Here is a 144,179-nt window from a genome sequence, read left to right on the forward strand (position 1 = left end):
AATTAATGTGGTGTTTGCAAGGACAGCAATATATATATGTGTGTGTGTGTGTGTGTGTGTGTGTGTGTGTGTTACTGTAAGTGTGAGTGTTATATGAGATGTGTACGAGCAGTTAAAGTGATAGTTCACCCAAAAAAGAAAATTCACATGATTTACTCACACTCATGCAATCCCTGATGTGTATGACTTTCTTCTGCAGAACACAAATTAAGATATTTATAAAAATATTTCTAGTCCTCACAATGCAAGTGAATGGGTGCCAAAATGTTGAAGAATGTGAATCCAAAATGCACTTATAGGGAGCATAAAAGTAATCAATATTACTCCAGTGGTTCAGACACAAATCCATGTGTTCAGACACAGTGTGATAGGTTTGGGTGAGAAACAGGCCAATATTAATGCCCAGTAGGGGGCGCTGTGCATGAAGAATGTGAATCACCAAAAACAGCAGAAGAAGAACAGAAATGTGAAACTGAAGTGGAGATTGACTCACAGGGCACAGAATTTATAGTAAACAAATTAACTTAATTATTGATCTGTTTCTCACCCACACCAATCATATCATATCAGAAGACAGATTTAAACAACTGAACCTTCGGGAGAACTTTTATGCTGACTAATGTGGATTTTGGAACGTCAACATTTTGGCACCCATTCACTTGCATTGTATGGACGTAGAGAGCTGAGAAATTCTCCCAAAAATATTTGTGTTCAGCAGATGAAAGAAAGTCATACAAGTCAAGTGGTTACACATCTTGAATTGCATGAGGAGATAATGTTAATTTTTGGGTGAACTAAAACTTTAATCTGAATATACAGTCATTATTAAAGTTTGACTTATTAAATTAAGACTTGTACATGGGCAGGATGTTTTTGCTAATTGTAGAGCTTAGAATCTCACAGAGCTATTCCCATGAGTGAGTGAACAGTATGAACTAAATGTTTGGCCTTGTTTTTCATATGTACAGCCAGTGGAATTTGAGCAATTGTAATGTTGATCAGTTGATCTATTTCAGTCAAACTAGTGACACAAGCTGTCTTTGAAAATATAGACTTAAGAGCATTTAGCCATAAATCTTAAAATTAATAATGTGTGAAATGCCACAGAGGTTTAACCACATTAATCAAATGTATAGAGGTCTTCAGAAGGATTCAGGTGAAAACGGGGAGTAACAAAATTGTGTTATTTTGGTCTGTTTTTGTTGTGGCATTCATGCTGTGTGGGTGAGCACTTTGTAGCTTGTCAACATCGCCCTGGGCAACAACACGTTCACGTGGACAAGTGTGATGGCATAATAATTCACACCTGCTGGCAATGAAGGCTCGTAAAAGGAAAGAATAAAAGGAATATTGGTGACCAAATAAGTGTAATGTACGTAGCTTAACAATTTTCACAATCTTGGATGGCTTGTCCTAACATTTGTCTACCATTGAATGAAAAAGTTACATTTTGAAGGTTCATTATGCCAACATAATACCAACATCTGTATAACTAATGTCTCTGTAATTTACCATTTCATACATATGAATGAACAACAATGGTTGAGTCAACATTCTCTGCAACTGATATTTTCTCCAGTACTTCTTGGGCTAGTCAATTTGTCTACAGAATCAGTCACTTTGTTTAGTGACAAATATTCTAGATCTCCCACCTCTTGTCTCTTCCCCAGCACTGTTTTTTTTTTTTTCATGTTGTGGTCTGGTCAAGGTGTCCAGATCTTACTTGGGAAAACCTCTCATTATTTTGACATGCCGTTCTCCAGAAAAGAGCTACTGGTCTGGTTATATGTGGCCCAATTATTGCTTGATTGGTTTTTCTATCTGTCTTACGCAGTGGTTTGTTACCCTCGGTGTGGACCTCAGTGCTTTAAGTTCCCAACCAGGACACTGCACACAACCTAAAGCTTTTACTGAACACCATATACTTACTGTAGCTTTGTGTAATTACCTTTATTTACTGTAGATTAGTATGAGATAACAGTTAGACCTAGACTAAGTTAGATCTCACGAATTATGTCAAGAAACTCTCCTAGTCATATTTAACCCCAAATAAATCTAAATGAATAACAACTTTTGCATGAAATGTTTTTACTATGTGACATTATTTTCAGGACACTTAAGTGCATTTTACCACCAATATATTTGCCACTTATTATGGAAATGCAATTAAACTTCTAACTCTTCTCATTCAATGATGATTCTTATTACAGAACATCAGTCATTTTACATTTTACATCATTTACTCTATTACAGCAAAAAAATATGCTATTGTACAAGGATTTTTTTATTAGTAATAAAGGCAGAACCAGTAGAGTACTGCTATGATGTATAAATACTTTACAGTTTAAATTATATACAGTACTGTGAAAGAGTTTTAGGCAAATGTGAAAAAGTTGCATAGTGAGGATATCTTCATGATAATGCCAGAAATAGTTGTCATTTATCAATTAACGTCATACAATGTCCAGTAAACATAAATAAAGGTAAATCAATATTTGGTGTGGCCACCTTTGCCTTCAAAACAGCACCTATTCTCCTAGGTACATCTGGACACAGTTTTTCTTGGTTGTTGGCAGAGAGGATGTCCCAAGCTTCTTGGAGCATTCATCACAGTTCTTCTATTTAGGCTGTCTCAATTACTTCTGTCTATTTATGTAATCTCAGACAGACACGATGTTCAGTGGGGGGCTTTATGAGGGCCATGACCATCTGTTGCAGGGCTCCCTGTTCTTCTATTCTAATATTTTCTATTTGCAAAATTAATGTTTGGAGTCTAAAATGTATTTTTTCCCTTTTGACACACTAAACCCGAATATATAAATAACCATCTTAAGACAAACGTATTGGTAAAACATCTTAAGTGCCTACATCATTTGCACAGTGCTGTATATCATTTTCTTTTTCTGTTTGTGGTAATGAGAAAATCATAAAGAATTGTTTCCCGCTTAATGGTAATAAGGTAATAAGGGGGTAAAATTGTGCGTAACTACCATGAAAACAATGTCACCTAAAAACAGATTTAATTTTCTATTTGTAAAATATATATTTTTGTTTGTTTCTTCTGATTTTTTTGGAGCAAATATGACCAGGGCATTTTTCTTGACAGGTTTTGTGAGAAACGCTTCTAATGATCAGTAGTAGGCTAAATTGCCTACTGCAATAAACAAATGAATAGCCTAGCTGATACAGAAATATTTCATTTAATAATTTTACAGCCACTGTGTTGTTATCTTTCCTAGTCTAAATCTATGCAATGATTGACCCTTTAGGCTACCTCCCAATCTACAATTGAGAGACATACTATTTAAATATGTACCACGCCTCCCACTGTAACACTAGCAACAAGGGTGATTGAAATATAAGCTCCTCCAAGAAAATATCCATGAATACAAATGTGCGCTCATTGTGAATTCATTCCCCTCTCACAAGCAGTGGTTCAGTCCACCTATTTCAAACCCCTCAACCAAACCATTTACTAAGACTTCGCAGTTACACAGTAGAAACATCTGAAGACGTTTCCTGTTAGCGAAGACGGAGGATTCAACACAAGCCACCAACATCGTTGAGCAGTCGAAGTCCACGGATGACCATGGACGGATTGAGCAACAGCAAGAGCATGTCATACAGCCGATGGAGTTATGACAGGTAAGTAGATCTATAAACAGTCTTGATGTATGTGTTTTAATCAATTATGTGATCACAGTAAATGAAAACGCTCGCGAAGTCAAGGAAAGGGATGACGCTGATTTTAACGACTGAAGTTGAGCACAAAGTGAAGTTCGTGAGAACAACAAACGCGGTCTTTGGGTTCCTGGTTGCTAAAATGTATGGCATTTTGAAAAGCTTCTGACGCTATCTTTCTCTTCTTTTGATGAAAAACATTACGACCAAAGACAATTCTTTGACAGCTGAGAGAAGGACTGAAAACAGGTCTTCAGTGAAACAGCTCACTGGCGGTAAAAAAAATAAAGGTTATTTCTTAATGGAATAATCATCGATGCTTAACGAGATTCAAACGTATCGTTCTATATCAACACGTTCATCTCTCGTGTATTTATTAGCATGGCTTCAGCTTCCTCTTATCTCCACTATCAGCATCCCTACTCTCTACAGGCATCATCATATCTGCCTCAGTGCCTCATGAACCAGTGGATGATGCTGGAGTCCATCGGGTCTGGAGTAGGTGACACATTTGATGATTCAGTCAAAATCCAGAATGTGTTTGATTGGTATTCTAAAACTGTGCTCTCATTGCTCCCAGAGGGACAAAAGAAAGATTCTGTAGTCTACCGCCGCACAGTATTTCTTCATGGGCCATGCTATAGAGGAACAAGCATAGCATCCCTCGTTCTATCATTCGGTGCCTCTCTTCTCCGAGACCCTTGGCTTTTTGCTAGTCAGTGTTGCCAACTATTTTCAATGGAAAGTAGCTAAAGCCTGCTCGAAAAGTAGCTAAATGTCGCCAGATGACGTCATGCGTCATTAGCATATTAATGACGTCATCGCGTCGTATTTGCATTCTGCCTAATTTGTCGGTACTGTAGCCTACTTCAGTTTATAATAACGGTTATCTCCCCTAAACCGTGCTCATACTGTTTTTATACAAGTATATAGCCGAGTGTCCAGTAAAACGGTTCTCAATTACATATTTTCTGTTAGACAACGGAACGGAACTTAGCTAACGTTACATGTTTATGAGTTTGAAGAAGGTTTATTTTTGTGTTTGGATAAGTAAAATGTAAATATACGATCTGAAGTTGGAGAGTTCAGAAACCGAACCGGAATGAACTAAAACTCTGATTAGTAGTGAATATAAGCGCATTCCAAGAAAAAACGGTCAAATTAAATGTTTTGAATTAAAACAAAGGAGAAGGCAGCTGCTATGTGATCACTGATTGGTTCCTGCTAACACAGCGTGCACATGCGCAGCTCATTCATGTCTATGTCCGCTGGCGTGCAGTCAACGGAATGTGCTGCTCCTCTCAGCCGCTCACTGAACAGAGCAGACGCAGCGGGGAAGTAAGACCTCACGCTTGCAGTACTGGCGATATCTGGAATTTGGAAAGTTGCTAAGGTTTGTCCAAAAAGTCGCTAGATTTGTCGCTAGTCGCTTTTTTGAAAAAATTTCGCTAAAGGGGTCTGAGAAGTCGCTAAAAATAGCGACAAAGTCGCTAAGTTGGCAACAATGTTGCTAGTTCAGTGTTGGCGGATGTATGTGGGTGAGATAGGGCATGAAGGCAAATGGAGAAAGTCTTCATATGGCAAAAGGTAGTGCTTCAGAGAACAGCTGGTGCCTTCTCCCAACAAAGGGAATACTATCCATCGCTGAGCACTGTCCCTGATGAATGGATAAAAGAGACACTACCAAAAGCACTGACAGCACATCAGCCTGGAGTACATCCCAGATCACAGATTTATCAGTACGAAACCGAGAGTGCCGTGATAGAGACAAAGCCACAGAGTGTTTCATTTCAACTGATTCTAATCGCTTTAAACTAGCACTGCAGGAAGAGAAGAGATTTTGTGTTCTCTGCTCACAACATGTTCAATGCCAATTTAGTTCGCCCTCTACCAGTAGTTAGATCTGCTCCAGACTAATGCATTGAGATGGTTTTGAATTTTACAGATTTTATATGCGCACAGCTCAAGTAGGTATTACAATTGACAGCTGTACTCATCAGGACTGATGCTGCTCTCAGACGGTCTAATCAACAATCCTGTGTACCCAACGCTAAAATATCCAGATCAGGAACTAAGGTGTTTGCCACAGATAGTTTACAGCATGGGCACACTTGAATTGTCATAGATAAACATTGTCATATTTCTGTCAAAGAGGAGGGAGTCCACTCCAGTTACCCAAAGGAATGTCAAGTGATCTTATAAGAGACTGTAAAGGTACCTTACAATGTCAAAAAGGCAGCAGCTTTACAACAGAGTAGCGTCATATTTAATTGTTGAGAGGTAGTTGGGGTAGAAGTACAGTCTCTTTAATGAGTTGTACAGTTGTTTAAATTGGTTCTGCTGACAAAAAATTTTAATATAATCTTTCCAGAATTTTTATATTACAATTTTTTACAATAATGAACAGTTGTCCATTTTAATTAAAATAATGTCCAGATGCTAAAAAATATTAACCCTCAGTATTTATGGTGAAAAACTTTTTGGTAGGGATGGAGGATACCACTTATTTTCTTTTTGATCCGATAGCAATAATTTCAAGTCCAATATAGTTGATAACGATACTTCTATTTTTTTATTTTTTGCCATTTCTTGGGTTAAAATGTATTTCAAATATAATTTGTGATCCTAAACAGAAAATTATTTGACTTTGTTTTGTCTACCCTTACAAAAATGAACCATGCTTTCACTACAGTAACTATAGTTAAAACATAGTTACCATATAATTGTTACGATGCAGAAGGAGGCAGACAAGGAGTTGGATCCAAATGCAGTGACTTTATTTAACAACGGTGAAAACTAACGGACAAAACACAAAGGAAATACCCGCGATGGGGAAACAAAACACAAACACGGAAAACATGAAAGGCAGGATGAACACGAGGATGAACACGAGGATGAACACGAGGATGAACACGAGGATGAACACGAGGATGAACACGAGGATGAACACGAGGATGAACACGAGGATGAACACGAGGATGAACACGAGGATGAACACGAGGATGAACACGAGGATGAACACGAAGACAGGCATCCACAAACATCAACAATAGACAAGGGAATGGAGAACAATCAGAGTATATATACACTGGATACAAGATGATGACAAACTACAATCAGGTGAGCACAATGACACACGGCTGGCAGTGATGAGTGCTGGGGATCATGGGAAATGTAGTTTTAACACGAAGACAGTGAAACACGGGGCGGACAAGGAAAACGTGACATGGAATGTGAACAGAGACGGGAGAAACAGAAAACACGGGACAGACAACAACGGATCGTAACAATAATTCACCATGGTTACTACTACAATCTTACTGTTGTAAAACCATGATTTAATTTTAGCGCAAATTTATTCCAGAAGCTGTTTCTCTGATTTTTTTATCATTACCTATATAAGGCATTGATTCCTCTTGTTTGAACGAGCCTTGTGATGGCGCAAGCACTTGTCTTTCAGCATTTATGCATGTTAAGATGAGTGGAAGAAGAAATTGTTCCCATAATGCACTAGTATTTGCTAATATAGCCTAATCTTTTCTATTTCATTTGGAAGCTTATGAGTATTGTTCATGTTCATGGTAACCAAATAATAATATCCCTATTGTAATGTTTTTTTTTTTGAAATGTTAGAATCAATATTTTTGTGTGAGGGTTGATATTTTTGATACAACATCAGTATCGGAAGTATCGATACTTTAAGATCGATCCACCCATCCCTGATTTTTGTGACTGACCCACCAGCACATGGAGTCACATGTCAACAGTAGTCTGTTATGTTCATGATAAAAGTGGATACAGCTTTAAGCCTCAGTCACACCAAACTTTGCCCTCCATTCATACACATCTGAACACAGGAGACCACAAATGCAAGTTCATGCAAACAAAAATTGCATTCCACACCTGCGTGCGAAAGTCCAAGTATGGTACATGGATGTGGCCAGAAGGGAGGCATGGGGTGACTGCTGCCACCCTAAAAATGAGCTTTGCCACCCCAACTTGGACCCAGCTCGCATAGTGGAGACGGTGTGCAATCGCTTAACCAGTCCGTGTCAAGCACGTTCTGCACGTTTACAACATTCCACCTCATTGCCCACCACCATCCCTCTTGGGCTCTATACAAGGAATACATATTTCAAAGATGTGTGATATTATTGTTTCAGGAAAATGAGGATATGTAATAATTGTTGTAATTCTTTTATCCCCTTTTCTCCCCAGTTTGGAATGCCCAATTCCCACTACTTAGTAGGTCATTGTGGTGGTTACTCACCTCAATCCATGTGGCGGAGGACAAGTCTCAGTTGCCTCCACTTCTGAGACAGACAATCTGCACATCTTATCACATGGCGTGCTGTGTGTGACACCTCGGAGACTCCGCATGTGGAGGCTCATGCTACTCTCCGTGATCCACTCACAACCTACCACACGCTCCATTGAGAGTGAGAACAACTAATTGTGACCACGAGGAGGTTACCCCATGTGACTCTACCCTCCCTAGCAAGGGGCCAAGTTTGCTAAGGAGACCTGGCTGGAGTCACTCAGCACTCCCTGGATTCAAACTCGTGACTCCAGGAGTCGTAGTCAGTGTCAATACTTGCTGAGCTACCAGGCCCCCAGATATAGAATATTTTAATATTTTAATCTAATATTATAAGTTATTTGTAATTTATGATTTATTTAAACCAGTAGCCCTCGAGAGTGGCATCATATCCTAGCTGTTGAGGTGTCCAAATCTTTTTTTTTTGGTTAAGGTCTAGTGTGACTGAGGAATTACAAAATTCATGCCTTTGGAGAGATTGTAAGTCTATCCTTCACAACCTTGTTTTCATTTGTGTTCAAAATATAATATGGCGCTACACTGAATAAGGTCTATACAAAACGGTGCGAACAATCAAGGCAAGAATTATACCTACTAGAGTGAAAACCTATGAAATAAACTTTCAAACCCTGTATACTGTAGGTACCTTCTACGTTTAAACTTATTTTAGGATAATGGAAAATGTGAGGACTGAGATGCTATGCTGGTGCAAAATCAGTGGTAGGAAAACGCTTTGCAGATCATGGACTGAATTCCAATAGATGTCGAATAGCTCTGTGAATTACACAGACCATCTACTGTGTTCTTCTGACAGATACAGGAAGTGGAACCATTGTACGGCTTTTACATAGCACCCCATAATCTCATAGGAAAATGCTTGATTTGTGGGATTAATTCTGTATTTCTGCTCTGAGAGATGCAGCTGGTATCATTGTTGAGATTGTTTGGAGGGTGGGGGGGGTCTCTATTATATGATATCTACATTTTCTCACCAAATTAACAGTAATAATTGTGGAGCCATTCCCTTTTAGAATAGACCCACTTAATCATCAGAAGGGTTCTACTGCATTGCAGTTGTATTGATACTGATTTCTTATTGGTACCTACTGAGGTAATCATAACAATCAAATAAATTATAAATTTGTGACTGACATGCATCTACCAACTGACATGCATCTACCAACAACATGACTGAAAATGGTGAAAGCTCTGGATTACATTATAATACTGCATTATAAAAGTGCTGTAAGTGATATATTTTTTATGACATGAAGAAAACTGCTCTATTACCTGTCAGATATCACTGAAATAGGTGCCATGAAATGTAGCACCTGTCTCTGTAACAGCCCAAGGCTCGGTAAACAGCAGGGAGAAAAGATGTCAGAAGACTTTCAGAAGACTTTCTGCATGTCAAATTGTGCACATTCACAGGACAGCCCATATATGCTCGCAAACGTGGCGGTACGGTGTCCTGTGCCTGCAAAATGCAATGTGTTGGATTGCAAAATGCTTAAGGGGATACTCCCCCCTCCATCTGCTCCAACACAATGATATGTTTGTGGGTGTCTTTGGAGTGCTGTATTTTGGAAAGATGGGCCGTGGCTTATTCAACTGCTGGTCCGGTGGAAGTCTGACAACATCCATAATCACTTACAGCACTTTCAAATCAAGTTTTGGATTTTCAGAATATAGCCTCTCTTTAAAAATCTAATCTTTTGATTATTAGATTAATTTTAGGATGTCCATGTTCGTCAGCAGAGGGCTGACACAACTGGGCAATTTACTGTATGTAAGCCTAAGTAAATACAAGAGTCTGCCCCTTATCAAACTCTTGGAAATTAGAGACCATAGTCTGGTGCAAGGGAGCAGATTAATAAGGCTTTTGTTGATTCTGCTCACAATGCACCACTGATCTACTGCAAGAACAGCACATGAATTTATGTGGGTGTAGATCCCAACTCTCACTGCAGTCATGTCTCTCAGGTGTGGCCCTTGGAGCTGTGACCCCCGACATACTGCAGACTCACCCAATCTGAATCATTTGGCACCCATTTCTGTGGTAACCATAAACTAGTGGCTGGATCTATGTAAACCTCTCATTTAATGGGAAGATGTGAAGGGGAATATACATCTTAAAGAGGCATGTTCTAGCCCAATTTCTTATGGAGCCGGCATATGCCTTGGCCAAGGGCCTTGATGATGATTCAAGGTTAGATAGTGACCAAAGCTCAAGATTCTGCTGTTGCTTCTAATGTAAAACAAGTTTGGTGCTGATCTAATAGGTTTATATATAAACATTATATAATTTAATGATATATATGGTAGTGAACAGTAAAATACAGTACAAACAGCAATAGTCAGGGCTAAATAACGTGTACACGCAGTGATGGAACAGGCTTATTCCTTGCAACAAATAAGGCAATATTTTATCGGAACAGTGAATTGTCATTTAAAGCCAGTACAGGCTGAAAACAGTGGTGTACTGTATGTGCTGAGGGGCTCTAAGACCCTGGTGTCCTGTTTCTTTGGCAGTCTCTGGCTGTGTGGCCTGAGGCTTTGCGGGTCCATGCTTGTCCGAGGCCCCAGGACACTGGCCCCAGTGGCCCAGTCCTTACTCCAGTCCTGAATTTCCACCAAGATCAAAGACCTTTCACTGAAGAACATATCTTTTACAGTATATCCATGCTTGTTTGGACTGATATGTAACATTGGAGGCTATAATATTAAACCATTACTCAACATTAAGACATGAAGAATATTGAAACACTTTTATTAATACTATTGTTTAGTATCATCTAATTTTCTCACAGTAAGGTGAGCATAAGCCTTTCTCCCAAAAGGACAGATGAGGGGCACTGAACAGAGACTGCACTGCTCTAATTACTGTCTCTTGAGATGTGGAGTTCACCCTGGGAAATGCAATGGAATAGGTTAAAACCAAGTATGTTAATAGCTGCAAAGAGTGTTTTTCTCCAGTGTCTCTGATACGTAAAATTTGAGGCGTTCTGAATGCTTCTGAAATGCCACTTGACTCTAAATCCTGTGGTGTTAATTATTTTTGATTCTCATCCACACATTACCTCCAAGACAAAGAAAATAGTGTTTATTGTTCATTTATTTATTTATTCACCTTTCTAGTAATGAAATCTGAATGCCCTGATTAATATTCATTGATGTTAGGAAGTCAGTTGTGAGGGAGTTAAGGATTTAGCAGGAAGAGAGCTGCTTTGGAAAATTATCAAGGTTGAAACTAATAATTTAAGCTTAAGAAATTGTATTAGCTTTTCATTCTTCATTTTTATATTCTTTCAGTTTGAGGTATTTAACATTATAAGACTTACACTTAATGTCTCCTGTTCAATTAAATTTGTACAGTATGGGCTATATAATGTCAATCCAATGTTAGTATAGTTCATTTGTTTTTGATTATTCTGATTGGATCAGCTAGGTTAGATGATGTAGTTAAATAAACAATATAAGCACTCAAGTGACTTTATGTTAGTTAAATTGTATTGACCGATTTCATGTGACATCACTGTATGACCGCACCACCATAATTGTGACCAAAATTCCATGAACCCTCAGTGTGGATTCATGGGATGCAAAAAAAAGAAAGAAAATAAGCCAGCAAAAATTTGTTTCTATTTATAAATCTTGAAAATGTGATACTGATGTTTACTTTCTTCATGTATTTACTTACCAGAGAGGGCATAAGTATACAGTGGGTACGGAAAGTATTCAGACCCCCTTAAATTTTTCACTTTTAGCAGCCATTTGCTAAAATCATTTAAGTTCATTTTTTTTCCTCATTATTGTACACACAGCACCCCATATTGACAGAAAAACACAGAATTGTTGACATTTTTGCACATTTATTAAAAAAAGAAAAACTGAAATATCACATGGTCCTAAGTATTGTGCATGCATGAACTCTTAAAAAGGAGATTTACTGGCTGGGGATAAGTGTGCTTTTGCCCAGTTGACCTTAGACCAGATTTTCCATATGGCAAAGCAGCAAGTCTCTGTGCTCGCTCAGTAGTGCCTCTGATTGTCTAGTAATAACCAATCGCTAAGGTAATTCAAAACACGCACACTGTTAATTTTTAGTGGGGCAAGCGCCTCATTGATACATTTCGTGAACGTGAGGGGAGTCAGAGACAGACTGAAATGAAGGACTTTAAATCGATACGCAGTTCCCTCTAACGTGAATCTAAAAAGCCACCTGTAACGCGGTGCAATTGGTGCATGAAGTACATGTCCTTCAGATCTATTGATGCAAATCAGACCTGAGGATGGATGCACGATAAGAACTGTTTCTGAGTTAACGTTTTGAATGGGCATTTAGTGAGCACACGATTCAAGCGTCTCATAACTAGAATGGGCCGAAGCCTGCCATCCTTCTCCAGAATGAGGATATAACATCTGTAAATCACACTGTGTGTGTCGCAGCCTGTGGTTTTCACAGATTGTGCTTGATCGTTGTAAACACCAGCTCTGACACACCCATGAGGACTTGACACACATTTGCGCAACGGGACAGCAGGCTTATTAATTCATATGAAACAACCTCTATTGTGTTCTTTGTGAGAAGATTGTGTATTTTGGCTCGTAACACTGGCGCGTCTTCGGACGGAACCATGGAAGACAGACCACCGTTGAAATGGGGCAAATTGGATCGTATAACCCTGTTCGATAATTTTTAGCACCCAATCGGTATGCCAGAAATAGCTCGCCACGTGTCTGTGTAACCGGACAGAGGGCAATTTGGTGTGATATAATGTGAAATTCACCATTAGGAAGTGGTTGTGCGAAATGTGTGGGCTTTGAAGTAGGAAAGCCCTTCATTGAAAAATTGTGTCTCGTGCGAGCGCTGTACTCTTTTTGCAATCTCTGTATGTTCATACATGATATAATGCACCGCTCGCCATTGGGAAGCAGTTGTGCATAATGTGCAAAATTTATGTGATTCTGTGAGACACAGAAAACAACATTTTGAACAACAATATTCCTTTCTCGACAAACAGCAGTGGGGAAGAGGGGAACAGTATTGTGTCAGAAGTGCTATTGCTGCTATTGCCGTTGGCGCGGGGCTTGCGCCGAGCCAACTGCCTTCATTTGGGCCATGGTTTGTGTGGCTTTACCAGCGGCTCGGTAGCGACATTTGGCTGTGCTGAGGCAGCTGGTGTGGGGTTTTTAGCCAGGCGCTGGCATGAGACAAAGCAGGAGCGAGCCAGTTGTGATGAAGTACTGCTCCGTTTTGGCATAAATTGTCTCCTAGCCATGTGAGTGTTGCTGAGTCGTGATCTAGTGCTCTGCAAATCTATCCACAGAGCCTCTGAAAAGGTCGGCTGGAGACATCAGAATTGCATCAAATTGAGTGGCTTTTCCCACGTCACGCATTTCTGTGAGGGTCAGCAAGATGTGACGATCCAAAAACACCAGATTGCTCATTGACTTCCCAATGGCCTGTGCAGTGACATTCGTCCGTACTGGTGTGGAGTTCTTTAAACGTCTCTGGATCATAGAGGATCTGGATCACTAGTCCATTTGTTTGAGGAGCTTAGCTTAGCACCGTCATCATGTGGAGTGCTGAACCAGTTTGGCCCAACGCTGAGTATGCTTTTCCAGCCAGTGCGGACATTAGTCGACATGGTTTAGAAAGATGAATGGGGGGTTCCACAACCTACTATTCTCCGTGCAGAGATGTGCAGCCAACACCACTTCTGGTCTTTTGACTTCCCCATGGTGCACTTTATTGAGAGGACTGGAATCGCTGTGCAAGTGAGCTGAATAGAGCCCGTGCCAGGATTTTGTCAGTTCATTATTAACTTCCAGGAAGAAGTTTCCATGGTGTTGCCGGAGTCATCGAGTCATACTGCTACTGTGATAACACACTCTCTCACACTTAAACAAACACACATTTAAACTGCAACTCAATAAAAATGTTATCTGAGTAGTAGTGTTGTCATGGTACCAAAATCTGAGTAGTTACCAGTAGTGGTAACTACAGACTGGGTAGTTACTCATTACCGGTACCAGTAAAATTTCACAAATCTCAATAACAATTTTGATACCACAGAAAAAATAGGTATATGCTATTCAACACTTTCAAGCCTATTAAAATTTGTAATTCCGATGTAAATAATAAATTAAAACAATGGCATATTTTTTTATGAACATGTTTCTCAATTAATCAATGCTTCAAATTTTTAAGTAGGACCCTATGAATTCAGTTTTAATTTGGTTCTCAAATGAAAATTACTTTTCAGCAAAAAAAATATATATATTTTTTGCTTTTGTAAAGGCCCATACATCCATCTGTCTTCTATAATGGCTTGTCCTATGCAGGGTCACTGGTAGTGCTGGAGCCTATCCAAGTTGTGTTGGGCCGAAGGCAGGGAAACAACCTGGACAGGTGGCCAGTCCATCACAGGGCTTAGTATAGGTCCTCCCAAATAATCTACATCATCGGTCTTATTTTTGTCAAATAAAGTGTTGCACAACAGAGCGTCACATTGTAAATCTAAAAGAACTATTCAGTTCAACAGCTCTTCTTGTGAGATATAATAATGTCACAGTTCTGGATGAGACATTGGTTATATGACCCAGTGTGAGTATTGAAGCACGAAATGCTGCAAATTCTTCACCGTCATAAATTAAATGGCCCAGGCATCAACATTGCTCAGAAAAGCCCCTCAGCAAGAACTTCTGAACTTCCACACAGAGTTAAAGCAGACTTCTCTTTGAAAGGTTTCCAAAAGACCATGAGATTTGATCGAACTCGAATACTAACACATTTCATCTTAATCCAGGAACGTTCTACACAAAGTCACAGTACTTTACCGATTGAACCTTCTAAAATGTTCAGAATGCATTTAAATCCACGATTTATACAATACCTAGGCTTGCTATGTAATTCTGACAGTTGCTTTGAACTGTGGTAACTTGTATAACTGACAAATTAATGATTATAGCCTGATGTACCTCTTTAAAATGTGTGCAATATTTTATCCATGTTGTATAACCAAGGAATTAACCAGTATGATTTTAACCAGGGATTTTCATGTTTTGTTACCTACACTTATAATATTATTGAAAGAATGTCATGTTTAGTATGTAAACGCTCGCTTGGTTACATGGAGGAAGCTGATGACAACAAATATCATGTATCTTGTACCATTCTCAAGATATAAAGTTAATGATTAAATATGCACAATTTTGATCAGGAATTTTGTAAAATAATCTGAAACAAAGACCCTAAATGCCCTTACATATAATTGTGTGAGAATGAGGGCACGTTAACGGTTCCCTTCTAAATGTAGCATACCAAATATCCTACATTAGATCATCTCTGTACCAAATGATGAAGGGTTTTGTTGGCAATTAATTGCTAGTCGATGTATTCCATTTCAAGAGTGTAGTCCATCATTAGACTGAGGTGATGTAGGCAGAGATTAGTGAGGTACATCGCAGTTCAATCTTGACAGTAATTTCGGTGAGGTCTATCCTAAATCCAAGGTTCAGACAATGGGATATGAAGTATCCCATGTCTTATGGTTGGAGTTGGCATCAGTTCATACTCTGAAGTCCATCGTAATAGACTGAAGTGATTTTTGTCTGGCACTGACAATATAGTTTTTGCTTTGACATCCATTAGAACTAGGCGGTGCTTGGAGTCAGAGAATTACAGTATTGGTTAGGGTCATCAAAATATGCGCGTCGATTCGTCAGACCCAAAACAAAGATGGCGGCGCCGGCGAGTAGTAGCAACACGAGTGGCTCCTCAGACTATCAGAAGTGCAAGGCGGCATGCACTCGTTCCTCTAAAGTATGGGAATTCTTTAATTTAAAAGGAAACAATTCCGTGATATGTCGTCTTTGCAAAATGGAGATGGCCTTCCATTCTAGCACCACGGCAATGCACCAGCATCTGAAGAGGCGCCACCCGGGAGCAGCTGCAGATGACAGAGCACCGTAAGTTTTTTTTCAACTCACCACTTTGCACTCGATGTTGGAGTAGGCTATAATACATTGTCGACACCTAAAGTTTTCGCTCATAGCTATTAATAATGCGCTTATAGCTATTAATAATGCGCTTATAGCTATTAATGTCGTGAAAAATACATAGAGGACACTGACAACGCGCTGACAGACAGGAAAGATGTCAGTACAGTAGCCTATCGTTAGATTAATCGATGCATCGAAAAAAATAAATCGCTAGATTAATCGTTTAAAAAATAATCGTTTATCCCAGCCCTAGAATTGGTGAATTGCATTGTCATGTTTTGGAGCTTTGGCTGTTTAGTCTTATTTTTTAATTCAAAGCTGCATGCCATTTCTTTTAGAAAAAATCGGCACATTCTGTTTCCTCTCGATGATGCATCACCCCTTCTAAACTGAAGGGTCATTAGTGGTGGACATGTAATCCATAGCAACATTTATTTTATTGTTGTGGTTTCAAGTCATCTTCAGTGATTGATGCTCTCCTACACTCTATCCTCAGCATATTGGTTGTGACATCAATCACTAGACATCAATATATTGATAAGATGTTATAAATCACATACAGAAGAGGTGATGAAAGATTTAAACACTTCAATCTAATGTCCTCAGCTGTACTCCAACATCACACTTGTTAGTCTAATGAACTTTTTGGTCCATGCAGAAGATGTAAAAATGCATTCTTTTTTCAGAACTTCAGTCTTCAGTCAGTTGAGGGGGTAAATAATGAAAACACCTCATACAATAAGAGTTTAACACTGAAGCAGCTGTAAATGGAAGCGCAGCGTAGTTCTAGCGGGAAGACTAGTAGCTGTACATCATCGCATGTAAGCCATTGCTTTATAAGTCTGCTCACAATCTATCACATTGCTGTTTCAGTGTGCTAACACGGCAACCTCCACTACTCCACCACCACCAGTTGAGCCCTGTCCCGCACGGGGGTAGGCTCCTCGCCCCTGCCTCCTATCTCCGGCAGGACATGACGGTTCCGGGTACAACTCCCTCAGACCGCCGGACAGGGCCTACGCCAAAGAGAGAGACATTACTTTCTGTTTTACATTTATCAAATAACTGGCATATTAAACTTCACTCGAGCCTATGTGTCTTCCCGATAGAACTGAAATTACAAGATCAATTAAGTGGAAATCAGATCAGGATGATTCAGAATTAGCAGCATGTTTCACCTTTAAAAAAAGATAATTAGCACTAAATGTGAGTTTTCAAACATCAGCCCAAAATAGCACTAATATAGTGGTGGCTGAAATTAGGGTGCCTAGTTACAATAACAACAAAATTATGCATTGTGTCACCCTTAGGAATTACTGTAAGTAGAGCAAGCATAAACAAACTAGATTGATAATGAAGAACAATGGTCATAAAGTCAAAACTTGAAACCACAGGCCCTGTTTACATTTGGAATTAATTATTTGAAGTGTTCACTAAAACAGTTGCAAACCAGGTCCAAAACATTTTGTGATCTGATCACTCAAACCACATTGGGAGGCAGTCTGAAAAGCATGTGACCACATCACATTTGTAGTGTAACCACTAATCTGTCCTGATGCATACCATATAGCATTGAAGCACCGCCCCTCACCTGCAATCAACCACTTAAAAGAAGGGTTATACATTTTCCCTGTTACGTGCAGCTTTAACATAAAAAAAAACAGAAAAACAAAATACACAAAAATATAAAAAAAAACCTTTACAAAACTTTTGCAGTATTCCTGATATGAACATGCAGTGGCACATATTACGTAAACCACATCTGAAATTCTGTTAATACAGGTATTGCAAGAACATTTGTAAGAAATCTGCTTGAAGTATCATGTTTGTGCTTTTTTTCACAGACTGTGATGTCATATTTAGCAACGGAAATCTAGAAAACATTTTTTATTCATTAGGTAGTGATGGTAAATTTGTCATTTTTCTTCTCACTGTTGTAATCCATCTCACTCAATTTTTTAAGAAAAAAAATGTATTCGTTTTTTAACTGTTGGAGCAAATGGGAATTGAAAAAAAAAAAAGTATATACAGCTTAATTCAGAAGTTTGCATACACCTTAGCCAAATACATTTAAACTTTGTTTTTCACAATTCCTGACATTTAATTGTAGAACAATGTCCCTGTCTTATGTCAGTTAGGATCACTACATTATTTTAAGAATGTGAAATGTTAGAATAATAGTACAGAGAATTATTTATTTCAGCTTTTATTTCTTTCATCACTTTCCCAGAGGGTCAGAATTAACATACAATTTGTTAGTATTTGGTAGCATTGCCTTTATATTGTTTATCTTGGGTCAAACTTTTTAACAGCCACAACTTTGGAGGTCTGCTTGGGGTCATTGTCCATTTGGAAGACCCAATTGCGACCAAGTTTTAACTTTCTGGCTGATGGTTTGATGTTGCTTCAATATATCCACAATATTTTCCTACCTCATGATGCCATCTATTTTGTGAATTGCGCCAGTCCCTCCTGCAGCAAAGCACCCACTCAACATGATGCTGTCACCCCCATGCTTCATGGTTAGGATGGTGTTCTTCGGCTTGCAAGCCTCACCCTTTTTCCTCCAAATGTAACGATGGTAGTTAGTGGACATTTCTCCAAAAAGTAAGATCTTTTCAAAAAGTCCCCATGTGCACTTGCAATCTGTAGTCTGGCTTTTTTATGGTGGTTTTGGAGCAGTGGCTTCCTTCTTATGTCGATATAGGACTCATTTTACTGTGGATATAGATATTTGTCGACCTGTTTCCTTCAGTATCTTCACAAGGTCCTTTGCTGTTGTTCTGGGATTGAGTTGCAAATTTTTCGCCAAACAACGTTAATCTCTACGAGACAGAATGTGTCTCCTTCCTGAGCGGTGTGATGGCTGCGTGGTCCCATGGTGTTTATACTTGCGTGTTATTGTTGGTATAGATGAATTTGGAAATTGCTCCCAAGAATGAACCAGACTTGTGGAGGTCCACAAATTTTTTCTGAGGTCTTAACTGATTTTGTTTCATTTAGATTTTCCCACGATGTCAAGTAAAGAGGCACTGAGTTTGAAGGTAGGCCTTAAAATACATCCATAGATACTGTTTATACTATTTATGAACTATTGAACTATTTAGTTCTTTATAATCAAACGATAAGATATAACCAGCTTAAACAGCAATGTTTCTGATCTGACCACTTGTGATCAGATAAACAAGAACTAAATGACACAAAGTATTGCTTCAAAAATAACCTCAGGATCAATACAACTATTCTCAATATAAACTATACATTGTAAGTGTCACAAAGCTAGAATTTATGGGATGGCTATTATTCAGAAGCTGCTTAGATCCAATGCCAGGACTAATAGATACTGTGCATAACCTAATGTGAGGAGCTTAAACCCTTGGACCCCTGGGCAATGGAAAAAACTAATATAGTATGATGAGTCATATCTCACCCTTCATTTCCTACATCCAGACAGGTTTATGTTAGGAAAACATAAGGGATGCCATCAACCAACAATGTCAGCAGCTGTTGTACATGTTGATGGACTGGCAGCCATCTCATAGTAATTACTTTTGATTAAGGCTGTGCAAAGTTGTCTAACATCCAAGTACATTATTGTCTCTAAAATGAACGGAGGTAGCTGCAGACTGGATGTTCTACCTACCCATCTTTTTAAAGATGTTTTTCCTACTGTGAGTTCTAGCCTAACAGCTATAATTAACAGTTCTCTAATGAACGGAGTGGTACCTAATAGTTTTAAACATGCAATTCTTCATCCCTTGTTAAAAAAACCTAACTTGGATCATACAGTATAGCACAATTATAGGCCAATTTCTAAATTGTCTTTTATTTCGAAAATTTTAGAGAAAGTGGTCTATTCACAGTTATATTCATATCTGAATACTTATAATATTTTAGATATATTCCAGTCAGGCTTTAGGACCTGTCATAGTACAGAATCGGCACTGCTCAAGGTCACTAATGATGTATTATTATCGTTGGATTCTGGATCACATGTTGTTCTGGTTTTATTGGATCTGAGCGCTGCCTTCGATACAATAGATCATGAAATTCTTCTCAGTCATCTGGAGTGTTGGGTTGGTGTGCAGGGTATAGCTCTTCAGTGGTTTGCTTCATATTTAAAAGGCAGGACAGTTGCTGTGAATCTGGGAGACTTCTCTTCCACATTGGCCCCTTTAGTTTGTGGTGTCCCTCAGGGGTCGATTTTGGGACCGTTACTGTTTTCGCTCTACATGCTTCCTTTAAGCAGTGTTTTTCGAAAGTATAGCATTTCATATCATTGCTATGCAGACGATCTCCAATTTTATTTTCCTGTGAGGCTAGATAACACCTGTTCGTTGGACAAAGTACAGGAATGTTACAGTGACATTAAACTCTGGCTATCCAGCAGCTTTCTCCAATTGAATGAGAGCAAAACTGAGGTTTTGATTGTAGGCTCTCCCGTCTTATCTTGCTTTCCTGATCATTTGGGATCTTTATCCCTAAAGACTGAGAATCATGTAAAGAGTTTAGGGGTAATCATGGACTCATCACTTAACTTTAAGAAACAGATTGGTGCTGTTGTCAAAGGAAGCTTTTTTAACCTGAGATCAATTGCTAAAGTAAAGCATTTTTTATCTAGTGAGGATTTAGAAATTGTAGTTCATTCTTTTATTACATCTAAGCTTGACTACTGCAATTCTTTATATAAATATTACAGAAACAATACAGAGTCTCCCCCAGACTCTGCTTGTCCGCCTACAGGCAAGGCTTTTAACGGGGGTGCGAAAGAGAGAACATATTACTCCGGTACTGCAATCCCTACATTGGCTTCCGGTCAAATTGAGGATTGATTTTAAAATTCTCTTGTTTGTTTACAAGGCATTGTCAGGCCTTGCCCCGCAGTACATCAGAGATCTTATAGTTCCTTACTCTCCTTTTAGAGTTCTCAGGTCCTCCGATCAACGACTTTTAAAGGTACCTCGTTGTAATTTAAAATCAAAAGGAGATCGTGCTTTTTCCGTGGTAGGTCCCAAACTTTGGAATAGTCTCCCATTCCATGTGAGATCAGCTCCATCGATTACAACTTTTAAGTCTTATTTAAAAACTTATTTATTTTCTTTAGCTTCTGAATAATGTATGTCTGTTTTTTGTTGTATGACTTTCATGTTATTATTCTGTAAAGCACTTTGGGGCAACGTCTGTTGTTTAAAAATGTGCTATATAAATAAAGTTGCTTGCTTGCTTGCTTGCTTTAAGGACATTTTACTGGACCAAATGAACCCTATGATGTAAACACTCCTATGATATTTCTATATTATAGTATGATAATGCCCCAAAGAGAGTGGTTTCATGAACACCAGGATAAACTTCAGTGGTTTCCAACAAATAAAAACGACTATGTTTGAAATAAAAATACGAAAAGTGCTAAAGTTTATCGTCAGCCGAATGCCCCTTGCCTGTGAAGACATGGAAAACACCCTTCAGAAATGGATTTATATAAACCAGAAATGAACATAAACAAGGACAGGCGACAGCACTATAACAGTTCATCCCGCTCTTTTCTGCTATTGTTAAGAACATAAATTAGAAATGGTATTTGACCATTGTGGTGCAGAATGACTAATGCTGTGTTAAATATCAACTCTTGCGTCTCAGGCATTTCAAAAATAGCAAGAAAGAAACATGCATGTTTTAGTTAATACATAGTGGGATTACAATGTCTTTACCGAAATAATCCAATCTAAAAATTAAGGCCTAACCAGATTATGAAACTTAATCAGAAAATGTTGTTCATGTAAACGTTCCTGAGAAACCCAATCTGACTTGCAATAGGAAACAGGAATTAGTCACATTTTCCCCTTTTTGCCAATAGAATTTATTTATTTTTTAAATAATATATTTAAACAAGAAACAAAATCTCACACACTGCTTCTGCTTTTGAATAAACAACTGAATTAATACAATGTTACATGCGACCTTCGTCATGTATTTGGGAACAATGCAACCTCAAATACATGATGAAAGTTGCATAACCGGAATATTTGATTAATTAAATTGTTTATTCGCAAGCAGGAGCAGTGTGCTGGATTTTGTTTCTTGTTTATTTATTTTGTTTGTTTTTTGTTTTGTAATCCTACACACCTGCTGATAATTTATTAGGCATGCAATGTTTTTTTCTTATTTTTTGTAAATTATTTTGTGGCAGGGCGGAGGGCGGGGCCGGGTCGTGATCCTACACACCCGGTCCTGTATTAGGCTAATCAAGCCTCCGAGAGGAATAAAGGTTGACTGCAGAGGATCGTGCGGGAGAGAGAGATAGTTTACGGACATGTCCGTCATGTGTGTGTTTGTCTTCTGTTTTAGTTTATTATTAAACTATTATTTATGTTGAGAAGGTTCTCGCCTCCTCCTTTCCATTGATCTCTTTACATTGGTGCCGAAATCCAGGAAGGAGGAGGGATACGCCGTAGTAGAGTTCTCGCCACTACCGTCCACCGCAATGGAGCAGCCGCGGCCATCTGCCTGGAAGAGGACGACGGCCGCCAACCGCGAGGGGAGAAGGGGCTCCTAACCGACCGCCTGGAGCGGTCCAGGCCGCTGCCAGGGGCGCAGGAGTCACCAACCAACCGCTGAAACGGGGCGGGGTCTGAAACCGCCAACCGCGAGTGAGGAGGGGCTCGCTGCCGACCACCTGGAGTGGGAGAACTGCTGCCAGGGGCGGGGGAGACCCCTTCTGTTCCCCGAGAACGGCGTTCCATCTGCCAAGGGCTGGAGGTCTGCCTCTGATCCGCCCGGAGAGGTGTGGCTGTCGTCCGGTAGAGGGTGGAGGAGTGGCCGAGGAACAAGCTGCGGCGTATCGGAGAACTGGCGAGTAAGAGTTTTTTTTTTTCATCTCTCTCTCCTCTCTCTCTCACTGCCACTCTGCGTTGGCCTTTTCCCTCTCTTTTAAATTTTTACAGTGTTTTTTGGGGGGGTACTACACTGTTACAGGAAGTACCCCCCAGTTTAATTATTTCTGTTTCCCTCACCTTGTCCCCTCCCTCGTCCAGGTAGATGGGGATGACCTGCCGGCAGACGGGGCTTAGGGCCCTCCCCCAGGGAAGGGGGGGGGGGGTGTACGTCATGCTGGGGGCTCGTCAGCCTGAGAGAACGAGGGAGGAATGTGGCAGGGCGGAGGGCGGGGCCGGGTCGTGATCCTACACACCGGTCCCGTATTAGGCTAATCAAGCCTCCGAGAGGGATAAAGGTCGACTTCAGAGAATCGTGGGGGAGAGAGAGATCGTTTACGGACATGTGCGTCATATGTGTGTGTTTGTCTTTTGTTTAAGTTCGCCTCCTCCTTTACATTGATCCCTTTACATATTTATTTTAAATATGCAAGCATTATTTAAAATTCATGCATTCAAATACTGTATGTAGGAATAATATAGTTTATTTTATTAATTAATATTCTCTCTGGACTTGTATGACTGTATTTCAAGACAGATGCATGAGCCATATGTTGTTTTTGAAGAGGCACAGAGTATAGTTATACAGTATTTGTTTCTGGACCATATGTACACTTTCAAGAACATACCACAGATGGACCAATTAGGAGTTTTAGATCTACATGAAATCTTGGTTGACGTAGTTTGATTAGAATGACATTGTTTGATCAGGGCTGATGAGTTACCAATATAAAGAGGTATAACACAGGTTTTATGTTTTCTCTCTCTGTTTTTTCCATCGGTTATAAGCAATATTTTGGAATACCACACATGAAATGTCCACTAAGGTCTGTCTGTTTTTAGACTGCAAGCGTGAGCAGCATGTAAGCAGCACATAGAACCCCAATTACGAAAAAGTTGGAACAGAATGGAAAATGCGAATAAAAACAAATATTCAATTCAATTCAGAGTGTGCTATATTGAAAACACTACTAATAATTACTGATAATTGTTTTTTTGAGAATATACACACTAATTTCAAATCAGATGATTACCAGTGCGTAACATCACCCTTTCTTCTAATAACACTTCTGAAAACAGAAGTTTAAGTTTAGCCAGCATCATTTTCCTCTTTTATCCATCATGCAAGCCTTCAGCTGAACAATTGAATGGGGCCTTAATTCCCCAATTGTACGCTACATAATGTGCCACACTTTCTCAATTGGAGACAGGTCTGGACTGCAGGAAGGCCAATAGAGTTGATTCAGTTCACCAAAAAGATGAATTGAGATTTGTTAATTGATTTGTCTATTGAACATTTCTTTAAAAGAAAAGTTCACCCAAAAATTATTATTCTCCAACCTGGTCTCATGAAATTTATTTGAACATGACAAAACTTTTACAATTCAAAATTGATGTGCTGTATATCAAGTTTGGCTGCAGGTTTTCAGTGAAATGTCCAGCTGGGGGCGCCAAAAGCGAGTAAAATGGTGTTGTATTCAAATGCGGTTTTAAAGTGTTTTATATATAATATTTTTTTTTAACCTAACGAATATTGTTTTAAAATACAAAAGATATGTTTAAATAAGATATTCTTACCAAATTAATGACTACCGTAATTTCCGGACTATAAGCCGCAACTTTTTTCCCACGCTTTGAACCTCGCGGCTTAAACAACGATGCGGCTAATATATGGATTTTTCCCGCTTTCAAATTTTATTTAAAAAAAAAAAAAACATTCTGTGACGTGCTCAGTTTTTTGGCGGCATGAAGCTTTCATTAGACCATTAGACCGGTACATTGAACAAATGAACTTTACACAGGCTTTAACGAAACACGGCTTGTAACAAAAATAAATAAGCTTTAACGAAACACGGTGTGGCAGCGGGGGCGTGGTCAAGCGCCCGTCCGGGAGAGAAAAGCGGTAAGGGCGCTTACACCTGAGCTAATGTCTAACACCTGTGTCTAATTTCAGTAAGCGTGGGGAGAGTGGCATAAAAAGGCAGCAGAGACCGAATGAGTGAGAGAGAGAGAGAGAGAGAAAGAGTGAGTGAGTGACAGACAGACAGACAGACAGACACACGGCAGTCTAGTGTTGGCGCATAGAAGACCAAGAATTGAGAAACTTTATAAAATTGATTGTAAACATTGCTGTGGCCATTAAAAGCCTTACCTGGAACGTCAAGTGCCCTGTTTCACGTGTCGTTCTTGGGAAAACTGTCACACTGGCACCAGTGTGACAGTTTTCAGCACTTGATGTAAGCGCCCTTACCGCTTTTCTCTCCCGGACGGGCGCTTGACCACGCCCCCGCTGCAACACCATGTTTCGTTAAAGACTATTTATTTTTGTTACAAGCCGTGTTTCGTTAAAGCCTGTGTAAAGTTCATTTGTTTCAATGTACCGGTAGGCACCTGCGGCTTATAGACAGGTGCGGCTTATTTATGTTCAAAATAATAATTTTTTTTAAATTCAGTGGGTGCGGCTTATATTCAGGTGCGCTCAATAGTCCGGAAATTACGGTAATTTTAACCATTAGTGTTTTAAAATATATATGAGAAGTTAAAAAGATATCCTTAACAATGCTTAAATCTAAACATTAGTGTTTTAAAATGCTACACATGTTAACCTGCAAATGTATCTTTACTCATACCATAGGAACTGGGTATGCTGATGATATCGCTCTGTCTCGACCTGTGAGAGTCTCTGAGATATGAGTAGAAACAGAATGCAAATGGAAGTACAAGCTTTGCAGAAATGGGCTACTGAAAATAACATGATCCTTAATGGGAAGTAGTCAGTAGAACTTTGCATTTGCTACTTCAAAAACTCTCCCTCACTGTCTCCCCTAACTTTAGGAGGACAGACTATTCCTATGTTTTGACATGCCTTGACATTTGTGCTATTTTCAGTTGCTTAAAAACAAATTAATGGCTAAAGTCTGATAACACTGTATTCAGCACAAACTGGGCTACATTAATATGTGAGCAACATGTGTGTACATGCTTGTATTTTTGAGAAAATAACATTCATGCATGGTTTTTGAAAAATCAAAAATTTCAGTCATTCAAATAAGGTCATATAACACATACTAAACATTTGTCCACAAGACTTTTGAGAACTGGATCTTGTAGCCTAGAGATTTTGCTACAAAATTATGTGAAAACCATCCTGATCACTTATTCATACAAAACAATATAGTACTTAAACTTTTGTAAGACACTTTTAGTGTTTTGTTTTGAGAATTGTCATATGCGAGGAGGCGTGAATGATCATGAATATTGATGTGATTCAGACCTGAGGAGACAAAAGACCCCTCCCCTGGGCCTATCAATGAGGAATGTGACAGAAAGAGAATGGATGTGAGGAGACTTAATGAACAAAATCAAGTTTTAAGTTAAAAGAAGTAATCTGACTATATATTTACTTTACATAAAGACTTTTAAAAGTTTACAACCATTTAAAAGAAGTCTCTTCTGCTCACCAAGACTGCATTTATTTGATCCAAAATACAGTTAAAACAGAGATATTGTGAAATATTTTTACAATTTAAAAGAACAGTTTTCTATATGAATATATTGTAAAATACAATTTGTGATCAAAGCTGAATTTTCAGCATCATTACTGCAGTCTTCAGTGTCTCATGATCCTTCAGAAATCATTATAAGATGCTGATTTTCTAATATGGGCAAATTTAAAGTGATTTTACTCATTTAACCTGGACACATATTTGCAAGCACAAGCTTTGTTGATGATAATGAGGCAGCATAAACACTAGATCAAATATATTCTAAACATTCATATTATTTTTATATCATATTACATATCATATTTATATCATACAGCATACAATTTAAATACCTACTTTAGCCAAAACAGCATTTAAATGTAACTAAAACTTGCTTATTAGGACATATTTCAAATGTCAGTACTCTGAATCCTGGCTGGCAAGTCTGGAAACAGTCCCCCTAGAAAAATATGTACGTTAATATAAAATAGCATGTCAACTAATGAAAACGAATTGACTTACTCGTCCGAAATTGTATCCTCGGCTGGATCAAGTCTCTCTTCAAAATACTAACTTACATCGGAGTCCCGCTCTTCTTCTGAGGAAAATGTTAACTCTTCCAAACTATCCAGGAGTTTCCTCGCCTGTGTATCGTTACAAACGAGCAGTAAAGTGAATTAATTGTTTACATCAAACCTCACTGTTGGGGGCGTTTACCATTTCCCTTGATCGTCTCAGCATATTAGCATATGAATAGCGCGCTCTGCTGGTGGGTGGGATCACATTATCTATAATTAGATGAACCGGTAAAAACTGTACATTGCTTTGTTTCATACAGATTGCATTGCAGGACAATATTTGTTTACATTGCAGGAGAATATTTTAATTGTTTTATTTAAAAGTAGAAATCTTAAGCTTTCTTTAAAAGTGTTTCATGTTTGTATGATAAGTATTTGTGTAGTTTCAGGTCATTTTTATGACGTGTTTCAGAAATATGCTCGTGAACACAGATACTGCTGAAAGCTCACCAGTTTCTGTTTTCTTTATTTTACAAAAGCACAAGATTGTGTTGTTATTGTAAGTGTACACAAATAAAAGTAGACCCTTTATAGTCTCTAATGATGTCTTACACTTATCTTTATACCCAAAAATGACTGAGTATTTTAAGTTGTTTCAGCTGTAATGACGAAAATATCCAGCAGGACGCGCCGGCATGTCAGTCAACCCCAGAGGGTTAACTATGGTGTTACTACATTAATATGGTGTAGTAGCCATGTTAAATTAATACAAAATACTATAGGGATGCAATGGTTACTGTAGTAAAACCATGTTTAATTTTTGTAATGGAAGGTTAGGGTTAGGTTTAGGGGTTGGTGTAGGGTGTCTGTGGGACTCTTAATAAACACAATAATCAAGCTGCAGTGAAGCCTCTATACTGTATGTTAGTATTGAAACAGGGTCTGACACTATTTTGCACTAAGTATAAGATAAGATTTAAAACTATTCTTATTGCCAATAAAGCAGATTGAATGAAGTAATTCTAAGAAGGGAATTGATAAATGCTGTAAGATTTCATATCGCATCAAGGATTGATTGGACTCATGATACTATTACAGCAAGTTATTTATTTTTTTTGTTCTTTCTAGAAAAGTGCTTCCTGTGATATTATGCAAAATTACATAGTGTCCTTTTGACAGACATGCAGAGTGAATCTTAATAGTAGAGGATAGTTATTTGCCAGATCTTCATAAAAAAGTGAGCTTCTCATTCTATGTCTCTTATTGGCGATCATGAACTTGTTTTCAAGTCAGAAACTTTTTCAAACTTTTTGACAGATGCTGGAATAATTTTTCATTCTTTCTCAAGAGTGAATCTGAATAAATCCTGCCTATGAATTCTAAAGCAGGCAAAGGAGGCAAAAACCCATAAGTCTAGCCTCAGAAGCAATTTGCATTACAAATTTTACAAATTACAAATAATTTCACCAAGCATTTTTACTTTCCTTTGTCCTGAAATGATATGTTGCTTGACAAATCAATTGTGTTCACTCATATTTGAAAAAAGGTTGATTTCAGCTTTCAGTGAGGTGCCAGCTGGCAGTCAGGAGCAACTGACCATCAGAAGTCTCAAGAGTGTTTGGGGGACTGAACAAATGGAAGCCTATGACTTCATTTTACAACTCACTGCTGGCTTCCATTCACTCTCCCTCTCCCTCTCCCTCTCTTGGCCTTTTTTTAGGCAACTTAGTGTTATTTATTTATTGTCTATTCAATCACATCACCCCATTCTCTGTTTCGAGCAAATGCATGTAAGTAAAATGTGATTTATTTGTCATGTATTTTTTATATATTCTATTGTTTGTTTTCTATATTCTGCTTTATTTTTTTTATACATTTTTAACCTAAAATACCACAAAAAAAATCTGCCTTCATATTAGTTATTTAAGATTTCTTAAGGCAAGTTCAAAACTGAAATCCGGGTGCACACTGTATGATTTGTACGGTCCTTTCAATTGTTGCTTGTCAGACTGTACAAAATGATCCCTGTGAGATCTTGAGTAAAAGGCATGGCACATTGTGCTACATTATGTCAGACTGTACGATGCATATCGTGGTCAAGACTTTGGTCCCAGTCATCCCAACTGACACCATTGTCTGGGTGTTGGATCTCATCTGGTCGTCGTAGGAGCAGTTACACAGCATGTCAAATTTTGGACACTGCCAGAACGGTGGCTGTGAGAGATTAATCGCAAAGACAATTAATCGACCCTATGTGAACATGCCATACTAGGTGAATAAAGTCTGCAGATTTTGCCCTATATGGCAAGATAAATCTTTGACAAATCCTTTTATTTTATTTGTTTCAGATGGCAAAATAAAGGCCAAAATCATGGCTTAAATCAGTTAAGTTGTTTGTGCTGGTATAAAGGCCAAGAGCAAATAGTCATCTTATTAAACTGAACGTCGAATGATTCTGCTTAATCATGTACTTCAACCCCAGCAGCAGCAGTCAGTGAAAGGCAGGTGGTGAGCCTGCTGTTACAGTGTTAATTATCTTTCTCTCTGATGTGTAAATGATGGAGCCTGGAAAACTGGAAAGAGACTTTTGGTTATTCTTGAGAAAGATATTGTTCAGGAATCTGTACATTCCTGATTAACATCAAGAAATAGTGTGGTATATTAAATATATATATATATATATATATATATATATATATATATATATATATATATTATTTATTTATTTATTTTTTGCTGGAATTGTAGCAATGTCCACTTCTGCATATCGCGGCCCCGTTTTGTGGTTGACCCACTGAGAAAAGTCCCGGTTCTCCCAATGGCCAAGGCAAGTCTGAATTAAACTTTCACCAAACGTTACGTCTCCAGAGATTGCTCCATTGGGTGATTTTTATGAAGCATCCTTTCAAGGTAGCCTATAATAACTAGGGATGCACAGATCTGTTACATGGATCAGTATCGGCTCCGATACTGAGGCTTTTAGTTGTATCTGGTATCGGTCTGATGAGCTTGATCCAAATGTGTGTGTTAGTCATGGGGGTTACTTTCTAGCCAAAAAAATGACATAAAAGAACCATAAAAGCACCAGTTAAGTAGACCAAATGACTCGTATGATTCTATTTCAGTGAGAAATAAGCATTGTTGTCATTAAATATTTACTTAGTTATTTATAAGGTAATGTCCATTTGTCCACACCGACTGACTGGACAGTGAGGTAGCTTGATTTCTGTATCCAACAATCCTATAAGTAACAGATTAATATGTGATTAAACATTACATGCTCATCATTAACATTACATTACTCATAAACAGTACTTTTTCAAGACGTCTTTTCCTAATTTCATATAGACATTAATCTGTTTCTACTCATGCACCATAGGCAGCTTCAGTTCATTTCGTAAGACGTGACAAGCTCTTTGAAGTGAGCTGTTGCTTAAAGTGCTCTCAGTCACCAATAATCTCCAATGGAGCCATTCATGTTCTGTGTCATCTGGCATTCACCACCACTATAGGTCTGACTTTTGGGATTCTAGCGAGCATGCAGCACCAGCATGTTGTTTTGACAGTTCATGATGGTTTGATCTAATTAATCGCCCAAGCTCTTGTTTCAAAGGTTAATTTTCCAGGCCCATATGTCTCCTTGGGCACTGATTACACAGCTTTTGTCTGCAAAATCTCCACATTAACACCCCCTTTAGTGGACAGCGTGCTTTCCATTTCTTGCCAGGCACCCTGAAATTAGCAGTGTGGGTGGCGATGCCATTTCATTACTCTGCTCTGATGATGAATCAAAGAGATCTGAGAAGTGGTTGCTAATCGTAATGATTAAAAAGAGATCTGCGTTCTTAGGTCTCACTAGCCCTGGCACATGTGAGGAACCCATGTGGCTTGTTGCTATGGTGAACAATCATGGTGGAGATAGGAGTTGACAGGAGGATACATGGCTGTGGGCAATAATGCTTCCTTCAATTGCACCATTCGTTACAACGAAATGTCACTCATTCAAGTGGTAAACAAAATTCGTAAGAAGCCAAACTTAATCCATTACGAAATGAACGACAGCAAAAGCAATTTATTCTTCTGTACTAGTGAATAAACCTGCACCACTTATAAAACGCATATATTATTTATTAATTTATGGTATCTAACATATTATTAATTAATTTGCTTAAAGCGTGAAGGGAGTCATTAGTTGGCTGTCATATAAAACATAGTAATATTATTGAAATAAATTGCAGATGTTAAAATGATTTTGCAAAATCATTACTACTATCATCTTTAATGTTGACACACCCCTTCCAATGTCTCAACACGGAAACTCGTGTATCATCTAGAATTCTGAGTTTCCCACTCATTCATTTGAATTTGCAGGGTCATTCGTGAGCTCGGAACTTGTAATTATGATATTTCCGACTCCACTTGTAGGGCACATAATGCCTCCGTAATTACTAGAATCCACCTTCTCAGCAGTGAAGTGTATAGAACAATGGATTGTGACGGCTTTATGATTGAGTTTGAAAACGCAATACTGTGTTGATAATTAATTTATTGATTGGCTGCTGTATGCATGCTTATTTAAATATGGAAACAGATATTGTCAAGAAAACTTGAAAAAGTCATGAAAATGTTATATTCAAAAGGCATTCACTGATATAAAGAGCAAATAATGTTAGAAGTCTTCATAACTGAATTTAGGTTATTTGGTTCTAACAAATGACTAAGGAATGAAACCCTGAGTGGCGCAGGCTGATTCTGTAAACATGTTATCTGTTAGCTAATCAGCTTACTTACATGTGATATATCAAGCCAATCGGCTCACATGGTGTAAGCTGCCAGGACTTTGAGGTGTAATCAGGAAGCTGATCAAATTACATATTCTATCTTTTTCTAACTTTTAAATTGCTCAGTTTGCAAGGAAGTTTTCCTCCTCCTCCCCAGCTCCACTTGTCTAAATGTGCTACATGGAGATTGCATTTAAGTCTTATTGTGCAGCAGTATGTCATACTTGCTTGATGCTGCATGTCTCATGTTAATCTAATTATGCAGCAGCAGCATATCAAAATGCTTAACTCAGCATGTCTGTGTAGTCTGTATTTTTAGCAGTAGCAAGTATCCGTACTTGCTCTTTAGCAGTAGCTGCAGCAGCGTGGCAGATCGTGTCCACCAAGACCAATATCCTAAAAATATGCCATAACCACATTAGCAAGTTACGGTAAATATTTCAGAGAGTTGTCATGTCTGAAATAAGTTTGCCTTCGAGGAAAAAGATCTGATTTAGGTCTGGCAATCTATTACCCTGCAAAAAAACTGCATAGCCAACATAGACTCATGACTACTGGTAATAAATCATATATATATAAAGATATTGAACTACTCGGCTTGTACGGAAAGGTACGACTTATTTTCCCAAACACACCAACCAATCTACAAACCGATTTCCAAATCTCATATTTTTCTAAATTCTAACTTTTTCACAAGTTTTCTAAATTAAAGCAAGGGCATGGAAAGAAAATGCAACAAAATGGAAAACTGCTTCATCAGCTCATACAGTACAATGTGTCTCCAACTTCATAACTTGTGAAAATTAATTAAAAGAATAGTTCACCAAAAAAAAATGATTCTCATCATTTAGTCACCCTCATGCCATCCAAGTTGTGTATGACTTTCTTTCATCTGCTGAACTCAAAGGAAGACTTTTAAAAGAATGTTTCAGCTGTGTTGGTCCATACTATGCATGTGAATGGGTGCCAAAATTTTGAAGCTCCAAAATCCACATAAATGTAACATAAAAGTTCTCCAGACGCCTCTGGTGGTGAAATCCATATCATCTGAAGCGATATGGTGTGGGTGAGAAACAGTTCACGTCCTTTTTTACTATACATTTTCCTCCCTGCTCATTAAATTTCCAATTTAACTTTCACATTCTTCTTCTGCTTTTGGTGATACACATTATTCATGCATATCGCCCACTACTGGGCAGAAGGGGAATTTTATGATAAAATAAGAGGACTTAAATATTGATCTGTTTCTCACCCACAAGTATCATATAGTGTCTGACCACATGGCTTTAACCACTGGAGTCATATGGTTTACTTTTGTGCCCCCTTTATGTGGAATTTGGACCTACAGTGCTGATATATTGTTCTAAAAATCTTAATTTATATTCTGCAGAAGAAAGAAAGTCATAAACATCTGGGGTGTGAGGAGTGGGAGTAAATCATGAGAGAATTTTCATTTTTGGGTGAACTATTCCTATAAATTTTTCCTCATTGAACCTCATCTGGTGAAGTATAAATATATTAATAAAAATATATACAGTAAATACACTCCCAAAAGTACCGCCCAATTAATCGTTATCTGCCTTTTCCACCACCTTAGTTACTGGTAACAGCAGAATCCACTATCGGTCAGGCTCTAGTCAGAATGCTTTTTCAAAACCCAAATATTTCTCTTTTTTCATGATTCATAAAAAGTATTTTTCGTATTAAAAGCATAAAAGTAGCATAAAAGTATTTTTTGTATTAAAATCATGGTTGGATTTAGCGTAGGGGTTAAACTTTTAATTACATTGTTTAGTTTATTTTCTTTATGATAGTAGAAGATGTATATTTTTTATGAGCCAACTCATTCAATTTCTTGCCATTTTTCCATCTCATACAATTATTACGACTTGTCATATGACTGGGTTGGCATAGATGGTCACCAATTGTGTTTTGAATGGTGGTCAACAACACGATGCTGGCATGGTATTTCAGCAAGGCTTTTTGACTAGCTTAATTAACAAGATGTCTTTTGTTTGCCAGCTTTACTAGAAAAACCATACTGATTGACCAGCTTCACCAGTTTTGTAAGTTTTGCTGGTAAACGACTAGACTATTCTGGACCACCAGCTAGACCAGCACAAACCAGAACTAACCAGCCTAAACCAGCCTAGACCAGCACAGGTGTTTTCAGCAGGGACAAACCTGGTGAACCCAGGATGTTTATATGTTGTTGATTTAGCATCTGCAGTAATGAAAACATATTAAATCTGAAAACATATATATAATTTTTTTCTTATTCCTGGTTTGTTTGTTTTATATGTAGATACCCATTAAAGAGCTGTGCGATAATGAAGCCTAAGATAATGCATGCCTTTTTTGTTGTGCATTAACAGCTATTAACAGATACAGCTCACCATCGTTGAATGCTCTGTCCCTCACTGAGACTTTGGTTTTATTCAGTTATACATACTGAAATGAGATTTCACTTTGACTATGACACTACAAACACCTTTAAAATAAAGAAACAGACCAAGGAAATTAGACTTTTTTTTGGCAGTGTTTTATGTAGCCTATTTGTTCATTCTGTTCAGAGAGAGTTGCTTATAGACCGGCTTGCATCCCCATGAATATAAATGAAGGAACTACACAGGTGCGGTATAGAGAAAGGCTTCCTGCATGCATATGTGACTGTGAAGGCATGAAGGAGTGAGCAGTGGATGTCGATTAAAGCTGTAGGCAGTATAGGCAGTATGCAAGTGGTTCAGTTTGCTTGCTGATTAAATAAAATTGACACGATTTCTACAAACTATTATGTTTTCTTTGTTTTGAGTTTTAGATTAAGTTCTGATATTAGGTATGTAAAATGGAGTTTAGTTTGCTTAGTGACACTGTGGATGGGATTCTGATTCCTTTTTTCTTTGATCTTTCTTGAATGATCAAAGAAATGTAATATTGTATGTTGTTGTCATAGAGTATACAGTCTATACATCTGTTTTTCTACAGTGCGTTGAAACAGATAAACTTCATACTGTTATCTCACAAGGCAAGTCCGCCATCTTGTGGTTACATCTCATAAACACAGTGGCATGAATATGTTATTTAAAGTGATAGTTCACCTAAAGTAAATAAATAAATGGAAATCTCACCATTTACTCATTATCAGGTTGTTTCAAACCAGTATGACTTTCTTTCAATTGTTGAACACAAAAGGAGATATTAAGATTGAATATAAGGGACTGACAGCCTTGCTATTCACTTTTATTGTTTAGAAAAAAAGAGCAGTGTTAATGTTATTCAAAATATCCTCACTTGTGTTCTGCGGAAGAATGAAAGGTTTGAAACAACACGAGGGTTAGTAAATGATGACAGAATTGTAAAGGTATAGTTTACCCATAAATTCTCTCATAATTTACTAACCCACATGCCATCCAAGATGTGCATGAATACAAACAAAGATTTTTAGAGGAATATTTGAAGAAAGTTCTGACAAAGCAAGTGAACAGGTACCATCATTTTTAAGCCCCAAAAGCACATCAAGACATCATAAAAGTAATCCATACGACTGCAGTGGTTAAATTCATGTCTTCAGAAGCAATATGATAAGTGTGTGTGAGAAACAGCATGAGGTTGAGTAAATGATGAGACAATTAAAACATTTTTCAGTGAGCTGTAACTTTAATGAAATTTAGTCATGTGTAAGTCTAATTGATATGTTATCAATTGAGGATTTATTAAATGTATTTTACATTTCATCACTTCATTGCGAAAATTACATGTGTGGTAGAAAATAAAAAAATGTACTGTGTATAGTGAATAAGCTAATTTAAATAGCGTACCACTAGATGTCAGCTTATAGCAACTTATTAAACTGCATAGGCCATGGCTTGTTGAATTGGAGAATACCAACTGGATGCTCTTCTAAATTGAATTATACATCTATTATCTGTGTTTAATCCATATGACTATTGTGCATATTTTTTTAATGCACATTCATATCAGGATGACAAATTAGCAAACTCATTTTGCTCTGCATTTCCCGTTCTCTCTATGCTCTTGTATTGCCTTTTTGCAGTGTAGTGATAATAAGGCATCTTGCACTGCTTTCATAGCTCATCAATGCATGTGCTATTAGTACCACTACAATAGCAGAGCTGATAGCTGCACATGATGTGCTTGATTACGGCTGATACTCCGTGCCAATTTGTTCAGTCTTCTTATATTTATTTATTTATTTTTGGTTGTAATTAGTCGCTTGTTGCCATGGTTGTGCAGGCTATAGTGTGGTGGTGCGAGTGTTAGATGAGGCAGACAGATGTGACAAAGACGTCATCTAGTAGCAGTCCGGAGAGAGTGAAACACACACACACACACACACACACACACACACACACACACACACACACACACACACACACACACACAGCAGCAGCCTTTAATATTGCTGTTATAGTAATTGGGACTCTTTAGGTTAAAACCCAGATTTGGTGACATTTAAAGAGGATTAGATGTGGTATTTATTCCATTAATTAGACAATGAGAATGAGGTGTCAACAGGGGCACATTTTGAAAGATAGGCTATAAAATCTTATATAAAATAATATAAAATGTTGAAGGCATATGTTTTGGTTATCCCAAAACATCAGGGGAGTGATCAGATTTTTTAATTTGGGATGATGTGTTTGGTTGCTACGGCCATATGTGTTTGCAGAAGTGATTGATGAGCATTGTAGCATGCATTACTCTTGACACTATCTTTAGATGGCAAACTCCCAAAACAGCCTGCCAGATGGTGCCAGATGGGCTGGTTTGAGTATTTCTGTAACTGCTGATCTCCTGGGATTTTCACACTCAACAGTCTCTAGAATTTACTCAGAATTGTGCCAAAAACAAAAAAACATCCAGTGTATGGCAGTTCTCTGGAAAGAAATGCCTTATTGATGAGAGAGGTCAACAGATAATGGTCAGACTGGTTCAAAATGACAAAGTCTACGGTAACTCAGAAAACTGCTCTGTACAATTGTGGTGAGAAGAATATCACATCAGGATGCTATTTTGAGATGTGGGTTGGCGCTATTATGGCGGCACGAAGGGCCCTACACAATATTAGGTAGGTGGTTTTAATGTTGTGGCTGATCACGTATGTTACCATGGTAACTAAAATTAGATGCATCTTGGAGTGGCTCTTCTTTGTACTTGCCAAGTCGGAAAAGAATAGCTTAGGTTTAACAAGGTAGAGAAGGAAGGGCAAAGTAAAATGCACTATTTACACTTTTTGCATTTACTCAATTCAGTCTTTTTATCCAGATGTGATTTATATACAGTATGGTAATTAAAAAGTATCTAAATGGATTATTAATAAGAAAATTTCTCTGTAATAACATGATGTGCTCTTATATTGAATTCTTAATTTAATATGTTATTTTTTGTTCATTGCTTTGACCATCAATTAGTTTCACAGACTAAAAATACTTTACTAAAATCACTGTTTCTTGAAAAATGTAAGTTGTTTAGGTCATTGATTGCCACCTCACCATATAACTCATTCATGATACATATGAAATGGTGAAAGCCATTTTTAAGAAATACATGTAAGCCCAGACTTGACATTTTAAATCCCACCACAGTTAATAGTCTGCATTCTTTGCTCTTAAAAAATGCATTTTCAACCTCACATCATTTTCAAATGCATGCACACGTTTCAGTCTGGTGGTAGTGGGAATTTGTAGACTGCAGTAAGGGTGTTATGTTTAATAGTGTGGAGAGGAGACTGAGAAACACCTTGTATCCTCTGGTTCATGCACCTGTGCTCCACACGACTGCCTTTAATGAAATGGAAATTAACTTTAATTTAACATGCTGTGGGTTCTGGCCACTTTTAGGAGAGAAGAAAACCTAATGCTGTTACAGTTTTTGTTGAATTTATAAAAAACATTTAGCTACTAGAAATTGTATGTTTGGTGTGACGGACAAAATAAAAAACAAATTATAATAAATAAAAAAGATGTACATTTATATGTATAAATAAATAAAAAATACTACCTTGTATAAGATCAAAATTGTATTGCTCAAAAGGTTGCTATTTCAATAAAAAAATTTTAACTTGTCCTCTATCAAGGGGTGGACTTGGAACAGTAATCAGCCCTGGAGAACCTTTGTTGAGAGGGGGTGGATGGGGGATTTGTTGCAATGTGTTTCGCTGTCCCCTTCTGCATTATGCGGCCCCCTTTGGCATATCACGGCAGCGTTTTGCAGCCGCTTTCAGCTTATCGTGGCCTCCATCAAATCGTGGCACACTTTGGTATATTGTGGCCCTGTTTCATGGCTGGCCCACCGGGAAAAGACCCAGTTCTCCTGATGCCATTTCCCGGTTCTCCTGAATGTAGGCCTCTGCCTACCCTAGCCTCCAAAGACATGTCAGCAAATCTGATGTCTGCAAATTCGTGCAAATGCAAAATGATTCACAGGCAGCTGTCATTTCTGATTGGCTAGTGAAAGTGCAGATTTAGAGTAAAAAAGGACTACAATTTGTATCTGTTTCTCACCCACACCAGTTATATTGCTTCTGAAGATATGGATTTAACACTGGAGTCTAATGGAATACTTCTATATGATTTTTGGAGCTACAAAGATCTGATCAACATTCAATTGTATTGTATGGACCTACAGAGCTGAGATATTTAAAAAAAAAATATTCATTTGTGTTCTGCTGAAGAAAGACAGTCATACATACCTGGGATGGCATGAGGGTAACAATCCCTTTTAATACCTGTCTGACTTGGGCTTGATAAATCATTTTGCTGATACAATTTGATTATATTATATGCATTTGGAGGCATGCCTCTAAATTACATATTAATTTCTGGAAACGCACAAAAATTGCCAAGATGTGCTGTTTCGCGCTCCTGAAAGACGCAGTCCTTTGAAGACAAAGTTAGTAGATCAAGGAACAAAGTAAAAGGTCCACGATGGGAAAAGGAAACTAAAGTACAGGCTGGAAACCAGGAGGGGTGCAGAAGTGACTGGGCAACGCACATCCGCGGAGGGTAGGGTAAACCTGAAACGACAGAAGGGTAACCTCGGACGAACAGACAAACTGGCAGGGAACACGAACAGAGAGAGAGTCATAAACGACATAAGCGAAAACATGAAACGTCAACGCACGACAACGGGAAGGGAAAACAGCGGGGTTTAAATAAAGAGACACGGTAATGACAAAATGACAGACAGGTGCGGACAATAACACGCAGACAGGGCCGGAAAAGACGGGAAGAAGGGAAGTGTAGTTTTCACAGAGACAGTGGAACACGGGCGGGCAACAAGGAAGACATGACAGGGAGCGTGAACGGTAAAACCGAAAACACGGGGCGGACAACAAGGGAGCATGACATGGAAAGTGACTAGTGACGGGTGAAACAGAAAACACGGGGCAGACGACACGAAGCACGGAGCAGGTGAGCGAGACCGTAACAGTATGACATTACATTGTCATTGCAACAAAGTTGTCAAATTGGATATTACTTTACACAGAAAATGTTAGTAAGCAACATTCGTACGTGCTGCTCCATGGTATAATGAGGATTTGCGTATGATGAAAACATCTTGCCGTAGAATGGAGCGCATGTGGCGTCTTTCAGGCCTGACTGTTCATTATCAAGTGTGGAAAGACTGCTTACAAGAATATAAGGCTGGAATTGTTTCTGCAAGATCTGACTATTTCTCTAAAGTGATTGATGATAATCAGGGTAATTCTAGACAACTTTTTAATTCAATTAACAAATTGTTGAATCACAAAACTGTCTCTTATATTACTGCTTCTGATCATCTGTGTAATAAGTTTCTGGATTATTTTGTCACCAAAGTCAAAAATGTTTGTAGAGGTTTTTGCACTTCTACTCTCCTGTCTTCTCCTGTTATTCCTTTTTATTCTGGTACTAAGTTGTCTAAATTCTGTACAATTGACTCATATTCTCTTTTAGCAGAGGTTTCAAAAATGAAAGCAGCTACTTCTTTGCTAGATCCCATACCATTTGGTCTGTTTAAATCATGTTTTGCTCCCTTGTGCCCCTTTGTTCTGAGTATTATAAACGACTCTCTGTGTACTGGGGTTGTGCCGTAAACTTTTAAAACTGCTGCAATTAACCCGGTACCTAAAAAGTCAAATATTGACTGTGAGAACTTTACAGATTTTCGTCCCATATCTAATCTCCCTTTTTTTGCTAAACTCTTGGAACGAGTGGTTGCTTCTCAGTTGATTTCTCACTTAACTGAGAATAATCTCTTTGAGCCTCTGCAATCAGGCTTTCGTAATTGCATAGTACAGAAACAGTTCTGGTTAGGGTCACCAATGACCTGTTAATTGCTTCAGATTCTGGCTGTCTTTCAGTTTTGATCCTACTTGATCTCAGTGCCGCTTTTGACACTGTTGATCACTCAATTTTAATTACTCGTCTTGAAACTGTTTTTGGGGTTTCAAATACTGTTCTTAATTAGTTTAATCCTACCTCTTTGATCGGAAGCAGTTCGTTGCCATGGGTGGATTTAGATCTGAGGTCAATGTTGTGCAGTCTGGCGTCCCCCAGAGGTCAATTTTGGGCCCTCTTCTTTTTAATATTTATGTTTATCCTGTGGAGTTTCAAACTAAATTGAGGAATTTAGGAGTAATTTTTGATGCCAATTTAACGTTTGAGCCACATGTTTTGAATACTGTTAAAATCTCATTTTTCCATCTTAGAAATATTGCTAGATTGCGTCCAATGCTGTCGTTTACTGTTGCAGAGAGATTGATAAACACTTTTGTGTTTTCGCATATTGATTACTGTAATGCCTTGTTAGCTGGCGTGTCAAAAGTAACCTTAAACAGAATGCAGGTTTTACAAAATTCGGCTGCCAGAATCCTTACAAAAACTAACATACGAGACCATATTACTCCAGTTTTGGAGTCTTTGCACTGGCTTCCCATTAGGTTTAGGGTGGATTTCAAAATTTTGATGCTTACTTACAAGGCACTGCATGGTTTGGCACCTCAATATTTGACAGAGCTTTTAACTCCATATACTCCAAAACGTGATCTTCGTTCTTCAGATACTGTTCTTTTAACTGTTCCCTCAACCCGTTTGAGATTAATGGGAGATAGGGCTTTTTCTTCATTAGCTCCAAAACTTTGGAACTCTCTACCGATTGAGATCAGGCAAGCCAAATCTTTTGGAATCTTTAAATCTCAGCTTAAAACTCATTTTTTTAGGTTAGCTTTTAATTGATTTATTGTCTTTTATGCTTGTTGTTTTTTATGTTTATTTTACTGTGTATTATGTCTATTTTGTGTGTTGTATCTTTGCTATCTTAAATGTTTTTGTACAGCGCTTTGAGATGTACATTTAAAGGCGCTATATAAAATAAAGGTTATTATTATTATTAGAATGTTATCACACTAAAATCATGTTAACATGCATATTGTTTACTTGTGACATTACTTCTGAAACAGTGAGTATTTTAACATCACTTTCATTTAAAATCCCTCACTTTAACTCAGATTTGAAAGAAAAGAATGGACAAGTCAAAATATGTTTTTGTGGTAATCAACATTATGCCACAAATGATGTCGATTAAGCTTAACTTGTATTGAACCCGGAATTGTTCCTTTAAATGCAGCAATGCAAGTTGAGTATTTCTACTCACTTCCATTAGGACCATCCCTGATATAATAGCCATGTAATATCATTCTCCAGAGTTGAGGAACACATTTCTAATCTAGGCATATTAACCTCGAGCTCTGTTCCACTAAACTAGCTGAAGGAGGGGACAGAAGATTTGGGATAAAGGCTTGGCCTCATTAAGAGAGCTAATGTCGACACCGGCGGCTTGTGTCGTCATTGCATTGATTTCAGTCTAACAAAGGAGAGCGCTTGGTTGCATTGAGAAGAATTGACAGTGTGTTGTATTCAATTTAACATCTATAGATTATGGTGGTGAATTAGAATGAAGGACTGTGTTGTGCATTGTGGAAGGTATTGTGTATTAATGCTCATCCCTTACACCTACAGTGACTTGAGGAAAATTAGTAATCATTGAATTACATCTGAATGTCACCCTATAGGTGAATCTGTGACTGCTAGCAGGGTCTGTTATTTCAGTCACAGGTAATTGATGCGCATCATTGGCCACATGAAGATTTACTCCTCAGTTTGAAATAAAGACGCCTCTGTTTGCATAGACTCTCGTCTACAAGCTGCCAGCTGCCCATCTGGGATTTCCAACCACTGCAAATGCAATCTCAATTAGATTTTTGTAAATGTATATCCTCACAAATATGGCCCTAATAAAAGGTCTGAATCTAATTGAGAACCTTCTGGCTGGTTTTTAATGAATAGGTCATCAGATAGCTTCAGAGATTGTAAATCGGTTGTGCTTCTGTGATCCAGTTTCTGCTTAAAGCTACACTATGTAACTTTTTTTGGTAAAAAAAAAAACAAAATGTTATTAATGAGAGAATGCAACAAAAATAAATCTTCTAAACCATGTCTTTGATAAACCTATAATATTTATTTATATTTTAGAGCTATCGGGATGGATTTTGTGGGAAATTGCATATACGTATACATGATTCACCCGTGCGTGTTGAAGTCATATCCATACACAGAGAAAATAGCTCCGGCTGCTGTAGCCGTGTATGGTGTGGGAGTAGCATGAAGCTGAAATTGTGTTGTCACAACGAATGAGAAAAATTTACCATGGATAATTCAAAATGGCAAACGTCCAGGGAATCACTGGTTGTAAAAACAAAGAAAACCTGAACAGAGTAGAGTCTTCAAGCAAAAAGGGAAAGCAACAGAGTCCATAATAAAACTAACACCGGTTTGGCTTTTCAGAGGTGGCGACAACTCAGAGATCTGAAAGGATTTAAAAGCGACCCAAAGATGGCTTTTTTCTTACTCAACAGTTAATTTTCTTTTTTATATGGTTTATGTATAATTGTGTAATCACACACACACACACACACACACACACACACACACACACACACACACACACACACACACACACACACACACACACGTGTATATAATTATAATTATACTGTAATCGGAGCAGAACTTTTCACTTGCTGATTCTAAAGTCCTAGACTTGCCAAGGACATGTGAGTCTTGAAATGATGTTGACCACTGGTCGGTAACAATGACAATCTATAAATTAGTTACTACTGTGGTCTATTTGGCCAGAAAATCCTGCAGTTATAAAAACTTTACAATGTTTGACCGTATCAGACTAGCAATTGTTGTTTCTAATGTAAACAAACATTGCCTAACTTTTGTAACGTAATTTATTTCAAAATATCAGTGTTTCAATAAGTCAAAACAACAGCATAAGATATGGCACTTATCTGCTCAGATGACATGTTTTCAGATATCTGTCTTTTCCTTTCTTTCATTATTTATTTGTCCATTCACTCTGATAAGATATCCTGAATCCATGTGTACAGTGATGCCTCGAACCACATTCATCCATGCAGAGGAGCAGAGCCGAAGACGCATGCAGTTTTATTTTTTAACTGCTAGAGGGCCAAAAGTTACATAATGTAGCTTTAAAGCAGAGATAGGCAACTGGTGGCCATAAACGGGCCATCAGACAAGACTGAGGATTGATTTTATTTTTTGAAAAAAGGATTATGTAAAGATTGCATTCAGTTTATGATGTTATTACAACTATTGACCAGAAGAGGTCGCTTGTTCTTAGCAGACCTGCTGATAACTCTAGGATTCTAGCATGCAACATCTCACACTTGCTCATCATTTATAAGGTAAATTTAGCAAAATTTTACCTCAGCGTGTCAGCGACTAGTGCACACTATTATTAATGTATGTGTCGTTTGTTTGCCTGGATACGAAATCTGTCATTTAAAGATTTCAATTTGATTTGCAAATACACCATTGATCAAGTGATCAAAGAGGCGTACAATATGAGAGATACATACACCAGATGTGCTCGCCTCACAGATGTAAAGGGTATATAAAATACAAGGGTAAAAGTCATCAAAAGTTTTTACGAAATCTGTGACAGTGCGGGAATCACCAAATACATCTAATGCTGTTTCGCTTGTGCTTGTGAAAAGCTGAAAAGTTGTTATAAGAGGGAGAAACTTTGAAGAAATGCGAGATTGAGATGCCTGACTGATTGTTGAAAAGACTTGGGAATAGAGAGAATGTTCCCTGACGTACAGGTTCGGTCCGTGCGTATTTGTGGTGCTGAAATGTTTTGTATTAATGCACCGAAATGTTATGTTCTTGTTTCCAGTTTTGTTATTGATGATAATATTTAGATTTTCACTAATACCTATAAGCTGTTTTATGAGGTGGGGTTGAACATGTTGTCTGTTCATTTGTGCAAATGAGATCAATTTTATTGAAAATGTAAGTCTGAAGTATATTGCTTGTCAATTGAACATGACTTTATATATTTGAAAGGCATGTATTAGTAAAAACACAAGTTAAAAAAGAATGATATTACTTTTTATAAATATTCTTAAATAAAAATGTTAATATAGGTAACAAAATCTTGAATAGAACATTGCATTAGTTGTGCAGAGATTACCCACAATAATGAGGAAATTGAGGAAAGGGCTGAACATTGTAAGAGTGCAGATTTGTAATCCGGCCCCTTGGTAGAAAGGAGAAAAAATGTTGGCCATCGCCCCTTCGAAGTTGCCCATCCCTGCTTTAAAGAAATAGTTCAACCTCAAAATGGAAATTCTGTTATTATTTACTCATCTCTAAGTTGTTCCAAACAAATATTATTTACTGTGTTGTGCAGAACACAGAATATATTTTAAAGAATGTCTCAATTGCTGTTTTCCCATACAATTGACAGTTGACTTGATAGTAACTAACTTTAAATTAAAAAAAAGCACCCAAAATTGTCATAAAAATAGTCCATGAGACTTGTAAGTGATATTGTAATTCTTCTGATAGCATACAATCACTTACTAAGATGAACAGACCAAGTCATTATTTACTCTCAAATCAAATTATATCATTGATCAACTCATGACACAAGAACTGTTCTTTTAAATCTCTGAGCTACTGGCATTAAATGAGGAGACAGAAAGCCTTGAAGAGCATCATGGAGTTTTTCTCTGTATTGGACTTAATGTAATTTTGGGAACCTACGGGCAAAGGAAGGAATATATAATGTAATCAAAGGGGCAGAGCAGGTTGTGTCTTCAGCTGTGCTTGGTGTGAAGAAGTCACTTCACTAGAACACAAGATTATACAGACAAAGAAAAACAAAACGAGAAGGGGAAAGACCCTTCACCTCCCCATATACCTTCTGTCCTTGTTCACAGTAACCATCTTCTCAAATCATTGGCTCTCAGGTTGAATAAGACACTTGTGATAGCTCTTTGTCTTGTTAGTGGAATCACATTTGGAGAAAATCACAGATATTTTCTTACTGTCACAATAATGGACCTTTAACAGCCTTAAAGGGATAGTTCACCCAAAATGAAAATTTTCTCATCAATATTCACCCTCATGCCATCCCAGATCTGAATGATTTTTTTTTCTTCTGCTTAACACAAATAAAGCTTTTTAGAAGAAAATCTCAGCTTTGTAGGCCCTCACAATGAAAGTGAATGGGTTACAACATTTTGAAGGTCCAAAAAGCACATAATGTCAGCCTAAAAGTAATCCGTAAGTGGTTAAATCCATGTCTTCAGAAGCGATATGATCCACTTTGGTGAGAAACAGATAAATATTGAAGTTATTTTCTACTATAAATTATTTTTCCTCACCAGTAGGGGGCGATATGCATGAAGAATGTGAATCACCAAAAACACAAGAAGAACAATGTGGAAGTGAAAGTGAAGATTGATTGTAAATAAGGACTTAGATATTGATCTGTTTCTCACCCACACTTATATCACTTCAGAAGACATGGATTGAACTACTGAGTCATATGGATTACTTTTATGCTAGTCATACACTTGCATTGTGAGGACCTACAGAGATATTTTTCTGAAAATATTTATTTGTGTTCAGCAGAAAAAAGAAAGTCATGCACAACCTGGATGTTATTAGTGTGGGTACATTTTGAGAGAATTTTCATTTTTAGGTGAAATATTTCTTTAAAGGGTTTATTCGATAATAAAATTACATTCTGTCATCATGCCAAACCTGTATGACTTTCTGTATAGCACAAAAGAAGATGCTAGCTAGACTAACAGCCTCAGTCACAATTCACTTTTATTGGATGGAAAAAATATGGAATGACATTGAATGGTGAATGAGGCTATCATTCTGCCACACATCTCCTTTTGTGTTCCAAAGAGGACAGAACAGAATATGGCGTAAATGACGACAGAATTTTCACTTTTGAATGAACTACCCCTTTAAAACAAGCTAAATTTACTTGAAGCACAATTGCGTTAGATAATAAACATCAACCAATTTGGTAGATTTATTCTTAAAAAAAGAAAAACGATTTGCCAATCGAGAAAGACAAAAATCAACTTAATTCCAGGTATGTTCTCTAAAACCAAGTCTATTTAGCTTACACAATTTTGCATCACAAGTACATTTATATTCATATTAGGATTGTGTGAATATACATGTATTATTTGTTTACATATGTTTTAAGAATGTTTTAGTCATTCTATTAGAAAAAGTGCATATACACACTTGTCTGACAATGACAGTGTCACTTGATCAGAAGAATAAAGAAGAGCTTATGCACACACACACACACACACACACACACACACACACACTGATACACACATACTCCCGCTCACAAAGTGGTGTAGATTTTATGTTCATTCATCTGCAACCGTTGGCACCTCGTGCCCTGCATGGCTGATGGAGTCTCTGCATTATTAACAAAGCTCTTCATACACTGGCTCTGCAGCTGCCCTTGCTGGCCTTGGCAACGCTATCTAGCACCATGCTACACAGAGACCCCTGTCACAGCAATGAAGCCCCACAGTGAATCAACATCACTGAAAACAACCAAGATCTACTTGGCCTTTCTTCCACTGGTAACAATGTATGATCTTTTTGGGAATTGGCCAAAAGCTGCGTGTGCACAGTTAGCACAGCTTGATAGAGGGATACATAATTTTAGGCGCAGCGGATGTGGGTTAGCTAACAGATCTGTTCAGGCAATAAGCTCAGTATAGTGTGACTTCAAATGGCTTGCGACATCATCAAATATTTACCAGCCGTGCTGCTTTTCCACCTGCTTTCGCTCTGCTGGAACGTAGCAGAGCATGTATGATCTAGAAATATCCCACCACGTTTGCTGTTTTTGACCACTGCTAGGACTAATGTTGTCCTCTGTCCCCCTGCAGGGAAGGTGCGTTGACTTTGACTATGGAACAGGACATGATGGTTTCAGTATCTTTTTTGCACACAGTAGAAAGCAGGTCTGTTCTAATCTTAGTGTGATCTTAGATTAAATATCTAAGTGCTGTTTCTTTTTTTTCTGAAAGAAAGACAAGTGAGGACTTGATTGAAAGTGATTTGATGTGTTTTTTCATGGCCCAAGTCCAATTAATTAGTTTAAATGGGCAAAACTGAATTTCTGTCCTTTCAGTTTATAGGAAGAGTTCTCCCCCCATCATTTACTCACCCTCATGCCATCCCTGATGTGTATAAATTTCTTTCTTCAGCAGAACACAAACAAAGACTTTCAGAGTAATATTTCAGCTCTGTAGACTGTAAAATGCAAGTGAATGGGTGCCATATATCTTAAGCTCCAAAAAACACATATTGCCATCATAAAAGTAATCCATATGACTCAAGTGAATTAATTAATGTCTACTGAAGCTAAACACTTGATGTGTAAGAAATAGATTAATATATATATATATTTTTTTTTTTTACTTAAAATATTCTCTTACGACCATCTTGTGGTTTGCATGTTGATGATGGTAGAGTTAAAACGGCCTCTAGCATGACATAAGCATGTAAGTCTCCTCTGCATATATATTTATATGTAGATCCACAGAAACAACTTAGCAGTTGTTTCTGTGGCCTGCAATTCTGTTTCAACATAAAAGCAGTTTATGCAGCGGTCTGAGCAAGGAGCTGGGTCTGAGGCTTCTACTCCATTCACTTGAATTCAAATAAATTCAAACACCTTTACTTTTTGACTGTTCCAAGATGGCACTGCCAAGGGCGTAGGTTTGTTTTGAACGTTGTTTGGGCCATGTTGCAAGACAGATCAAATTCATATTTTTTTGGTATTAAGAAAATGCGTCTGGTAATATTTGCAAAATAAAATTATTTCCTCATATAAGAAGTCCAATTTCCTATTCCTCTGCCCTAACAGATTCAATATTAGCCTTTTTTTTTCTAAAGAATGAACAGGTTTAGAACTGACCACTAGGGCAGCACAATATAGAAGAAAAATGCAGTATGCGCTAAACTTGTTTGACGGTGTGACGGCAATATGGAGAGATATGCGATTGTCCTTAAATGCATTTACACTCAAAATTAAGTCGATCTGAAATTGGATTTTTATTAATCAACCTCCTTACCTTGCACAGTCCGGTTACAAAAAGCAGAATGAGTTGCATGCAAAACATAGGACATTTCATTTTACTTAGACAGAAAACTTGAACAAGGAAAGTATGCTTGTTAAAATCTATTCATTTCAAGAAATGGACCTAAGATACAAAATGTCATCAAAAATTATTGTCGAAAAGTGATTGGTGCATCCTGAATAGCACTGAGAGAAATAACAGATGCCACATTACAACACTGTTTATGAACTGCTTTAGAAGAGGTTGGCCAATAATTTACACATGAATAACGATACTGAGCAACTTCAATAGCCATTAAAATTCAAATAAAACATTGTATAAATGTAACATATTTTCTAAGTTGTAAAATTGCCCAAATATTAGTCGGGACATTTCCGATTTTCTGAAAGTTGGTAGGGACATGTTCCTACTAGGCAGTACCACCTCTCCCTATAAGCAGACTATGCAGTCTGCGTAGGGCACCAACTCCCTAGGGGGGCACCAGAAATGGTAACATGGTTGCTATGACAGCATGCCACTCTTTAACAAGTGTGAGCACTTGGAGTGAGAAGGGAACAAAGTCCCTGTAGAAGGGAATGTATGAGGTACATTTTTGGAGAGTTATAATGATGTAAAGAGAAAAGAAAATAGACTTTACAGGTGTACTTTTAGTCTAATACTTTATTTTAATTATATATTAATATAATTATACATATTATATACTCTGCACCCATCTACTGAGGTACTTCAACTTGAGAATGAACATTCCTTGTGTTTGAAAATCATATTTACGAGCAAATTGGCCTTATTCCGTTGAAGCAAACAAGTGGGTTGTGAGTGCCCGTGAAGGATACACCTCATGCATCCTCCGAATTCCCATGAAAGAAGGTCGCATTCGAAGGCTGCATTTGAAGTGTCCTACTCGCTTTTCTGAAACAAGAAAGCCTCGATGATGTATGCTGCCGTCAAATGTGACCTGAGGAGGACACAGCCTTCCAAACGAGACACAGCAAGACACTTTATATATATTGAGAAATTAACCTCTGTGGCTCTACAATAGGAGAGAATGAAATGGCAAAGTGTCTCTGGTAATGGTCAACTAGCGTGTCACGACAGTAAAGCACTGTTTGCGAAAACCATAGAAATGAGAGGAGAGCCGTAATGTGCATCTTCCTGCCACAAAATCCTCTGTGACTTCTCTTATAAAACGTCTCGGGTTACATGTGTAATCCTTGTTCCCTGAAAAAAGCGGAACGAGATGTTGCGCTGCTAAGTGCTACGGGGAACAGCTTTAGCTGTGAGCCGAGCTGAATAATGTGTGGAACACGTCAATGAACATTGACCGGAATTTGTAGCCTCGGCTGATGTAATCATTAGATGCACCTGAGGCCAGGCTATAAATGGATACATCACCAGGTGTCGTCAGATACTTCTTTTTGAAGAGCAGTCCTGGGACGTCCCAGTGCGGCAAAGCAGCGCAACATCTCGTTCCGCTTTTTTCAGGGAACAAGGGTTACACATGTAACCCGAGACGTTCCCTTTACAAAAAGCTTCGCTACAATGTTGCGCTGCTAAGCGCTACGGGGAACGCAATACCCACGCCGCCGCACTTGGGGCTGTCCGGACCCCTACGGTTGTGCAGTGTACTCACAAAAACGCAAGAGGTCTCAGACATGAGCTTCAGATGTCGACTCAAGGGCATAAGAGCCCGGAGTAGCATAAACATCTAAACCATTCAATTTTGATGAATGTGTGCAGAGAGAACCAGCCTGCCGCATCACAAACTTGTTCAGGCATGAGCTGAGATGTCGACTCAAGGGCATAAGAGCCCGGATTAGCAAAGCATCTAATCCATAAAGTTCGATGAATGTGTAAGAAGAGAACCCTATCGCACCACAAACTTGTCATAAAAACTGATGAATGTGAGCGGAGAGGACCAGCCTGCCGCATCACAAACTTGTTTAGGCATGGGCTGAGATGTCGACTCAAGGGCATAAGAGTCCGGAGTAGCAAAGCATCTAACCCATAAAGTTCGATGAATGTGTGCGAAGAGAACCCTATCGCAACACAAACTTGTCATAAAAACTGATGAATGTAAGCGGAGAGGACCAGCCTGCCGCATCACAAACTTGTCCAGACATGAGCTTGAGATGTCGACTCAAGGGCATAAGAGCCCGGAGTACCAAAACATCCAAACTATAAAAATCTAATGAATGTGTGCGGAGAGGACAACCTGCCGCATCACAAACTTGCTGCAGAGGGAGACCTCTAGACAAGGTTTTAGAGGAGGAGAGCCCTCTGGTAGAGTGCGCCCTGAAACCTACTGGCGAAGCTTGACCGTGCGCCTCGTAGGCCCGGGCAATAATGAGGATGCCTCTTTGAGGGCACCCCTCCCACCAAGCCGTGGCAAACCGCAGTGGCCACATAGAACCTGGCAGTGGCGAGGCAAGTGCCCGCTGACAGTTCTTTCTACAGAAAATCCAGAACTGAAGCAAACTGGCAGTTAGCTGGTTCTGTAATAAGAACTTTAGTAGAAGGAAACGCATTCTAAACGCATTTGCGTTACTAAGTTCAGCCCCTCCCGAGGGGGCTGGGCGACTCGGGGAGAAGTAGAGGAGACATTGCGCTATCAACAGAGGTGAAGAGGTCCTCTTCTGCCCTGTAAAATCTACCCAGATCAGTTCCAAGTGGAGGGAGCCCTAGCACTAGAAATGGTCTCGATAACCCCAAGAGAAAACCCCTTGAACCTCATTTGGTACCCTTAGGGGCCAGAATGAAAGGTTTCACAATTCGGGCAAAGGATGAGAAGGTCCTCCCTGTTTGGAATCGCCCAAGGCGAGTCGTCGAGGGAAGAGATTAGCTCCGAGAACCAAGCCCTGTTCGGCCAGCGCGGTGCTATCAGTAAGAGGCAAAAACCCTTGCTGGCAAACTCTGGGCAACTACTACCTTAGGGTGGAGTTCTTAACTCCCCCGTTGGTATTTCCTGTCTGGACCGTGAATCTGCTCCCGTGATAACGGGCATCCAGGGATATAACTGACCTGAGTGACAGGAGCTTACCCTGGGCCCTAAGGAGAATCCGACGTGTCAGAAATACAGCTGACAAGAACGTGGGTCTCCTTGAAGATTTATGTAAGAGGCTACCGCTGTATTGTCCACCCGCACCAAGACATGGCAGCCTCAGGAGGAGGTATTTCAAGGCCAGAAATACAGCCATCAACCCGAGACAGTGACTGTGACAACCGAGCTGACGACCCTCCTATCCCCTTAAGCTGGACGACCACTTAAGGCCGCTACCCCGCCCGTCAGGGAGGCGTCTGTCGTTAGCAGTCTGCGACAACAAGACACACCTAGAGTGGGACCCAAGGCAGAAAACCGGGGTCTGAACCACATAGAAAGGGAACGAAGCCTGAGGCGCGTAACCCTATTTAGCCCAGGGGTTTTGGCCCTTGGAAGAAATCCCCTGGCTTTTGGCCACAACAAAAACGGTCTCATGAGCAGAAGGTCCAGAGGGATCACCGTGGACGCGGTCGCCCTTAGACCTGGAAATCGTTGATACTGATAACAGTGCAACCTTGACCTAGCCTGACTTTTTTCAGGGTGATCTGAATGGACTCAATCCTAGCGGGAGACAGTTGTGCCCACATTGTGATTGAACTCCATACGATGCCCCGATAGACAGTGTTCTGAGTGGGAGAGAGGACGCTTTTCTTGGCGTTGAGCCTCAACCCCAGAGAAACAGATGAGCTAAGACGATGTCTCTGTGCTGAACTGCCAGTTCCTGGAACTGCGCTAGGATCAGCCAGTCGTCTACGTAATTCAGAATGCAGATGCCCCGGAGTCGCAAGGAGCCAGCGCTACATCATGCATTGTGAATGTGCGGGTAAAAAGGGCTAGGCTGAGTGAAAGAACCTGACCCTGGAAGACTTCGCCCCCGGAAGTGAACCTCAGGAACTTTCCATGTTGTGGCAGAACTTCTAAATGAAGTATAGAAGTGCGTCATAAGATCGATGGTGACCAGCCAAACGAGTTGTAGGGCTTGAGACACGACCGTCTTGACAGGCATCATCTTGGAATTGAACACCCACGGGTAGTTCAAGCTTAAGGTCTAAGCCAGACGCCACCCCTCACCCTCCATGGGAAACGGGAAGTATTTAGCATAATAACCTAACTCTCTCTCTGGAAGGGGAACACATACCATGGCCCCTTTAACCAGGAGATTGAGTGTTTTTTTTTTTTTTTTTTTACAAAAAAGAAATCTGGTTTACGGTAGTGAGAACACGCCGTTGAAACATGGAAAAGCGGCGAGAGAATTAAATAATGACGCCCTTATAAGACCCACAGAAAAAAATATTTCCGGCAGAAGTTTCCACGCTGCCAGGATCTCTGAGATGGGTATTATATTTTAACACTTCCTGTTGAGGGGTTGTCGGGTGTTTCGCATCCTGAATAAAATGCAGGAACAGCGAAAACAGCCAATTTTGACGGAAGCCTCTGCAACCCGAAACACCAAGAGGTGGCGGGAATGGAGGGGCTTCGAGGGGGTACCGGGAGGGGTGAAGTGAAGCACGCGCCCCGTCCCGAGGGAGCTACCCCTAATCTAGGCGCAAGACCGTCAGGGTTTCCTCTTACTAGAATTTATAGTCCTGAGGTCTTGCTTCGGGGGCTGGCGTGGGCGGCGAGACTGTCCCCAATCCCTGGGAGGAGGAGCACGACTCGCCAAGCTTTGCTTTTGAGCCTCCCTTCAGTCAGGACCGAGGTGGGTCTGAGGCTTGCTCATCAAGCGCAGAACCCACACTCAGGTCGTCCATGAGGTCAGCCTGGTACACCTGAAAAACAGCATAGTGTGCAGAGCAGCACCAGCCTGACCTGCTGCTTGATAAGCCCTTCCCACTTAAGTAGAGGTTGTCCTACAAGGCTTTGAGGGGAGAGAGGGCTTCTTAAGTGACGATGGCGAGCCCGAAGAGAGATAGCCCGCAAGCGTCTCTTCGACCGGCGGCATCACTGAATACCCCGTGCCTCAGCACCCACGATAGTCGAATATAATGACGTCGAGGGTATGTGAACACGGGAAGAAAATATATATATATTTTTTATTTTTTTTAAAAAAAAATAAAAAATATATATATATTTTTTATTTTTTAAAAAAAAAATTTTTTTAGGGGATCTCCATGAGCGAAAAAGCTCTTCATGGAGGTTATCAAAGAAAGGGAAGGGACCCAGGAGGCGTTCCCTTTCTTAGACTGGAAGATAAAATCTATCCCCTAATTTGGAGCGTTTGGGGGTCTCTTTTTCGCATGGCCAGTCCAATCTGGCAACCGCATGAGTAACAACATCGAGCAATTCCTCCGTAGATTTTTTATCGTGGACGGAAAGCTCGGAGGCGGGAAGAGAATCGCAATCCACCTCATGATCAGAAGAAGCGTCGGAACGCGCTTCGAGATCATGTGAAGGACCAGCTGGGTTTGGGGAGAGAGTGAGAGAAAGGGGTCAACCCGTCTCTTGCTCCTCAGCCAAATCCATGCACGCAGCCTCACGAACGATCTTTTCGTGAGTGCAGACTCCGAAGCAAGCGAGGCGAGCACGACGCACTCTGCCTGTTAAAGCAAATCGCAGTGCTCGCGACCGCCCTGCTGCAACGCGAGAGCAGCGTGCTCTTACCCCCAAACAAACAGCAAAAACTGATGTGTGCCGTCTTCAGCTATAGAGCGAGAAGAGGGAACACGCACCGCTTATGGCTTTCAGTCATTCTCTCTCTTTTTTTTTTTTTTAGAAATATATATATATATATAATATTTTCTAAACAGAAGAGAAAAATAGAACAACGTTCACTGCACACTGCCTAACTGATTCTATCTCCTAACAGAGGAAAGAAAGTTTTGACAGGGTGTGTGAAACACACAGAAACAGAATCGCTCTGAAAAAAGAGTTTCTGACGACACCTGGTGACGTATCCATTTATAGCCTGGCCTCAGGTGCATCTAATGATTACATCAGCCGAGGCTATAAATTCCGGTCAATATTCATTGACATGTTCCACACATTATTCAGCTCGGCTCACAGCTAGAGCTGTTCCCCGTAGCGCTTAGCAGCGCAACATCGTAGTGAAGCTTTTTGTAAAGGGAACAGCAATTTATTGTAGTAAACTCATGCACAGTTAATTCCAAAAGGATTGTTTAGTGTTAAACATGTTGAAGACTAGCTGAAAGGCAGTAAATTACCTTGTGTGACATTCATTAAAAGAAAATGGCCTATAGTCTCCTCCCTAGTGTACCGCCATAGAATGTCTATGGGAGCGCCGCATTATGCTATTTTAGGCCATTTTTAAAATAAATTATGACTTAAAAATTTCTTGCAAGTTTGTGCAAGTATAAAGTAAAAATTTATCACAATTTAATTACAGAAAATTGTGCGATTAATTAGTTAAAAATGTTTTATCAATTCCCATCCCTAATACATATTTTTTGTAATATAACCTACTGTTGATGGACCATGGTTTTCCTTGGTTAACAACAATGACAAAAACATAGCACAAACACAGATACACATGCACACACAATGGCTAAAAACGCTGAGAGCCTTTTTATGGTCAGAGAAGAGTGTATGCCGGAGACATGCACTAAATCAACATGACTAAGTGTGACACTAAGAAAGATGAGGGAGTCTAGAGGAGCGATGAGGAAGCTGATATACAGTAAAACAGAATGTGCTCCAGGCTAAGGATATTACAAAGAAATGGCTCACAGGAGTGCGCTTGACACAAATACAGAGGGACAAATAGTTTAAAACCAGAGAGCTAAAGTAATAGTTTTTCACATAGATTAGCATTATGTTTGTTTAAAATTTTGTTTTTTCAGCAAAAATATTCCAGCCTTCTTTACTTATGAACATCATCTTGACATTTTATAATTAAAATACAATACACACAATGGTGATGACTTCATTTACCTACTGGCAGCTGATGCAGGCGATTTGTAATGATGTTGATATTAAAATATGTATATGAAGTCAGCTCCTCATTTACCTGAATGAAGTATCAAGGGGACCAAAAACAAGGGCAAGCCAACAAACAAAGGCAATATGGTGTGCTGAGTTTAGATTCAGCATTATAAATCAAAGACAATTACAACTGTGCTACTCTGTCCCATGTTTATGAGCCCAGCACTGAATTAAGGGATGAATAAATCATGGCTCAGAAAACGTTTTTGAGGCTTCCGCTTTTCACATCCTTGTGTGTGTGTGTTTGTGTGTGTTGATAGACCAGCAGAGCATCGCAACAAACATCAAAGCAGCTAGATAAAAGAGATTTACTCTTATATGTCCTGCCCTTCTTGTAGCTGTAAGGTTATAATGATAGTGGTCAGAGAGAGAGAGAGAGAGAGAGAGAGAGAGAGAGAGATTAAGAGTGAGCAGGAGGGATAGAGAGCGTACGAGGCTCAGTTGAGAGGCTGGGAGAGCCACAATACACAGAGCAGTGTGTAACAACCACAGACGATGGCGAGAGACAGACAGTGAGGGTGAACAGAACTAAAACACACAGAAGGCAACTACAAGGACAACGCTTGGGGACAGAAAGACCGGGAACAATCAAATAAGGAGAAAAAAGGAAAACTGGGAAAGAGGGAGAGCAGCCGCAGCAAGGCAGCCTAACTCGGCTCGTGATGTCCAAGTGAAGACAATCAGTCACAGACTGTAGGCAAAGGCTGTGTAAATGGAAGAGATGGAGGGTTTCTAGATAGCGGAGGAAGAAGTGTGTGTGTGTGTGTGTGTGCAGGGCATGGTCGGACTGCAATGGCTCTGTCGCTGTCATCGCTGCTGCTGTCCTGCTCGGCTGCCTCTACCCTTCCCCCTGCACTCTGAACCCATTCAACACGCACAGAGATGAGCTCCAAACATTCATCTGACTGGATCCCTTACAGGTACATCTACTGTATCCATTCCTCATCTGAGCATGTGCAGTTTATTAGCCAGCAAGTGAGGTCCAGAAGGCATGTGTACATGTTTGAAGATGTGTCTTTGACAGGGGTCGGAGCATAATGAATGATTTGCTGGCATGGCGGCAAAGGTGGCAAAGGTGAAACTATTGTCCTTGTCTTCTGTCTGCTATGGTTTTGATTGTCACATGATGCTAGTGATGGTAGTCACACTCAAGGCTGTAGCATATGTATTCCAGCCTCTTATATTGCAGATGTAACTGTAGTTTGAATATGAGCTTGTGTGAGTTTGTATATAATGTGATATGCAGTTTTGAGATCTTTAATTGAGTTTATTAGTTGCATTTCTCTCTGAAACTGGTAGTCTCATTAAATAGAGGTTTTTCTGATATAAGGTAGACTGTGGCTAGTCACATGGGGAAGTTGTCACTTTGGCTATATCTCAGTAATGAGAAGATTTGTAGTCAAAAGTCCTATTGTGAAAATGTATGTTTTCTTTAGCAGTAATTTTGTATGCTGATTTCAAACAACCCTCTTAAATTAGAATATTTTTTGTGATCTCATGATCATGATATGTTTGTTATAGCTCTGGGGCAAGTGAAAATAACCAAACCACACTGGAATACATTCAGGCATTGGTGAACTATATTAAGTGTGTTCTTAGGCCAAAAGTATTTTTCAAGAAAATCAGGTCAGAGCTTGTCGTCATATATTTATCAGGGCAGGTTGTCACTGGTGTTTTAAATGTCATACATTTATAAAACGTATCAATTACATTATTTGTTGGCCAAAACGATGCTTTGGTATTTGTGTACGTTACCTTTTAAATTTTTTCTGTTTCATTAATTGTTTTGTGCCTCATAATTGTTTTAATGTTTTAATTTTCCGGAAAAGCCTGCAATAGGCTGTTTAATCGTTAAATAGAGGCAGATTTTGTTTTGGTGGTGGTGTGTGACATGGGAACATGTTCTCCCCAATGTTCAAATGAAACTTGCTTCATTGGTTTAGTAGCAGGTTCCCTAAACAGTGTGATGACATTTTGTGCTATTGGGGCATGTTGTCACAAAAGGCCAGCATGTGTTCAATAAACTGTATCTTTTTCCTGGGCATTTATGGTAACATTTTTGTAGTGAAGCCCTAAAGATATTTGTCTAAGCAGAAATAAGCCTACCATGTGAAATAAAAAATTGTGACAAATTGCCCTACCTCATCAGGTTAATTTTTCATCATCTTACTGATTCTGGACGTTCTTCCTTCTTTAGTAACTTTAATTCATATTTTTTTTTAAATCCTTGTAATTTGTATGTGCTCATAATCAGTGATTCATGTTATGATATGTTTGCTGTGTGAGGCCATTCTGCCACTGCCTCTTTGAGGAACCTCATTGCCATGGCTGCACTGCCTGCTCCACTCTCTCATTGGCTCTTGGTTGCTATAAGTTACAAGCCCACTTTCCTCCACTCTTTTATTGAAGGATTGCTTCAGGGAGCACTTGCCTCCTGTTGCAGAGAGCTGAAGGTAATGTGGGACCTACCCAAAAGTGTGTATGGCTTTCTCTAGGGAGCTTGCTCTGTTTGTAAATAGCTGCCCTCTCCCACACTCTGGTTTCCTGTGTGTGAGGTCTGTGATTTAGACAGAATGGATTTCAGAAATATTACTAAACACTCTCTTAAGAGCACACGGGAGGAGCTGAAGGAAACCAAAATGAAAGGTATCACTCTGAGAGTCAAAAAAATCTCTTGATCTCTTTAATATCTCACTTGTTAAACAGAGACAAAAATTAGATTATTAGGGGAGCAGTTTGAGACTTATGCTTAAGTCTCCTGAGCAAGGAGTAAGCTTGCATGTGTCCTGTAGTTTTAAAAGAGAACTTTGCATTGTCACAGTCTGTGTTCAAGGCCTGTTTATTCACAAAAATCTTAAGGCTAAAATTAGCTCCTCAGAAATTTAGGAACAACTTCAAAAAATGATGGCTGTGTCACTCCTTTGGACTCATAATTTGCTCATCTAAGAGTAATTCATGGAACATTTTAATGCTTAAGGCACTCCTAAATCCCTAAGAGTGTATTACAAAACATCTAAAGTACTGCTGCTGTAGTCAATTCACATACTAAGTAAGTCAATGTATTATAATATTATAAATCACAAAGTTGTTTTAATTATTGTAAATTTAGTTGGGGATGCAATTACCTTGAACAGAAACAACCAAATTATACTGTAGATAAAGGTTTTGAGTGCTATAGTGACAGAACCAAGCTTACTATTTGGGGTGAAGTATCATGAAGTTCATATTGCCAATGTGGGATAAATCTATATACATTTTTTATATATAAGCAACATCGAACGATATTAAAAATAGAATTTCATTTACTGTGTACGATTACAATCACACAGAACAAATTTAACTAATTACCTGTGGCAGATGTTTGTTTGCTGCGATCTCTGCTCATGACTGAGAATGTAGAGAGTACCACAGATTCTCACATTCGCAAAATCAAAGAAAATGCCAAATTGATGTGGAAACATTTGAGCCACATGCTTTCTTTTTCACGTTAACGGTGATGTCGCCACCAAATTAATAATAATAATAATATACACTTCCCACAGTCTTTCTACAGAGAATTTGTGGTAACACTTTACAATAAGGTTCCATTTGTTAACATTATTAATCTTAGTTAAGGTTAAGTTCAACATAGACTAAACTGTTTAAATTCAAATGTTGTATTTGTTAACATTAGTTAATGGAATATGAACTACATGAACTGACAATAAACAATTGTATTTTTTTTTTAACTAAGATTAACAAATATGAATACATGCTATAAACAATATAGTGTTAATTGTTTGTTCACGATACCTAATGCGTGAATGAAACCTTATTGTAAAGTGTTACAGAATTTGCTGACAAATAGCGGTTCCCCATCTACCAATCACTTTGGACCATTTAAAATAGCCCGGTCATAGAACATGATGTCATCCATAGCAAAAAGTTAAAATCTGCCTTACTCTTATCTTAAGATTTCCTCAGTAAAAGTTGCTCTTGGCAGTCTTGTGAATAGACTTTAAGCAGATACTTTGGGGAACTCCTAGTGGTAAGATAAAAATCTTTATGAATACAGGCCCAGACAGCCAAGAAAACAAAGTCTGCATTCAAAAGTAAGACTCATTTCTTGTTAGATTCATCCAAGATTACATTATTTGTGCTGTACTATACTCATCCTTTTTTAATGACTCTATTTTTCTTCCTCAAGGATTTTAGGTGATTCATATGAAACAAAGTTGATACTTAAATGAAAGTAACTGTCAAATCTATTAAGCGTTCTGAGCAATTATGAAGCAGCCTCTGTGCAATTTGTTCTGAAGGTCAACAGTGATTTGCTGGCTGAATTCTTCTCACTGTATGTGAATTTTAGACTAAGCTTTTCTCCGAAGATGAAAATAGGTCAATAATTAGAGGAGCAACACTTGGGCAACCTGAGAACAAGTATCTTACTTATGAACAGGATCTCAGCCTTTGTGATAGCAGCCCAGATCCATGTGTTAACCAACCCCTGCTTCTGATTGAGGTCAAGGGAAATAAACAGCAGTGGCAGCAAATGGGTCTGTCCTGCATGCACTCTTTACCCTTCAGGCACTAGGGCTGTGGGGTCTTTCATGACTGGTGTGATGAGCATGTCCTCATCTACAGATGGGGTTGCAACAGCTGGACATTCTGCATCACAAACACTCATTTCAGAGCCTTGATCAGTTTTTAGATATTCAGACTAGTCAGTCTGCCCTGGTCAGTTATAGCCCACACACACACACACACACACACACACACACACACACACACACACACACACACACACATGGTGAGGATAAGGACATCTGTTATCAACAATCATGGAAAGACAAGTACCATTACCCATGTTTTTGATTTGAACACTTTAATGCTGGCTTGCACGTACATACAGAACACATGCTGTTTATTACACAGGATGCTGTCACACTGAGTCAAATGTTCTCCAGACAACATCACCATTTGGTTCTATTGTACTGTAAGATTAATGTGAACTATCAACGAAGGAAAAACTGAGTTCCACTTTCAATCGAAAACATTTTTATTACAAAAAAGTATTGATAATTCAATCTTGTTACGAAGATTTATTGATTTGCTCCTTTCAAAAGTGTCCTTTAAGAGATAAACTGAACATGAACAATTCAAGGCAATATTCCTCATAGGTTTTCTTTCTTTTTAGTTTTCTTTGAAGCACATCACCTCACTCTTGTAGCAGATCCATGTTTTTCGTGAAAAAAAGAGACCAAATACTTTCTCAAAGCAGGCGCAAAGAAGATGAGAAAGAAAGATGAGGAAAAAAATAAAGAACGCTTCAAAGCTACCACGAAATTGATATCAACTTTGTTCTTTCATAAATCGTAATAATGTTTTGTAAAAAAACCCACTATGGACAACACTCAATTAATCTTAAAGGAATAGATCACTCAAGAATGACAATTCTGTCATATTGTACTCACCTTTATGATGTTCGAAACTGTATGATTTTTCTTCTACAGCAGAACTCAAAAGGAGTAATTTAGGAGATTGTTCACGCTGTTCTTTTGAAAGTTGTCAAACTCCAAAAAAATATTTATGTGCACTATATTGCAAGTCTTCTATAGCCATACAATAGCTTTGTCTGAATAACAGAATGAAATTTGAGTTGGTACTAATTGAAAATCACGCCTTCCATGTGTTCAAATCAATTGATAGAGAGAGAAACTTCTTTGTTGGTGTATTTCTATAACTGCACAAACTACATTGCTTCCCATATGCACTGTATCATGATTTGCCAGGTTTGAATGTGCACAAGCTTTAGCTTGTCAATTCCCTTTACATGCCTATTTTGCATTGGTAATAGTCGCTGTCGCTCATCTCACAGAAAATTAACAACTTTGGGTCACTTTGTCACAGCAAGTTGTTTTCAGTATGAATGAGGCTTTACTTTTAGAGATTTGAAGCAGTTACAAAGTACAATATAAACGTTTGATTCAAAAACACACACCCACACACACACAATAACACAGAGTGAATTGTCACTGTCATCAGTGAAGCTTGGTGGTGAGGGAGAAATTCTAACGCACATTTCAGCAGCTGTTAGAACATATCAATTTATCTCTCGTCCCTAATTTAATGAGATTGTTGACCCTCATTATAACAGCTCTGTTTATGTCATTATCTTGTGATCTGATGGGAACTGACACCCTTGACAGCTAACACTACGCAATGTGCATGTGTTCATTTATGTGTTTTAGTTCCAACAGTGATAAATGCAGAGAAAAATGTGTGTGAATGAGTGTGACTATATCTGTTTTGAATTAGTGAGTGCATTGAATAGGTGTCTGTATTTTGAATGAGTGTGTGTGAGGGGGCATGTATTTTCATGCCCATGTGCATCTGTGATAAAAAAAGGTGCCAGTATTGACAGTCCATAGAGAGTGAGATTTCTCAGGTTTTAAAAGGAAAGGAAAGAGTTAGAGTTTTCTGCAGCTGGGTGGAGACTTTTTTTTGAGAGAGAGAGAGAGAGAGAGAGAGAGAGCTTTTGTGCTCATAAAACCTTGCTTAAAATATCAACTGGTTAGTACTAATTTTGTGCTGGCCTAGTTGGTGGATCAGCAAATGTTGATGTTCACCAGCAAAACTTTGCTCTTGAAGCTGACAAACATGGACTTTCAGGTGAAATTAGTATACCAAGAAGTCCTCTAAGCAATTTTGTATGGAGTAGCATACAGAAAATCTCCCTACTGACAGATATTGCTGAAATAGCTGTCCTGAGATATTACACCTGTCTTTGTAGCTGCGTTTCCATCCACACATTGTTTTTTGCACATTTTTGGGATATCGTAAAAAAATGTAAATAAATTGCTGGATCATGGAAACACCAAGATGCGAATAAAGTTTCAAGAATGCACCTTAAAATCTTTTCGCTTGGTTGAGGAAAATATATATTTTATTCGGTAAGAGGGCATGGGTATAAACTTCCATAGAAACACATTTTGCCAAATATTTTGCCAAGTGTTCTTGTAGAATTTATATAGGAATATAGATGTGTATCAATGAAGTCATAGCTCATCTTGCTTTTAATCTTGTAAAAAAGCCTTACTGGAACACCAGCACACCAGCATCTCGTTTTATGGACCAGCATTCAAAACATATGCTGGTGACCACCAGCTATGCTGGTTTTATTTAGCTTAGTATACTTATATGATGTTGTGCATTATAGAACCTTCTTCCACACCACCCTTGATCTCTCACATTTCTGCTCTCCTACATGACCTACCACATCCACAGAGGAAGCCCTCCAATGCCATTTAATTATCACAGCTTTTGGCTCTGCAATAACAGGAGGCACAAATACATAAGGGGATCTGGAGTGAATGTGTCATAGCTGAATAAAGGGAAAGAGAAGAGGGACAGGCAGAGTACAAATGCCTCACCAAAGACCTTCCTCTTCACAGGACCTGAAATAGGACAATGAGTCAGAGGCATGATTAATACTGCAGTGGTGGCTTTCACCTTTGAAAAATGTATATTTATACATTATTTTATGTATACTGTTCTCCCCATATACAAGGATATAATTGATGGGGATTTATGTATTTGTAGCTTGGGTGTTTTTTTTTTTGTCTGAGGAGGCAATGATTGGTGGAAATAGATAGACTAATTACAAAGTAAACAACTCATTCACCTTGGCATCAGTTTCGTCAAAAATGATCTGAGTGAGATGCTTTTTAGTGACCACTCCGCTCGGTTAAATTAAAGGTGGACATTCTTGCCTGGAATGAGATAATGTTAAGATAATGTAAACAGCCAGTCATAAAAAATTAAAGCTACACAATATGCTTGTCACTGTATGGTATATAATCCTTTAAACCAGTGATTAACTGTGTGTACATTTACTGTGTGTATCTAGATGGATGGATGGATATTCAGAAGTCCACTACTTACCAAAAATCTTTAGTTATGTTGAGAGAAATTGATGTCAGACACCCAATGCCAGTTAAATCTCTGATGCATGAAGAAAGATCAGTTTGTTGATTATTGGTGTCAGGCCATGTGCAGTAAATTAGAGACTGTTTAATGAAAGAGGAATAGGAGGGAATTGTTTATGTAAAAACTGCCTGTTTAAAATCATTGATGAATCTCACAGAGTGATGCATTATGCTTTTGTTTTATGGTTCTGTTGACACTGGGCTGTCTGTTTGCACACAAACTAAACTCTTGTATGACAACCACAGTTTGCTGGTTTGAATTGTATCTCTGTTGGCGCTTCTCTGTCTGGCATTCTGAGGTTCAATCTTTTTTTGTAAGGTTTCCCTAATAATCGTTTTTTTTTTTTCCCTTATGTAGCACCTTGGATGATGAGGCAACTAACCAACGGCAACAGAAGCTGGACAGACAGGTGAGTTTTCTTTTGAAAATAGCCTTCTGTATGCACTGCTAAAAAGAAACCATTGGAAACTAGAAATAGAAGAATGATCGAAAAGATTTACGTCAGGCAGAAGGACAATGAGAAAAAACCATTGACCTATTCAATTTATAGAAAAGTTCTTGTGGAAGTGTTACTAAAGGATAAGTCCTCATTTTTCCTTCTTCTTCAAAGATAGGCCCAAAAGCCCAATCTTTAAAAAAATTAGATTTATTTTTTTTTAGATTTATTTAATAATTTAATATCATTAGAAATACATTTTCAGTTTAACTAGCAATAGCCAGACTGGTGCTATTCATACAGATTTAGCTGGTTGGCTCTCAAATTTCAGACAGATATAGAAAGATTCTTTGACACATTCATTATCAAAGAATCAGAGCTAGGACAGATTTGGGGTAATGTTCGAGGAGACAGAAAAAGCACATATCTTAGCCTTGATGTTTGATCAGCCTTGATGTTTGACAGCTCAAAATTCTTAGTCTGTCATAGTCCTTTCTCTTTTCAGTTGTTAAAAATGTCAAGAGATGGAACATACCATTTTAATGAGCTGCAAACATCAGGAACACAAGCCTCCATTTTCCTGTGATTCTGCAGTGAGAGTGCTATGAGGAGATCTCCTCGAGTGTGCTTTCTTTGCATCTGTTTGTCTGCTGTTGTGCTTTATATACCAGTGGTTATGGCAGAGACAAGCATTATTTGATCCATATCTCAACTCAAGCCAATAGTTTGAGCCCACAACTCTCAGCTGCTCTTTAATGAACCTCCCACTCTCTTCAGAAGACCACACGTCCAAATTACCATATTTATTGCTTTGCATAATAACCCTGAAGAAGCTGAGCTTGAAATTGTTGAGCATCACCTCAGCCAACCTCTCAAACTCTCAACCTTGTACTCTCTATGGCCTCAAAAGTCATTGCCCACTGCACTTCAATGAAATTTAAGGTGCTGTGCAAGCACGTATTCAGAGCCATCTACTTAAATGTTACAAAAAAATGTTATGGCTTATTTAGTAGCGTTGTTTAGCATTAGCTCTGAGAATAGAGGAGATCTAGAGAGCATAGACGGTGAGCGTGTTTAGGCAATGTGTTCACAGATAAACAACTTTTTTTTTTAAGGACATCAATATGGAGATCTGTGTGCACTGCACAAAGGCATGTTTCCCTAAGCAACAAGGTACTACTAATAGAACAAGCTGTGAACAGAAACCCATGGGAGATGTAATCATGTAGAAATCTGAAGCATTATTAAAAATGCATGAACTCATTGTCTCTCTATAATAGAGATCCAAATTATAGAATTTGATCCATGGAAGATTCTGAAGATTACCACATTATGGCATACTGTACTTTAATGGGACTGTACAGCATCGCTCCACCAACTTGGCTCAGGAATATAGGTACAGTATAGAATAGCAATATTACGATAACGAAAAGCAACAGTCCCTATGCTGCAGATGATTCTTTCTTTGCCACCTGGATGTTGAGGCCAAAGTATCCGGCTTCAAACCGGTGATGTCAACTACTGTTACAAAAGTTGTTAGAATGCTTTATCTTTTTTTTCATGGATGAATGCTGAACTTTCTTTGATTTTACATGGCAATTCTGTGTACTGTATATTGACCAATGTTAGTGACAATTTATAGACATTTAGAAATAATTATGAATGTCACAACAAAAAGAAATATACGACTGTTAATTGAAAAGTGCAAAGTTATTTATTTAATGTTTATTCATGTTTGTTTTCAAACATTGCTTTATGGTTTTCTTTTGTGTAGCACTGAATGTCTTTGTTAGAGCAAATGGCAGAGAGTGACTTGTTACTTTAGACTTGTTACACTACTTTAGGTCAGTTTGACCTCATCATGCATATCTCAAGGGACAACTATGGCAGGGAAATCTCTTCTGTGCGTCACAGAGCATTAGTTATGCAGTTGTTCCTAGCAAACAATATTGAGACAGCGCCCCCATTGAGACAGCTCCCCTACTTAATTACCATGGCCCTTTTTTATTATGTTGTCTTACTAGATATTTAAGTGTGGCTTTGCATATTTATATAGAATATGGTTCACAACAGTTTAATTTGAAGTCTATGGAATTAATATAATATCAAAATGATTCACAAATGCATAAACACATATCCATCAATTCGATAAATGCCATACATGCATCTTACTATATACACACAAATGCCTTTCAACATGAAATTCCTAATTAAATGAACGTCCACCTATTTGTACAAATAGAGACATATTTGTGACTCTAAATGTTCCCTTTTGTGCAAATAAATCACATTTTGTGGATGCAACCAAATTAAAATGTTCCAAATGAAACACAAAATGGTCTTGTGGAGCATTGAATGTGCGTTTGTGGATCAAGTGACACGTGTGCATGACATCTTTTTGTGTGTTTTCGGTTTCATTCAATTTAATTTTTAGACTTTCTTTCATTTGGTTATGCCTTGCATGATCCACGCGTAATTTTGTGTAATAAAAGCAGCTACCACTAGATGGGGGGCCTTCTTCACAAGGTCACTCAGAATGCGCAGTTTACAAGTGCCACTTCAAACGAACGGTGTCTGAGATCCACATAAAGGATCAAAGGTTTGTCTAAATTTTTCCTCATATATAACCAAGGATAATGTCCTGTCCAGTGGTGGAAATGGCAGAGATTCACTGGGGGTACTCTATTTTATGTTAAAATGTAAAATATATTTTAAAATAAATTATGTATTCTTCAAACTTTCTGTTCATCCAAGAATACTTGCAGCAATGCAACTGTTCAGCATATACTGTTAATTAAATCTGCTAGTTTAGGACCTGTGAGGAGTCTTTTTCTCAAATTAGAGACTCTGATTTACTTGTTGTGTATCTGGGTTGTACTCTTCTCTCTCTTCCCTGGGTAGATCAAGTTTGTTTTATTATTTCAACACAGAAGTGCATGGAATATCCTTAATCTCTAAAAGGATTTTTAAACAGGTTTGTCGTTTTATTTTGGGGGTCTACTAGAATATGTTTAGATGCTTTAATACATTTAAAATACAAATACATTTAAAATACATATTTTTTCTAATACTGTACATTGCTGCAGCACCTCTTTTCATAACCTGTCTGGAAACGCTCTGTAGCTTCTGTCTCTTTAAAGCCCCCCTTTCTGAAAAGCCCAGTCTGCTCTAATTGGTCAGCTGGCCCAGTCTGTTGTGATTGGTCAACTGCTTGGAGCATGTGTCGGAAATGTAACGACCCTTATCATAGAGTTTTAGCTCCCAGGGCTAAGTAGCCCTTTGGCGGGCATTATGTATTACGTAGTGAAGTAGCTATGTCACGGGTAATGGCTGGACTGCAAACCAGGCGTTTCAGGCAGTTCAGGAGCAGTGTTTTCTGTGGGAGAGAGTAATTCCCTTTGGCATGGACTTTGTGCTTTGTAACTTTGCAGACCTTTTACATGCACAAACAGCTATTTTACACACTAAAGGAAAGGAAAATTCTAAAATGCATAATAGGGCCTCTTTAAAACTGAAATTTGACTTGCAAGTAAGTGTAAAGTAACTTTACAGTAAAGTAACTAAAAAAAGCAATACCTCCGCTGAAAAAAGACACTATATTGCGATTTCCACACTTCATTAAGTTGGACAACCATTTTAACCGTTATAACAAAAACACATTTTTATTTAGTACTAAGTTAACATATTAATTAAATTATTTCTTTAGGATTATTTGACACATTATTTTCTTAGTAGACTGGAGTAATGGCAGCTGGAATTTATATTTTTATTTTATTATAAATAAAAACATAAAACTTTACTTATTACAGATTATAGAGACTATATTTCTGTAATCTCTAACCACATTGCACTTGAGAAATATATTTTTTTTTTCGAAACTGAACATACTGAACATATTTTTTTCTTTTTTGTTCTTAGAAAAATAATTTCCAAATCTACTGGATATTTCCCTTCATTTGCTGTCAGCCACACTAAAACACGGTCCCAGAATTGCGTGTGTGTGTATGTTAAGACTGCAGTACAGTCATTCTCAGCATTTGTTTGTGCATTAAATTACACATACACTTATGTAATTGTGGATGATATTCTGAGCAAAGAAAACAGAAGGATGCACCAAAAATATTTGTGCATCTTTCTGGTGCGTGGATTTGTAAATTGAGCTTTAGTGGATCTGTTGCATGCATGCATGGATCGGTTGCCCATCGATTCCTGTGTGCATCTGTCAGTCTGTTGCATGAATATGTTCTGGCCACTCACGATAGTAAACATTGTGCAACCATAGACACAGAAGATTTCAGGCATTTATGTGCAGAATCTGTAACGCTTTTGTAGGCTATTTAGTAGAGAAAAGATAGAAATACACGTTATTCCCCTAACGAAATTAGCCTAGTTTGAATGGGAGCGCTGGTCCCCCATGAAATTCACTCCGGGAACTCCATTCCCCCACGTTCCTAACCATTTCCAGTTCCTGTCACATTGTAAAAGCCAATTTTAGAGGGTAAATCCTGGTGACAATATGTTTGTGTTACATGTCAGAAGCTTTATAGCTAACAGGATTCCAACACCTGGCCATCCAGGTCTTTGTCCCAGGTCAGCGTTAGAGTCTGCTACTTCAATCTTAACCATGTTCCTGCCAAATGTGGATATTTTATGTCCAGTGGTGGGTTATTTCTGTGGCGGGCGACTTATAAAAATCTTGGAGTGACATGTGACAAGAAATGCTGTCAGACACAAAGACGCGTGTTTGATGAAACATAATAGATTGTATTTTGAAGAACAGATGAAATAATAAAGCTGTTGATGTGCGTATCTGATTCGCTTTGTATTCAGAGGTGCTCTGCTGCCCATAAATGCAGCTCTTCTCATGGAACACGTGCATGCAGAGTGTTCACTGTTTCTGCTGTTTCAGTCATCTGAAAATCATTTGCAACTTCAAGAACAATGTCGTCCTTGAGAACGCTGCAAATGATTTCAGACCATCTCAAGAGGTGCTCTAAGTTTAGTTCACTTGATTTCCTCAGAACATTTCACGTTTACACGCATTGTGAATGCAACATTGCTTAATTCCAAGCAATTTAATTAAATCCATTTGTGGCTGAATACATAACCATACAAAAACAAATTATATGCAGCAACATTAATACATTTTCATGTGTGTTATCATAATTCACTACAGCTTCTCCCACTCATCGTGTGACCTCAAATATCCTTTGCCACTTGGCATGCAATTTGGAGCTCGATGTTGGGAGCAATACAAGTACTTCATCTCCCGGTGCAAATTCCCTTAGCTGTGTGCCCATCATATTCTTGAGCTTGGGAGAAATTCCTCTGTGTTAGTTGACCCAAAGTGTGGAGATTTGCTCTAAGATCAAGAATGTACTGAATTTCATTTTTACTGTTTGAAGGTCCCTCCTCCCAAGCTTCCGGCATGAGGTACGGTCGAAACCCAAACAGTAGCTTGAATGGGGAAAACCCTGTGGAGGCTTGGGGAACCTCTCGCAATGCAAATAATAGGGGTTCGAGCCACTTCTCCCAATTCCTATCATCCCTGTGCACAAATTTATGAATTATATTTTTTAAGGTCTTATTAAATTGTTCCACCAACCCATCTGTCTGTAGGTGTTAAATACTGGTGCAAATCGATGTAGTACCCAATAATTCGTATAGCTTGTGTAGTGTACATGACCTGAATGTAGTGCCTTGATCAATGAGGATTTATTTCGGAATCCCCACTCAGGAGATTATTCTAAAGAGTGCCTCTGCAACACTGCATGCTGAGACGTTGCGCAGGGGCATTGTTTCCGGATATCACGTTGCATTGTCAACCAGAACCAATACAAAGCAATGCCTGCTTGCCGTCCGCTCTAATGGCAAGCTCCATGACAATTCTCTCAAAGGGGGCCTCGATTAACAAAAGTGGGCACAATGGCGCTCTTGGCGTGGCCGGTGGATTCACCAGCTGACATTTACAGCATGCCGCACACCACCTGCGAACATCCCTGGAAATGCCCAGCCAATATAAACGGGCCATTAGTCGGTTCAGTGTTTTATCCTTCCCTAACTGACCTGCCATTGGACTATAATGAACATTTCCCTATGGCTCTGCAGTATGGATGTTGTATCCTCTTTTGTCTTCGCGTTCTGCGTCACTTGATACAACCGATCCTTGATAATTGAAAAATATGGATATGAAAGTGCATCACCTGGCTGGAGCTGTAGGCCATTGATAACGTTCACTTGGTCAAAGGCATGCCTAAGGGTTTCATCTCTCCACTGCCCCAGTGAGAAATCCCCTTTGGGGAAAACCTCTAAGGATAGGAGTGGCCGAAGCCTCCCCCTCCCTTACGTCATCCTGACATGGAGCTGGTGAAGAGGGCCCCAGCTCTGCCTCACCAGCCAAGGCGTTGCACATCTCACATCTAATCGTTTTCTCACGAGACCCATGCACACATATTCCCTTCAAAAGTGTTTTAAATTATGGACAATTAGTTCACAAAATTAGTGGATGGGTTAGGAGGGAATTAACTGTGGCCACCACAGGATAATCATGAATATCCCCATGCACACACCTCACCTTTACTTTTTTAATTGTGCCCAAAGCCTCGTCTTGAACCAAACATTGGTGTATAGTGGTCTGATTGCAGCCAGTATTCACCAAGGATATTTGTTGTTGTATCAACGTTGGATAGTGGTCTATATAATTAGAAATGGGTAAACATGTCAATATGTCACACTTTAATATACGTTAAATGTTTCTCTCCACATGGAAAGTTAATGGGCTGGGGCACCCTATAAAAAGAAGGAAGGTGGTATCTTTTCTTAACAGGAAACATTTTTATATAGTGTTCCTTCTAGAAACGGGGGGTCCTGGTTACTAAACTACACTATTAAGGTTAATATAAAATAAGAACAATTTATGTCACATTCTCTACAGTGAAGATCTTCATTTCTCAATTTATTTCAGGGCAAAACATGAAAAAGTTGTCATGCACCATCTGCTGAAAAAAAATAAATAATAATAATCTGACCCGAAGGTGGCAGCCCAATCAAGTCTTCTGCGTCAGACGCCGGAACACTCTCTGAAGTAGCGGCGAGCTCAGCATCCAGCTCGGGGGGCTCAAGAGGATAGGCAGACTGGCCGTGAGGCGAGCCGCTGTCACCCCGAGCCCGGGCGGAAGTCAACAAGCGTGTCGGGGGGCGGGTGGTTCGTGGGGATGTACCAGGCGAAACCGAGCCCGCTGCCATCCCCAAATTGCCTCCATTGCCAGCCGGGTTGTCCTCAATCCCGTGGGAAGAAGGAGCGACACGGGGGGCGGCTGGAGTGGCGTTCCTTTTTAGTAAGGTTCTTGCAGTGAGAACACAAACAATCCACAAACGCTGCCTCGGTGTGATCGAGGCCCATACACACGAGGCAGCGCCTGTGACCGTCAGGAGCGGAGAGAACTCGACCGCATCCGGGAACTACACAGGGGCGGAAAGGCATCTTTATAAAGACGCATCCTGAAAAGGATGTTCAACGCCACTGTGAATTGATCTTTTATAGAATCAAACTCTTTCACAATATTCTCTTTTAGACAACGCTGTCGAAGCGCCCAGGGGCAAAGCTGCATTGCTGTGCAGAGAAGGAGAAAGCCGCTGATATGCACCGTAGATCCAGCAGCCTACGTTCTTACTGCCCTGCAAAAGCAAAAGACCTTAACTCACTAGAGTGTGAAACTGAGAAAAATGACTTTAAAGTTTCTGTTTTGTCCAGACAAAAGTATTATTGGTAGGACTCCCAAAATTTCACAACTAGTTGCTATACAGAAGAAATGTTTGTATGCAAAAAATCTTGAGCTCAAAATTGACCTTTGACCCTTGTTTGGCAGTTAATGTACTCTGCCTTTGTATCATGTGCCAAAAATCAGGAGTCATGCAAAGGCAAAAGGTCAGTAACTGACATATAATCAATATTTACTTGCTGTTCACCATACTTACATCCATTATAAGAACACCTAACCAAGGTCTAGTCATCATGGTATTTGTTTTAAATTATATAGAAGACCTTTGGTTGTTCCTATTTAGTGCTATAATGATCAGGATAGTGCGGCAACACTAACACCAGTTAAACAGTATAACAGATAAGTTACTTTGCAGTACAGTATGTACAGTATGAATAAATACAATAAATATTTTCACAATAAAGATAATTTAATTATAATTGAATACAAAGGTATATGTATTTAAATGCAAGATATAGAGTAATAATTAATTAAACATTAGACCAATACATTAGAGATTAGAGACTGCTCATTCCAAGTTTTTTACTGCGCCTAAATAAAATCTTACTGAAAGCTAATTTTTTGAGATATCAACCTAAAATTTGGAACACAACTTGTCAGTAGGTATAGCATTCTTGAAATACAACCATTTAAGTTTGGATAGTGATTTTCATGTCTATGCGAAAAAAGGGGGAGGGGTGACAGTTAAAGGGTTAAACTTTGAAGTCCAAACTGCTCAAGATGCTCAGTCAACGAACTTGACTTGGATTACTACTTTTTAATTCTGAGATAATATAGACAGAGTATACCGAAAAAAAGTTGGAATTACTTTTACTATTTAGGTTAGCCTACTTTGTATGGACGTTAGCGTTAACGAGCTGTAAAATCTGACGTGAACACCTGCAAGAAGGAATGGCTCAAACACGTATGGATTGTTGTGGATACAGCAGATGACGTGCATTGCTATGGATTATATCTTCTATGGATTATATCGGATTGCATGGAAAGGTAGGATGCCTCTGTATTTAATATTTGGTTTTCAGCATCTGATGTGAGGCCAGTGTCAGCGTGACACCGATTAAATTTAGCAAGCTCCGGGCTGTCACTGACATTGACAGATCTGAACCATCGCCCTATCACATCGCTATCACAGAGTAATAATACAAATAAGCAGTCGGCAGTCTACACTTTATTTCAAAGATGTGTCGTGTGTATGTTACGCGGTTTGGTGACAATAAAAGAGTGGTAATCTTTGACAGTATGACAAAGCCAGAGTACAGTAACATCACAGCGGCACCGTAACATCTCTCTTGATGCCCAGCGAAACAAAGTCAGAACACCTTAAACTCAAATTCAGCGTGCCGGAACAAAGGCTAAGAGCCGTAACAACTGTTACGGCATTCTGCTGTGGTTTCTCGTATGGTTTTGGATGTTACGGTTGTCATAACCCTTTAATTTCTCGTTAAAACAATCAAATTGACTCACGATATTTATTCACATGATAAAGGAGGTCTTGAATACCCCAAAAATGACATTAACTCATTTTTGACCAAACATGATGTTACGGGGTTTTGCCTTTGTAGGGCAGCTTAGAGATGAGGTGAACAGTTTTGTGAATCGCAGCTCATTGCTCACACAACCGGTCGGCTCTGAAGAAAATTTCTGAATGAACAGATGCATTTTCCTCCCTTTTATACCCATATGTCCGGGGGCGGGACATGCAAATTCTATCTGCCAATTACTCATTGGCCTTTTCTCAAGTTCAGAGATGCGCAAGGCTCTCAAGAGAGACCCCTAGTGTCGCTTCTTCAACCCAACGTCGGAGTGAGCGACAAACAGGGAACTGGCTCCACTTATGTTAGAAGTTTACACAGTCATTATAGAAAAGTGAACTACCAGCAACCATGACGCAAGCCCTGATCAGTCTCATTCTTAAAAAAGATAAAGAGTGGTGTGGAGGTGGTGGCGTAGTGGGCTAAAGCACATAACTGTTAATCAGAAGGTCGCTGGTTCGATCCCCACAGCCACCACCATTGTGTCCTTGAGGAAGGCACTTAACTCCAGGTTGCTCCGGGGGGATTGTCCCTGTAATAAGGGCACTGTAAGTTGCTTTGGATAAAAGCATCTGCCAAATGCATACATGTAAATGTAAAGACCCAAATTAATGTAAAAGTTATCGTCCAATTTCCATGATCCTATTATATATAAAAAATTGTGGTTAAAATTCTGGCTAATTGATTAAGCAGAGTAATTACATCTATAAGACACCTAGATCAAGTGGGGTTTATTCATGGTCATAGTTCTTCTGATAATAGTAGATGTTTTATAAATATTATGTGGTCAGTAGTGAATGATCAGACCCTGATCACTGCCATTTCACTTGTCGCCGTGAAGGCATTTGATAGAGTGGAATGGGACTATCTTTTTAAGATTTTGGAAATATTCGGGTTTGGGAACACTTTTATTGGGCGTATTAAGTTACTTTATAAACAAACGTTGGTGGCAGTGAAAACTAATGGATTAATTTCACATATTTTTTTCTTGGTAGGGGAACTGGACAAGGCTGGAAAAGAGTATGGGCAATAGGAAAAGAGTATGATTTTCCTGGCATTGTAGCAGGAGGTGCAGTGCATAAACTTCTACTTTATGCAGATTATATATTATTATTTGTCTCTGACCCTAGTAGATATATGCCTAGCCTCCATAAAATTATTAATTCTTTCTGCAAATCTTCAGGATACAGGTTGAATTGGTCCTAATCGGAAGCTCTTACTCTGACAGCATATTGCCATGACTTTCCAACCTGGTGCCTTTCAATGGCCCAAGCAAGGCATTAGGTATTTAGGCATTTTATTTCCAGCAAATTTGAGAGATGTAGTTAGAGTTCATTTTGACCCAGTATTGAAAAGGTTCTCGTGTGATGTGGATAGGTGGGCTTCACTACGTTTGTCTCTAGGAGGGAAGGTCATAATTGTTATAAAAATTATGAATTATATCCACAAATTCAATTATCTACTACAGTATCTCCCTCTGTAAGTGCCTCTTTCTTATTTTAAACAATTTGATAGAATATCTAAGTCTTTTATTTAGAATGGTAAACAACCTCGGTTGCATTTCAGAAAGTTATATAGACCAACTGACAAAGGAGGTTTAGGCCTCCCCAACATTTTGTTTTATTACTATGCTTTTAGTCTGAGACACCTGGCCCATTGGTCTCTTCCACCTGAGAGAGCCCCTCCCTCGTACTACAGTACATTGACCAAGTGGTCCTTTCCCCAATCTCACCATTGCAAAGTCTTTCTATCAAATTCCCTAGTGAAGTGAAATTGCATCCCATTATTTCACACTTACATTCAGTATGGACAAAGTTTTCCTGTATGCTCAATTTTGAAACTAAATGTTTCCTCGAGCATGGGAATGAACCTCAAACTGTGTATTAACAAGTCCCCCTTTTGCTAGAAAGAATGGATCGAGAGGGGTGTTGCTACACTTGGTGACCTTTATGAAAATGGAGCTTTGAGATCATATGAACATATTACACAGCAATTTGGGATTTCTAGGTCTAAATTTTTCAGGTATTTACAGTTGCGCCATCTGCTTTGTACTATTTTTGGTGGTAGGACACCTCAGACATCCTCTGTATGGTGCTCACGGTCTTTGGAAAGGGAAATCATGCCATGCTTAATTACTGAGATACATTTTTTTCCACATTCTGGTGGTTGATGTTAATATTAACTGAAGCTCCTGACCCGTACCTGCATGATTTTATGTACTGCTGCCACACGTTTGACTGATTAGATAATCGCATGGATGATTGTTGTTGCCAGATGGGCTGGTTTGAGTATTTCTGTAACTGATGATCTCCTGGGATTTTCACACACAACAGTCTCTAGAATTTACTAAGAATGGTGCCAAAAACAAAAAAAACATCCTGTGAAGGGCATTCCTGAGACAGAAATGCCTTGTTGATGAGAGAGGTCAACAGAGTACAGTAACACAGATAACCACTCTGTGCAATCGTGGGGAGAAGAATAGCAACTCAGAATGCTAATCTGGGATGCAGGTTGGCGCATGAGGGGGGCCTACACAATATTAGGTCGATGGTTTAAATGTTGTGGCCAATCGGTGTATGAACAGCCTTCCAATAATGTCTGTATTGAATTGCTTATTTTCTTAAAAAGATTAATCACTCATTGTAACAAGTTCAAGCTCGGAGATGGAAGGGAGGAGACGGAGAGCAGTGATGCAGCCAAGTAAGGCTCTTTATTTCTCTGCCTTCATCACTCTGAGTGCACTTTTTGTCTGTACTTTTCTCAGTTCAATCAAATCAGTGTAACACAAATGTTGTCAACATAAACTTTTCTGAGTCTACAGCTTCACAATAAAATAAAGCACTCAATAAGACACGCCAGTCACTGGTGTTGTGAATGAGCAGCGAAGGCAGACGAGGAGATGAGGATCCAAGTGCAGTTCTACTGTATTAATAAAACAAACAAGGCAGGTACACGGAAAACACTGGAACAAAGGAAAAACCCTCAATGGGGAAATAAACACAAGACTGAGAAAACGGGCAGGGAACACATACCAGGCTAACAACATTCAACAATAGACACCGACTGAACAAACAGACAGGGTTTAAATACACGGACATGGGAAGACAGGAACCAATGAACAAACAGAACTCAAACAAGATAACAAGATAATAAACAAAAGCAGATGGCAAATTAACGAGGGCAGGTGCAAACAATGAACGGTGAACACAAAAGCTGACAAGGAGACTATGGAGTTAAACAAGGGACAAAAGTGAAAACTAAGGAGTGACAAAAGTGACAAAAATGATAAACAAAGGGTAACAGTGAGAACAAGACGAGGTAACCCTTACAGAGCCCCCCTCAAGGATCGGATTCCAGACGATCAACAGTAACATGACATAAAACAAAAAACAAAAAATGTCCATTGACTGGGGGCACAAAGGGCAGGCAGGAAGTCCAAGGGGGCAACGAGGGGCAGACAGGCAGTCCAAGGGGGCAACGAGGGGCAATGAGACGGTCCACGAGGGCGCAAAGGGAAATGAGACAGTCCATGGGGCCAATTAGGCAGTCCCTGGGGGCACAAAGGGACAGGTTTGAGGGGCCAGGGAGGTATCGACCGGGCAGGGACAGGTTTAGAGGGCCCGGGGGCTGGCCATAAGGCAAGGGCCGGCTCAGGGGGCCTAGGAGGAGGCCACAGGACAGAGGCCGGTTTAGGTGGACTGGGAGATGGCCGTGGGTCAAGGGCTGGTTCAGGGGACCTGGGACGTGGCCACAGGACAGAGGCCGGTTCTGGTGGTCTAGGAGATAGCCATGGGGCAAGGACTGGTTCAGGAGGTCTGGGAGCTGGCCACAGGGCAAGGATAGGTTCAGGAGGCTTGGGACCTGGCCGTAGGGCAAGGACAGGTGCAGGAGGTCTGGGAGCTGACCTCAGGGCAAGGACAGGCTCAGGTGGCCTGGGAGCTGGCCATAGGGCAAGAATAGGTTCAGGAGGCCTGGGAGCTGGCCACAGGGCAGTGATGTGGGTAGGCTTGGAGGACCTGGGTGGTGACCGCAGGATAGGGGCCGGCGGAGCCGCGTGTGGCGGAGCCAAGGAGGACTTCGGAGGCGGAGCCGTAGAAGACTTGGGAGGCCCAGGAGGCGGGGCCGAGGGAGGCCCAGGAGGCGTTGGAAGTGGAGCCAATAGATGCTCTAGAGGCGGAGCCCTAGAAGGCTCTGGAGTCTCTGGGAGCAGAGCCGTAGTAGGCTCTGAAGGCGGAGCCGAAGGAGGCTCGGGAGGCAGAGCCGTAGGAGGCTCGAGAGACTCTGGACGCGGAGCCCTGGGTGGCTCGAGAGACTTGAGGGGCGGAGCCCTGGGAGGCTCAAGAGGCTTGAGGGGCGGAGCCCTGGGAGGCTCAAGAGGCTTGAGGGGCAGAGCCCTGGGAGGCTCAAGAGGCTTGAGGGGCAGAGCCCTGGGAGGCTCAAGAGGCTTGAGGGGCGGAGCCGTGACAGGCGTGGGCGCTGGCTCGCTCACCGTGACAGGCGTGGGCGCTGGCTCGCTGACCGTAGAAGGCGTGGGCACAGGCTCGAAGACCGGGGCAGGCGTGGGCCTGAAGGTGGAAGCCCGTCTTCTCTCCCTCCTCTGGGCAGATGAAGAGGGCCGCGCTGGCTCGCTGACCAAGGCAGGCGTGAAGGGACGAACCACGGGCGAATGGAGGGTTACCACTGTGGGAGGAGTGGCAGGGTTCTCCTCGATGATGCCCACAGTGAACGGTGAAGCGCAGACCAGCAGAGTCTCTTCAATAACCTCGTGAGCGCCCAGCCGCGTCGACGGTGGTAACCGCTCCTGGAGCGCACAATTCAGGTTGGCCTGAAAAAACACCACCAGGTCGGAGTCAGGGAATTCGGTGGCACTCGCAATCGCGAGGAAATCGCGGATGTGGTCCTCCACTGGACGGTTTCCCTGCCTAAGGCTGAGCAGACGGCAGCTTGTGCGCAGAACCGCTGGATCCATTGTTTTGGTCTATCGTTCTGTTGTGAATGAGCAGCAAAGGCAGACGAGGAGATGCGGATCCAAGTGCAGTTCTAATTTATTAATAAAACAAACAAGGCAGGTACATGGAAAACACTGGAACAAAGGAAAAACCCTCAATGGGGAAATAAACACAAGACTGAGAAAACGGGCAGGGAACACATACCAGGCTAACAACATTCAACGATAGACACCGACTGAACAAACAGACAGGGTTTAAATACACGGACATGGGAAGACAGGAACCAATGAACAAACAGAACTCAAACAAGATAACAAGATAATAAACAGAAGCAGATGGCAAATTAACGAGGGCAGGTGCAAACAATGAACGGTGAACACGAAAGCTGACAAGGAGACTATGGAGTTAAACAAGGGACAAAAGTGAAAACTAAGGAGTGACAAAAGTGACAAAAATGATAAACAAAGGGTAACAGTGAGAACAAGACGAGGTAACCCTAACAACTGGTCACTCGTGTCATTCTCTCTTTACCCTCTGGCGGTGGTGTGGCCGTTTTTATGCCACTCTCCCCATGCTCACTGGAATTAAAGACAGGTAAATTATTAGACATAATTTAGCTCAGGTGCAAGTGCCCTTACGGCTTTCTCTCTCTCCGGACGGGCACTCGACCACGGCCGCACTCATCTAAACTTCAAAGTCCAGAGTGGGCTTATATGGTGCATGTGTACCATTTAATAAGCTCACAATTGGTCCTAATAAGTATACTACTTTTAGAATACTTTTAAATTTATGGGGTTCACATTTTATGAAATCAGCACAACAATTCTTAATAAATTTTTATATTCAGAACTCAAAGGGTAACCGATTAAAGAATTGCAGATTAAACAAAAACAATATGGAATACACCTAATAATTACACTGAATATGAACTAAAAATAACATCTCAACATCTGCATTTAATTTTATTATACAACCTACATTTTCTCATCCTTCTGGTCCTTTTTATATTCCAAAACAAAACAACATGTGGGCTTCTATGGTGCATGGGCTTAATAGGATCACTTCCCCTATAGTCAATGATTGTAGTTTGTCTTTATACTGGGGCTTCTACATTGGAAGCCATTTCCATCAGTTACATTCAGGGCTCCAGACTAAAAAAAACTACTTAGGAGCCATTAGCTCCTAAACTGAAACATTACGTTTTTATTTGCCAAATCATATCATTTCTCGATTTAGATTGTTGTTCAGAAACAAGATAGAAAGCAGAAGAAAAGTATGATTAATCAGAGGTTTAATAACAATGTATATTGTTGAAAAGATAAGTTTGCATTCCCTTTTATTTCATAAATGTTCACAACCCTTTCATAATTTATACAAATATAAGAGATAAAATATTGTTTTATTTAGTACTGCTCTTCAGAAGCTACATTACAGATAATTACATAATAAATGTATAATATGCATATAGTAGTGTGTTTTCTTCTTGAGCATCAATGATTCTTAATAAGATTCATTGATGTAATAAATAATAAATTTATATATATATATATTGCATAGAATATCATATATAACAAGAAATACTGCAATGTCTAGCCAATAAATAGTAATACGGTATATTCTGTGTGGCTGTTAATGTCTGTTTGCAGCGAGCTCTGCTGGAACAAAAGCAGAAAAAGAAGCGTCAGGAGCCCTTGATGGTGCAGTCTAATCTGGATGGGAGATCTCGAGTCCGTAGGACCCGGCAGTCAGAGGAACAGGCACCACTCGTGGAGAGCTACCTCAGCGGCAACAGCAGCACCATCTACCATGGTACAAAATGCAGTTCAAAGACAGATGGCATGATTTGTCCTTTACAATGTTCCTACCTCAGACTTCCCTTTACCCATGTCCAAAGCTCAGCTCCACTAGCAGATGCAGAAAAGCTGCTTTTTTTATTAATTCCTAATAGGTCCCTCTAAAATTCCAGAAATGACCAGAGAGACTCAGGCTTTACTTTCACTCTCAGGGGCACGAGGCATTATTTCAAGCTGTCAATGCACTGACGTGCCAATATCGACCCAAGCTTCTCAAACAGAGAAGCTCACAAAGGCCAGTGATTGAAAATGGAAATGCTTGCTTGCTGATTTTTTTGGCAAACAAAGCTGCCATTCTTCCTGCTGCCAGCAGTACTGGCTTGAGTTACTCTATTGATCTCTGTCCCAGACTACACACTGTTAGATAAACCCTTCCTACAGTGTCACTGCAGACTTCAATCATCTATATTAAGACATTGGACAGTGTCAGGGGTCCTTCCTCTGAGCCACAAGAAGCTTTATTTTAGCAGACTTGTGAGCAAGCATCCTATTTATGCAGCATAATCCTACCATATTTCTGTTAAGCTCTACACAATGAAATTGTGTGTTCCGTTGATGATGGCAGAATAACACAGGCAATAAGGAACCATTGTTTGTGTTATAGATGTACATCAGTGATGGGTAGCTGAACTACATTTCTGAATAATGAGGTGGTAGCTTTGCTAGTTTTTAAATCAAGTTTTTAAATCAAGTAGCTTTGCAATAGCGAAGCTATATTTTTGATTAGGTAGCGGCTTAGCTTTGACAAAAGCTAAGCTGCTACATCATGCATGCACCTGGTGTTTACTATCACCAGTTTTGAATCCGAACTATAGATGGAAGACTCAAATGAACCACTCATCTGAGTCGGTCCTTTAAAATAAATTATATATGGTAATCATATATCAAATCACAATGGTAATGCCATGGTATGCTTTGAAGTACTTTGAAGCACCATGTAAATACAAATTGGTACATAAATATGGTAATTGTATCTAAAAGTACCATGGTATTACCATCTGATAACATCTGATGTCACATTGTTATTGCCCAGATGTGCTAACACACACAAGAAATGTAGCATCTGACCATAAGCTTCTAGTACAGAAATATATTATAGCAAGACAAAGAATTATAGGATAAGAGTAATAGTTTGTGTACAAGTTTTTATACAGGAAAAAAGGAAAGGAAATGATGTTCAAATGGGTATGGGTTTGTTGAGGTAGTAGTATAAATATGATAAATACAATTTTAAAATAGTGATTTTTCATTTTGAACACATGGGTTTGTATAGGTAGCATGTATAAATATGAATTTGTTTTTTATACATGCACATACATTTCAAATTGCACCATACTGTATACTGTATTGCACTATACTGTGCCATGGCATCATGTGAAGTCTTTTAGATGCTTTGTCTGTAACAGTGTGCTCTGTGCATGTGGTTGAAAAAAAAGTAGCTTAAATGTAGCAAGCTACTTTTGGCCTATAGCTTGAGCTACTTTCTCTTGAGTGTACCTTTTAGCTTAGCTTATCTAAAATTTTTGTTGAGTAGATAGTAGCTTAGCTTGCAAAATTTTTGAGTAGCTTGCCCAACACTGATGTACATTAAGGTCTTTAATACAGCTTGATCAATATGCTCTGTACCATGAGTTCAGAGTAAAATACTTTATTTTATTAAAATTTTTATCATATTTTACAATTGTTTCTCCCTTTCTCTTCTCTTTTAATCCTGACACAGTTTTAGTGCCCTTTATCTTGCATGGTAAAGTGCTTTATTTGTGGGTGCTTAAACATACCTCTTCCTCAATCAGTCACATGCTGCCAGTTACCCCAGGAAGTAATTTTGTCTCGTCCCTCAGTTTGTAAAAATGAAAAACCTCATGTATACTGTTATGTACTTGGTCAAAACATTTAAATAGATACTTGGACACTAAATACCCAAAGTATGCAATTTAGGGTTAAAACCTCTAAAAATGACTTTTCCATTAACTGTGTCGCTGAAAATGTATTTTTCATAAATGGACGAGTCAACATTTCCTTTTTTGTGCTAATTGACACCATGCCACAGATGCAATTAACAGAGCTTAACCTCTATTAAACCTGGAGTATTTATTTAAAGGGCACCTATTATGGAATTTTGAAAATTACCTTTCATGTAGTGTGTAACATAGATTTAAAGGGGTCATGACATGAGAAACCAAATTTGCCTTGATCTTTTGGTATATAAGAGGTCTTTGTATCATTAAAACGTCCTGCAAGTTTAATATTTTAAGACGTCCTCCCCATTCTAAACGAATCATTTATTTAATCAAGCTCAAAATACAGCTCGTTCTGGATTCATGGTTAGAAGTGACGTGACGGTTAGAAGTGACGTACCAGCGTTTGCATATGACCGCCTCCAGCACAAGATAACTACGCTTTAGCCAAGACAACTACGCCATTTCGATCGCCGTCGCCTCACAAGTGTTCAGTCGATGGACAGCGAGCTCTGACAGAGACTACTTGTGCACAGGAAAATTACGATGCCACACAGATGTGCTGTTCCTGGCTGTGGTCAAACAAAACCTCTGAATAAGCTGCCGAAAGATCCAGACGTCAGGGAAAAATGGATGCAGTTTATTTTTTGCGGACGTCCCAGTCACGGCAGTGTTAACTTAAGCGTTTGTTCTGTACATTTTAAGGATGACTGTTTTGAGAACAAATCTCAATATGATGCTGGCTTTGCCAGAAAACTGTTGCTCAAAGATAAGTCCGTGCCGACTATTCTGGGAACAACGACGACGCAAACTGTAAGTAATCTATTTTAAACTTTAAACTACTTTTTAAAGCGCAATTTCATTCATTATGAATAATCACAGTGTTTTTACTTAGTTTACTTGCATATTGTTCTGGCTGGGGCGTCAATAATTGATACATAGGCACTGACGTTAGCCAATCATAACAGTGGGCGTTAACACTGAAGTCTTAAATGGAAAATGCCCCCAAAACAGACTGTTTGAATCAGAGGATGAGAAACAGGGTGGGAAAAGGTCATAAATCACTAGATTTTAAAAGTTTTTCTTAAAAAAAAAATATATTAATACTATAATTGCACCTAAAGGAACATAATAATACAATAAAAAAAACCCATGTCATGACCCCTTTAAGTGAACAAAAACATCCTGCAAAGTTTTATATATGAAAGTTCACCGTAAAAAAAGTTATTGTCTCTCAAAAGTAGGAGTCGACTCTGAGTCAATGTAATGAATCGTTTTTCCAACGAGTCATTTTCCTTTTCGTTGTGACGTCAAGACGAAAAATTATCAAATTGGTCGCGCCCACTCATTGCGTGCGCAGACACCAGGGAAAACTTGAAAACATCATGTCGACAACAAGACGCTGTGTTCTGAAGTGCATATCAAAACGACCTTTTTTCACTGCCCAGGGACGAGCATGTGAAGAATCAGTGGCTAGAGTTTATATTTACAACTATACCACACAAGTATAGCCCGAACCTTGTGCTGCGTTTGTGTCATTTTAATGACGATTGCTTTACGAACATGAATGCTTTCAAGTGTGGATTTGCGAGCCGGCTGATACTGATGGAAGGTTCAGTACCAAGTTTATTTGGATCAGCTTCCTCCTCCGAATCACAACCTGTAAGTATTATTAATAATTGTTTTTTTATGTGTTTTTTAGCATGCTTAATAAGCAGTGACGTGCGGTGATGTCTTAAAGAGGCTAGGCACTGAGTTATGAAAGCCAGATTACCAAATCACAATATCCCGCTGAAGTCCAAACAGTCTGACTGGTTGAAAAAAGCAGGCAGGGATAGCAGTACAGCCGCTGATTGTTAGCGCAGCCACATAGCCAATCTTTTCTTACATACCAATCAGTTTGAAATGATCGGATAATTTTTGGGCCCTTTTGCTGTACTAGTCCATCTAAAGGTGCGTACACACCGCCAGCGACATCGCGCGCAACAGCGACTAAATACCATTCATTTTCAATGCGAGCACAGCGACTTCCTGTCGCGACCTTTGGCGCTAGATGTGGGCGTGTCCAGCGACGCGACAAAGTTGAGAAAAGTTCAACTTTGGAGCGACTAACGGAAGCGACAGCCAATAGGAGAGACGACGGGAGAGCTCACGTGACCCTTCTCTCTCTCTCTATCAAGAGGGATGAAAGGCTAATTCTTGCTGTTAGAAATTTCCCAGTGCTCTATGATATGTCTCTTCCCACGTACAAGGACATTTTTAAGAAAAATACTGCGTGGAAAGGTGTATCTGAGATCGCGGGGATTTTATGGACCCAGAAAGACCGGCATTTGCATTTTCGCCGGAGATAAACAGCCGCTATGGCAAACAGCATGCCTTGTTTCTCATTTATCTTTGATATAAAGCATTTTGTGTACTGATTCTATTTAGATTGAGTCTTTTCCCTCCAAAATGTTTGTTTTTAGTGGCAAGAAAAGAGATTCGCTGTCAACAGCAATGGAATGACATCCGTGAATGTCATTTATAAACGTTACTAGGCAACCAGTAGTGGGAACACCCACTAGCGACTTCACCACCAGCCACTGGCGACCTGCAGCGACAAAGTCACTGGCAGTGTGTACGCAGCTTAAGGCTGGCGTAGACCTCCCTCTTGCAATTAACTCATATTTGGAATTAAAATCGAGCTTGGAAAAATTTCTTAATTCCGTGATTACGGCCGGTGCTGTCATTTTGATTTTTAATTTGGCGGGGATTAGGCATGTACGCTAGCTGTGGTGTAATGACGTTAGCTACGCAAATGTCCAGGAATATCTCGATTTTAATTGGTCCATGTCTGATACGTAACGGAGATGATTAAGGGCATAACATATTTATGTCAAAAGGCACAGCAGATTTGTGCTTTTTGCCGTACATGTTAAAGAATACAGGATCGAAGTGCGCATGCGCAACATGGGTTTTCCGCTTGTCGTCTGCAATGAATGGACCGTAAAAGCACTGCTTATTCTACCATTTGTTTTTAGTTGATTATGCATAACTGCTACATTTGTCATCATAATGTCTAATCAATTGGAATAACACACACATATTGCATATATAAATCACAAGAATAAAAAGTAAAAATACAAATACAAGTTTATTATTTAATAAACATTTTATTTTTGAATTTTGACAGGGTTGGCAGTGCCTAGTTTGCCTACCCAGACCGCACGTCAGTGTTAATAAGTATTTGTGTGTGTTGTGTACATTACGCTCAGCGCAGCTTCTAGGTCTCCAATATCAATTTTTTTTAAATATGTGAAATGTTTGTCGATGTTATTGGAGTTTTCATAAAGAATAGAGCAATAACTTGTAGTAATGCAGTGCTTTATCAATATGTTTATGCGTTGGGCTAACGCAAACAATAACTGATTGGGTGTTTACCACCGAACTTTGGGCTATGATCGCTAACATAAATCAACTCAGATTCCTACTCTGATTTTGATTTATTTTACTACAAAGCGGTGATGGGCGTTCCGTTTCCGACAATCTCTGCACAGAGTATACCAATCACAACTGACTGGGTGTTCTGACCAATCACCGCAGATTAGCGTCACGCGAAATTGGGGTTTGGAAAAATTAGTCGTTGAACGAATCATTTGGGAGTCGGTGAGCAAATCAGGTAAACATAAATGCATATTATAAGACAACAAAAGTGTTTTTTGTCATTGCATGCATGTAAAACTGTTGTTGGGGACTCCCAAAACAATATTAGGAACATTTTAAATGCCATAATAGGTGCCCTTTAATTACATCTGACCACACATAATTTTGCTAAGATAAATCCTCATTCAGTTGATGCTGATTTTGTAATTATATATGTGAGTTAAAATTGTGTTTATGAAAGAGAGGAATGTCTGTTGATGCTTGCAGTACACACTATTATGAATAATTTACAGTTTCCCCTCAATGCTGTGCTCTCACATCAAAGAGAGGGTACCTTTGGCTGTAATCCACTCTGAGCTTCACTCAAAAAGATGTAAAACTCTAGTAATTGGTCATTACATCTGTGAATGCTGTTTCCTTCTTTGAACATTATGTTTGTCAGCCTTAATGGATATTTTCAATGTGTTAGTCTCTCTAATCATGACTTAAAAGAAACAAATACCTCTCTCTTTTCAAAAACAGTAAGCCATGATCTTTGAGGTTTCTTTCCATAACTAAACCATTGATAATTTCCCTCTCACTCTTCAAGCTTGTTGTTTCATGCCTTTCAATTTTAGTAATGGTGTAGCTATGGACGAGTTTCAAACAGATAGAGATATGTCAAAGTACAGCCATTCTGTCTGCACTTGTAAGAGTGCGTTGACTCTGAGGAATTCTCACAGATCTGTTTCTTACAGAAAGCAGAGCAGTCATGAAGGACAGTTAAAAAAAACTGTCTGTGAGAAGGAATTAATTTCACCTCAAAGCTTTGATTTCACAGTTGCTCTGACAGCCACTGAATCCACTTCAATTAATATTGCATCGAGGGGTGCATGGAAATAACAGGTTATTTTGTTTTTTACTTGCAACCATCTTATGGGTGAACACTGGATTTCTTCATCTGACAACTGGGATAGTTAGTTTACCCAAAAACGAAAATTCTGTCATAATTTACTTCCCAAACCCATTTGACTTTCTCTTCTCCTTAAAACACAAAAGGATATTAGCCTCTGTGCACCATTCACTTTCCTTGTATCTTTTTCAATACAATGAAGTGAATGGTGATCTGGCACAGAGCTGCTTGGACATTAGACATAATATATATATATATATATATATATATATATATATATATATATATATATATATATATTACAGTTGAAACATTTCGGGTCACTTATTCATTATTATTATTCACATTTTAGAATAATAGTAAAGTCATCACAACTATTGAATAATAGAAATGGAAATATGGGAATTATGTTGTGACTAAAAAAATCCCAAATAAATCAAAACTATGTTATATTTCAGCATCTTCAGAGTGGCCACACTTTGCCTAGATTTTGCAGAAATGTACACTTGGTATCACCCTGGTATGCTTTTTAAACAGTATTGAAGGAGTTCCAATATATATATATATATATATATATATATATATATATATATATATATATATACATATATACACTTGAAGTCAGAAGTTAACATACAAGCTTTTATTACTTTCATCACATTCTTAGTGGGTTCAGAAGTTTACATACACTTTTTTAGTATTTGGTTGCATTGCCTTTAAATTGTTTAACTTGGGTCAGACATTTTGGGTAGCCTTCCGCAAGCTTCTCAAAATAAGTTGCCTGGAATTTTGGCCCATTCCACAGAACTGAGTCAGGTTTGTTGGCCTTCTTGCTCACACATGCTATTTCAGTTCTGCCCACAGATTTTCTATGGGATTGAGGTCAGGGCTTTGTGATGGCCACTCCAATACCGTGACTTTGATGTCCTTAAGCCATTTTGCCACAACTTTGGAGGTATGCTTGTGGTCATTGTCCATGTGGAAGACCCATTTGCGACCGAGCTTTAACTTCATGGCTGATGTCTTGAGATATTGCTTCAGGATATCCACATAAATTTCCTTCCTCATGATGCCATCAATTTTGTGAAGTGCACCAGTCCCTCCTGCAGCAAAGCACCCCCACAGCGTGATGCTGCCACCCCCATGCTTCACGGTTGGGATGGTGCTCTTCGTCTTGCAAGCCTCACCCTTTTTCCTCCAAACATAAGGATGGTAAATTATGGTCAAAATAGTTCAAATTTTGCTTCATTAGACCTGAGGACATTTCGGAGGTTTTGGAGCAGTGTCTTCCTTGCTGAGCAACCTTTCGGTTTATATCGATATAGAACTCGTTTTACTTTGGATGTATATTCTATTCTTTCTTCCAGCATCTTCACAAGGTCCTTTGCTGTTGTTCTGGGATTGATTTGCACTTTTAGAACCAAACTACGTTCATCTCTAGGAGACTGCATGGTCCCATGGTGTTTATACTTAGAACAGACGAACGTGGTACTTTCAGGTACCACGTTCGGAAATTGCTCCCAAGGATGAACCAGAATTGTGGAGGTTCACACATTTTTTATTCTGAGGTCTTGGGTGATTTCTTTAGATGTTCCCATGATGACAAGCAAAGAGGCACTGAGTTTGAAGGTAAGCCTTAAAATACATCCATAGATACTCCTCCAGTTCAGTACACCCCCTATCAGAAGCTAATTGTCCAAAGGCATGTCCTCGTTTTCTGTATTTTTCCTACCTGCTTAAAGGCACAGTTAACTTAGTGTATATAAACTTATGACCCACTGGAATTCTGATATAGGTAATAATATTAAAAGTTAAACAATTTGTCTGCAATCAATTGCTGGAAAAATTACTTGTGTCATGTCAAAACTATAGTTTGCTAATATGGAGCACTCTCTGGAGTGGTTAAAAAAGTTTTTTTAATGACTTCAACCTAAGTGTATGTGAACATCTGACTTCATCTGTATATATATATATATATATATATATATATATATATATATATATATATATACTCACCTAAAGGATTATTAGGAACACCTGTTCAATTTCTCATTAATGCAATTATCTAATCAACCAGTCACATGGCAGTTGCTTCAATGCATTTAGGGGTGTGGTCCTGGTCAAGACAATCTCCTGAACTCCAAACTGAATGTCAGAATGGGAAAGAAAGGTGATTTAAGCAATTTTGAGCATGGCATGGTTGTTGGTGCCAGATGGGCCGGTCTGAGTATTTCACAATCTGCTCAGTTACAGGGATTTTCACACACAACCATTTCTAGGGTTTACAAAGAATGGTGTGAAAAGGGAAAAACATCCAGTATGCGGCAGTCCTGTGGGCGAAAATGCCTTGTTGATGCTAGAGGGCAGAGGAGAATGGGCCGACTGATTCAAGCTGATAGAAGAGCAACTTTGCCTGAAATAACCACTCGTTACAACCGAGGTATGCAGCAAAGCATTTGTGAAGCCACAGCACGCACAACCTTGAGGCGGATGGGCTACAAGAGCAGAAGACCCCACCGGGTACCACTCATCTCCACTACAAATAGGAAAAAGAGGCTAGAATTTGCAAGAGCTCACCAAAATTGGACAGTTGAAGACTGGAAAAATGTTGCCTGGTCTGATGAGTCTCGATTTCTGTTGAGACATTCAGATGGTAGAGTCAGAATTTGGCGTAAACAGAATGAGAACATGGATCCATCATGCCTTGTTACCACTGTGCAGGCTGGTGGTGGTGGTGTAATGGTGTGGGGGATGTTTTCTTGGCACACTTTAGGCCCCTTAGTGCCAATTGGGCATCGTTTAAATGCCACGGCCTACCTGAGCATTGTTTCTGACCATGTCCATCCCTTTATGGCCACCATGTACCCATCCTCTGATGGCTACTTCCAGCAGGATAATGCACCATGTCACAAAGCTCGAATCATTTCAAATTGGTTTCTTGAACATGACAATGAGTTCACTGTACTAAAATGGCCCCCACAGTCACCAGATCTCAACCCAATAGAGCATCTTTGGGATGTGGTGGAACGGGAGCTTCGTGCCCTGGATGTGCATCCCACAAATCTCCATCAACTGCAAGATGCTATCCTATCAATATGGGCCAACATTTCTAAAGAATGCTTTCAGCACCTTGTTGAATCAATGCCACGTAGAATTAAGGCAGTTCTGAAGGCGAAAGGGGGTCAAACACAGTATTAGTATGGTGTTCCTAATAATCCTTTAGGTGAGTGTATATATATATATATATATAGTACTGTGCAAAAGTCTTAGGTGCACATAAGATGTTTCACAAAAACATTTGTCTTAAAATTTTTATTTATATCTGCTACTTTAGTGTGTCAATAGGAAATATAAATGTTATACTCCCAAAAATTCCTTTTGCAAATAGAACAGAATAGAAGAGCAGGGAGCCCTGAAACAGATGGCATTCATAGAGCCCACAACTGAACATCGGGGTCAGTCTGGTGTTACACGAAGAGACAGAAGTAATTGAGACAGCCAAAATAAATAGAAGAACTGTGGTGAATTCTCCAAGAAGCTTGGAACATCCTATCTGCCAACAACCACAGAAAAACTGTGTCCAGATGTACCTAGGAGAATTGGTGCTGTTTTGAATGCAAAAGTGTTCACACCAAATATTGATTTAGCTTTTTTCCTGTTTACTGGACTTTGTATGACATTAATTGATTAATGAATCAATATTAAATAAAAATATAACTATCATTATTTTTTTAAGAAATCCTCACTTTGAAAGTTTTTCACAAGTGCCTATAACATTTGCACAGTACACACACACACACATATATATATATATACACTATATATACTGTATATGTACACTGGCGGCCAAAAGCTTGGAATAATGTACAGATTTTGCTCTTATGGAAAGAAAATGGTACTTTTATTCACCAAAGTGGCATTCAACTGATCACAATGTGTGGTCAGGACATTAATAACATGAACATTTTTTATTAGAATTTTAAAAAATGTCCAGAAATTCTTAAACTACTTCAAAGTGTTCTCATCAAAAATAACTGCAATGAAAAAAGTGCAGCAATGACAGCTTTGCAGATCTTTGGCATTCTAGCTGTCGGTTTGTCCAGATACTCAGGTGACATTTCTCCCCACACTTCCTGTAGCACTTGTCATAGATGTGGCTGTCTTGCCGGGCACTTCTCACACACCTTACAGTCTAGCTGATAACACAAAAGCCCAATGGGGTCATCCTTATGACTCCATATACTGTAAGCTGTGTATCTGCTTTGTGAGGGCCATGTCTTTGCTAACTCTTTCTTCTCACTAATTTTCTTAATTTTTCTCCTTGTTTTCTTTTTTTTTAATTGTATCACACTATCTGCTTTTTGTCCCTGGCCTCCTCATTTAGTACAAGAAGCGGAACAGGAAGACGTTAAAGCTGTAGCAGAGGTTCAGGCCCCTCGCTCGGCTAAAAAAACCAAGCAGCCTACCTCCACTCCTCAGACTGGCAGCGCCAAGAAGGAGAAAAAGGGCAAGCACAAAGGTCAGCTGAGCAGCCTGTTAACAGTCAGGCCCAGCATTTGCACGCAATTCTGTGTGTTTGTGTGAAGGATGTTTGTGTCATCTTGTAATTCAGTTTGTGTTTTGATCAGCATTACCTATTCTATGTAGGAGAGAAGAGTACAAATGTTCACATGTGTCATTTTGGCCATAATTTAAAGCAATGCCGATAGGTAGTTTTGTCCTCAGCTCAGGTTATTCTATATGCGTATATTAATATTTGCATGTATGTATATGTATATCCATTTTACTTTTATATTCTTTTCACATGGATTTCTTTACATTTGTTCATCTTTGTTGCCGCTAATACTGCTCCTTTGCTTAGCACATTCAAGTTGTGTATCATGGCTATTATCAGCTGACATGTAAGGGCAAAATGCCATCAGCAATTTCTCCTATCCAAGTTTTTGAAGTAAGCTAGTAAGTAAGTAAGTAAGTAAAGTTTATTTATAAAGCGCTTTTCACAGATAAAATCACAAAGTGCTGTACAGGAGGATAAGTAAATCAAACAGTATAAAATGTATATACATATATAAGATTAAAGTGACACTAGTGAAAACCCATCAACCAAAAGCCTTCTTAAATAAACATGTTTTCAGAGCCTTTTTAAAAGAGGCTACAGTGTCTGCCAGACGCATGGACAGGGGCAGGGCGTTCCACAGTCTGGGAGCTACAGACTGAAATGACATGTCCCCTCGGGTCTTATAACGAGTCTGCAAGCAAGTTCTGGCCAGAGGACCGGAGAGTGCGGTCAGAGGAATACAGCTTCAAAAGGTCCAGGATGTAATGTGGGGCCTGACCATTTAAGGCTCTGAAAGTCAGCACTAAAATCTTAAAATCAATCCTGAATTTTACAGGGAGCCAATGGAGATCCAGTAAGACTGGTGTTATGTGAGACCTTCGAGGGGCACCTGTTAAAAGTCTAGCAGCAGAATTTTGAACAATTTGCAATTTGTTCAAAGCAGACAAACAGAGTTGCAGTAGTCAAGTCTTGTTGATATGAAAGTGTGAATTATTATTTCCAGATCCTTCTTTGACAACATTTTGCGAATTTTAGAGATGTTCCTAAGATGATAAAAACAATTTCGGACGAGCTGTTTAGAGTGTGTCTCCAAAGACATGGCCTGGTCAAACACAACCCCCAGGTTTTTGAGGCTGGATTTGACAGAGCGGCCCAGAGAGCCAAGGTGCTGTTTGATCAGCGGGATCTTATGGTCGAAACCTATAGGTAGGTTTCCCTGAAAGATTTAGTACTGTGGCAATATCAAAACATTGCTCTGTTTGTTTCAGACCAAAACACAGCAACATTTGCCTAACCAAAGTCATGAGTTTGCAGTCAAATTACTAATGTCAACTAATGACAGATTGGAAATGCATTCAGTCTAAGTCCAAGCTTCATTTATGCCTATTTTTACAGTTCTGTTAAGTGCACCCATGTGGGTTCAAGCACACTCTACAAGAAGTGTGGCATCCTCATGGGCATTGGCCAATGGCACCTCTTTAGCAGATATCTGATGAGCGGCAGGATGTGCAACACCCAATACCTTCATGAGATTGTACAATCTCCGGGTTGAGCCGGTCTCGTCCAGTGTTTTGAAAGGTCCGATAACATGGAATTCGGTAATGCGGTGACAACAGCTGGTCTGGTGTATCGCTTACGCATGGCGCATTTCCCCTCCCCTGAGGTGAAGATGTGCACTTAAAGGAGGTTAAGACAGTAACCGAGACGATTTTTGGAAGTGACTTTGCACCTACAATGGAAGTGAATGGTGGTATATACTAACCTTTTCAAATGTATAGCCACAAGATGTAAACAATATGTGTGTAAACATGATTTTAGTGTGATAAAATCACTTACTAACATTTTCTGTGTAAAGTCATAGCCAATTATTTGATGTAATGTCAACAAACCCTAAAACCTACCCTTTACAGCTCAAATAACACATTCGTTTTAATAGAAGAATTAATGCTTTTATCAAATTATAAGCTTTTCTGCATTTAAACCTGAAAAAATGGCCACATCCATTTTAAGTGCCTCACTTTTTTTTAAAGAAAACAAGGGATGAGTCAAAATTAAGTTTTGTGGTAATCAACATTATGCCACAAATGCTCTCAATAAAGCTTAATTTGTATTGAACCCAGAATATTCCTTTAACTTTGAGGTTTTGCTCTTTTCCAGATGCATACCCCTTTTATGTGAGACATTGCAAGTATGAGCAAAATTAGCTTTTTCCCACTAAACAAAACAAATTTGAAGTAAGGATGTATATGATAACCATGTGTAATATACCGCCGCACAAGGGTCTACGAATGGTTATTTGGATAACTTGACACAGTGTCTAATAAATGCAGCAGTGCTGTGCTAGTCGCTGAAAAAAAGTGAGATGCAGTGCAACGGTCAAAGAAGAGCATCCAGCATGTGTTTAAACTATTGGAAAAACAGTGCAGACTCATGTAAAAATACATGTGAACAGCCCCTAAATCACCCTGTTCTTTTTTTATTTGCATTGAACAATATAATACACATAAAATAAACAGTCATGTGGTATGTTTGCTTAAGATACTGCACCACAGCTACATAACTCTTTACCATGTCTCTGTATTCTCCATACAGTGTTTTTTAATGTCCTTTTCCGAGTTTGTTGAGGATTTTCAATGCTTTTCCAACCGCTGACAGCATGGCAATGAACACGTCCCTTGAGAGAGATCAAACAGCTGCACCATTGCCAATCCTTTCTCAAAGAAAAAAAACTCCTCTAATGCCGCTCAAACTAACAGCTGCTCTCCACCTATCAAGAGTAGTGCTGAAAAAACTTAATGCAGCCTTCATCAGTAAAAGGCATATACATTCATGAATTTCAGAATGTCAGCTTCTCTGTGATTGTAATGCCCTGACTATTAGACACATGAAGCTCAATCAGTCAAGCTGTGGCAGTAGTAGTGATGCGTTTAGGTAAACATCAGCATTAGTATGATTCACACAAGGGAGCTTGTTGATTTCTTGAAGGGCACACATTTTTATTTGCGTTTCATTAAACACTTTGTCTTTTACTTTGTCTTTTAAGGAATGAGTTTAGGTGGCATAGATGACAAGGCTGCAAACTACCCTGCGATTCAACAGAATAAAGCCAAGAAAATAGTTACTGTTCCAGATTGCTTGGTGTAAGAGGTCAACCCACAGAAGTGCCTTCTTGCTTATTTACTGAAGTTTTAACTTCAACAGTAACTTATTCACTCTGTCCTCTGTCCCACCCAGCTGAAGAGACCAAAGCCTCTTTAAACCAGCCAAGTAATCAGGGTGCCCAGCCTGGTTTTAACAGTTTTTTTAATTATTTATTATTGTTACCAAACCAAGTTGCTGGGCTACTGTCTTAACAGTTATAAGTAATTTTTTTTAACGTCTCATTTATGTTTTAAAACACTAATGGTTAAGTTGATTGTGGTTAGGTGTTGATTTGGTAAGAGTGTCTATTTAAAATGTCTCATATATATTTTATAGGGATGCACGATATTTTGGCAGCGGATATTTTCGCTGATAATTTGTTACGGTTTATTCACTTGCGGCTGAAATTCTTTGCCTGCAAAGTCTTTCCTTCAGACAGAGACTCAAGCGACAGTTTGCATGCTCATACACAGCGTGTCTGTGTGAGTTAGAGCCAAGCTTATAAGACATAAATGTTGCTCTGTGAGGATTATTTCAACATATCTGCACCTGGTAATGTTGATTTGGGGCTGGTTTTACCCATCTGCTGTAAGTAACGGTGGCATTTCCCATTTTCTGTTTGTTTCATAAGGCAATAAACGAAACACGACAAAAACATGTATGTATATTACATGGTAATATACATGCTTATTACTTCACGAAACATAAACTGAATATAGGAAATAGCACATCGTTACTTACATCGCAGCATTGTGATTTAAAACAAGTCCAAGCATAACCTAAAACAGCACAATTAATAAGTTACTGTTGAAGTCAGAAGTACACATACAATTAGGTTGAAGTCATTAAAACAAATTTTAAGTGCTGTAGCAAGCGTCTGTGAATGAGACGTGCATAAGCACAAGCACACACATTCATAACATACACAAACCTCCGCTGCACTCGTAGTCTGGCTGCTGGGGTTGTGTCGAAGTCTGTTCTCCCTATGTTTCCCCTTTGACGAAGTCTGTTCCCCCTATGTTTCCCCTTTGCCAAAGTCTGTTCCCCCTATGTTTAATGTTTAACGGCGCTATGGGGAACACTAACCGGGGAAACATAGGAAGAACAGACACAACACCGGCACTAATAATACACCATGTATACAAAGATTAGGGCTTGTTAATCAATGCCTAAACCTAACCATTGGTGTTTTAAAATATTAGAGATGCAATGATATGGAATTTCCAGCGGCTGAAGAAGTGACTGTACATTTGGCATCTTCTCCCATTTTACTGTCTTAATCCACCACTTTCCTTGCTGGACATTTAACTGGAAAACTTCAGCCAAATATGTTATACAGCTCTTACATTTTGAATTGCAAACATGTGATCATGTTCATGTAAATTTCATTAGATCAGGTTGTTTTTTTTCCCATTGACAATCCAACAAAAACAGATTTGTCACTCATAAATTATGGTATCAAATGAAACTAATGCTTTGAAAGAATAAGCTGATACATGCAGCTTGTTCATGCCATGAAAACCCTACAGGGTGAACCATGTGTCCTGACAGTTTCTTCTCTCCACACCCTCTTCTTGATAGATTGACCAATATTCTCTGTACCATGTTTGTTCTCCCCCTGGCTCTTCTGAAAATTACTCATCTTGTTAAGGCCACTCCTGGAAGCTGCCCCAGCAAAGCTCACTACATTAACAGTCATAGTCTAAATGCAATGATTATTATGCAATCATGTCCACTAATGCCTCTCACCCTTCTATTCAGAGATATTTCTCTGATATTGTGCATCAGAGGAGATTCAGGAGGGGTGAGAGTGATGTTACTGTGGGTCTCTGCAGCTATAATGACTTGTTAGGGCCTAGATGGATGGATGGATGGATGGATGGATGGATGGATGGAAGCTGTAATCTAGGGAGTTGCTTGTTCCACTACTTGGCTGGGACACAAAGGACAGCATGTTCTCCCCAGTGATGGTGACTTGTTGGATGAAATAAGACCCAGGCTGACATAAGAGCATTTATAATTAGATGTGAAGCAAACTATTGAAATCCCAGGGGCACTTAAAAGCATCACATGCAAAGTTCACCAAGAGTGTTATATACTTTAAGCTATGTGTTATCACAAGGTTCTGAGCACAATTCTGGATCCATTCTTCATGCATTCAATATTTAAATGTCTGTTTCCATACTTTCATGATGTCTTCTCATAACACTATTATTTTCTAACACCAAAGTGGATGTAGAGGTTGATATACTGGAGTTAATGGTGTCACTGTGTTGTGGTGGTACCACAGGGATTGATGGTCCCGCTGCCTACCAGGATGAGGGTCAGGAGCTGGGCAACCAGATTCAGATCCTGACAGTGGGCCACTCACCTGCCCAGGACAGCGAGGCAGAGGGCCAGGGTGAGGCAGTGGGCAGCACACAGTCACAGGGCAAACAGGACCTACGGGTCACCATGCTGAAGAAAGGTACAACAGTAATGATCCTCATCGAGTAAATCGAGCGGAGAGAGAGACAGATGGAGAGGCTTCTACGATCAAGATTAATTCATGCAGATTTGCAGGTTGTCTCTGCAGATACCATGTTTACCCTAACTTGAGTATTACTGATCAACTAACTTAAAATAACATCATGTTCCTGTAATATCATCAGCTGGCAACTAACACTATGAAATTTACTTACTCGCTGTAGCAATAAGATTCAATGTCTGCCTCTCTCTCCTCCCTCTGTGACATATTTGGATCAGCTCATGTATTTACTGTCTGCAAGAGTTGTTAGAACACTTCCGGGATGTGTCGATCTAGACTGTGGACATTGCTTTTCTGTTAATATGTTGAACAAATAAGGAGCTGTTTAGACCAATGGTGACTTGAGACACATTCAAACAGTTGAAGTTTTTTGTAATTTGACTCATAGTCTAAAAAAACATGGCACTCCTGCCTGAGACACGGCACAATGGTCAAAGACGTCCATCTAGCGCAAGCTTCCGTAGAAAAACTAATGAAATACAGCGCAGAAGGATTTAAAAATGCATTCGGTGTGAACTGCCCCTAAGAGTGAGGAGCTTTTTTTTAAATGTTCTACATTTGTTGATTCAGCTGAATATAACTCCATATGCCCTTTTGGCATCGTAGTGCACATATTTGCAGTGTTGTTTGCACTGCATAATGCCTCATGTTTCCTTTATGCCTTCTGCTGTTCTCTCCTTGTGTTCCGCTATTAACACTCTTATTTAATTAGCACCTCAATATGTTTTCTTGTTCAAAGGCATCTCGAGTAGCATGAACTTCGATGAGGAGGAGGATGAAGACGATTTGGTCAGCTCAAGCTCATCTCAGCTTAACAGTAACACAAGACCTGGCTCTGCCACCAGCAAAAAGTCCAGCAAGGTAGACAGCAATCTACTGTGCTCAATTTCTCTTCTGATTTAGAGGCTGTGTTCACTTCATTTTCTCACACTGTGATGAATAGATATAATTGGCAAGGAGGCTCAAAAAAACTTTAATATAGCACAACAGTCTGATTCCGGATGTAAAAATCCCATAATTTTTTCCATAGGGGAATTTACTTATTTTTAATGATGACTAATTTAAAATAAAACATTTATAGACAAACCTACCATGAGCTCTGATGTTGTTAATCGATGGAATATTCTTTTTTTTATGCCATTAGTCAGCGTTATAACAACTTAAAAAAAATTGTGTTTAGTAGAAGAATTTCTAGTGAAGACCAACACTACCCATGATCCTAAAGGGTAACAAACCACCAATCAAAGAATCCTGGCAAACAAACTGCAGAAGATAAGGTCTGTAGTGACCACCCACTCCCATGATGCACTATGAGTGATGCTAAAGACTTCTCTAATGGACTGGGATGATGCATTCCTGCCTTATTCAGCAGCATAAATCTAGCAAACGTTTTAACATTTTCAATTCCAATTTTTAATTGCTTTGCTCTACTTTCGTGAGCGCGCTAGGTGAAGCGCAACACACAACAACCGTGCACAACATCTTATGTAATTTTCGTGGTAGCAATCATTGTAAGCTCAATTGCCGTGCCAGCGTAACACGCAAGTGGGCATGGGTGGGAGTGTTTGCGCTATTTGTGGGTGTATGCGTGCTAAGCGTGAGTGTATTGTTTGTTAATGAAGTGGTGCAAACCACAGTTTGCTATTTTGCTGAGAAATAGGTAATTGAGGTAAGATGTTTCAGAAGCACCTCTATTCTAAGATCTAAACTCAGTTACTGCATTTCGAGATTCTACCAGCAGGTGGTAATATAGTTCATGTCCAAACTCTGAAAATAGATTAGAACATCAAATTATGTCCCTGACTGTCATTGTTGTAGCTGCTTTATGAAATAAAAATGTATGAGATTTTAAGTTCATGGTTTATATTTAAATTATTATAATTCTGTATATATTTACAGTTGTATTACAATTGTATTTGCATTAATATTTTTCACCAGTTGTCTGTCATTTTTAAGTCACCGCAAAAGGTGGTGGAGGTGGAAGAAGTTTGAGAGGGTAAAATATTTAGATTTTACGGGAGGTGGTTATATAGGTGTGACAGATCACTTGCATTCATCTGAAGGAGGAAGCGGGAGCAGGCTAAACAATATAACGTACGTTTTATTCACATTTCTTTTTATAACTCAAAGTTCACACTCTGTTTGCTTTTCAGCAGTAACACACAGATCCGGTTTTCTTTTCAGCAGTTGCACACACTCAGCTTTGTGCATTTCTCTCGCTCTCTTTTCCGGCGGTTTGGATTGTCCTTTTATCCCTCTCCAGCTCTCATTGCAACTCAAAATAGCTGTTAGAGGTGATTTCCCATGGGTGTAAATCCTTACCGTTCTTCCTCTCCCGGCCTCGCACTCCATAGACGTTTTTTTGCCACACCCCCATCCAGCCTGTCACTAAGATGTGCGGATTGATGGTCTCAGACGTTAGGTTAGGACCGCCCACTGTGCTGTACTTAGTCTTCCTCAGTGAGAGCTTACAACTTATGTATAGCACGGGGCACTTCTCCGCTTCCACCATCTGGGACATTACTGCTCCCACCCCCCTGTCCATCTGCAAGATAAAAGGGAGAGCGAAATCAGGAGAGTGCAATAACGACCAGCCACGTAGTGCAGCTTTCACCCACGTGAACGCCTGCTAACATGGCTCTGTCCACTGGACCGGATCTGGTGCCCCCTTTTTAGTCAGATCAGTCAGCAGGCTGGTGATGGTTGAATGATTAGGCACAAACCTATTATAATAGCCAGCCATCCCCAGGAACTCTCACCTCCATTTTGGTATTAGGTCTCAGGCAGGCTTCAATCGCTGCGGTTTTATCAATTTGGGGCCGCACCTGCCCATGACCCAAGTGGAAGCCCAGACACCGCACTTCCACCCGCCCAATTGTGCACTACTTTGGGTTTGCGTCGAGTCCCGCTCATATCAATGATAGTTATGAGAGTGCAATGTCTGGCTGGAGGCGTTGATCACCTATCACTTTCACTTGCTCGAAAACATGCCTAAGGGTCTCACCATAGATTGCCCCGGCTCCGCCTCCCCAGCCAGTGATTCGCAAACCATTCAACGAGACATTTTGTTAAAGGATCCAGGTCAGGCTGGGACTATCCGCAGCCTCAACACTATGCTTTTGTCCCTGAAATTGAATGATGACCATCACTACAGTGTAACTTTGAACATCCCCATGCACATACCTTACCTCCACCTGCCAGCTAGTATCCAAAGCTTCGGATTGAACCAAGCTTTGGTAAATGGAGTTTTGATTACAACCTGAATCCACCAAGGCTTGGCATGTACCCCCCTTAATACTCACAGTTATCCGGTATGCTCCTGCTCGATCAGGGGCGGTCTGTGGCCCATCGGGGACCCACTGTCTCCACCTCCATTGCTGGGCATTAGTCTTGGAAATGCCCAGGGAAAATAAGTGGGTTGAGTGCCCCACTGGACCAGGAAAACGGATTTGGGGTCGGAATTCCCAGTTTTCGGGGAATAGGAACAAGACTGGGTAAAGGCAAGGCAGAGGCCACCGCCGTCAGGAGTCACGGAGCTGTTATGCAAATGCAAACGGCTGAATGAGCTCCTCCAGCATCAGCGCTGACGATGCTGTTCTAGGCTGTGGCCAACCCTCTGCAAGATGACTTGTCGCAAGTTCTCATACACCAGGAGGTCTGTCACCGGAAGCTGTTGGGCCGTGAGTTGAGACTCCATGGTTAAAAGCGGCAAAATTCGGACAACCCATTGGTGGTTGGGCCAACCACAGGATTCGGTAGTTTGCTCGAACAACTCTATAAAGGCCTCCGGGTTGTCTTGCGGGCCCACCTTGACAAGTGTGATGTGGGGGATAGCCAAAGCTGTGGCCGGGGTCATGGCTAAAGTTTCCACCTGTGGTACAAAGCTCCATAACTCTTGCCAGCACTCAGCAGGTGGTGCCTGAGGGAGCACCTGGAACTGCTCTTCTTGTTTTGCGCACAGATCCAGGAGGGCCTGGTTCTGGGTTTGGTGGATACCAGCGAGTGTCTTAATCACCTCGACCAGTGGTGAGGACTCCATAACGGCATATCTTCCTCCATATTCCCAGGTTTCAGCACCGTAACAGATCTCTTGTATTCTTCTGGAGGAGGAAGTGAGAGCCGGCTAAACAATATAACACGTTTTATTCACTCTTTTTTTTTTTTTTTTACTCAAAGTTCATATGCGGTTTGCTTTTCAGCAGTAACACAAACACACATGTCCGGTTTGGATAGCCCTTTTATCCCTCTCCAGTTCTCACTGAAACAGAAAACAGCTGTTAGAGGTGATTTCACACAGGTGTAAATCTTTACCGTTCTTCCTCTCCCGGCCTCACTCTCTATAGATGTCACTCGTCCACGCCCCATCACCACAATAGTATTTTTAACCACTTTGTTATTTTTATTATATTTTTCATTTCGCTTGTAGTGTAATTTGAATTTTAAATTGTTAAAGCGGTAGAAATGAAGCGCATTCAAAAATATGTTCATACTAGCCATGATTTGTGTGTCACTTGATCAATATGATAAATAATCCTTACATTCTCTATAAACTAATGGAGCCTACATCCAAATCCTGACGAGATAAAATTTTTCTTGTGTTTAAAAGGAGCGTGTCACAGTCATTTAAATTTGCCAGACATTCATTAAGGTTCTAATTCATTGCATACAGTCCATTTACACTACCAACATCTTATGAATGTGCTGTCTTTGTTTATATCCCTGGTGTTGAGACGGAATGGACTAATAATAGGACACAGATGGTGAAATAACCGGAGAAGAACCTTTTAAATTGCACATTAGCACTTTGCGCACACAATTTTGCCAAACACACTTGCGCCTAGCCTTAGTACGTGACTGCACAAAAATTGGATTTAAAAAAGTTGAGGACCACTGCTGTAAATAGCTCAACTGGATATTTTGTTTCATTTCCCCATAGAATTGAAAGGGTAACTATGTCAGCTGTGATTTGTTTTCCTCGACGGTAAACCATGCCCCCAGTATATGACGTGTTGCACACTTTGTCTATTATATGCTTGTCGTTTCCCCAAATATCAGTTTGCATATTGCAGCTATAAGTAATCCTTGTCCATTCCTGACTATTTTGAGAGACCTAAATTGACAGTGGACTGCCATTTTAAGCTGTTCGCTCAAAATGTGAACAATTCAGTGGCCAGATGCGTTACACATTCAGTGCTGTCACAAGCAGATGATGTATTGTACTGCTAGGATTTATTCTCTTGTGTCAATCACAAAGTACAATGCTGGAAATGGAGGTCACAGTCCTGTTGTTTCCTATGGCAACAGTTAAATGATTACTTTCTTAAAATAACTTGGTGATGGATACCTTGCCTTTTTGAAGCCCCTGCTCAAGCCAATAGCCCCTTTCACACATACAGCCTTTTCCAGAAAATTTACTGCATTTTTCAAGTTTGAGGTGATATGTGAACACAATCTTTTTGAAAATAATGGTAAATTTAATGAGTTAATAATTTAATGATTTAATAATGAGGTGTATCATTGCCTATAAATTTCCATACGGATGGTATGTGTAATTTTTTAATGTAATTGTAGTACATTTACCAGTAAAGGCATCCCAATGGACAGAAGATGCAGAAAGGCTCAGATTGGCTTGAGCATGATGGGGAGCTGGGTATGGGGGTGGGTGAGCGAATGTCTGTAAGACAGACTACAGCAGGTGTGGTCTGAATGGTGAGTTTATATGTACTGCCTAATTGGTAGGAGGTGGAGTTCATAGATCAGCTAAGTGTCAGCTGATGAGCTGGCTGGCACTCCGTGGTCTGCCTGAACTACACTTAAGCTCCATTTCAGCTGCTAAAGCTCCATTTCAGTAAAATGGACTAGACTTGATTCTTTTTTTTGGCTTATATCTTTATGGTTGTGTACTGGCTTATCTGCGTCAATTGGGCCTGACCCTGCTGACGTCAGTGGTCTGCTTTGTTGCTCTTTAGCAGTTCACTTTTAATCCCAGCTGCTTACATTCTAGACCGCAGTGACTTTTCCCTAATTTATTTATTTTAATTCATTTTCATTTGGCCTGGACTCTAGCCAACACTGGGCCATGACTGTGTTTTTATAAAAATATATTATAGAAAAATATACAGTATAAAATATATAAATATATACAAATGCATGTTTCATTCTGTACGGAAATTTGGAAATGACTTGATCCTAATCAATGTTACAGGAGGCGACCTCAGCATCCACCCCATTGGCCAACGAGCCGTCCATCGATGTGGACGACCTGGAGGAGTTTACTCTCAGACCTGCCCCCCAAGGGGTGACTGTGAAGTGCAGGATCACTCGGGATAAGAAGGGCATGGACAGGGGCATGTACCCCACCTACTACCTCCATATGGAGAGGGAGGATGGCAAGAAGGTAAGACACACCAAAAGACTATTCACAGTTTTTTAAAAGAGTTTTGGCTTATTTTGAATCCTCGTTGTCCTGCAATCCAATCAGTGACACTCCATTTCTCCAATTTGCTAAAGGGTTTCATATGATTGATTTTTATGGAAGGGGCTAAACTTAGGCCACAGGGAGATTTAGCCACATACCAATTGCTTATAATACCGTTCTACTGGGCAAATGTTGTTTTAAAAAATGTCATGACTAAATCACAAACTATATGAGATGTAAGAACAGTGTGTTCAAGCTTTTATTTACCATATGAAATAACATAAAATATACAGTAACATACAGCAGACAATTTTTTACTGCCTCAGAGGGTAAAGATAAAAGCCAAATATATAATATATTCTTTCTTTTTTTCTGAAATGGATTCAGATTCTCAGAAATAAAATATTGTTCTTTTGTTGTCAGGATGTTTGTTTATGCAAGGTCTCCAATCTTTGATTTGGATCTCTTTTGATGTCAGTAATGCACATGCCCAAGTTAATTCAGTTGTATACTCTAGGTGTTCCTTTTAGCTGGGAGGAAGAGAAAGAAGAGCAAAACATCCAATTATCTCATCTCCATCGACCCCACTGACCTATCTCGAGGTGGCGAGAGCTTCATTGGCAAACTGAGGTATATTTAAAGATGATTCCTCATGTCGTGATTTCATAAGGTAGTGTAACCTAATTCTATACTAGTCGAGAAAAGAGACGTGTGTATCTCTAAATGTTTTAGTGAGATCTTTAATGATTTTGTGCAGGCACATGTGCTCTGCTCACGCAACTGTGTTATCCTATTTAAAACAGTAATTGGGTTCATTACTGGTGTCCGAGCACTGGAGTGTCTTTATTTGTATGAGGAGTGAGCACCTGTGTGTCTGTTGACATTAGAGTGTAGTTAAAGCACAGCACATGTGAAAACATATATCTGCAGTGCAGATAAACACAGTATTCACCTTAGACACGGAGTAAGGGTTTGTGTGTCTGAGTACATGCCTTCATTCGGTTAATACTGAGAAAAGATAACATCTCAATAATAGAGTCAGCAAAAGAGGGGAGTTAGAATCAATGTTCAAAATAATAATAATAATAATAATAATAATAATAATAATAATAATAATAATAAAAGAATACATGGAGTGATGTTGATATTTGACATAAAATACTTAATACTTAATTTGTCATAACTGATTTGAAGTAACTGAAATATTTTTTACAATATCCCATTATAATTATATTCGATGTTGCACAGTAGTATTACAATTATAATTTTGAATCATATTGAAAAACTCAAATAGAATGTATTCAGATGGGAATTGACACAAGTAATGTTGTTTTCACCACCCCTCCCCCAGTTAATGTTATGCATCCAGACATTTTACTAGATTTTGTATGTAATCATCATGATTGTCAATGATGATTTTCATTAAATTCTCATTAATACTTTGTTACAGTAAAAAAAAAAAAAAAAAAATTAAAATCAACATATTTTCTTTCATCTGCGATGGACTGGCGACCTGTCCAGGGTGTCCCCCGCCTTTCGCCCAATGTTAGCTGGGATAGGCTCCAGCCCCCCGCGACCCTGTACACAGGATAAGCGGTTGATGATGGATGGATGGATGGATGGATATTTTCTTTCATTAAAAGCAGGCAGTACAGTGATGTATGGATACTTTTTACAATTTAAATAATAAATTAACTTAGTGGCAATGATTTGGCTCATAGTTTTTTTCATTAGAGTAAAGAGAATGAGATTTGACTGTATATGTTTACTGTGTATTTACTGTGCACTGTAGTAATTTGAATTTTTTTGGGGAAATAATCTTGATCGTCATGGAAATAATGTCACAATGCAAAAAAAAATCTAAATGGTACAAGAACAGACTTTTACTTCTAATATAATATAATATATAATCTATTCATCTTTATTTATAAATATGACCCTGGCATGTTCTTGACATCCGTTGTGAAATGAACTCCTTCGCTGTTTTGTGACTGGGATGTGCTCTAAAAATGTCTTTTAAGAATCACCATTGTAAGAATTGCTTCATTTTACCCCACAGATCAAACCTCATGGGCACCAAGTTTACAGTGTATGACAGTGGTGTGAACCCAGTCAAAACCACCTCCAGCCTAGAAGTCGGCAACTTACGGCAGGAGCTTGCAGCTATCTGCTATGTGAGTTTATGTGAATGGTCTTCATCAGTGGCCAGTACAGAGCCAGCACCAGCTTTATGGGCACTAGATCACTCTGTCAATTAGTACAGGCACAAGAAGACCATGAACCAAGCCTGGCTTCTGGTGGTTACTTATGGTATAGCAATACCTCTAGTGGAGGGAAAACAGGAAGAGTGCTCTTATCTATAGACAAATGGTTTCTAAGAATTTCTCATCCATCAAAATATTTGTAAGTCACACATAAATATTATGCAATCATAGAGGCAAAGGGCCAATTCAAATTTGAATGATTCTGTTTGGTCATCTTCTGTTCGGCAGGAAACTAATGTTCTAGGCTTCAAGGGACCTCGAAAGATGAGTGTCATTATTCCAGGAATGAACATGGACCACGAAAGGGTCTCCATCAGGCCTCGAAATGTAAGTGCATGGCTTTTTAGAAACCTACAAGTTTGCTGTTAGCATGTAGGCCTGTGTAAGTGGACTGTGCGCATATGAATCCTTTCATGGTCTTGAATCCTGAGGGACACAGACATTTTGAGAGACAGTGAGTGAGTGTGCCAAATGTCTGAGAAACATATTGCAAACTCTGGCATCAATTCAATCGTTATCTGACAGCATTCCTTGAAGGCTGCTGACCTTAAGTGCAAATGTTCCTACTTTATTTTTTAGATGTTATTTCCATGGGAGACACAAAATGTAGATTCAAAATAAAAGCAATATTTTGAAGTTAAACATGAAATTATATTATTTGAGTCCTGATGTGTTGGAAAATAACAATAGATTAATTTGCTGGGTTATTTTTTTATGTTCCTGACCTTTTTAAGGGTTAATACTGTAGTTGAGCCAGAGTCTCAACAGTGTAATTCATCATGTATATCGGTTTGATACTGACCCGTATAGATGTTTAACCTGAGTAAATCAAAAACCCTTGGCCTGTATTCTATATATGCTATTGATGTTAGCATTAGCAACAAGGCTATATGCTTTAATGGAAAGCTAATCCATCCCTCAACATCTGTCTTTTGCTTTGCAGGACCATGAGTCTCTGCTGGCTCGATGGCAGAACAAAAGCACTGAGAGTGTGATAGAGCTCCACAACAAGACGCCTGTGTGGAACGATGACACTCAATCATACGTGCTCAACTTCCATGGAAGGGTCACCCAAGCATCCGTAAAAAATTTTCAGATCATTCATGACAATGACCGTGAGTTAAAACATCATTTTAGCCCTTTGTACTACTTGCAATGGTTTACATTTAGACCCTTTGGGTTAAAGCAGAAGTGTGTCATTTCTACTATATAATCGTAGTTTTCAAACAGATTGTAGAAAACTCCCTGCATCTTCCATTGGTTGTACCTACAGATAGTCTCCCTAAACTCACGCCATTAGTTGAGCCAATGTTGAAGTGTTGGGCTAGACAGTCTGCTCAGACAAACAGAAGAATGTTTTGATAGTCCCACAGAGCCACAGTGTCACACTAATAGAGAAAATCAACCTACAAATGGCTTACTTAGAGTTTAATCTGTATTTTAAGATGCAATACAATAAATAATTTTTACATCTAAAAGTTACATAAAGCTTTAAGTGCTTACATGTTTACAAGTTACAATATTCAGATTTGAATTATTGATTGTGGTTGTGATGTCATGCTATTGAAAAATAATATTTTTTAGCCCAGTATATTTCATTATTAAAGGGATAGTTCACATAAAAATGAAAAATCTCGCATCATTTACTCATCCTCTTGCCACCCCAGATGTGTATGACTTTCTTTTGCAGAACACAAAATATGATTTGAAGAATATTTCATCTCTGTAGGTCCTTACAATGCAAGTGAAAAAAAGCTGCAAAAAGTATATAAAAGTAATCCAAATGACTCCAGTGTTTAACCCATGTCTTTAGAAGTGATATGATAGGTGTGGATGAGAAACAGATAAATATTTAAGTCCTTTTTTGCTCGAAATTCGAGACTCCTCGCTTCGGACTGTAGCGCGATTAATCAATAAAGTTGATTTAATGAACTACTTAGTCTATTTCGTGATGTACTGTATTTTTTTTAATGTGCACTACATCAGCTACATATTATATTACATTCTCTTCACAATAGTATGTTATTTAGTTATTTAGTCAATACGGCATACACACAATTTTGTTTGACAGGTTATATTAGCCTAGTGGCTAACTAAAGGTTAGTAGTTTTAATACTGCCAGTAGATATGTGCCTAATATATATATATATATATATATATATATATATATATATATATATATCTTGTCTTATAGAGGCATTGTTAGATGTGTAGCTGTCATCGCGTGTAATTATCATTAATGTATGAATCAAATAAAGGCTATATATTTATTTGTCCATATACATGATAGAGTATAAATAAAAAAATACGCTCTACTACAATATATATATATATATATATATATATATATATATATATATATATATATATATATATATATATATATATATATTATAAGTTTAAGGAAATACACTCTCTCACTTTTTATTTGCACATAATGCTACATAAATGTACACACTGAATAAAATGTTTGGATTAAATCATCCAGTATATCACGGCTCCGAACCTTTAAAACATGGATTTAATCCACTACGTAATGATGTCTGTGACATAGTAGATGAAATCCACTATGTCATCGTGCTACAGTCCGCAGCGAGGATCTCTTGAGAAACTCTTCTCACTGCCCACTAGGGGGCAATATGCACAAAGAATGTGATTCACCAAAAACACAAGGAGAATAATGTGAAAGGTAAAGTGGAGACTAACTGATCAGGGAGGAGAATTTATAGTAAAAAGATTAAATATTGATCTATTTCTCACCACACCTATCATATTGCTTCTGAAGATATTTATTTAACCACTGGAGTCTTATGGATTACTTTTATGCTGAATTATGTGATTTTTGGAGCTTATTTTCATTTCAGCAGATGAAAAAAGTCATACACATCTGGGATGGCATGAGGGTGAGTAAAGGATGAGAGAATTTTCATTCTTGGGTGTACTATCCCTTTGGAATCTGCTAGAGTATATTAAAAGTTTAGATTTACAAAATTTGATTCTTTCAATTCTTTTGTACTGCTACTTTTCATTAAAAAGTCAATTTAACAGTTCTTCTGGTAAAACCACAAGTGTTAATTTAACATATGCAGTCTGTACTAGATATACAGCAGCATATACTGTATGTGGAGCACTTAGATTCCAGAGATGAATTTTAGATGAAAACTGCACAGTAGAAAAACATAACATTTTTCTGTATGTTTTCACCCTTTCATGTACACAGCGGACTACATAGTGATGCAGTTTGGTCGTGTAGCAGAGGATGTCTTCACTATGGACTACAACTACCCCATGTGTGCCCTTCAGGCATTTGCAATTGCTCTGTCCAGCTTTGACAGCAAGCTGGCCTGTGAGTAGCCATCTCTCTGCCAGCCATGACCACAAAATGACCCAGCCAGACTGCTTTACAATCAGAATCACTGAATAAAGGGCTGCGGTGAACTCCACAGCAACGGAGTCCTTCTGTCAACAGTCATGAACATGTATGGCCTTTTAAAAAAAAACTTTTGTCCCCCAAGACAGTGGGGGAAAAGCACAAAGACTAAAACACTGTTTTCCCTTTTAATCTGTTAAAATGTGTGTGTGTGTTTGGGGGGTGTATCTTCATCATAAGAAGATACAGTTGAAGTCAGAAATGTACATACAACTTCGCCAAATACATTTAAACTATTTTAAGTGTGTTAAGAATGTGAAATATCAGAATAAAAGTAGAGAAAATTACATATTTCAGATTTTATTTCTTTCATCACATTCCTAATGGTTTAGAAGTTTACATACAATTTGTTAGTATTTGTCAGCATTGTCTTTAAATTGTTTAACTTGGGTCAAATATTTTTGGCAGCCTTCCACAAGCTTCTCAAAATAAGTTGCTGGAATTTTGGCCCATTCCTCCAGACAGAACTGGTGTAGTCAGGTTTGTAGGCCTCCTTGCTCGCACACGCTTTTTCAGTTCTGCCCACAGATTTTCTATCTGATTGAGGTCAGGGCTTTGTGATGGCCACTCCAATACCTTGACTTTGATGTCTTTGGCACAACTTTGGAGGTATCCTTGGGGTCAATAATGTCCATTTGAAAGACCCATTTGTGACAGAGCTTTCACTTCGTGGCTGATATCTTGAGATGTTGCTTTAATATATCCCCATCATTTTCCTTCCTCATGATGCCATCTATTTTGTGAAGTGTCCCAGTCCCTCCCACAGCAAAGCACACAACATGATGCTGCCACCCCCATGCTTCATGAATGCGATGGTGTTCTTCGTCTTGCAAGCCTCACCCTTTTTCCTCCAAACATAACAATGGTCAAACAGTTACATTTTTGTTTCATTTGACCAGAGGACATTTTTCCAAAAAGTAAGATCTTTGTCCACAAAGTGCACTTCCAAACTGTAGTCTGGCTTTTTATGAGTTTTGGAGCAGTGATTTCTTCCTTGCTGAGCAACCTTTCATTTTATGATGGAATAGGACTTGTTTTACTGTGGATATAGATACTTGTCTACCTGTTTCCTCCAGCATCTTCACAAGGTCCTTTGATGTTGTTCTGGGATTGATTTGCACTTTTTGCACCAAACTACGTTCATCTCTAGGAGACAGAATGCGTCTCCTTCCTGAGCATTATGATGGCTGTGAGGTCTCATGGTGTTTATACTTGCTAACTATTGTTTGTACAGATGAGCGTGGTACCGTCAGGCATTTGGAAATTGCTCCCAAGGATGAACCAGACTTATTTCTGAGATCTTGGCTGATTTCTTTTGATTTTCCCAAGATGTCAAGCAAAGGGGCACTGAGTTTGAAGGTAGACCTTAAAATACATCCACAGGTACACCTCCAATTCAGTAAACATCCTATCAGGAGCTAATTGTCTAAAGGCTTAACATTATCTTCTGGAATTTTCCAAGCTTTAAGCAAAGACACAGTTAACGTGTATGTAAACTTCTGATCCACTGGAATTGTGATGTAGTCAATAAAAATGAAACAATCTGTGTATAAACAATTGTTGGAAAAATTACTTTTGTCATGCACAAAGTAGATGTCCTAAATGACTTGCCAAAACTATAGTTTAGTAATATTAAATCTGTGGAGTGGTTAAAAAATTAGTTTTAATGACTTCAGCCTAAGTGTATGAAAACGAGTGACTTCAACTGTACATTCATTTGTATCGCAGTCAAAATGGAATCTCCTTTTTCTTTCTTTACTTAACAGACATTATTGTGTTTTGCAAGATAACACTAACATTTTGTTAATGTTAAATTAAGAATATTTTACAGTGATAAGTGTGTCCCTAAGGAAAAAATACAAAAAAGAAGAAAAACAAACAAAAAAAATTTCCAGGGTTCCACATTCTACAAAAATAAAGCTTAATGTTCACTAACAATTTAAATATTATTTTTCACAAAAAATGTAATATGTAGCTGTGATTTATAACAGATTGGATATTTGGTTTACTTAATGAACAGACTTTTGTAAAGTGAATGTGAATGTCATATGTGAAATGGCTCCAGTTATACATATGCCACCTGTGTCATAAACCACTGAAATATGAATTGTATCAGTAGTACAGAATGCTTCTTGAGGGCTCCATAGTTATTTTCCAGTGTATGAAGTCATGTTTATTATTTATGTATTTATATAGATTTCCATACCATCTGCTGCTTTTGTCTTAGCCCTTTGCCCATTATTCTCTGTGCTTCAAGCACAAATGTTGACAAGGGCACTTTCACACTCAGAGTTTTGTTGCAAACACATTCAGAAATGAGGAATGTGTGATAGTTCTACAAAATATATGTAATCAATCAGTGGTCAACCCAGATCATGTGAAACAGATCCCACTTTTTATGTGGACCTTAGTGACGTTACTTCGTTGCGCCCCTAAGTGTACACCAATAGAATGACCCAAAATCAATAGCTCTAGTGTGAAAGTGCTCAAAGACCTTAAAGGGGCACTCAGTAATTATTTCCTCATTTAAAAAGTTTTACTTCTAAAGAAATGAATAGTAATTTTGAAACCAGTGTATAAAATTATGACCACTCATGTGAGATGAAGAGATCAGTTTTATCAGTAATCTTCTAAATGCTATTTTATGCTAAATGGAGCAGGGGTGAGCAGTGCCCTCATGGGAGCTAATCACATAATCTCAGTAACTGCCCTGTGATTGGACACTTTCATTCATGTATTAAATGAATCCTGGCTTAATGTGTATAGTGAATTTCTACAGTGGCATTGATACTGAAATCTACTGTTTGAGTGATGCAGCAACTAGGCCACTGGGTGTCAGTGTAAGCCATACTTCAGCATACTTAAAAAAATTACTGAATGCACCTTTAATGGTGATAAAATTGTGCTGTATGATATTTTATGTGATGGTCATTATCAGGGTAAGTACAGCATCATCTCAGTCATACTGACCCACTACATTGCAGGGGAATGTACTGAATGGAGCACTTTATTCAGAGTTTAAAGGTGGAAAGCTGTATATATTGTGCCTTTGAACAAGACACTTGCGATGCTTGAAGATGCTACATTGTTTAATCCAGCCAGTGTTTATTTATCATGCAGCTACCTGAGCTTCTGTCTTAGTTCTTGAGAACAACTTGTATATTTACAGTAAACCTACATTAAACTGGGCAAGTCTGGTTTAGTTGCCTGCTTGTGTAAAAGCTGATTTTTATAAAAACAGAAAAACAACTATTTGGATTCTCATTGACAAAGTGAGACTGACTTATGCAATTTGTCCACAAGCCATCCATGAAATATCCTGCTGCATGTGTATAAGATTACTGTAGTGCTACATTTACAAGTGTGTGGCACTAACAAAATGTCAAAGAGGACAGTCAAATGTAAAAAAAATAGAAAACTAAATTCAGCATACTTTTTCTACTAGTTTGTTAATGTACGCATCTTTGCTAAACAATGCTGATGAGTGAATCAAGGAAGTGATCTATCATCAATGTAATAATGTCTGGATGTTTTGGTTGATTATTATATTATTCATAATTTCAGTTAAAATTCACTGTAAACTTGGCAGAAAAAAGTTGCAGAAATACAAATATTTTGTTATAGTTTAATAACTTACAACATTAGTGTTGAATTAATGTGTCATAATTGAATCTATCATAGTTATTTTTCCATACAGTCTCATTTGACTTGGTGGTGAAAACTGAATCTTCCATCACACAGGACAACATAGATTGGCTATTGACTAGAGAAGTTATAATTGCTTTACTTTTTTAAAGAATACAAGATAAAGGCTAGACACGTGCTGCAAACCTTAATTTTCTTTCATATTTCAACATCAAGTAGAAAACTCAAAACATTACACAAGTGCTATTTCTTCCATTTTTAATATTCATTTTAATCATATTAAAATTATAGCTTCAGACACAACATTTTAAAATATATTTCCCCCAGAAATGCAATTTAATATTACATTTTTAGTCAATTTTATATATGTGTGTGTGTTCACGTCCAAGATTACATTCTTAGACATACTGAAAATACATTTGTGAGGTTTACTGTAAGTTATCAAAGTCTGCATTTCATGAAACCATTCCAGCACTTTCTATTCTTTGTTTATGTTATGCTTTAATTTTGGGGTTGCTCTGGTAAAAATACTAAAAATGTATTTGGTTTTCTGCTATTTTTATCTGTTTGGGGGGAAACAAATCGTACCACTCTGTTAAAGTGATAATGTATAACTGTTACGTCACATTGTTTTGTAAAATGTGTACATTGGTCAATAAAGTGTTTGTATACAGTACACAAGATATATAAAAATAAATGAATACATCTGAACTCCAGTGACATTTCACATCCACAATATTTAGGACTGAATAAGTCATTTTACTTACAATACTTCAAAACTAAAGTGTCAGATGAAATAAAGTACATAAACAAACATATCTGTTCACTAAACTTAAACCGTTTTTTTTATTTATTTTTTTTACAGATCATCAATAATCTAACATGTGTAGGCCAATTTATCTAAAAATAATCTGTCTGTAGATGTATCCAAGGCCGCAGGACGAGTGCTGTAGGTAATTACAGCAGTGCTGATTTAGGGCCATATAGCACTATTGCGAGTGTGATATTGCTTATATACAACAGGTCAACGAACAAGTACATTTTTAAAAAATGAGGAGTATGTTCATAAAAATGCATTTGTAGATGGAACTACTTTATTACACGATCAGAATCTGCCATTGCTGGTTCAAAAAAATTGATGCATCCACGCCCCCCTTAGTAATTCAAAAATGTCACTTCAAAAATAGTATCATGGCTTGTGCTGTTTCGAACAAGTTATTGGATAAACAAGGATGGATGGATGTGTGTGTGTGTGTGTGTGTGTGTGTGTGTGTGAGAGAGAGGCGGAGCATGTGTGATCACCTGTTGCCACTCTCAAGCAGAGATGCTGTCAGTTTTCTGAAGGTCCATTTTCTCAGTGGAAAAATAGTGTACAAGCGGGGGTATTCCTCCCTATTTTGCGGTAGCCGGTGTGCATGAGTTGATCACTATAGAAACTGCAATGTCTTCCAACAGCACCTATTGTGTAATTAATCAGTCTGTTGTGTCTCTCAGCTGTGATGAGCCGTAATGCTGAAGTTGTTCGTTTAAAGCGATTTAGTAGTGTAGTAGTAATACAATCGATCACAAAGAGCTTTTGTATGTAAACGCCTGACGCGGATTCACTTCACGTCACCTAAGTGGCTCATATTACACACAAAAATATATTTTGCAACCACTTGCTGGCTAGTATAGGTAATGTAATAAAAACAGTACCTCTTAACACATATGCACTGCTCTTACACTTTAGTTTAGAACAGCATGAACAGGTTTTGCAATGTCTCGTTCCCTTCATCCGGAGACATGTAACCAGAGACGTTTCCAATTTATTCAGTTCACTCAATATTGCAGTAAATGCTTTTGGAATCTCATCATGCCGCACTACATGATGTCATACCCCAAGAGATACACCAGGGTTTAAAACACTTGTAAAATAATATGTATGAGGCCCACCGGCAGAGACTTATTACAGCATATTTCAAGTGTATAGAATAATGAATAACCCCAAATGTTGACAACCAGATGGGAAGTTCATTTTATGCTGGGCATATATATTTATAGAGAGAGAGTCATATAATACACACAGTATAAATTTAACCTCTTCATGACCAGAGGTAGGGAGGGAGGTTTATTCTTACTAGAAGTGCTTGTGACTTCTAGTGAGAGTAAACTGGATAACAGCCTACACAGATGGTTGTTTTAAAATTATAACAGGTAGCCCATCTGTAATAAGGAGCTTGGCTTACCAACTTGTGTTGGAATAGCAAGCTCTCAAGACAGAGAGGACTCGCGAAGCGATGGATGCCACATCTAGGTTGTAAAACTTTGCGAATGTGTTCTGCGAAGACCATCCTACTGCAAGGCATTTATTCTGTATGGATAAACAGTTTGCAAATGAAGACACCATGCCTCTGATTGAATGTGCTTTCATACCAATAGGGCATCTCACCCCTTGTGATACATAAGCGAGGGTGATCACATCAATGATCCAGTAAGTGAGCCTTTGCTTGGAGACGGATATGCCTTTTGTGCATGGTAATGTAAGATTAAAGCAAACACCTCATATGCAGGGACAAATAGCAACTAATTATATACTGCAAACTGAGAACAGAAAACGTATTTGCTTTGAGACACAAAAAAAAGTTTCAGCGCGACTGTAACAAGGCAGACGAGGAATGAGGATCTACATGCAGCTTTTAATGAAAACAAAAGATGAATCGAGTAACTAAGAACACACAAAAACACAGGGAACAAAATAAGACATCCACGATGGGAAACAAAAACATAAACGGGCAAAAACATCCAAGAAGGGCTCGGGCAGAACACGGTAGGTCAAATACATTCAACTAAATTCAACAACTGACAATACTGAACAAAAATCAGGGCATTAAATACACAAAGACTAATGAGAACATTAAACACAGGTGAGGAACAGCTGGCAGTGATAAGAGCAGGGAATTATGGGAAGTGTAGTCCAGGAACAGATGACAGGGGAGAAACACAGGGCAGACAATAGTGAATCGTGACAGTGACAGAGAGAGAGATTTACGGGCAGCTGCCTGACACCTGTGTGTTTGTCTTGTGTTTGTCTGTTTGCCTCCTCCTTTCCATTAATCCCTTTACAACCACATAAAATAAAGATTTGCATGATGTGGTTAAATTAAAATGTGAAGGAAATAAGACATTTTGTGAACATTTCAAAGATGGAAAATTAACAAAACATTTTAGAAAAGTATAATACAAGGTTGGAAATCTGCACTTTTCCTTTTTATTAATAACAATTTTTATTGATTCTATTTAACAAATTAAATAAACATATCAGAAAATTTTAAATATATAAAATTAAATCCTTCCCCCCGAATATTATTATATTACATTAGTCCAAATATCTGCCCCATTTTTTAACATATAAACCCAGATTACCCAGCCTTCTATATGACATCTCCTCAAATGCCGCTACCCTGCCAATCTCCGTGCATCACTCTCGAAATGAGGCCACTCCAGCTGACTTCCATCCCCTAAGATTAACCCGTCTGCCATTATAACAATGGCAGAGGACCCAGTTTTTATGTTTTAATCCCCTATATTAATGACTGCACCATTGCCTAAATACAGAGTCTGGGGCAAAATGAAATCTGAGTGCCCAATACGTCACACATAAAACTGAACCGTCAACCAAAATTCTTGAATCTTAACACACCACCAATAAACATGGGTTGTTGCCCTTTTCCTTCTTTATTTTTGGGGAAAAACTGAATTTGTGTCAGAGAGGCTCCATCAAGGATCGCTGTCAGTTCTTTGATCAGAGGTGAGGGATAGTGGAACGAGAGAAATATGTGCAGTTTACCTGGAAGTTGGTTGGACAACTGTAGACATCTTCTTGTCTCTCACTTTTTCACTCATTCTGGCCTGCAGCTGAACCAGCTGACAAGTAGCTGCCAGGGAGACAATCGAAAGGGGTTTAGACACAGTGATCCCTTTAGATAAAGTGATTCATGCAGACACATTGTCCCCACATGCTTAAGTCTCTTGTGTCGATACAGTCAGCCCCAGAATGACAATTAAACATTTCCAAATTCTTAACAGCAAAATCGTATGACTTGGTGAGCTGGAAAAAAAAACTGAATTACCCCTAGTGTCTTACACTTCCCAGGACCTAATTGATCATGCTTTCTTCATGTGATCAATTAATCCATGTTCCCCTAAACTGTACAAAGTTCTTTTTTGTGTCACGAATGATATGATATAGCCCTCACCACAAGATTTGTAAAAATTATTTGTGCATTAGAAATGCAGACTGTACAGGGAATAATTGCAGTATTGATTGCTTTGTCACTGTTTCGTCACAATAATGAGGTTTTACTTTAAGTTCCGTCATACTCAGAAATTCCTGTAGAGAGCAGTGTAGTGTGGTGACTGGGCAGGAACCATTGAGAGGGTGTGTTTCCAAGGGGGAACAATAAAGTGGTGCACCTCTCAAAGCACAGGCAGGTGAAAAGTTTGGAGAAGATCTCTTGCTGGATTTGCAAAGACTTTCACACACATTCAGTTGAAAAAAAAGAAAAAATTCAAGCTTGAAGACGCAACTGGTATGAACATGAATTTAATTTATTTATTTTTTGATGTAAACTATAAGTTGTAAGAGATCAGTATTGTGTTACAGCATATTTGATGGATTTTGCTAGTTTGCTTGCTACAGTACTGATTGATGCTAAGATTTGTATGATTTGGTGTGATTCGAGTGAAAGGTGTTCAAGTTTGTTAACATTTATTATTTCTTGTCAAAGCATTTTGATTTAGTTGATTTATATTATAGGTAATATGGTGATGGTGAAAGAGACGTTAAATGTTAGTTTAAATAACATCTTTATTATATTAATGTGTGTTTCATTTGTCCAATTTTATCTTTAAAGATTATCAACCTATTGTTGACTATTGCTGACTATTGCTTCTGCAAATACCTCTGCAAACAGAAGAAAATAAATAGTCAAGTCAATGAGTTGTCTTCTTGCGTCCTTCATTGTTTGAACGCCATCTCAAGTTTGGGCAGAGCTGAATAAAAAAGCGGAAGACTTGACAGTTGATAATCAGCGTGGCAATGAAGACAGAAGGATCAAATGCCTAAACGTCTCAGAAAGTTGTCGACGCAGAGAAGAGAGTCATCTGAAGTCATCTCGCAATGGCAGAGGAAGCTTTTGGAAAAGCAGTGAAGCAGCTGAAGCAAGAGAGGACCTTGGCTAAAAGTGCATTCACCAGGCAAGCAAACTTCCTTAGCAGAGGAGCGAAACACTTGACGAAAAGTGAACTACAAGAGGAGTTCAAAAAGCTAATTTCTGAGGCAAGGAATGTCGGCGAGACAAACGATGAGTATAGAGCTGGTTTACTGGCAGACATTGAAGTGGATATGGCAGGTGGTGAAGAAGCTGAACTTGATAAGCAGCAGCAAGCTGATTTCGAGAAGACAATCCATGAATGTGAGGTAAGATTGGAAGAGGTCAGAAAAATTGTCCTGTTCAACTTATGGTCAAGATATGGTAAAGATGAGATGGAAACAGCAATCCAGGAAGGAGAAACAGCCTGTGATAGAGTTGCTGCAACACCCGTTATCGCTGTAAACAGAGATGGTTATGAGTTCCAGCTGGATGGCGCAAACGGAATAATCCAAGGTGTAACCATTAGCCTAGCAGCTTGGGAGATGTGGATTCCAGTAGCAGGAAAATCCAGTCTGGAAACTAGAGTGAAGGATCTGAAAGGATGCAGTAGCAACCTTGAAGCACGGAAGGTGGAATTCATCATTGCACAAAGAATAGCAGAAGAAGAAAGAGACAGAGCGAGGGTTCCCCAGATATCCATGCCAGTTCCACAACCACAACCAACGCTGAGAATAAAGCCAACCAGTTTACCCAAATTCAGTGGATGTAAAAGAAATTTCCATCGATGGAGGAGAGACTGGGAAAGTCTGCAAAAGCAGGGGGAGCCAACTGGCTCAGTTGAAGTAAAAAAGATCCAACTCTTTGAAGCATAGACGACAGAATCTGCAGAGAGCTCCGTTTGTCTACCTACAACACTGCTGAAGACATATTCCGAGTGCTTGAGAATAGATATGGAAACAAGTCCACAATTGCCTTGGAAATAATTGAAGATCTTGAGAAGATTCCCGGTTTAAGAGCAAATCAGCCAAGAAAAGTCATTGATTTAATCCAAAATATAGAGAAGGCCCTGCAAGACCTCACAGAACTTGGAAACACAGGAGCCATTAACAACCCTCTGGTGATCAAATCAATAGAAAGTAAGTTACCTGACAACATGAAAAGAGATTGGCTTGTCTTCATGGTTAACCCAGCAAATGGCGTAACGCCGGCAATCACTTTGAGAATCTTCTTAAATTTCTGAAAACACAAGAAGAAATTCTAGAGAAGTTAGAGCAGTTGGGAGAGAGTGAAAAGCCAGAAAAGAAATATGCTTGTATGGAAAGAAGATATGCGTCCACACGTTCCACAAGGAAAGGCGGCTGTGTTGTCTGTGGAGATGAAAAGCATGGAGAAAAGATCTTCTTTTGCAAGCGTTTCAAAGAACTGAAGCCTGTGGAAAAGTTGGCTGCTGTAGAAAAGCTGGGGGCATGCAGAAGGTGTTTAGTCTGTCATGGTGAAGATGATGAATGCAAAGACACTTACCTGTGCAGGAACAGAGACTGTAAAAGAGATCATCATTTCTTTCTTTGCCTGAAGGGAGATTTCAAGAGGACTGACTCAGACAGAAGACAATCCCATGTGAGAAGGCATAAGCTTACGGAGGAGCAAGAGGAATTTGTATCTAAGCTCTCCCCAGAGATGGCAGAGAAATTCAAGAAAGCGTTCACCAACATCACTGGGAAGACAAACTGTGGTGGGAAAAGTCAGCTTGGAGTGACTGATTCAAGTGCTGTAGAAGAATTGCCAGTTATACTAATGCTGCTCGAGGTAACTGCTAATGCAGGAGAAAAGGTTGGAACTCTGATCGACTTAGTGTCAGATACAAACTACATCACCCACAAGCTGCCAGGAGATTAAATCTTCGAAGTGAAAACATTTCTTTAATTATTCATGGAGTTGGAGGAATGGACATGAATGTTAAAACTAGAAGATACTTTCTTAGAGTGAGGGTCAAGATGCCTATGGGCATGGAGAGAGCTCACAAGCTTATCTGCTATGGTTTGAATGAAATTGCCAACATCCGCAGAGTCATTAAGCCTGAGCAACTCAAGAGGTTCTTCCCAGAAGTGAATTTAGGAGATCTGAGGAGACCGGAGAGTATTGAGCTACTGGTAAGCCATCGTGAGGGAAGACTTGCTCCGCAAAGAGTGAAGGTGATTGGAGACCTTGTCTTATGGGAAAGCCCATTGGGAAAGACTGTTGGTGGAGCGCATCCAGATCTTTTTAAGAGATAGATATAGCGATGCACAAATCTGAAACGCATTTTGCTCGATCCATGAGAGCATCGGCAGTGAGGTATCAAGAGATTACAGAAGCACAAGAGTTCAAAGCTGAAACCAAAGTAGCTGGTAAAGAGTTTCTATACTGGTGGAAATAGGACAGCATTGGAGCAGCCTGCGAACCCAAGTGTGGAGGATGCCGGTGCGGCAATTGCCAGCCAGGAGGTAAGGAGATGACTCTAAATGAAGAAAGAGAATTAGAAGTCATAAAGAAGGGCCTCACCCACGTCAAAGCAGATGCTCACAGTGAGAAGCCCCATTGGGACACAAGATACCCGTGGATTCAAGATCCAAGTTCCCTTCCCAACAATAGGAGTGGGGTGGAAGCCACCTTCTTGAGAACAGAAAAACAACTAAAAAAAGAGCCAGAGTGGAAAATAGCATACACCGCTCAAGTCCATGAAATGGTGGAGAGAAGAGCAGTGAAGAGACTCGCTAAAGAGATCATTGCCAGCTGGAAAGGGCCAGTATGGTATGTCAGCCACTTGGTGGCACCAAATCCGCAATCTCTTACAACACCTGTGCGACTGGTATGGAACAGCAGCCAGAAGTTTAAAGGGATCAGCATGAATGACCTTCTACTGAAAGGGCCTGATGTCCTCAATCCCATTCGAGCAGTACTACTCAGATTCAGAAGAGGCGTCTATGCTGCCCTTGGTGACATCAGGAAAATGTACAATTCTGTGTGGTTGGAAGATCTGGAGATGCACCTCCACAGATTTCTCTGGAGAGACACTGAGGAGGAAGAGATTGAAGAGTATGTGATCACCAGAGTCAACATTGGCGATCGACCAGCAGGGTGCATAGCACAATTGGCCATGAGAGAGACAGCCAAATTACCCATGTTCGCTCGCCTGGAGGAGGAACATAGGATTCTTGAAGAGGATACCTATGTCGATGACATCCTAACTTCCCATAATGACTTGCAAAAGCTGGACCAGAACATCGAAGGAGTTGAAGAGATCCTGAAGGCAGGCGGGTTCTTCCTCAAGCCCTGGGTCCGGTCAAGTCAAAGTGGGAGGCAGGAGATCATACCAGGAGAACAAAGAGCGGAGACAAGCACAGTACTTATTTTTCCAAACCAGATGGGGGAAGAAGATAATAAAGCTCTTGGAGTTGGATACCTTGTTGAAGAGGATAAACTGTACCTCATGACTTCAATCAATTTTTCAAAGAGGAAAAAGAGAATGAGAGTCGGCCAAAATCTCCTTGATAAAGAGGTGAGAGAGAAAACTCCAAACCCACTGACGAGAAGAGAACTGCTGAGCCAAGTAGCTAGCTTGTATGACCCAATAGGCCTTGTCACACCTGCCAAGCAAAAGGGCGCCATTCTTGTCAGAAAGGCATTTCAGGAAGCTGGAGGCAAAACTCTGACCCGAGACACTTGGGACAAACCTTTGTCGGAAAAATTGAGGGAAGAAGCCATCCAATTCTTTGAGGAATACACACGTCTTGGCCAAATCACTTTCCACAGAAGCCTCACACCAGTCAATTGGATTGGAAAACCTTGGGGAATAACATTCTCTGATGGAAGTGACAAGAGCTATGGAGCCGTAATGTATTTCAGATGGGAGACAGAGCAAGGCATCCAAGTCAGATTGGTTGAGTCTAAGGCAAAACTCACACCATTGGACCAAAAGGGAGAACCAGTACAAGCTGAAATCTGCGGTGCTGTCTATGCAGCACAACTGAGAAATTATGTTGAGAAGCACAGTCGAATAGAAGTTGAACGATGGCTCCATCTGCTGGATAGTCAAACTGTGCTAGGAGCAATCCAGAGAGACAGCTATGGATATCAAACTTTTTTCGCAAATCGAAGACTGGTGGTGGATCCCGGGATACCTGAACAGTGCTGACGCTATAACAAGAGGGGCAGCCCCAGAAGACCTCCAGGAAGATTCCATGTGGCAGGATGGACCAGCGTTTCTGCGACAACCTGTGGAAGAATGGCCACATAAGTCAGCCAAAGAAGTCGCCAAGTATGCCAAAGAAGGCATAAACAAACTTCAGAGGAAAGCTTTCTCTGCAGCACTGACTAGAGCGCAGGCCAAGAGAGACAAGAGTGATGCACAGCAAAATAACCTAGATGAACCTAAGACTCAGATCCGAAGATTACCAAGCGGCTCTGCGGTAACCAATCTGATTGACATCAAGAAATTCAGTAGCCTGGCCAGGCTGATCCGGGTCATTGCCTGGGTCTGGAGAGCTGCAACAAGATGGAAAGAGGTGTTGAACAAGAATTCAGCCTCAGATAAACCAAAGTGGGAGGAAGCTGTTTCAACAAACTGGAGGTCCAGAGCCAAACAAGCTGTACTCACTGTCGGGGAGTGTAAAGATGCACTAAGAGACCTGTTCCTTGCAGCTCAAGAAGGTATAACCTTTCAAGACACCACTCTCAACAGACTCGCTGTTTATAAAGAGAAAGAGACTGGGCTGTTAGTTTGTGGAGGAAGGTTCCAGACTTTTGATGAGGACAAGACTGCTGTACCCATTCTACCATATGATGCGTGGATATCCACTCTCCTAGCGCAAGAGGCTCATGGTGAAAATCATGACGAAATAGCCGGCACACTCCTCCGGATGAGGAAAAAAGCCTGGGTGGTGAAAGGTCGAAGGCTGGCTAAAAAGAGAATTGATAACTGTGTTGTGTGTAGAAAGGTCAGGGCCAGAAAGTGCCAACAGATCATGAGTGACCTTCCATCTGAGCGGATAACACCAGCCAGACCATTTGAGTATACAACGGTGGACTTGTTTGGAACGTATGAAGTCAAGGACGAGGTGAAGAAGAAAACGAAGCTCAAGGTGTGGGGAATTGTCTTCTGTTGCATGTCATCCAGAGCTATACACACAGATGCTGTCAGTGACCAGTCAACTGAAGGCTTCCTAATGGCTTACCAAAGATTAATGGCACTGAGAGGGCACCCAAAGAAACTGTGGTCAGATCCTGGAAAAAACTTTGTGGGTGCCAGACCTGCCCTGAAAGAACTCTATCTCTTTCTGGATCAACTAAATAAGTCTGAGCTTGAAAATGAAGCTTCCGTGTATGGAACAGAATGGAGCTGGAAAATCCACCCAGCAGACTCCCCTCACAGAAATGGAGCTGCAGAAGCAGCTGTTCACACGGTGAAGCGGGCTTTGCACAACCTGGGAGGAGAAGGATTCTTCACATGGAGTGAGTTTCAGACATTTATATATATGGCTGCTAACCTGGCCAACGAAAGGCCTGTAGATGCCAGAACTCAAAGCCGGGAAGACTGCGTAGAATATATCAGCCCAAATTCCCTTCTGCTTGGACGGACTGGACCCAGAGGAGATCTTGGATGCTTTGATTTTGAAAACTACCCATACAAAAGGTTGAGAGCTATCCAAACAGAAGTTGACCGGTTCTGGAGGAAGTGGAGTCAGTTAGCTGGGCCCAATCTATTTGTGAGAAGTAAATGGCACACAACACATAGGAATGTGGCTGTTGGAGATGTTGTCTGGCTTGCTGACCAAAACGCCTGGAGGGGCCAGTACAAACTTGCTAGAGTCATCAGTGTCAGTATTGATAAGAAGGGCATCGTCAGAGATGTGCATGTCAGAACTTTTAGCAGCTATCCAGTCCCAACTGTGAAGCCTGTACAAAGAGATAAAGTGAAGAAACTGTCAACCAAAATCACTTCTACAATCCTTCATAGGGATGTAAGACGACTGATTGTTTTGCTTCCTATAGAAGAACAAAATCAAGAACAAAAATGAAAGTATTGAAGGTGATTGGAGTGACCTCCTTAGGTTCATGAACCAGGAGGTCAAGTGGGAGGTGTTTCGTCACAATAATGAGGTTTTACTTTAAGTTCCGTCATACTCAGAAATTCCTGTAGAGAGCAGTGTAGTGTGGTGACTGGGTGGGAACCATTGAGAGGGTGTGTTTCCAAGGGGGAACAATAAAGTGGTGCACCTCTCAAAGCACAGGCAGGTGAAAAGTTTGGAGAAAATCTCTTGCTGGACTTGCAAAGACTTTCACACACATTCAGTTGAAAAAAAAAAGAAAAAATTCAAGCTTGAAGACGCAACTGGTATGAACATGAATTTAATTTATTTATTTTTGATGTAAACTATAAGTTGTAAGAGATCAGTATTGTGTTACAGCATATTTGATGGATTTTGCTAGTTTGCTTGCTACAGTACTGATTGATGCTAAGATTTGTATGATTTGGTGTGATTCGAGTGAAAGGTGTTCAAGTTTGTTAACATTTATTATTTCTTGTCAAAGCATTTTGATTTAGTTGATTTATATTATAGGTAATATGGTGATGGTGAAAGAGACGTTAAATGTTAGTTTAAATAACATCTTTATTATATTAATGTGTGTTTCATTTGTCCAATTTTATCTTTAAAGATTATCAACCTATTGTTGACTATTGCTTCTGCAAATACCTCTGCAAACAGAAGAAAATAAATAGTCAAGTCAATGAGTTGTCTTCTTGCGTCCTTCATTGTTTGAACGCCATCTCAAGTTTGGGCAGAGCTGAATAAAAAAGCAGAAGACTTGACAGTCACATTTGCTCTCTCCACCCTTTGGCATCCATTTGATGAATAGAGCTAAACCTCTAAGTACTGATCCAAAAGACATGCAGTTAATTGCTATTAGGCACTGCTAGGCTTATTCAACAGCACTTCCAATTGCTAATTCTGGTCTAACAAAAGCAAAGAACAAAACTTCCCAGGTCTTGGACAGGATCTTAATCTATCTGGAACTGCATGTGGTTAGCTACTGATATGCTGAAAGCACACACCACAAGGACGTAACAGAAATATATAAAAAAAGAGTTTTAACTTGACAATGTGGTGCTATTAAGATTATCCTGCATCATGACAATTTAGATTATGTTTTCTAACTATGATCATAAATGTAAAACTTATGAAATTTGTCTTCTGGCTGCAGGATAGGGAATCTGCACCCTTTTCTGGAAGGTTTGTCCTTAGTTGTCGGCTCTTGAAAGATCAAGGTAACCCCCCACCCCCTGAAAATTATTTAATTGACTCAAGTGATTATAAGTGTAGCCATATTCAAACAAACAACAAAGAGTGATACTTTTCATTACAGATTACAGCAGAAGAATATGTTAAAGATGCAATCAGTATTTTTTATTTCATGTTGCACTGGCTAATATGGCAAAATAAAATAGCTTTTATTAGGACACATTATGGATGTGTCAGGAGTAGGGCTGTCAATCGATTACAATTTTGAATCAAATTGATTACATGGTGTCCCGATTAATTAATCGCGATTAATCGCATATACAAATATTTGCTGAGAAAGCCCATCATATGACAATGATTCAATATATAATTATGAAATAATTATACATAGTTATCTTTAAATATTAAAATATTATATATATATATATATATATATATATATATATATATATATATATATAATATGTAATTAAAATGCATTACATTCCTGTAGCAGAAGAGTTAATCATTGATAAGGCAATACAAAAAGCGGCTTTAGAATACAATGGATTGTTTACTACCATATTATTGATCATAAGTCAATCATTGGCATACAGTTCACAGCAATCCATTTCACAAATTAATTTGTCAATCAGTTGGAGATTTATTATGAGGGCTTGTTTAAGGACCCGTCAATGTACACCTGCGTCAGACATTATTTTTGTTTTTTTTACAAACAAGCCAGAGGTTTTATTTTACAATAATGCCAAGACATTATATTCATTACATAGTGCAATGGTTTTCAATGCTTTGGAGTTGTTGGAGGTACAAAGAGTATTTAAATAATATTTCAAGTCTTCACAAAAAAAGTGCAAATAGGGGCTTTATAGACATACATTTTCACTTATGTATAAAAAAAAACTTGGCAAGAAAAATAAACAGATTAATCAGAAAATATTAACTGAAGTTATCAAAACTGTGAAAACCAAATAAAACGTCTTTATAAAGCAAACAAAAACTAGTTAAAATAGAGGTACGTACAAACAAACAAAATTTTCTCAAATACTACAGCGTGGACACATTCCCAAAAAAGGTGAGGGGCAGATTCATCTACAGCATTACAGAAGGAGCAAAGTGGATCTATTTCAGGGAGCATGTTTCTTAAATAAAGATTGACTGGGTAAAAACGGTGTAACAGTTTAAATGACACCTCCTTAACCTTGTAATTAAATATTTGTGAGGTAAAGACCATGCGTCAGACTGTTTATGTCACTGTGTCAAGTTAAATAAAGTATAATACTCAATCTTTAAACACATCTTGAGATCCCTTAGTTCGCATTTGCGCTCCTTCAAGTGTTTTGAACGCAAGAACGTAACGCACGTTTGTATGTGTGTGTGCGTCCACTAAAGAGTTGTTAATGTTTTGTTCACTGTATTAAACTGTGTGTTGCTCACACAGCTGAAATTTCACTTACTGCGCTATGGAGTAAACAGGTGGTACTACAAGCTTGAATTTCTCAGGAAAGCATTGCGATTAAATGCGTTAATATTTTTAACATGTTATTTTTTGTATAATTAAATCTCACGTTATTAACGTGTTAAATCGACAGCCCTTATATATATATATATATATATATATATATATATATATATATATATATACATACACACACACATACACACACACACACTGGTGGCAAAAAGATTGGAATAATGTACACATTTTGCTAAATTTATTTATGTCGGCACTAACGATGTCCTGCTTCGCCAGTCGGAGATCACTAAAGATAATGTTAAAGAGGTGTGAATTTGCAAAAATGATGTCAGACACTGTAATATGCTCTGGTCCCCTACCTACTCATAGTTCATAGTAGATAAGTGTCGCTGAATGGCTGGATGTCTGAGTGGTATCTGGAGAATAGAATAGGATTTGTAGACAATTGGAAGAGTTTTTGGGGTAGACCTGACCTGCTAAAGAGAGACAGACTCCATCCCTCGAGGGAAGGTGCCACTCTCCTCTCTAGTAATTTGGCTCATAGTCTTAATAATGATAGTATTTGACTAACTGGGGCCCAGGTCAGGAAGCAGACAAAGTGATTAATCCGAACGTCTGCTAGCTGCCTTGAGGCATCACAAAGGTCACATAAACTACAACACAGAGACTGTATCACCTAGATATCTCATAGAAACTGTGTCTGTTCCTCGAACTACCAAACCAAAACTCTTATTAAATCATTGTGGCATGGGGGGGCCTGGTCATGTGTCGGTCTGCGGGAGAGAGAGAGCGGTAAACCTCGTCACCTGGTTCACAATCATCCCTAACACACGTCTCTCGTTATAGTGATGCGGAGGGAGACCAAAAAGGCATCAGAGTGGGAGAGAGTGAACGGAAAGCACGACAGACCAGACCAAGGAAATAGAGAGTGCTTTAATTTATTGAACAAAGTTATTTTATGTTATCGACATTTACTGTGGATTGCATGCTTAAACAATTAAAAGAGACTGACCTTGAACCTGCTCCCCATGTCACAATCATTTAGAAAAAAAATTATTAAGGTCAAACTTGAACAAAACAAACAAATTAAAGATAAACACCATATATAGATATGGCTACTAAACATTAGGTCTCTTTCTACCAAAGCACTAATTGTAAATTAAATTATTACAGATCATAGTTTGGATATGCTCTGTTTGACTGAAACCTGGCTTAAACCGGATGAACATATTAGTTTAAATGAATCTACTCCCCCAGGTTATTGTTATAAACATGAGCCTTGTCAAAAGGATCGAGGAGGAGGTGTTGCTACAATTTACCATGTTGTTTTTGGTGTTAATATGTAAGTCTTTTGAAATAATAATGCTTAATTTAACACCACCAGATATAAATTAAACACTCTGTTGTATTTTACCCATGCTACAGTATATAGATCACCTGGGCCTTATTCTGATTTCCTTGGTGAATTTGCAAATTTTTTATCAGATAGATAGATAGAGCTTTAATTGTTGGTGACTTCAACATTCACATAGATAAGGAAAATGACACATTGGGATTAGCATTTATCGATATTCTCAACTCTCTTGGAGTCTCATAGGACCAACTCATCGCCATAATCATATGCTAGATTTAATTCTGTCATATGGAGTTGATAATATAGAAATTATGCAGCAGAGTTATAACATCTCGGATCATTACCTCATCTCTTGTATGCTGAGATCAGCTAATGTTACTCAATCTACACATCGCTATCGTTCAGGTAGAACTATTCTTTCGACCACTAAAGATAGCTTCACTAATAATCTTCCAGATCTATCTCATACACTCAGTAAACCCCAAAGCCTAGAAGAACTTAAATAAAATACAGACATCTCTAGCACTCTTGATAGTGTTGCTCCCCTTCGATTAAAGAAAATTAAAGAAATAAGCCCTGCACCATGGTACATTGATCACACTCATGCTCTCAAGAGATCAGCTCGGAAAATGGAGCGCAAGTGGAAGAATACAAAATTAGAAGTATTTTGTGGTGGATCGAAGGATAGTGTTTGTAGTTACAGACAGGTGCCAAAAGCTTCCAGGTCAGCAAATTTAAGTAAACTCATAGAAAATAACCACAAAAATCCTAGATGTTTATTCAGTACTGTGGCTAAATTGGTTAGGAATAAAGCCTCAACAGAACCAGATATTATGTCGCAGCACAAGAGTAATGACTTCATGAATTTCTTTGCTGATTATATTGAAATAATCAGAAATAAAAAGAAAAAAGTCTTGCTGATTAAATTGAAATAATCAGAAATAAAAAGAAAAAAAGTCTCAGAATTTTTCTCACGTGCAACTTCAATCCTTCGCTGTCATAGGTCATGAAGATTTAACAAAATTTATCGAAACATCAAAAGCCACAACATGTTTGTTAGATCCAACACCAACTAAGCTCTTAAAATGGGTATTTTCTGTCATTTCAGAACCTCTTCTTAATATTATAACTCCTCGCTATGCTTAGAACATGTCCCAAAAACTATGGAGAACTGGCTAATTATAGACCGATTTCAAATCTCCCATTTATGTTGAAAATACTAGATAATGTAGTATCCTCCCAAACATGTTCCTTTCTACAGAGAAATAGTATGAAAAATTTCAGTTAGGATTTAGGCCTTACAGTACAGAGACTTCACTTATCAGAGCTACAAATTACTTGCATTTCACTTCTAGTGCTTTTAGATCAAAGTGCTGCATTCGACACGATAGATCACGACATTCTCTTGAATAGGCTTGAGAATTATGTTGGCATTTGTGGAGTTGCATTAGCGTGGTTTAGGTCCTATTTAGCAGACCGCTACCATTTTGTCTGTGCAAATGAAGAACTGTCAAACCAAACAAAAGGAAAGTATGGAGTGCCACAGTGATCAGTTTTAGGTCCTCTTCTTTTCTCCTTGTATATGCTTCCCCTGGGAGATATTATCAGGAATTGTGGAATAAGTTTCCACTGCTATGCCGATGATACCCAACTTTATATTTCTTCAAAACCTGATGAGATTTCACAATTCTATGAGTGTATAAAAAAAATAAAACATTGGATGGCCAGAAATGTCATTCTACTCAATTACGGCAAAACAGAGGTAATAATTATTGGACAAGAAACTACTAAAAATAAGCCGCTAAAATAATATTTGACTCTCGATGGATGTACTGTTACATCATCTTCAAAAGTGAAGAACTTAGATGTTATATTTGATGCGTTCATGACCTTAAGACTAGGTTATTGTAATGCATTACTGGGAGGATGTCCAGCAAGATCAATAAATAAACTTCAATTGGTTCAAAATGCAGCAGCCAGAGTGCTAATGAGAACCAAGAAATATGATCATATTAGCCCCATTTTATCATTGTTACATTGGCTACCTGTTCAATTTTGGATAAATTTTTAAATTCTGTTAACTACGTACAAAGCTTTGAATGGTCTAGCTCTGCAGTACTTAAGTGACCTTCTACCATGCTACATTCCAACACGTTCATTACGATCACAAAATTCACTTGCAATTATATCAAACACAGCTGAAAGCTATTTGGTTTGTTAAATGCAGCTTAACATTATCTTTGAGTTGTCACAGTATGCAATAGACTGGCATGTCTTAATGTCAATATTATGTAAAAAATGTTTTCTTTAGAAACTCGTCAGTCAATCATTGTTTTGAGGAATGAAGGCTATATAATGCTTGAAACTGCCAAAAAAAGATTTCATACAAAGGTGTACACTACAGTCTTCAAAGACAAAGGACAACTGGCTCTAACAAGGACAGAAAGAGATGTGGAAGGCCAGATGTACAACTAAACAACAGGATAAGTACATCAGAGCATCTAGTTTGAGAAATAGATGCCTCACATGTCCTCAGCTGAGAGCTTCATTCTATCCGCTCAACACCAGTTTCATGTACAACAGTAAAGAGAAGACTCAGGGGTGCAGGTCTTATAGGAAGAATTGCAAAGAAAAAGCCACTTTTGAAACAGAAAAACAAAAAGAAAAGATTGGAGTGGGCAAAGAAACACAGACATTGGACAACAGATAATTGGAAAACAGTGTTATGGATCTTAACCCCACTGAGCTTTTGTGGGATCAGCTAGACTGTAAGGTGTGTGAGAAGTGGCCGACAAGACAGCCACATCTATGGCAAGTGCTACAGGAAGTGTGGGGTGAAATGTGACCTGAGTATCTGGACAAACTGACAGCTAGAATGCCAATGATCTGCAAAGCTGTCATTGCTGCAAGTGGAGGATGTTGATTATAACTCATTGTAGTGTTTTTTTTTTTTTTTTTTTTATTGTAATAGTAATTTTTCATGTTATTAATGTCCTGATTATATATTGTGATCAGTTGATTGCCACTTTGGTGAATAAAAGTACCAATTTCTATCCATAAATGTACATTATGTACATTATTCCAAACGTTTGGCCACCAGTGCATAAATACACAAAACAATACCCAAACAAATATGTCTATAAACATATCCAGTATTCAATATCTTATTTTCCCATAGGCCTACAAAATTCTATCAAAAAATACCATAGTAACTATGTCAACAAAAAAGAGAAATTAACCTAAATGAGATAGATTGTGGAAGCTCCTTTTTAAAATGAAATTCCATGTTAATATTGTGCTTTTGTAGTAGTAACAATAACTCCATTACAATCCAAGATATTTTGTCAGAAACGATGGCTTCTATGGCAAATGGATAAAACGTCACCAGAAAGTAATGGGAAAAAAAGGGAAAGTATACTGTGAAAAAGACAATGATCATTATGAAGGCAAACACACTTTAGGGACATGAGTAATTACTCATCAACAATTAATATATATTAATTCTATATTAATATGGGACCTGGGGAAAGAGATCACAGGGATGGTCAAATCCAGCAGTCACACTATGCGACCAGTAAATGAAGGATGAGGGATTACACATTTCACTGAAGATTTTAGGCCTACCCTCCGAGTGCACGATTTCTTTCTTCCCTCTGGGTAAAAACATTTTGGGTAGGAATAAAGACATACACAAGACCAAGCAAGAGATGAAGGTGATCCTCTGACATATAGCCATATCGGTGCGAGTGAAAAGATGCCTAAATAGTGGAAAGCATCGACATCACTTTTACGAAATTTCCTGTTGATTCGCAAGAGCGGAAATGACTGAAAACTTTAATCCATCATCCGGGAAAGGAGGTTATTACTAACCCTGACACTGAATCATGAATCACGACCGTTGCGTTATCAACCTGTTTTACAAGGCATTTTAGTCTTTTACTCGTTGTTGTAGTTTTCTCGTAGCCCTAACTTTACGACACATAGCCTAAAACAAATAAACAGACGCATTTAAGATCGTTAAACATGTAAATACGGCATAATTAGTAGTAGTTAGTATAAGAATTATTATTGGTGTTCATGTTGTTATTTGCCTATTTTTCCAGTAGATGGCAGTGCTGCCTTTATTAAACACAATGAAACGCGAACTGACGTTTCAGTACCAAGAGATCCATGCCATGCATTTTGTGTATCGTTTGTCAATAATCCGTTTGTCCTATATTATATTATATTCTACGAAATACCCAGAGTAAAGCATTATTTGTTGCCATATGTCATCTCTGTACACTTTTACCACTGTGCTACAACCAGTTTTGATGTTACCAGTGTTCTTTAAAGCAGGAAGTGGGATGTAATTTGGACTCTCACACACATGTCGTTTAGAGATGCTATGTTTCCCCAGTTAATATTTATATCAGCCCAGTTGGGAGCTGGCTACACAGTCATTATAATGTTTATGGCAACTGTTGTTTTGTTCAAATAATCCCTTCAGGCACTCACTAAAACCTATGAGCACACACCATGCTCTACCTGTTGTTTAAATAGCTAAATTAATATTGTGCATTCTTTATCATTTCAGAAGGGAAATATTACATTTTGAATTTCACTACATAATGTGAAAAAAGGGTTTTCAGTTTTCGAAGAAAACTGGGGGGAAATGTGCGTTGATTTGGTCCTTTAAGAAATAGTTGAAAATTTGAAGCTAAATTGAAATATTTTGAATTACTCACCCTTGTGCCACACTCATTTTTGTTTTCTCTGCTGAACACAAAGATTTTTAGAAGAATATTTCAGCTCTGTTGGTTCATACAATGCAATTGAATGGTGGCCAAAAAAAAAATTTAAGCCTCAAAAAGCATATAAAGGCAGCATAGAAGTAATCCATATGACTCCCATGGTAAAATCCATGTCTTCAGAAGCGATATGTTAAGTGTGGCTGAGAAAAATATCAATATTTAATGCATTTTTCATAAAAACATTTTACTATCAATCTTCACTTTCGCTGCCACATTCTTCTTTGTTTTTGGTGGTTCACATTCTTCATGCATATCATCACCTATTGGGCATGGAGGAGAATTTATAGTAAAAACATAATTATTCATCTGTTTCTCATCCACACCTGTCATATTGCCACATCTTTTCAAAGCTGCTTTGATACTATGTTTGTCGTGAAAGTCACTATACATTTAACCACTGGAGTCATATGGGTTACTTTTATGCTGCTTTAAAATTTTTATTCTCATTCACTTGCATTGTATGGACCTACAGAGCCGAAATATTTTTCTTAAAGTCTTAATTTGTGTTCAACAGAAGAAATAAATTAATACACATCTGGGATGCCAGGAGGGTGAGAAAATTATTTTTGGTGAACTACCCCATATTCGACATAGTAATGCATTGGAAGCACTCTGTGTTTGTGTGTGTGTGTGCTGATATAGCCTACAGTAACTCTACCCCCGGGCCAGCTCATATTTTATCTGTTTACTGAGAAGCCCTGTTATCAACAATTTAACCAACAAATTATTCTACAGTAGGCTCAATTTAAGTACAACAGATGCATTGCAACAAAAGTCACATAGTATCTGACACCTCGTAAAAATTAGAAAGGCAGAGGCAAAAGTTGCCTTTTTATGTTTTCAGAAGGGAAAAAATGCTTTGTCTCCTTTTGTGTGAAAGTCTTCATATTGTTTATGCTAACAGTATAATATGCCATTGACTCTTGCGAAAAGCATGTGCCCCTTCCTGTTGTGTGAGCGATAGATTCTCATACATGGCAATCAACACACCTTCACCATACAAAATTGCTTTCAGAAATAGCAATCGTTGACTTTCTCTATATTCATGCAAGTGATTTGTTGTGCAATGTCACCTTACTCAGTGGTTGCGTACCAGATTTGCATCGAACCCTCTCTCTCTCTCTCTCTCTCTCTCTTTCTGGCTCCGTCTAAATCAGTCAATTTATTTCCAAATTGCAAGTTGAGTCTGGGAGCAAGGGCTTCTTTTACTGTTGGGGTAAAATATTAAATCAATGTGCGCACTACCATATATCGAGTGGGCTTTAATTTTTATTTAATATTGATGGGAATGAAGCTGGCTTTGAGTGTCGTGAAGGACATTCTGTTACAAATCCAGGGGCCTTTATATTCATGGAGGAGAGGCAGTGATGGTGAGTGAATGTGCTGGATTAATGGGGACCTGAGGAAGCGCGGCTGTGTGGGCCAGACCTTGAGACACTGCCCAATTGTCATCCTACATTTATAAACATGAGGACAGCGAGACAGCACAGTCTTTGAATAATCTTGAGCATTTCTAGTACTCAGATATTGTCAGTGAGAAACTCAAAGGTGGAAAAATAATCTCAGTTAAAATGCATGCCAGACCTTCGAATATGTGTTCTTAATATGGTAGGAGGAAGTGATGTCAGACGTCTGACTGTATGTATGAGTGTAGTGTAGTTGGAGTAAAACATAACTGGACAGTGCTGTGAATGTGTTGATGATATATTATGCGGTGAAGGAAGGCAGAAGATGAGGATCCCGACTAAGGCTGAAATGCAGTGTAAATAGTCATCTGATCTGTAGCTGTGCTGTGCAAGTTGGAAAGCATCCTGGGCCACAGCCAGAAAGCCAGACAGATCTCCTACCAGCTCAAGACATTGCATAACTCTCTACTGCTCCACTGACTCAGGCCAGACTGTATACAGTAAGGGGTAGTTTCCAAATGGGAAAGTTGTCACACAAAGCATACATATCTCAGTACCTATAAGATTTTTCTGTAGCAGTCGTTTTGTACGTTTCAAGTACCTTCCAATAAAAAATAGTTTCATGTTTTTGTAATCAGAATCTCTTGGTCAATGACATTACAAGTTATTTTAAAATATGTTAAAATGCAATTCATACAAAACATTAACGTGAATACACCTCTTCTTTGATGAACATTTTTTCAGTTACTGTGTTCAGTCATTAAAAAATAAAAATAAACATTCTGGAGTTTACAGTAAAAAATATAATGTGGTGTAATTGTCCAGAGACAATTTTTTTAATAAATTATGGCCCAAGTAGTGCAGAACAAGCAGTGAAACGATTGATTATAAACAATTAATATTAATATTTTTCATTTTACTATTAATATTACAAAACTTTTCTACTAAATCAAGTCAGGTGATGTAACAAATTTGTAGGTTGTCATTTGTCAAAGGACAAAGAAAAATTCTCAAAACTTTTTTTTTAGATATTTTTACATTTGTATGAAAAGCCACATTTTATTTGGGCAAAATAAAGTAACTCTAAGAAAAATTCTTGATATTGTTGACTCATTTGCTTCGAAATATATACCCACTAAAATATATGCCCACTAAATATATATATATATATATATATTTTTTTTTTTTTTTTTTATTATTATTAGTTCATCTAGATTTTATTTTATTATGTTTGCTTGGGCAAACAAGGAAGCTTATATTTAAAATATTAAAAAATATATATTTAAAGGAAAAAATATTACGAAATATTTACCACAAATGTGGAAGGTTCAACTATTTAATAAAGGAATATAACCCTAAACTTAATTTTAACTGTGTTCTCAGAATGTTTTATAATTTTTTTTCCTGTCAGATCAGGGAAGGTAGTCATATGTTGTCATTTTGTACTATTCATTGATAATGTTTATTGGCCAAAACAGTAGTTTGTATTTTTTTATTTTTATTTTGTACATTTAGGCTATTAGGGTCATAATACTATTTAATGGCAGGTTCCCACTTTGACAAATTAGCACATATAGACCCGATCTCACCTATATTGCCCCACGGATTACCGAAATCTGTGGTTCTATTTACATTTATTCATTGGCAGGCGCTTGCAAAAGAGGATTAATACAACATAAGCGATTCATCTAAAGGTGACAGTTGTACGAAAAGTGCTGCATTACAAAGTTTCAATTGCATCAAAAAAATGCTATCCCATACAGATTAGAGTGTAACAAGATTAATAAATAAATATATATATTGTTTTAATTATTAGTATTATGAGTGCACTGTTAAAATACACTGACATTTCTGCTGCATTAGTAGTCTGTCACAAAGAAGTTTAATCAAATGTAAATGTGGTCTGATGCGAGACACCCATGACTAGCTTTAGTTTCAAAAACAACCATCTGAATGCAAATGCTACACTAGTTAATGGTATACAAATTTTTCTCCTTAAATAATGTTTGTAGTGGATGGAGTGGGTGGACGGACTTTCGGCTTCACTGTACTTCGGTGGTGAAACAGCCTTCCCAACTCAATCAGTGAAGCAGATACCCTCTCTGTCTTTAAAAAACAGCTGAAAACACATCTTTTCCATGAGCACTTGCAAATTCTTACAGCAAGGTAATTTCATGTGTCCAACCTATCGTTTTAAAGGTAAACCATAACCGATTGTGTTGTTACACAGGAAACAAGCAATTGATTGGCTTTGTTTGACATCTAGAGTTGTTTGGCTGTAAACTGCATTTTTGTTGTGGACACCGTATGTGGTGGCGAGAGAGCAGGCAGGCAGGCGGAGAGGGCCACTGTGAGGGTGGAGAAGGCGCAGAGGTTCAGCTGATAGAAGCCTTGATCTCAAACAGCAGGGGAAATGACACTATTTAAGGTACCTCACCAGCATGACACTTCAGCACAGCGAGAGATGCACTGTGAAATTGTAGGCTCATTGAACATGGTTGAAATGCCGGCCTCACACACACACTTGTGCATAAACACATAGACATGCATATTAGCAGGAACCAGGCGAGCTGGCATCACAAGTGCACACATGCCTCACAGGGAGGAATGTAAATGCTTCAAATACATGTGGACTCTTCAAGTGTGACAGAGAGATGTTTGTTTTTACGTGGGTTGACTCAGAGTTGATGCCCGACCAAGAATTCACATCAGGAAAGACAAGAGAATAGAGACTTGGCCAAAAAAAAGTCACTTTAAACAATATAACTTAAGTTACAATCACCTTAAACAAAATTACTTTTAAAGCTGAAGTGTGTCATTTCTGTGCCACTGAACAGTGTTGCAAAAATAACTATTTTTGAATATATGTCTTTCATTGATTAAGCAAACAGATTAGTCCTGCCTCAAACTCACACCACTGGTTGAGCCAGTGTTGTTGTGTCAGTCTGGAGAAAATATATTTTTTTACAGCGCTTGTGTTTACAGTTTTCGAGAAAATTAACCTAAAAATTGCTTTATTGTTGTTTTCTGAACATTAAGATATTAGAAAGTATTTTAACATTGAAAAATATAATAATTTATCCAACAGTAAGTCCCGGTCCTCGTATCTTATTTGCCAAGGCGTTCCCTGAAAGCACCCAGCCAGACGTCTATATGATGTGTGTGTTTACATCTGGAAGACGTATTTTTTGGGTTGTTTGCTCTTCTGCAATAAGACATTTCCTCTCGGATTTCAATAAGACATTCATGATGTTTATGATTTAATATATTTGTAAATCTGATCTTTTTAAGGTGTTTATCAGATGTTAATGAAAATGCAGTGCTTTCCAGATGAAAAGATCGAAAACAGACTTCTTGGATGTGCTGTCTGGGTTTGTAATACCCTGCATGTCTGTGTTCCTGGCTTTCCAAATAGTGGTGATTTTGATTCAATGTTAATTTTGATTTTGCTCACTGATTTGTACAGTAAACATTTCTGCAGATTACATCTTCATGCCAGTAGCTGGTGACAAATGAGTTTATTTTATGTTATGGCTGAATAATTGAATCAAGTGACTCCAGTGACACCGAGTGGTTCATAACCAAACAATGGATGAGAACGAGAACAATTTTTTCACTTAAACGATTCATTCAACAATACTGATTAGTTCATGAACGAAAAACTGCTAGTTTGAAACCAAAGCAGTGCAGATAATAGTGTGCTTGGGTTCTCTTGGAACTATTTTTGCTGGCTGACAAGAAATGCTTAAACAAACTCATACATTTTGGTCTGAAACATAAGTCATTAATTATCAATTGCTTGCTAAACTGTATTAGCTGACAATAATCAGCCAAAGAAATGATCACACTCAATGGAATGTTACGCATGCAAATTTCTTTATTGAATTCTAACAATATTGTACGAGGACAGGTTCAAATGGAGCCTACAGTGTGACCAAATTCCAAATGAGCCCACTCGAAAGTGAGCAACTGAATCCCATGATGAAGGGCCCTTCCACAAGGCCATTAGCAAAGGATATCCTATATGCAATGGTCAAAGCGTGGAACTAATTTCACCATTTAAAATCACAATTCTGTGTGACTTGTCCACACAATTCATTTTGAAAACAGAGTAAATTGTTGCAGGGATTTAAACCCCTTTTAAACCCAACTGGAAATATGCAAATGTTTTATACAATTCATCCACAATGTAGCTTTCTGATGTAAAAGCTCTACTCCAGCATACATGCATGCTTGTTTGATGTTTAATTAAACAGAGTACAAAATGATTGCTTTGGCATTAAAAGTTTACAACGTACATCAAAAGTAAATTGCGGCTTGAGTCAGATGAGTGCATGATTCATACAAATGACCAAATGCATTTTAGCTATAAATGTGGGACATTTACTCTTTTATGGTTAAATGCTCTTGAAAACATCCTTATTCATAAGATACACTGCATCTATCTTAATATTTATGTCTCCAATGACTGATGAGTGTTGTGAAATATTGACCTTTAAATTGTATTAAATATCAAAACAAAATATGTAGAATGCATCTGCTGGTTTTCAAAGTAACCTTGTAATCTCCTTAAAATAAATCTAGTTGTTGCTTTCATATTACATAAATGTAAACACGTAGATCAGTGTATATGGTCTAAATAGATGGTAACCCTCTGGAGGAGGAACATCAGGAGAGCTTCATCAATAGTAGACCATTTATGTCAATTATGCTGAAGGATGACAGAAAAGCAGTCAGAGAGGGACCAACTATCAGTCATGTGTCCCTCTTGTGTTCAAGGCAGGCACCTTAAATGCCCTTAACCTGCTATAATAGGTGATGATTAGTGTTCTAAGAGAGAGAGAGAGAGAGAGAGAGAGAGAGAGCTTCTTCACTAAATTATTAACAAGTTAACATTGTAGTGGAGACACTTTATCCCCGAGGACAAACAACCCAAATGTTTGCAAAATATAATTAAGCCAAGGCATCTTTAAATGTCATTGCAGCCTGTGCCATGCTTCAAATTGTTCTGCATCAACAGAATTTAACGAGATGGCAAAGGAATCCATTCCCTGCAAGCATGTGATAAGCCACACATACAGTGGAGCACTTTCATTGATTGCCAAAATAAAGCATTTTGTATGCAAATGGCGGAATGGAGTGGGTAAGCTGATTCAGCCTCATGGACACCAAATAATAGCCTTTACAATTAATACTCTTGCATGCTATCCATTGAAACTTTCATCTCCCGTTTAATGGCTCTGAAACATTTACACATGCCCCCACCTCCCCCTTCTTTCCCCCCAAAAAGAAGGGGAAAAAATGGTGTGGTGTTCCAATGGATTAATATGAAAGCCAACAAATAAATATAAGTCCAAACACCCTATCTCCACACAAGCCCCCTCCAGTTCTTGGCTCACTCTCGCTCTTTTTCTTTTTTTTGGGCACATATTGTATTAACTGAAAATCTTTGAACATGAAGGAAGGTCTGGGATCCCCCAGGGGGATGTGCTGGGGAGTGTGAGGTTGACAGGGGGATTGGGGCTGATGTGGCATTGTTTGAATGTAATGTGCTTGTTTTGTTCTTGTAAACATGCCTCTCTTTGTTTTAGTAATACCACCCCTTCCTGTGTAGATTTTTCTGCTGGAGCAGCACAGGTTTGTACACATGGAAGCTTGATGGGCTAACAGTGATATGTGAGCAAGACTTGATCAAATTGCCTGAGGGGAAAGCTTAAGGCTAGCGGGCAATGAAAGTCAGACAAGTATAGCGTCAGCCAATTTTCTTTCCTGTTTAAATGGGGAAAATATACTTGCCACTAATATAATCACTAACTAAAAGTCCCACTTTACTACCATGTTTTTTAAACATGAACTGTTGTAGTACAATGATAATCTTTAAAGTACCTTAAGAGTACCTTGGTAAATTAATATGGGAAAATTATTTCTAAACTGTGGAACCTTTTGTGTGTATGTTCCAACAGTACTTCTCTCAGGAGCTCACTAATACCTGTATTGTTTATATCAAAGTGATACATAATATTAGATGTCAGTTTAAAACATTGGAAAACTACAGTAATCTTAATCTTGCAGTTGGTCATATGGCCTTGAATATGTGAAAAACTCAATTCATTTAATGATACTTGTTTATATGCAATGTCAGGATGTTTTGGCTGGTTACTAGGGCATTGATAGGGTGTTGCGAGCTGGTTGCTAGTGAAACGGGAGCCAGCTGGTATGTGATAGATTTGCGGTGTGTGTAAACCGTAGAGGCGCCCGCCTTCCATGCCGGCTGATACTGGTTCAAATACCCCTTGTTGCGGGTTGAACAGGACCGGTTATACAAGGGCATTTTTAAATTGTGTCTAGATGTTTGCTTACTGGCAGATCAAAGTCAAAAACGACCATCACCAAGTCTCTGTGTGCGGGTACCTTTTAAATGGGAAGTTTATGCTATTTTTTTTTTTTTCGATTACAGGCAGACATTTAAATTTAGAGATAAAACAATATTTTTAAATATAAGCCATAATTCTGTATTTGTTTCAAACACATGCAGTTCACTTTTTCACTCAACATGATGGGTTTATGGTATATCTACTGTAAAAGTATAGTACCACCACCACTGACATAGGTGACACTCTTTCCAGATTAAATTCTACCATAAAAGCTTGTGTTCAGTGTGAAAAACACTTGTCTTGTTTATCAAAAGGGAGGCATGCTGTACATCTTTTGTACTCTACCAGGTCTTTTATGATCTTAACAGAAAGGTGGCTAGGAATGTTCTTCAAACCAGAAGGGTTAAGTAATGCAAACCTTTCAAATGAATTGTGTGTAAGAAAAGAGATACGTAATAGTGACAACATGAATAACAATATTATAGAAAACCTCAAGAATCTTTGAACTTTTGGCTGTGCAATGCTGAATGGAGAATGGAACTGATCCTGTAACCATGCTACTCCCATGCCACATCCATGAGGACTTGAAATTAAGTTTAAAGTGTGCCATAGTATCTTAGGTTTGGATATGGGGTAAAATCATGATGACATTAAATCCTGAAATTATAAAAATTCAAAAATAACAGTAGCTCTTAGCTGCTTTAGTCCAAACACTTTATTTTAATGACTGTTTTTGGAATTGTAACACTGTTTTGCTTAAAGGTGGAAAACCATCTGTCTAACCTTTAGCAACAGATTTTAATTGACTTTTTTTTAAAGCCATGTATTCACTTCAGAAAATGCTATACTCAAGTTCTTCTTTCTATCACAATCACATTCTCTCTTAAACTGATGGTTATAATGTAGCAGTGACTACATGACATGCAAAGTGAATATTACATTTAACCTTTGTGCTAATACTTTATGCAGGTAGGAATCGCAGTGCCTGACCCTCTGAGTATAGTTACCTCTGCTGGAATTACCCAAGGTCCCCAGGTATCCCTCCTACACTGATTCATTCATATGTTCTTCGTGTCCTGATATCACATTATCATTTTGACATCTTTGTCCTTCAACTCATCTGAGCATCTGAGAAACCTGTGAAAGTCAAGGACAGCTGTAAAAGTGTTGACAGCAGTGTTTGAGGGCTCAGGACAACCACACCAGCAGGGAAGCAAGAAGGAGTATGTGTTTACTGTATGTCATAGAAAGTGTGTGTGTGTGTGTGTGTGTGTGTGTGTGTGTGTGTGTGTGTGTGTGTGAGAGAAGTGCTGGTGATAGTGTGCCATGAGGGCAATAGAATCTTCACACTGCTGCCTAGGCTGAAATGTGTGCTTGGGAAGTGTTTAACTTTCTCAGATCCCAGTTGCACTCAGCAAGAAGAGCCCTCCTTTTTTGGCTACAGCTCTGCTCTTTAGGTTGCCCTTTGTGTCTACTGTAAACGTGTTTGTGTATGTGTATGTCGGAGGTCTGAGTACTATTGGATTGATTGGATAATGGCTTTGCTGTAAGAGAGGTTAAAGTGAGTTAGAAGAAAGACTCAAATTATAGCTTCATATCTGATGATGAGTTCCTCTCCTTAACCTTATGCAGAGACACCACACAACTGACTGGCTCTATTTTATACAAGTGAGGTTGTGGGTATACATCATGTCATATTACACTGTAAAAAGCATTAATATGCAATTGTTATCTCTTAAATGAATAGTTCACCAAAAAGTGATAAATCACTCATAGTTTACTCACCCTTCCAAACCTGTATGACTTTCTTTCTTCTGCAGAAATATTTTGAAGAATGTATGAGGTGTTTTGTTTTCATACAATCCAAGTCAATGGAGATCAGAACTTTCAAGCTCCAAAAAGCTCATAAAGGCAGCATAAAAGTAAACCATAAATTCGATTAGTAGAGGCCTATACCACATCTTCTTAAGCAATACAATGGCTTTGGGTGACAAACATACCAAAAATTCAGTCCTTATTCTCTTGAAATCTTGACATAATTCTAGTGAATAATGGCAATGATGCCACTTCTTGCATGCAAACCCTCATGCTCATGCGAATGTGTCAACCACGGGTGATCATCGTCATTTACTAACCCTAATTAAAAGTGAACGATTCAATTTAGCCCATGCATTAGAAGTCAGTTAATTCTTCTTCTTCTGTTATTTTAAGCAAAATATTTAGATAATTGCATTAGTTTATCACTGTTTACATCTCTTAAATGCTTTATTGGTTGATTTGTTGTATAAATTAATTTGTGTTCAATTTAGTAGGTTTAGTTTAGTTTACATTTATTTGTTCAGTTTTAATGTTGCCACCCTATTTGTTTAATATCAACCTTATTGGGATCATCATTCTGGCACAAAAACATAAACTTTATGGTAGATTTATTGTAGAGTTAAGTAATAAGCATATCATTTGATATGTTTTTTATTAAAAAATATTCTTCCTTTTAATAATCGCTTCAATGTAGTTAGCTACTTCTTTGAGTGGGGTGGGGGCTAATGTCTGATCTTGCTATATGTGTGTCAGGACTGCCACTGGGCAAAATGTTGTCCTCATTCACCATTCACTGTCAAAAAAGATGCATAGAAAGTTAATGGTGACTTAGACTTATGTTCTCCATAAGATCTCCTTTTGTGTTCCATGGAAGAAAGAAAGTAATAAAGGACTGGAACATTATGAGTAATGATGACAACATTTTAATTTTTGGATGAACTGTTCCTTGAAATATTCTACAAGCATACAAACGTTCTAGTGTTCTGGATATCACAGCTTGTGCGGCACCACTCATTGAAACATATTTCCAATTTTAAATCCACTGGACTGAGTAAATACATGTTATTTTTCAATACTGACACTAAATTGAAGACATTGTGTGTGAGAGATATCTATCCATCATATCTCAGTTATAAAGCAAAGGCGGGCCTCTTCAATCTTGAGAAGCACCAGGATTGCTGGTCACTGCCATGCCCAGTGACTCCCTGTTGTTGTTTTTGTATTTAATTTCGCTAAGCTGCCTGTGCGAGAGGGTGAGCGAAAATCTCCACTAAGTCTTTCACCCTCTGCGCAACCCTCACAGATATTCTCCACTGAGATAAAGCAAAGTTAAATTGAAATTTTACAAGTGACTAAAGAGATAATACATTTTGAAATAATCTTACTGTGGATGCTGAACGGTGTCAATAAACAAGCATGCTTAGATCAAAATGCTCCTGCTTTTATCTTGGTGCAAAATCCATAGTCTTTTCTTCAAGCTGAGACAGAGGTAAAGTGGTTGTTGCTTTTATGTTTCACCTTGTTTTTCACAAAAGTGAGACCCCATTTGGGATTTGAGAGGCATGTTTTCTCATGGTTGACATTTATGCACATGTAAGGGATGGAGGAAAGAGAAAGCTAATAGAGAATGAGCATCACACTAATCTTATAGAGCAAACAGTTTATTCACTCTGCAGGACAACTATAATCTCATGGCAGGAACAGGCATGCAGTTAAGTATTTATAATATTTTCCCCCTTTTAATTTGTTTTGGTAATTAAGATTACCAAATCCTTTTCCTGAACTTAGTAAAGGTGGATGGTGCACTCCAGCTTCGATATTTCGCCACAGTTTTTGAATGTTAATAGTACTGTTACAGGGATGCCCGCATACCATGCCGTATTATCTTTGTAGCTTCCGTATAAAGCATTACAATATCGTATTGACTGATGAAATGTGTAGTAAATAGAAATGGTTTTTCTATATTTATCAAGCGGTCTCTTGAATATTTATATGTTTATTATAAAAATAGGAAAAACACAATGTCACTGCAGCGGTCATTTAGTCCATGCTGCATATAAAGAATATGCTTTCAGCCACAGTCTATGAATAAAATCCACATGAGATAAGTAAAATTACTTTTGTAACCACTCGATGATGATTGAAAGTTGTATACTGTATGCAGTAGATTACGTGTAATTCTAAATGTTGGTGCAGCCATCATTATGAGGACTCTCCATAGACATAATGATGTTTATACTGGACAAACTATAGATTCTATCCCATAAACCTAACACAACCCCTAAAACTAACCCTCACAAAAAACTGTCTGCATTTTTACATTTTCAATAAAACATCGTTTTA

The 144,179-nt window shown here is 38.8% G+C and overlaps 1 protein-coding gene across 5 annotated transcripts; it reads left to right on the forward strand.

The window, feature by feature from the left end:
• The first annotated feature begins 3,500 nt into the window (after nucleotides 1-3,500).
• Nucleotides 3,501-112,881, forward strand: LOC127652094 (tubby protein homolog). Of its 5 annotated transcripts, XM_052138339.1 has the most exons (13): nucleotides 3,610-3,645; nucleotides 55,987-56,131; nucleotides 63,537-63,588; nucleotides 79,524-79,686; nucleotides 90,607-90,741; nucleotides 96,212-96,388; nucleotides 97,188-97,309; nucleotides 102,654-102,845; nucleotides 103,384-103,496; nucleotides 104,926-105,040; nucleotides 105,359-105,457; nucleotides 106,074-106,245; nucleotides 108,351-112,881. In XM_052138339.1, exons 2-13 carry the CDS (start codon nucleotides 56,094-56,096, stop codon nucleotides 108,482-108,484), a joined length of 1,512 nt encoding a protein of 503 aa, XP_051994299.1. In that variant the 5' UTR covers nucleotides 3,610-3,645; nucleotides 55,987-56,093; the 3' UTR covers nucleotides 108,485-112,881. The 5 variants fall into 5 exon arrangements, with proteins under 5 accessions (XP_051994140.1, XP_051994412.1, XP_051994367.1 ...); XM_052138180.1 differs by lacking the exon at nucleotides 55,987-56,131 and having other exon boundaries at nucleotides 3,501-3,645; XM_052138249.1 differs by lacking the exon at nucleotides 3,610-3,645 and having other exon boundaries at nucleotides 55,671-56,131.
• Nucleotides 112,882-144,179: the final 31,298 nt, after the last annotated feature.

This window comes from Xyrauchen texanus, chromosome 1 (assembly GCF_025860055.1).
Source record: "Xyrauchen texanus isolate HMW12.3.18 chromosome 1, RBS_HiC_50CHRs, whole genome shotgun sequence".
Taxonomy (NCBI): Eukaryota; Metazoa; Chordata; class Actinopteri; order Cypriniformes; family Catostomidae; genus Xyrauchen; species Xyrauchen texanus.

What these genes read in the sequence shown, in the direction of transcription:
- LOC127652094 (XM_052138180.1), top strand. Translation starts at nt 3,584, where the DNA reads ATGACCATGGACGGATTGAGCAACAGCAAGAGCATGTCATACAGCCGA. An exon ending in AGCCGATGGAGTTATGACAG is followed by an intron (nt 3,646 to 63,536) that starts GTAAGTAGATCT and finishes TCCCTTATGTAG; the next exon opens with CACCTTGGATGATGAGGCAA. An exon ending in GAAAAAGGGCAAGCACAAAG is followed by an intron (nt 90,742 to 96,211) that starts GTCAGCTGAGCA and finishes GTGGTACCACAG; the next exon opens with GGATTGATGGTCCCGCTGCC.